This window comes from Cryptomeria japonica, chromosome 8 (genome assembly GCF_030272615.1).
Source record: "Cryptomeria japonica chromosome 8, Sugi_1.0, whole genome shotgun sequence".
NCBI classification, from domain to species: domain Eukaryota; kingdom Viridiplantae; phylum Streptophyta; class Pinopsida; order Cupressales; family Cupressaceae; genus Cryptomeria; species Cryptomeria japonica.
In genome coordinates, this window is record NC_081412.1 from 38,947,740 (window position 1) to 39,069,278 (window position 121,539).

At 37.1% G+C, this 121,539-nt stretch overlaps 1 protein-coding gene across 3 annotated transcripts; it reads left to right on the top strand.

Annotated features, from left to right (window-relative positions):
* Nucleotides 1-18,108: 18,108 nt before the first annotated feature.
* On the top strand, nt 18,109-89,528 carry LOC131028022 (isocitrate dehydrogenase [NAD] catalytic subunit 5, mitochondrial). Of its 3 annotated transcripts, none has more exons than XM_057958179.2 (8): nt 18,109-18,243; nt 18,385-18,621; nt 38,916-39,236; nt 53,174-53,335; nt 53,595-53,669; nt 88,359-88,468; nt 88,567-88,639; nt 88,758-89,528. In XM_057958179.2, exons 2-8 carry the CDS (start codon nt 18,406-18,408, stop codon nt 88,947-88,949), a joined length of 1,149 nt encoding a protein of 382 aa, XP_057814162.1. In that variant the 5' UTR covers nt 18,109-18,243; nt 18,385-18,405; the 3' UTR covers nt 88,950-89,528. The 3 variants fall into 3 exon arrangements, with proteins under 3 accessions (XP_057814162.1, XP_057814332.1, XP_057814256.1); XM_057958349.2 differs by having other exon boundaries at nt 18,141-18,243; nt 18,368-18,621; nt 88,777-88,946; XM_057958273.2 differs by having other exon boundaries at nt 18,142-18,243; nt 18,368-18,621.
* Nucleotides 89,529-121,539: the final 32,011 nt, after the last annotated feature.

Genomic DNA, 121,539 nt, shown 5'->3' on the forward strand with positions numbered 1-121,539 from the left:
TCTGATCCAAAGTTACAGTGTGATTTTGAACTAGTAGCTCCTTATTTCACTCATTTTCTCTCTCTTTTCTACATAGTCAATAAGTCAACTTTCCAATTTAGAAAAGGGGGTAAATCACACTTCAACCCTTGCAATCCACTTGGAATTCACATCCTTGTCTCTCTTGGATTTGGATCTAGTGGATTCAAGCCCCCCTTTTGAATGTAAAGTTATCCCAAGTGAAAAACCATCCTAGTGACTTCCTTTCTCTCTCCTAGGTGGGGAGTCACTAGGGTTCAATTTTTCCACTTTATAGGACTAATAGTGGTAAAACTCATGTACTAGAGGGAAAATTTGAATTTTGAATTTGAATTTAAAATTATGGGAATAAAGTTTACAAAACTGAATAATGCAAAATTTTGAGAAAATAATGATTAAATAAATTGAACTTTGTTGAAACAAGAATAATGACACAATTTCCAAAAATAATTTTATGATAAATGAAAGGAAATTGGAATTTTAAAATTAGGGCCAAGTTGATACCACTTAATTTTAAAATTGATAAAATCAGAATTTTTAAAATCAGGGCGGATTATAATTAACCACTTGATTTTAAAAAAATTCTTGAAATTTGAAATGTTGAATTTTGAAAGTATTTTGTATTTTAGAAGGATCATAAATTGACAAAATTAGCCAATCTTCTAGATTTAAGCTATTAAATATAGTCATAAAAGTCTTCCGAAATTTCAGGAAAAAAGTCGAGGGCCGTGTTGAAAGTGCCCACGGTCTAACCAACTTTTTAAAAAAAATTTAGGGATGAAAGTTACAATGATTTTAAAGCTACCCTAAAAAAATTGGTAGATTTTACGATCTCTAGATGGACGAAATTAAGGTTTGAATGTGAATATAGGATCCTATTAGGGTTTGGAAGAAAATGAGGAATTGAATTGCAAATTGGAAAAGGGTAAAACCTAATGGATAGGGACACCTTGAATTATGCTTAGAAAACTAAGATTGATTGAATTTGATTGAAATTTGCACACAATCGAATTATTTGAAAATTAGGGTTTTAGGACCTAACCACTTAATTTTTGAAATTTTGAATTTTGAAAAAGGAGGGAAATGAAAAATTTGAATTTTAGGAAAGAGGATAATTCTGAAAAATAGTCACAAATCTGAAAATTAAATGAAAATTTAATTTTTTGCACAAGTTCAATATGATTTTTGAAAATTAGGGTTTTGACAATTAACCACTTAATTTTGTGAATTTGATTTGCAAATTAAACAAGACAATGAAGAAATTGAATTTGACAAATTATGCAATTTTCAGATCTAAGACAATAGCAAGCAATTTTTACAATGCACAAGTTCAATTTCAATTTTAAAAGCTAGGGTTTTGAATGAATTAACTGCTAAGTTTGTAGAAAAATTAAAATTGTAAATGAAAAATATGCAATGATTTTCAAAATAAAGCATGCAAGACGTTAGGTTCACCAAAATGTAATGGGTTGAAAAGTGAATGATGGAGAGATCAAGAGGAAATCATTTCTTCCCTCCAAAGAGAGATAAAAGTATCACTGCGAATTTCCCTTCAATCACCTCACACACATTACATTTAAAAGAGGGGGAGAATTCACTAGATCCAGTCTCTAAGGAGAGAGATTGAATACTAAATGAATTGATAATGGTGTGAAAATGATAAGCTAACCACTCTTTTAGAATGAATAATGGTTGAATTATGTGTTTTGAGACTAAGTGTAAGAGTAGCAAAGAACTGATTAACTCAAGATAGAAGCATAGAACGAAGTTGTGCACATGGATCTGGTTATAATATGTAGAGACAAAGCTACCCTGTGAATTTGAGGAAAAGTTGTCGAGACTGTGTTGAAAGTGCACACGGTCCTCCGAAAAATCCCCGAAATGAAAAGGGTTTTTTCACCTCTGCAAATGGAGTCCAAATCTGCAAATACAATTGTGCACCTGCAACCTACACACAGAAAAGAGAGGAAAAGGGGTTGGGATTGGGGGTTTGCCTTGAGGTCAAACCCTAGTTTTGGAATTAACCAAATGATGAAAGAAAGTACTTGCAAGTAAATGTAAATAAAAGACTGAAATGTAAATCACTTCAAGGGAGGTTGCAATAAGAATGCAGATAGAATTTCTTGTGTGTAATTGAATGTTGAAAGGGATCTCCTCTTCAATGGTTGAATCCTTGATTTGAATGCAACACCTAGCCTTGAAGGGAGACTTGAGATGCTCAATGCTTGAAGGAAATGCTTGAATGCTTGAATGTCTGATCTCATGTATCCAAAATTTATGCCAACAACTTGTTTTGCAAAAGGGAGGGCAAATGTGACTTATATATTCATCAATTAGGGTTATTTAGATTGATTTTCATCATAGGCCGACACAAGGAACATTTTCCCGCTGAAAATGCAAAGTTCAATGCAGAGATGGGACAAAGGGGGACCCAAAATAGGGCAGGGATAGGGGCACCACGCCCTTGTCTTGCCCTTATCTAGGAAAAAAGCAGGTTTTGGGTCATGCAGGGTGTGGAAAAAGTGTAGTTTTGGGGGATTGAGCAAGTCTCGAGTCTTTGATCAAGCTTGGGGATTCGATTCACCAACGTGAAAACCCTAATGTGGTCAAAAATTGCAAGAGTCTCAATTTTATGACACTACACTTCCCTCAAAAGAAGAAAAATATCTACCTTATCATCTCCCAAGTCTAATGGAGAGGCCAAGAAGTAGGAGGTGATGTTTGTGTTGACTCAATGTCAATTTATAGATACTAAAAAATCCCACCCCAACACCATCCTAATGGCCTCATTAGTGATTAACCCATGAATCTTGTTGATGCAATGGAAACACAAGTCAAAGAAGGTCATTTACCTCTTGTCACTACACAGATGGATAGGGCTTGATCCTAGTTTTCATCTGAAAGCATGGAAACCCCTATCCATCTGTGTAGTGACAAGAGGTAAATGACCTTCCTTGACTTGCATTTCCACTGCATCAGCAAGATTCTTGGGCTAATTATCAATTATCCTAGTTTTTATTTGCAAGCATGGAAACCCCTATCCATCTATGTAGTGACAAAAGGTAAATGACCTTCCTTGACCTGTGTTTCCACTACATCAGCCAGATTCTTTGGTTAATCACCAATGAGGCCATTAGGATGGTGTTGGGGCAAGCATGGGGGTGGGATTTTTTGGTATATCCAAGTTCTTATCTAAAAGCATGGAAACCCCTATCCATCTATGTAATGAAAAGAGGTAAATGACCTTCCTTGACCTAGATCTCCACTACATCAACAAGATTCCTGGGTTAATCACCAATAAGGCCATTAGGATGGTGTTGGGGCAGGATTTTTTTGTGCTAGCCTTAAACCCCACACGCTGAGCAATATATTAAGCTTAGAGGATGTTAGTGAACTCTAGGCATTTAACACTTTTAAGCCTAGATGTGTATTCTTAGTGTGACAACATACCTTAAGCAACATATTAAGCCTAGAAAATGTTAGTCAACTCTGAGTATTAAACACTTTTAAACCTAGAAGTATAAGCTTAGTGTGTGTGATTTAAGTTGTTCCCTTTATGGAGACAAGTTTGTTAATGCAGAGCATGCCAACTTGATGACACCAATGATGTAATAAATTTTCACAAATATCCAAAAGGGTGAATCCAATTACCAACCTAAGCATAAACATGAGGTAGGATTGCCAAGGAGCTTGATTAGACTTGAAGCCTCTTACCAAGCATCCATTTGTTGCCACGAAGGCACCATACCTTAGTCAAGAGCCCACTTGCATGTTATTCACATGATCAAGAGGAAAAAAATCATCTGACATTAAATTATGTTGTATACAGGTTGTTGGCAATAATGCAGCAAACTGAGAGGGGAGGGGGGCAAATCAATTTGCACTAAAACTTTTGCAACTTAAACCACAACACAAATCTGATAATGAATAGTTAAATCACAAAATAACACCACATCTATAACAAAAAAAAAAAAATTACATGGAAAACCCGGTCAAGGGAAAAACCACGGTGAGAACACACCCACAATCAGATAATACCCTATTAGGAGTAAGTGAAATATGACAATGGGGAGTACACATGTGCATTCAAGCACACTGCCTAGAGATCACTGCTCAAAATATAATAACCCAGAAGGCAACAACCCTCAAGGAAGGTTCATTATCTTACAATAAGTCTCACTAACTTACAAGAACATTCATATTACATCCGGAGAATCATGAACTGATGAAATAGCATCCCAACATGCTTGAGTACAGTTTCTATTAAGCTCACTGATTGGTTTACTCTACAACACACTTCTCCAAACTTTTGAAAGATCAAATCACTTGTTCACACACTTATTCAATCACACACATTTAAATTCACTCACAGATACCTCTCACAGTCATTACAACATATATTTATACAAGACATCAACCCATGAAACATAGATTGACTCACCACACGCTACATAATATAAAAATATAATCACACACGCTACAATAATGCATGTGAACTAAAATAATTTGTCTAAGACATAGTCTGGACCTAAGTAACCACCACAAATATGAAATGCATCCATCAATTATGCCTTGATCATCCACAACACACTACAATATCATGAATGTCGCATAACGTGAAGAACATCACCAAATCAATGAAATCATCAATAACACACACAATGATCAATGTGGACCATCAATACATATAGCACATGATCTAAGAACATCCATACACAACTAGAATCACACTGCAACAACTTCCATTACTAGAATCATGATCATCATCATACCAGAGCACAATAACATCAACATAACATACTGAAAAATTGAAAGACTAGCATATGGATCTCCAAATCATGAACCACTCAAACTAAGGACACACATTAATGTCCAAATCACATCCCACACATCTGCAACCAAAGATATTACAATTCCAGACCACAACATACAGATTCAGTGAAACTACCAATATAGAACAACTAAATAACTAGCCTCAATACCAGATCTCATAACTCAATCAAATCATCATGCGAACCTCTGAAACTACAGTTAAATCAACTAGAGATAAGTATCTCAAAACCCATTAAACCACATCAACTCATCCACAACATACAAGCTCACCCAACTCAACCAATCTAACTACAACACAGAAACATATATTGACATCAATGATAACATATCAACCAATATCCAACAATATCTCCCTTTTGCATTGATGGAAATATATGAAATGTGAAAAACAATCAATGCAAAGGATCAACTCCCCCTATGACAAACAACTTAAAAATTCTACATCTCAAAATCTCTACCCTAAAATGCTTCAGGGTTTTTCACATACATCTCTCTCCCTTTGACATCAATGACGAAGGCATAAAAAATAGAACCCTAAAGGACTACCATAACACTCAAACCATACAACACTAATTACTCTCTCTAAGTAGCATCCACCACTCATCAATCCGAATCACAAGATATCTTTGTGAAGCTCACTGGACTGGTGCAAATCCATGCATCTTAGTTCTCATCAGGAGGGGCAATCACCCCTAACTTCTCCCGGAGATACTCAAAAGTATCTTTAGGCAAAGTCTCCATGAAAATATCTCCAATCTATTCCTTTGTAGATACATACTCCTATCTAACTTCTTCCTCATTCACCTTCACCCTCAAGAAATGATACTTGATAGATATATGCTTTGTCTTGGAATGCAGTACCAAATTCTTAGATATATTAATAGCACTCAAATTATCAAAGTATATAATGATAGGCTTATCATAAGTAATTCCTATATCCTCCAACATCTACTTCATCCAAATCACCCGAGTACAATTGCTAGCAGTAGCAATGTATTCAGCTTCTGCAATAGATAAATATATAACATTCTGCTTCTTACTTGCCCAAGAGACCAACTTCTTAACCTCAAAAGAATGCATCACCAGTAATACTTTTCTAATCATCAACATCACCTACCCAACTAGCATCTGTAAAAGCACTCAAAGTAAAGCCATCATGCTTAGGGTACCATAAATCATAATTAATTATCCATTTTAGATATTTGAATATCCAACAATATTAATATCAAATTCCTTAGGATAAACTCAAAATATAGAAAAAAGACATACAAAATTCACAATATTAGGTCTGGTATGTGTTAAATACAACAAACTGCCAATCATAGATCTGTATCTAGTTTGATTAGCTTTCGAAGAGTCATCTTCTTTTGGAAAATTGCATCCAGTTACCATAGGTGTTCCAACAGGCTTTGAGTCATCCAAACCAAATTTCTTCAACAATTCCTTCACAACTTGCTCTGAGATATGAGAATACCTTTATCCAACTGAGTAATTTGCAAACCCAGAAAGACTTTCATTCCAACAATCATAGACATCTCAAATTCATTCTACATATCTTCAATAAATTTCTTACACAAGCAATCATTTCCTCCACAAATAATATCATCAACAAAGACTTCAACAATCAAAATGTTATTCAAATCAATCTTGAAATACAAATTACTGTTAGCAGTACCTTATATTAAATTTAAGCTTCATCAAATACTTATCCAATCTGGTTTACCAAGCTCTAGGGGCTTGTTTTAGTCCATACAATGCTTTCTTCAATCTGCAAAACATGTTCTTTTCATCCGTCAGCTGAAATCCATTTGGTTTATCCATTTGATAAACCTTAAAATCTTTATGAGCAACATAAGCAAGAAATAATCTAACAACTTCAATTCTATCTATCAGAGAAAAAGTCTCCTCAAAGTCAATTCCTTCTTCTTGAGAGTATCCCTTACACACAAATCTAGCTTTGTTTCTAACAACTTCACCCTGTTCACTTAGGTTATTCTGAAAAAACCCATTTAGTACCAATCACATTTCTATCCTTAGGTCTAGGAACAAGTTCCCATGTCTCATTCTTCTCAATTTGATTCAATTCTTCTTCCATAGCTTTAATCCAATTCTCATCTTTACATGCTTCATCAACATTTTTAGGGTCAATCATAGAAATCAAATAAATTTCTTATAAAAGTCTTTTCCTAGTCATCACACCTCTATTCTTATCACCAATAATCTGATTCTCCGAATGATTCAATCTAACATACCTTAGAGTTTTAGGATTTCCTATATTTTCAGACTCTTGAACTCTTTCATCAGCATTAGAATCTTCTCCTTGATTCTTTATCTTTTTCGAATGAATATGAACTTGATTCTAGTTTTGCACTTTCTTTCCTTTATCTGCACTAACATCTTCATCATCTAAATCATATCTGCGAGGTCTAATCTATCTCATATTCCCTTCATCAACCTTCACATTAGCACTTTCAACAATTTTTTTTGTCTTTTGTTTTAACATTGGTAGGCTTTACTTCTAGTAAAACAACCAAGAAAAATTCCTTCATCACATCTAGCATCATATTTTCCAAGATCTTCATCTCTTCTAATGTAACATTTACTTCCAAAAATTCTAAAATATCTAACAGTAGGAGCATGACCAAACCATAACTCATAAGGAGTCTTACTAGTATCACCTTTCATATTTAATTGGTTAAGAGTGTATATTCCAGTACTCGCAACTTCTCTCCAATACACATGCGACATATTTCCCTCAATCATCTTAGTTCTAGTAGCTTATTGAACTGTTATATTCTTCCTTTCCACAACTCAATTTTGTTGTGGCATTCTAGGAGCAGACAACTGTCTCTTAACTCCATGCTCTTCATGATATGCATTAAACTCACCAGGAGTGAATTATCCACCTCTGTTAGATCTCAGACACTTCACCTTCATTCCAGTCTCAGTTTCACCATAGCTTTGAAAATCTTGAACTTCTCCAATGCTTTGGATTCATCCCTTAGAAAGGTAACCCACATCATTCTTGAATAGTCATCAATCAACAACATGAAATATTTGTCACCCTACAAACTTCTCACTCTAGAAGGACCACACAAATCAATATGCAAAAGATCCAATAATTTATTAGAATTGTAGGGTTTTCTCTTATATGTAACTCTTGTCTTCTTCCCTAATTGACATTCCTTACATACTGGATTAGCAGGCTTCATCAACTTAGGCAGATCTCTCACTACTTGAGTGAAACTTATCTTAACCATACTATCAAAATTTACATGACACATCCTTCTATGCCATAACCAACTTTCATCAATCTAAGCAATCAAGCAACTTTTACCACCAATATTCAAGTGAAAGATATTACCTTTAGTCTTAGTACCTAATGCAATCTTAGTTCTGGAGCTACTCATGATCTTGCATTTCCCATCCTTTAATTGTAAGTCATATCCCTTGTCAACCATCTGTCCAAAACTCAAAAGATATGCTTTAAACCTTCAACATATAGGGCATCATCAATGTTATGCTTACCATCAATAGAAATAGAACCTCTACCACATATTACACAAGCTTTGTTCTCACCGAATCTTACCAAACCACCATCATACTTTTCCATGTTCACAAACTTACTCTTATCACCTGTCATATGATATGAGCAATCATTGTCAATAACCCATTCATCTTTCTCCTCAACTTGTAAAATTTATAGTAATAAGACCATCTTCCTTGATAGCAATAAACACAAATTCATCTCTAGAGTTTTCTTTATCCGATTCATCATCTATCACACCTTCATCAGTAGCACAATAACACTTCTTTTGATATTTAGACTTATGTGGCTTAAATGGCTTCTTAGGATTCCTATATCTTTCTGGGCACCTTTATGCAAAATGTCCTATCTTATTACATGAAAAACATCTAGGAGGCAACTTTCCTCTATACTTACTGGCACCCTTAGGCAATCTTATGACAATAAGTGCTTCAAGCTCCTCAAACTCTTTCTCTTCATCTTCCATCTCTTTTATATCTTTCTCATATCTATATACTCTTGTAGAACTTTCTCCTGGATCATATATTTGCTTCTCGGAAATAGTAGCTTTGAATGTAGACTTAGTCTTAGGAAGAGAGTCACCAAACTCACTCAACTCAAAAGCAACAAGTTTACCAACCAACATATGTCTTGTCACATTTATCACAGTTTGGATCTCATCAATAACACCAACTTTATGTTTGTAAGTAGGTGGCAAGGGTCTCAACATTTTATCAACAATCTCATGTTTTTCAAGGACTCCATCGACACATCTGATTCCGCACACAAGCTCATTCACTTTCTGCATAAAAGAGTTAATATTCTCATCTTCAGGTTCTCATATTTTCCCTTCGGGATCTGCAAATTAGCAACTTTCACATGACTATCACCTTCATGCAAGGTATCCATCTTTACCTAGATCTCATGAGTGGTCTCAACATCCATCGCATTAGTCATCTCAAAATCTGGCAAGGCGCTCATCAATGCTTCCTTGGCTCTAATATTGTATTCCACTTCCTTTAACTCATCCGGAGTAGTAGGACCATTCTAAGGAACATTATAGACATTCTTAGTGATCTTCTAGTACTCTTCTCCAATGCATCTCAAATGACATTGCATCTGGCACTTCCAGAGAGTGTATTTTATTCCATCAAATCTTGAACTATCCTTCTTAAAAGCAAAGGTTGCCACCCTGGATCTCCTCGAGCGGTCAAGCTTCTTCCAAAGAATCTAGCTTTGATACCAATTGTTGGCAACAATGCAACAAACTGAGAGGGGGGGTGAATTAGTTTGCACTAAAACTTCTACAACTTAAACCACAATACAAATTTGATAATGAATAGTTATAACAAAAAACAACACCACATCAATAACACACATAACACCAATATTTTTGACGTGGAAAACCCAATCAAGGAAAAAACTCTATCAGGAGTAAGTGAAATATTACAATAGGGAATGCACATGCATTCAGGCACACTTATTAGAGCTCACTGCTCAACATACAATAACCTAGTAGGATACAAACCTCAAGGAAGGTTCACTACCTTATAAGAAGTCTCATTGACTTACAAGAACATTCAGATTACATTCGGAGAATCATGAATTGATGAAATAACATCTCAACATGCCTGAGTACAGTTTTGGTTAAGCTCACTTACTGATCTGCTCTGCAACACACTTCTCCAAACTTCCAAAGGATCAAATCACCTATTCACACACTTATTCAATCACACACATTTTAATTCACTCATAGATACCTCTCACAATGATTACAACATATATTTATACAAGACATTAACCCATGAAAAATAGGTCAGCTCACCACACACTACATAATATAAAAATATAATCACACATGCTACAATAATGAATGTGGACCAAAACATTGTTGGCAAAGACATATTTCAGACCTAAACAACCACTGCAAATATGAAATACATCCAACAATTATGCCTCGATCATATGCAACACACTACACTATCATGAATGTCACATAACACGAAGAACATCATCAGATCAAGAAAATCATCAACAACATGCACAATGATCAACGTGGACCATCGATATGCATAGCACACAATCTAAGAACATCCATACACAACTAGAATTTCACCACAACAACTTCCATTACTAGAATCATCATCATCATCATCATACTGGAGCACAATAACATCAACATAAAATATTAACAAACTAAAAGATTAGCACATGGATCTCCAAATCATAAACCACTTGAACTAAGGACACACATTAATGTCCAAAGCACATCCCACACATTCACAACCAAAGATATTATAATTCTAGAGCACAACATACAAATTCACCAAAACTGCCAATATAGAACAACTGAATAACCAACCTCAATATCGGATCTTATAACTTGATCAAATCATCTGTAAAGCGGAAAATCGAACCCTAGGTGTTCCCCCACTCCAAGGAGAGAGAAAGGAGGTCACTAGGATTGACGGTTTTCACTTAGGAGAGACTTTACATTCAAAAGAGGGGTTGAAACTCACAAGATCCAATCCCACACAATGCAAGATTGAATTCTAAATGAGTTTCAAGGGTTGAGACAACAAGGATACCCTCTTTTGTAAAGAATGTAGATAGAAGGATTGAACTAGGAGTGTATGTAAAAGTAGGAAAGATTCGCTTGTAGACGGAGATAGAGATATGGGATGAAGCTACAGACCTGAAATTAGTAGTAAAATGTTGAGACGATGTTGTCCTGCAAGTTTGAGCGAAAGTTGATGGGACGATGGTGCCCGGAGTGCACACGGTCCTCCGAAAAATCCGCGAAACAAAGGGTGATCTGTTCGTCTTTGCACAAGGATTCCAGATCTTCAATTACAGCCACGTACCTACAACCTACACACAGAAAAGAGAGGACGATTGGGGGGTTAGGGATTAGGGGTTTGCCTTCAGGTCAAACCCCAGTTTTGGAATTAACCAAGAAATGAGAATGCTGTAAATGTAAATGTTTGTAATGTAATCAAGTACTGATACCTTGTTGTAAGAATGTTTGTATTCTTACATGCGAAGGTGTAATGATGTTTTATGTTGTATGTTGTGTGTTGTAGGTGATCTCCTCTTCAATGGCTGAATCCTTGTCTTGAATGCAACACCTAGCCTTGAATGGAGACTTAGAATGCTCAATTGCTTGAAGGAATGCTTGAACGTTTGAATGTTTGAATGTTTTAATGTTTGCCTATCGCTTCCGCCTCTTGCACACATATGTTTTTTCCTCCTTTTCTGGGAGGGGAAATGTAGTTTATATACTTGTCAATTAGGGTTAGGAGACTGATTTTTCCGACCTTAGGCCGACCTAGGAACATTATTTTCCAAATTGCAAACTTGAAGACCCGATGCCCAACAAGAGACCAGGCCCAAAATAGGGCCAGGGACCAGGGCGTTGGGCGCCATGGTCCCACCTCCCGAGACAGCAGGGTGCAAGGAGGATCAGACCAAGGTGCAGAAAGATGCAGTTTTTGATGTCATAAATAGGTTTCGGGGTCTCCATTCAGGTTCAACGTTGCGCCGCCATCGTGAAGACCCAAATGCAATCGAAATTACAAGTGTCACAATTTTACGACGCAACATCATCATGCGGACCTCTGAAACTACAGCTAAATCAACTAGAGATAGGTATCTCGAAACCCATTAAACTACATCAGCTCATCTGCAACATATAGGCTCAACCAACTCAACCAATCTGACTGCGACACAGAAACACATATTGACTTCACATATGTTGACATCAATGACAACATATCGGCTAATATCCAACACAAGCCACGAGAGCCATTCAATGGAATGATGGTGTTATTAGGATCAAAGTACTAATTGACGTCAATCTATCTTTTTGCCTTTTGGAACCAACACCGCCTTATTAAGGAATGATTGTGGTTTTGTCATTTCCTTGTTTAGAGAATAAACACAATTCCATGATCATTAATTGGCATGTCAAGCACAATTATAAGCTAGTAGAATTATTTAAGTTTTTCTCATTATTCCGAATGAGGTCCAATTGTACCAACATTCTTTTCATTGACTACCAAATTATCCAGTTCATCGACTTCTTTGTTCGCCTCCTTGTAGACGTGATTGATAGTAACTTCTTTGAAAAGTTCTAATTGTTCCATGGCTTTGTCGACCAATGCTTTTATTCTCCAATTGGGTTTTGAACTATACCACATAGCATTAATCGTTAATGTCAAATCTCCTTCAATTTCCAATTTTTCAATCTTAAGATCTTTACAAAATAAAAGATCTTGAATGAGAGCATTTATTTCTACCACATTGTTAGTGTATTCTTCTAAGGGGACTTCTAATCTTCCCACAATCTAACCATCCCATGGCCTTACTATGAATCCTATTATTGATGGTCTCGATTTCCCCCACAAAGCACCATCAAAATTCAACTTGAACCATCTTTGTTGAGGAAGTTTCCACATTTCCAATTTTCTTGCTTTAGTGGTTTTTTCCCACTAGCCCCATAGAATGGAGGGATGTGTATACCATGCCAATCAAACCTCATTCTACCATCCCAATTCATAAAGTGGCTTTGTTGACTATTGTATGCACTAATTATTTTATTGACCATCTCCACAATGGCAATTTATACCTTCTTTAGGAGTGACATGACTATCATATCTTTGTTTTCTTCGATTCCTTTCATTCCAAATCTCCCAAATTAACAAGGAGGGACAAATGGTCCTTGATCCTGCTAGTAGACTCATCCTATTTCTTATTGACCAACCTTTGAAGAGGCTCTTGATGTCATTAGGCAACATTGTTATCTATCCCAATTTGGTACACAACCATCTCCAACATTCTTGGGAGAAGGGACAACCCAACAGTAGATGGTCCGCATCTTCCTTCTCTTTTTTGCTTAGGACACACCTTGAGGGTCCTTCAAAGCTAGTTTTCCTAAATTTGTCAGTAGTTAAGATTTTCTTTTGAAAAGCTACCCAAGAAAAAATCCTTGCCTTGCAATGTTTCCTCTAACACAATTATGTTGGGGTGTTAGTTGTCATCTATTCCTCAAACCCGATAGACACCTTATAACCATCTATAACATTGAAGATACTATTTTCTACCTTTGACCAAATGATTTTATCAACCCTATTCCTAAACCCCACTTTCTTGATATAAAGGACTTTCATAACCTGATCAATTTATTCCCTAGGCAGGGGAAGAATGTTCCAATCTTTCCATTTCCATCCCAATGCAAGCTCGTCCTAAATAAAGATCACATAATCTTTAACCATATGTCCCTAGTGGATTTTGAAATATGTCTTGGTTTTATTTACCTCGATTAAATTGTCAATGCTAGGATAGGTTACCCAAAAATCCCCTCAAAAGGGAGTGTAGCTTCCATCATGGATGTCCCAAGACACAAAATCTGTGATGATTAACCTGCAATTGAGCATAAAGTTCTAAATTATCGAGCCCTTTGGGGGTTTGGTCACCCTTAGTATATCAGACGCAACATTGTCATTGAGATACTTACCCTACATTATACTAGCCCGCTTCAACTATGGCTCTTGGTACATTCTCCAGACAAGCTTAGCTCCAAGTGCCTTGTTCTCCTAGAGTTAATTTATAAGGCCAAACCCAACAAGTTCCTTGGGTTTATAAATCTTTTCCTAAGATACTAGAGAAACTCTCCTTTTTAGCCAATCCTTACCAAAAGAATCTTCTCGTTAATTTTACCATTGTGTGATTCATACTTGCAATAAGTGATAAGAATGACAACAAGTAAATAGGTAATAATTAGATCATAGCTTTAAGCATCACTAACCTCCCTACCCATGAAATCCATTTCTCTCCCCATTCACGAGTTCAATCTCTTTTCCATTTTACCTTTTAAAGGATCCCATAGCTTAGGGTTTATTAATCCTTTGTCAATTGGTAGTCCAAGATATAAACAAGGTAGGGCCCCTTTATTGAACCTAAGGATGTTTAGTATCTCAATCTCCTTTCTCTAAGGGGTGGATAGGAAGAACACCTCTCATTTTGCCTAGTTGACTTCCTGGTTCAAAGCCCTAACATACCGGTCTAAGATTTTAAGGAATTGTCAAGCCTCGTTCCTCTTAGAATCCCATATCAACATTGTGTCATTTGCAAATTTTTGAGGAGGGATAGCTTGCATATGCCTTGCTAACCTAATTCCTTCAATTTTCCCATTCGCTTGAGATTTTCTAATAGCCCCACCAAGAGCTTCAATTATTATGTTGTAGAGAAAGGGGGATAGGGGGTCCCCTTGTCTTACTCTTTGTGACGTCTAAAAGAGCCTTTGAAGAACCCATTGACAAGAATGGAGAACCTAGGGCTAGAAATGCAAGTGGAGATCCAATTTACCCATTGCATATTGAATCCAAAGGCCTCAAGAGTTTTACATAAGAATCTCCAATCTACTTTGTCGTAAGCTTTCTTTATGTCCAACTTAATTAGTATCTATGGATCCTTGGTGTTTTGTAGAGAGTGGATCACCTCTTGTGCAATAATAACTCCATCTAAGATTGACTTGCTTGAGACAAACCCTGTCCTCTCTTCTGATATGATTTTAGCAAACAATGGTTTTAATATATTTGCCATTATTTTGGTCAATATTTTGTATACAATGTTTGTCAAGGAGATTGGCCTAAACTCCTCCAATCTTGTAGCTTTTTAATTTTTGGGGAATGAGAATAATGAAGGTGTTGTTGATGTCATGCAAAAGCCTACTTGAGTTCCTTGCTGACTCCAAAAACTTTGTTAGATCCTTACCCACAATATACCAACATCTTTGGAAGACACCTATAGGAAATCCATATGGGTTCAGGGCCCTATTAGGGTGAAGTTCCTTTAAGGTAGTTTCCACTTCTTCTGTTGAGAATCTAGCGTTTAGTTTCAAATTTTGATCCTCATTGATGATGGCCAAAATGTAACCGAGCAAACTCCTTTGTGCAATGAGGTCGATCCCACCTCATTATTTAGAAGATCTATTAAGAAACTCATAGTCATTTCAGCAATTTCCTTAGGGTCCTCTATATATGATCCATCCCTTTTGCTCAACCTTGGAATTATAATTACCTCTTTGTGCTACATTGTGATGTTATGAAAGAATTGGGTGTTTTTATCTCCGTCCTCTATCCAAAAGTACCTTGGTCCAACCTTAAGCAAGGTAATATATATCCTTCCAAGGCAAAGGCAAAAGTGGTTTGATCCCCTTTGAAGAAGAATCTGTCCAAATTTTCAACAATGTTGCCAAAGCCCAATCTCCTATTATTCCATGTGAAGGTGCCATTTTTTGCCATAATTTGAAGATCATTCCTCGACACCCATTCTCCAAAATCCCTTTGAGATTGCCTTGGCCTAACAATACCACCTCTCTTATCCCCTTTGTGGAGGATAGCATTGAAATCTCCCTTAATGATGCAATTAGGATAGTTGTGTGTCACAATGAGCCTATCCAAATATAGCCATAGCTCCCATTTATTGATGCACGAGACATGACCATAGACATTAATTAACATAAAATGTAGATTGAAAATAATACTCAATAATTTTACCCCAATCTAATTCCTGTCAGATCCTAATGCTTCGAAACACACCTTGGAAGAGCTCCATAACACAACCACACCTTTAGAAGCACCTTCTGCATTCACAACCTCTACTTTCTAGTTTATAAAACTATTTGTGTAGGATTCTAGTTCTAGAATAGCTAGTTTTGTTTCTTGTATTAAAATTACACCTGCTTTGGTCAATCTCACTCTTTACTTGACCAAGCATTTCTTGTAGGGGGCATTTAGACCCCTAACATTCCATGTTAGGAGCATCATGGCTCCTCGGAACGGGGAGTACCCTTCCATGAGTTTGAAGGTGCCATAACCTTGAGCTGTCTTGTTGCCTCTACATCTATGCTCCTAAGTTCATGCAGAGATTTCTTACCCACTCTTTTACTTGAGTTTTTACCAAAGTTTGGTTTGACTTTATTGGAAGGGATTTGTTGAATCCCCAAAATTTCAGACTTTGACTGGTCTCTGAGATCGATTTCTCTAGGATCCTTATTTGAAAATAGTAAGTTGTTTTCCTTGATTTCCATTTCCCCTTCCTCCGACAATTTCTTTAGTTGGGCTTATTTTTGTTATGCTATTTTTGGCTTGGCTTCTATGTTTCTGATGTCTTCTCCTGAGATCCCTAAGAATTCACCAATGGAATTTAGTGCAAATAATTCTTATCCCTATTTGTCATATTTTGCATTGTTGATCCCTGGGATGACTTGAGTGTTTTGAGGATCAATGCCTTCCACCTCTCTTATTTCTCCGTCTAACTCTTGCTTTGCTACCTTCTCCCTAGTCTCAGGAGGAGCTCCTCCCTAATATCCACTAGAGAGATCCTCTTTGGGTAGAGGCATGAGTTCATTTGCAAGTTTACATCTCTTTGGATTTTTTTTGCATCCTTAAGTAGTTTGAAAAAATCCCTCCCTTCAGATTCTACGTCATCCCTAATTATTATAGGTCATGACTGATAGTTTGTATTGGATATAAAGCCAATGGCATGCTAGGTATTAGTTTCCTCTTTTTGGAATTTAATCCAAGCTCTATTATTGTCATTGGGAGCTTGCCTTTGTCTTTTGCTTCAAATTTTTTTATTGTTGACCTTGGATTATCAGTGGTTTTGCCAGGGTTATTATTGACCTGATTTGAGCTGCTTGTGATGGATCTAGGCCCAAGTATGCATCTCCCTCCACAAGGATTATTATCAATATTTTATTTTTTGAGTCCATATCCCTTTTTCTAAAATCATTTCTAGATCCTCAAATGTTTTTTGATTCCAGTCTATGTTTATATAAAGTTTAGCTTTTGATCCTATTTTGCCAAAAAATAAATCCTCATCCACGTCGATGAAGGATCCAATCTCTTCTCTTATCCTGCTTAGGGCTTCCATGCTCCAATACTCAGGTGGTAGGTTTTTGAAAATCATCCATTTAGGGAGTTTTTGGATCCTATGTTTGCTAAGATCAAGATTCGGTTCCTAGTCTGTGTAGGAAACACTAAAACCCTAAAAAAACAAGGGCTTCCCATGCATGATATCCCTTTTGAGATATTCATCCATACATTCAATTATAAAGAATCCTTGAGAAATGGATCAAACACTTATCTGACCATTAGAGAGTGTCGTTCACCATTCCACAATTCATTCTACCAGGTAGCTTGGGCTACACCATTTAGCGAAAAGACACAACTTTGGAGATGTGCCCATGTCGGGGAGAGGATTGTCGATTTTATAACAATGGCTCTGATTTGCGATTTTTGATTCGAAGTCTTTGTTGATGTTTTGGGAGGTGTTCCCTTGATTCCGGATCCTTCCACTCCTAGGTTGTTTCTTCTTCTCATAGAAGTTCAATGGCTTTTGCTTGGGGTTTCCTTGCCCAGTGTCATTCAGTGCTCTTGGGATTTGTTGATATGGGTGCCATGAGTTGCCTTCTTATGTGCGACTTTTCCTCCAGTTAGGCTGGGGTCCCATGGAGGGGGCATCCTAAAAAATAGAGTTGTCACTGCTGAGATTTTTTAGGAAAAATTTAAAGTTGGTGGTCCTCTGAATTTTTTAGTGTAGCTCAACTTTTATTTAATGTAATAATAAATAAATTATTTTTGACATTTTAAAAAATTAAAAAATTTAGTCAAACTATTATTTTAATTTTGCCATCTCATTGATTCATTTGATATTCCAACGTGTTAATAAAAACGATGACTTTTCCAAAATAATTGTTCAACCTTTAATGTGGGAACAACGAGACTGAATATTTTTAGATTTGCAAAACGTTCTCTGCAACAGCTCGAAGGCAAACGCTAAGACCGTTATAAGAAAACCTGGTAAGTTGAATTTTTTTTTGCTTTCTCAAATTTAAAATGCATTAGCATGTTCTCAAAAGCTGACAAATTCATTTCTACGAATCTTCTGTAAATTCGTGTAGCTTTTTCTATTGCTAAATTTCAGATGATTTAAACATTTAGGGCTCCGTGTGAACAATTTCTATGGCCGCAGCTCACGGGTTTCGATCCTTGCTCAGGACCGTCTTAAGGCGGGACCCGAAGCCGCTACTTTGTAATGACGGTTTTACGGGGCCGGGTTATTCTGGACTTTTGCCTTTTACCAGACAACTGGGGTCTATTGCAAATGGAGAAAGGATCCGTGCCACTTTGTTTCCAGGAGACGGTATTGGGCCCGAGATTTCTGAATCTGTTAAACAGGTAGTTTTGATATCTGGTTTCCGGTTTTTATAAATTGATCTGTCGATTTATTGGGTGCAAATATGCCTACTATTTTCATGACCTCTACAAAGCTGTTTTGAATGAAAAACTTAAGGCGCCCAATCCATTCCTTTTGGTTTTTAAAGGGTATCGAATTTTCTTGGTAGGTAATTGTAATTCAATTTTAAGCGTTGATGACATCTATTGGCAACACAATATGTAAGATTTACAATGTCGATATTACTTCTGATTTACATATTAATCGAGCGATTTGATATTAGTGTAAATTTGCGAGACAATTTTCATTGATTTTTTGTATATTGTTTGAACTGGTAAAACACAAGGGATCTAAGGAACATCGCTTAGTGTCTGTGAAAAATTGATTTTCTATGCTATCTTTCAAATTAATTTTTAAAACTCTGATAATATCTATAAGGGCGTACTCCAAGGTGTTGTGGTCTGGTGGATGAGATGAAGCTTGCCATGCCAAAGACCAGCAACAAATCCCCATACACCTAGAGTATTATGATGTGTGAGTGTGTTGAATTTGAGAGTTTGATTGGAGGACTCAGAAAAAAGGAGATGGAGGTGATGTTGCTTTCCCAGGCTAAATTAATTTTACAAAAAGATTTTGCCTAAAGTTTGAACGGAGGAGACCTAAAAAGGAGGCTGAGGTGCCATACCTTTCGTTATTGAAATTTATTTAAAAAAATTGCCTTGCAGAATTTATAAATTTGACTCGAGGGATCTGTAAGATGAAAATGCAGTCTAATGGGTTTCCGTAGTAAAATTGAGATGAAGAAGAGCTTTTGCCCAATGTTGATAAAAATATCCCTGACAAGCACAATTCCAATAAAAAAATATGGCTAAAATGGAGAAAACCCTAGCATCAAGGGCATAGATCTTTTTTTACTAATATATTGTAGTTCATTGTAAATTTTTAAAACTTTTTAAGCGAAGATAAAAAATAAAATAGAAAATGAAAACTAAGCCGAGATAATTAACTAGCATTAAACTTCTACATAGGAGTCGTAGTGGAACTAGTGGGAGTGTCATAATAGCTAATCCTAATGCATCTGGTTCCAATAAATCAATTGCCGATTTGGATTCTCTCAATGATGAGCAATATGACCATTTGTTTGTTGTAATAATTCTTATTAATTATTTTAGTCAGATTTACAAACCTTTTAATTCTTTAATTTCAGATTTACAAAAATACATGAAACAAGCAAATTGGGTAAACTGCAAGTTTCATCAAATCACTCCAAACTGAAATATCATTGAAATAACGAACTCCAGAGTGTCTTACAACAGCAAAATATTCAGCAACATTTATTGTTATAATCAACAAACAAACTGAAATTAACATCTACAATGTTCACTTGCAATGCTTCTGAAAGTCACCTACAATCTATTACAAAAATTTGCAACTACAAAGCATGAAATGCAAATGCAACCCCTGTGAGATTTCTCCTAGAAACCCTTGGATCTATTGCCCTTGAGTCTCTAACCTCCTTGGTTTATCAGCCCAGAGATCAATTCTTCATTGGTTTAGCAGCCTCTGATGAAAATAGCATAAGCTTGTTAGCAAAAGTGAGAGAGAATGAATTATTCTTTCCAACTCAAACCGGATAAATAGAACATATTCAAACTCAATCTTGGGCACCCAAATCAAATGCCTAGGAGGGAAAAATGCTCGAGTTCCCAATTATAAACATCCATTTCCTTTCTGGCAACCATCTCCTAACATGTGATGTCCCCTACTAGTTTAGTACCTGATTATTAGTCATAATGCTATTCAGAATAGTTTCTTGATACGTACTTTAAGGGACACTTTTAACTATATCAAAAACTGACTGCACTTTAATTAATGGCTGACATGATTTATTTGTCATACCAGAATTATCATTAAAGGAAATTTGAGCGTAAGCTAGTTTATACCTTGCCTTGTAGCTGGAATTCTGATCCTGGATGATCCTGCAATCACAAGGGTGTGCACACACTATACCTACAGCATATAAATGTTATGAGTTAAGTAATAACATCAACACGTAGACAGAGGAAAGTATCTTGGACTAAATGGGAGAGCAAGAGCTTCTGTCTACCAGATCCAAGGTCTGGTTACTCTTAACCCCCTTGCTAGATGGGTAGATCCCCTATGCTGCCCACTTAATTCTTAAGACAGTATGACTTCTTCTCTGTCTTGGGTAGACTGGCAGGGAGATTGTAACTGGCTTCTTGGCTTCACTGGTCTCTGACCACATGACAGCCCCTCGTAGCTACTGATTACTCTCTCCAGGGCTCTCACCAAGATAGAGATGAACTTCATATCTAATATCTCTATAAAGTATTCAGATTTTTAAATCAAATGTATTACTCCTATAACCTCTATCAGTGAAGTAGACTTGAGTACATAATCAGATTATACAGACATTGTCACAACAACATATTTAACAGTTGTATATTCAAACAGGATTAATTCTGTATGAACAGATCATATGATTTAATCAGAACGTAATTAAGTTGAACATAAACCGCAGATTATCTACCATTACATATAAGCAATCGATGTGCTCCAGTTAGAAGATAATGTTATCGGTTGGGGTCTCTTATGACCATACATTTGTTGGGAAGTAGTAAACACACCAGTGCGTAGCCGCAACTAGATTCAGTTTAATTCGAAGTAATTAAATGCAGGACATCGTGGATATGCCCGTTCCTTAGTATGTGCTAGGATGGAAACGTGGATGCCCGACGCTGTCTTTGGGTGATGGTTTCTTCTTCTGTAAACAGGGTACTGTCTTCCCAAATTCTCCGTGTGTCTCCAAACCTCCCCGTGACCCTATTTAAGTCGGGGAAACATCACGATGGAAGAGGGAGAGAAATCACGTCTTTTCCTAGAGTCATGACTTCTTGCCGAAGTCGTATTACCTTATCGCCCGATAGTGTTGGTTAATATTCATAACAATTAGTCGGTTAATTTACTGTTTATTAGTCATGACACAGATTATCTACACAGATCTTTATGTAACTAAAAATACATAATACATTTATCCATTAATTAGATGTGTACATGTGCCATTGAACAAATCAATAAGATAAATATATTCATGCAAATGTCGATGTATATAATTACATGATGAATTGATAATTACAGAGTTATGATAACGTAGGGTTATTGCTGGTACATGACATAACATGCCATTTTAAAATTGTCGATTTTATCAACTTCTATTTTCAGTTTGCAAGATAAAGTTGCTACTTCTCATACGATCTTTTGGATTGTAGAAGCAAAGTCAAATGAGCAATGAGATTCAAAAAGTTGTTAAAACTAGCCTTTCCAAAAAGCCACGCCATTACTTGAGTATTTGATTATAAATAACATCTTTTGATGATAAAATATTATTTTTGATTTAATTGAATCATGAGAAAAGATAGTATTTTTCTAGTCTATCCAATAGTCCTAGTTTACTATTTTGGACAGTCAAGCTTACTATAAATAATAAGTTCTATTTTTGAAAAGGGGACATTACATTTGTGTAGCGCTTGAGTTTGACCTTGACCATTGACTAATTTCATATTTTCTAGATAATATACATTATACACCTATATGACATTCTATTCCATGACTTGTTTTTAATATTTTGATTGCATTTTCTTTTTGGTTATTTTGATTCATATCACATTGATATTATTATTAATTTAGTTCTTATTGTTGGAGTAATTAGGTGACTCCACAACACCCCGAAGATCCCTAAAAGACCAAAACAGATTCCACAAGAGAGAATGGCAAGAAAGATTGCTTTAATAATGCAAGATTTATTGAAGTGATAATTGAGGATACAAAATGTACATGAGAAGCCTTGCTTATAAAGGCAAGGTGATGAGGTAGGATGACAACTACCCTTAATGCAAACGTTAAATGCATGATGCAATTATTAAATGCTAACTGACTAAAAGTAAATAATGAGACAGAATGCCAACTTTGATAACTAATTGAGAACCTAAGTAAACTTAAGATGTGAATAGGTTCCCACTAATAACTAGATAGGTAATAACCTCATTCACACTAACACTTATTCTATTTTTTTATATATTTTGTATGGCCACGAGCCATAACAAAGTGTGGAGCCTTAAAATGTTGGTAGATTCCGTATGCATCCATGCCAATATTGGTACCCTGAAAACTTAGCTTATTAACTTGTTCTACTGAAAGTCACCCTCTCCTTTGCTTGTCATTCTAGCTGTGTATGCAGGATTCATAAACACAACAAAAATCGTTTGGGGAAAAAATCAACAAACCAAAAGTATAAGGTGTTTTGAAAAAATCTTATTTAAAAAAATGTATAAAATTGTAGAAAAGAGACTAGAACTACTTTTTTCCTTTTTGAAACTTAATGGCATTTCTATAGCATAGAGATACAAGAAGCAAATAAAGTAGAGAGTTTAACCCTTGAGTTGTAGAAAATAGGATTTTGTTTATATTGTTATGTGTTGGAATCAAGGAACATTGAGAGGGGGGCAGGGGTGAATCATTGTTCTGCAATTTTTAGCTTTATTAACTTGTTCTTTCAACCACTTAATGAAAATGAACAAACAAATGCAGAAACACAAGGCAATCAGCAACAACACCATAACACCGAGATTTTATACGTGGAAAACCAGGTCAAGGGAAAAACCACGGTGGGGAATGAGACCCACAAAATGAGTATACTCAAATATAATGTTTACAATGGAATGCACATGCATTTAGGCACATTGTCTAGAGCTCACTGCTCAAAATATCAAGGGCTACAACCCTAGGAAGACTCATTGTCTTACAATATCTTATACAAAGGATAATTGGAATGTCTGAACTGAAAAACAACATCTACAAATGCTAAAATACAGTTCCGGTTAAGCACAAAACTCTTAATCTCATATTGCTTCGTTCCACTGTTTTGCAATATTGCGGAGCATAAATCCTTCACTTGTGTACGTGAAACTGCGCACAATCGATTACAAACACTTTTCACACACCCCCCGACATCCAAAATGATCATATCCATCGGTCTTATGTATCTTGCAACACGAAATTATATCTTCTACATGTCAACTTCAAGAACATTATACAAATAATGAAACGTGCATACATAGTCGACTCAATCCGAACTCCAATGCATATGCAGACCAAAAAGAATTGTCCACACGCTTCCCAAATGTCAACCAAATATCCTCGATCACAAAAACAAATACCAAAATTATTCCATCAATTCCGCACAACGATCAACTAACCAATACGTTCATACCACATTGATCAACCCAAAAACCTGTATAGCGGATCTTCTAATTCACATGACAATCATCACCGGAGGCTAAGATTTTGGAATAAGATACTCTAGACATCTAACAATCTTCCTCTAGCTCCGCAACACAAAATATTCAACAAAAATGAAATGCCAACCAAAATACTACGTTCTGCCGGATACTCTGTTCTATCTTGCCAGACTTAACCAAATCTTCATTCTGACTTCCGGTAGGATCAAATTACACACTGCGCATGGAGTAATTGACTTGGGTTGCCATCAATGACAACACTGGATGGCTTGTGCAGTGTCTCTTGCCAACAACCTCCCCCTTTGACATTGATGGCAACACTTGGTGAAAAATGACTAAGTGTCAGAATCAATACCAAATATGTATACTGCAAAACTTAAAAAATTCAACAACTCTAGAACTCCCCCTAAGATGAATGCAACATTTTTCACTACCCTACACTCCAGGTAGGGATCTACATGCCAAAAATTTACCCAAAATTCTATATACAGTGGCATATATATACTCAGGCCTTACTAACTTACATACACTTGAAAATGTCTGCAAAAATGTTTTTCAAAGAGTTCGAGTGGTTGTCCTAGCCCTTCTTGAGACGTTCAAGAACAAATATGAGGCCACTGAAAAGATAAGCTTGCATCTTTGCCGACTTGAGATTGAGCATTGTGTCCAACTTGGGAGTGATGCAGCTCCGAAGTTCACCAACTCTGCCAATAATTTTGTCCTGTGACATGACTTAACCGCCTCTTGTAGATTCTATAAGTCTAGTGGTTGTATCAGGCATTAACTGGTTGATCTTTTGGTGCAATGGCAACCGCACTTGTAACAGTTATGTACATTGCATTGCACAAAGCATACCTTATAGTGTGTAAATAATAACTAGATGGTTACAATTGATAAAATTTCAATAACAATATAGTTTGTACAAAGTCAAGATATAAACTAAGTACAAATTTCCAAAAAATTAAATGTAGTGATTGACTTTTGCTACTACGAATAGCCCTATGCTAGAGGGCTACATGTCTTGATGATGAAGCTCCTAGTTCAGAGCTTCTCCGAAGTTGTCCAACCTCATTACTATCCAAGTTGGCCTCTAGGATCTCAAAATCCTTAGGCTTAAGAAGATCATTAGAAAGATTGTTTTCCTTTGCTAAGAAAACATAATAAATTACAAAACAGGAATCAACTATTTTATATTTGTGATTTAATAGTACTTGAAATTTCTAGAATAATGTGAGAAAACTATATTAAGAGCGTGGAAAGGGAATTAATTATATGACAAAGGAAGCAATTACACAGTTTATCTTAATAGGTTTTGACTCAAATAGCTTAGGATAGAGCTATAGAAAATGCTTTTGAAACAAAATCTTTCATCTCAAAAGACCATAAATGATATTGAAATGTTCTCATTGATAACTATTATAGCAGATTTGTAAAACTGTAAACAAAGTGTTAAATATTTTTCCATTAGATAATAATGACCTTCTAGTACAAAAGAAGAGATCAAGTTATTGAGCCACAATTTTAGCTATTATTATTCAAGTAATTTCCCTTGATTTTGTGTATAAGTCAATGGAGTTAAAAACATTGATGGGCTTCGAGTTGAGAATTTGAGAGATTATAGGTACAAGGTTCAATGAAAATTCAAAGCACAAGACATTCTCTTTCAATGAGATATTTGCTGCCAAAATCTATCTAGATCGTTAAAGAGAAAATATGAGGCCCGCTTTGGAAGGGATTATGATAAACCCACAAGACTAGGGCATGACTTCTCTCAAGGCATGTATTAGTTTTTTGATACCTATTTAATATGCATGGAATGCTATGCTATATTTCTAAAGAATTCATGTACAATTCCTGTCAAAGAAACGGGACTCGGACTCGACAAGGCCGACTTGGACTCAAACTTGGGACTTCAAGTCAGACTCGCCTTCAGACTTAGCTGGACTGGGGAAAGTGAAAAACTCAAGAAATTTAGAGATTTTTAAAGATTTAAAACTTGTTTCATGCACCCTTTATTGAATACACCTTAAAGACACAATAACATCATCAAACTCGGCTCATTTGATTACATACACAAGTATACATCAATCACATAAGCATAAACTCAAATTGCAGATGAAGGAAATAACAAACATAGATATATAAATTTTGTCAAATGTATACAATATTACAAAACTCATGGAATAAAAAATCCATGTCATCATATGATCATCATCAAATGTTCCATACAAATACTAAAGGTAATACAACTACCAGCCTATGGCTCAGAAGAGCGTGCACCCTCTGGCCCTGGTACCTTGCAAAGGCGTCTAAGGTAGGTCCTGGATGATTCGGCAGCCATAGCCGCTCCCCATGACACCATGCCATGCTCACCAACAGCAGGAACATCTGTGTCACTAACTGCCTCTGAATCTCCTGTCTCTGCTCCTCCTCTGCCATGGCTACAACCTCAACCTTTATATCTACCTGGTCAATCCAATCAGTGTCATCATCACTAAAGACAGCCATAGGATCTGTCTCAGTGGCCCACTCTACATCAGGATCAACCTCATCTAGAATGATAGGAGAGATGTCAGCTAATGCATTCTTTCTCATTTTCAAGTGGAGGTTGTAGTGAACAAAGACGAGATCATTCATCTTCTCCACGGATAATCTATTGTGCCTCTTGGAGTGTATGTGCTCAAACATACTCCAATTGCGCTCACAACCAGATGCGCTGCATGGGTGGCTCAAGATGCGAATGGCCAACTTCTGAAGATTTGGTGTCATTGGGCCAAAATAGCTCCACCAATTATCTGAGTTTGAAATGAGAAAAATAAATAAAATCAGTCTCACTCATAATTTCATTTAACAATATACAATAAAACTAAAATTAAGACTTACAATTTATTTTTACATGGCATCATAGTTGTCCTACTTTCTTTGGCGATAGGACGAGAGGCCTCCCCTTGTGCATTTGAGAACAACTGTAGCTTTCGAATAAGCTCTGTTTGAGTAGAACCAACAGGTGCCATCTTCTCCATGATTGAGTATAGCCCATTAAGGACCTCCACATCAGCCTTGAAAGTAGGGCTAAAATGGAATGCCGGATTTAGATAATAGGCTGCTGCATGGATGGGCCTATGAAGCTGATGATGTCATCTCCTATCAATGATCTCCCAACAAATGGGACCATACTTGCTCTCATCTCCTCCATAGACGGATTTGATGCCCTCCTTCGCCCTATCCATGCCCTGATATATGTAGCCCATTGCGAGCTTTTCTCCATCCGCAACTCGCAACAGAACCACCAAGGGCTTAACAAACTGCAAAATTGAAAATATTGTGTAATTTAGAAAAATGAGCAAATAAGAGAATATGATGAATAAGTTATAAAACAAAAACTTAAATTGTAGAATTTATAGAAAATTTACCTTCACTATCTCATCACAAGGGATCCAAAAGTCTCGCTCATCAAAAATGCAGTTTGCCATATCTTTCCTTGCAAGGGTGTAGCATAGGATGAGGAAGACCACTCCTCACCAACAATCATACGTCTCAATGCCGACTTACAGCGAAGCATGGACTGCAATGTGATGAAGTTTGTGGCAAATCCTGTGATTCTTGGATGAGCTAACTCCTTCTGCTCTGTGTATTGTCTCATAAGAGCCAACACCCATGAATGATTATATACAAATTTGCACACATTTCTCGCCCTTTCTACACATCTCTTGACCTATGGCAGTTTTCTAATATCCTCCAACATGAGGTGAATGCAATGGGCGACACATGGAGTCCAAACTATAGATGGGTGCCTCTCCATCAATAGTCTACTTGCAACAACATAATTTGTTGCATTGTAATTAATGAAGTTACAAAATAGTAATTAATTTGCAAACAAAATTAGTTTGTAATCAAAAGTTTACTTGCAGCAACATAATTTCCTGCATTGTCGGTCACCACTTTTACCGCATTCTCCTCACCCACCTCATCAATCACCTCCTCTATCTGCTCACATAGGTAGGTGGCATTCTTGCAATGGGCAAAGGCATCAATGGACTTGATGAAAATGGTGCCCCTTGAAATCAAAAAATAAAGCAAGATCAATGATCATTCAATAAATCAGTAAATGAAAAATAAAAAATTAATGACTAAATGAAACTAAAATTAATCAATCACTTGTGGAAGAAACAAGAAAATTAACGAGAGTTCTATTTCTCCTATCCGTCCAACCACCAGTCATGATGGTGCAACCTTTATTGGTCCATACTTGGCGTTGATCAGCCAATTCCTTCTTCACATCATTCACCATTTAGTCAAAATGGGTCCCCTCAAATCAGACTCAGAAGGGTTTTTGAACCCTGCCCGCATATGGTAAGGGCATCAACCATTTCTTGCCAATAAGGAGATTTGTCACAAATAATTTAAATGAGATAAGTATGTACTAATGAACTATGTAGTATGTACTATGTACGACAAAAAACAAAATGAACAATCAAAGTATAAAAATTAAAACAATCAAACATAAAACATTTACCTGGCTGTGAAGAATGGAACACTGTCGTAGACCCAAAACCTGCCAACTGCCATTTTAGCGTCATCATGGACCTCCTTGTTCCAACCCATGCTCTCAAGCAACTGTTGGGACCCAGGATTAGTGCGAGGGGCAAAGAAGATATCCAACCTAGATTTACGAATTCTAGATCCAATGCTAACACTCCCACTACCATTAGCAGTGCTAGGAACATGAGAAGTGGCACTTGCAGAAGCAGAAGCGGAAGCACCACCAGTAGCAAAGTGAGTGGGACGATATGGAGGTAAGGAAGAAGGGCCTCCAACACAACCTAAAGGTGTCCCTAAAGCTGCCCCTCTTCCAATGGCTGCGAGATCCTCCTTTTGCTTCTTTTTCTTTTCAATTTCTTCAACCATTACATAGCACTCGCATATGGCCGTAGTCGTTGCTTCAATGCATCGGTCGACATCATGCCCACGCACACCGACAATATGGTATTTCAATCTATATATGCCTCCATGGAATATTGTTTTGCAAAAAAATCACTTTGTCTGCCCCCTTTTTTGCCTTAGAAAATCCTCATGAAATTTCCAAGTAGGGTCCTTTCTAATGGGGCGTCTAGAAGAACTAGAAGACATTGTATTATAGTTTTGTGAAACTTGAGGCAAATAAGAAAGTGAATGTTGCTGCAATAAAACATTACAAATACAAAAAAAAATCAATACATTCATTCTTTGTTGTGCATTCATTCTCACTGAACATTTTTTTCAAAAAACTAAGTTAGGGTTTGTATATTTAAAAAATAAATAAATTGTAGGGTTTGACAAACCTTACAGTTTTTTTTTTAAAAGAATTTACAAACCCTACATAGTAACATACAAAAGATTTTGGAAGAAAATGTAAAACTTTAAAAATAAATGAATAGAAAATGGAATTTTTGCATACAAGAAACAAAAAAATGTCAAAAATCAATCTTATGTCTTACAACAATCTTGAAATGAACTGCAAACTCTTCCTATCCAACTCTTGATGCACCAAATCCAAACACAATGCAGCCCCAATGTGATAAATGGAAGAAATCTTGAGCTTCCTCCTTGCTGGTTTTTCTTCAATGCACCCTTGTTTTTCTTCACAACTCACTTTACTCCTATTTTTGCAAGTGAATGAAATGAAGTTCACTTTTAGGGGCTAAGGATAAATAACAAAACAAAAAAGACTTTTAGGGGCTAAGGATAAACAACAAAAAAAGAAGTTAAAAAAACTTTTTAAAATGTTTATTTTTTGCCATTTTTTCTAACCCAGCCGGCGACCGAGTTTGAGGCATGGGACTCGCGGAGTTTTGCAAATTTAGGCCAAACTTGCCAACTCGGTGAGTCTGGCGAGTCTATCATCTTGGACGAGGCCGAGTCCGATACTTCTCACTTTATTATACAATTGTCACTATACTTGCTCGTCATCGAAACTTGATGGCCAATGTCAAATTGAAGCTCCAAATTATCACACTTTGTTAGCATCTAAAAAGGAAATTTGTCCCAACTTAACCTTGGTAATCTAAACCTTAGATGGAAAACTCTGCGCGCCATAGGAAAACTTGTGAGCCCAAATGGCGCGCAAGTCACTCGCTGCAATACTCGGCAGTGAGTTTAAGTAATGCCCGCCACGATTTTTGGGCGTCAAAATCGCCAAAACTCGCAGAAAATTGACCCTAAACTTGGCACGAAACACAAAACAAAACGACTTAAGTCCGGAAAGGTGGAAATATTTTGGTATTTCATTTCATTGCGTGACGACGGGAGCAAAAAAAAGCACGAACTTCAGCTTTCAAGTTTCCATTTGAACAGTTCTAACTTCTAAGGATTTGTTTAAATTTTTAATATCGATTTTTAGTATTTTTGATATCAATTTCTTCCTGAAAGTATATATATTACTTATTATTATTGTATAATGTATATTAAAAATTATTACACCGTAATAATTTTTAATATACATGTTGTGACGTATTCACACATCGCCCCATTGCAAATGGGGACCCCTGCTTTTTGCTTTCTAGGGTTTGTTTTCTAGGTCTTTTAGGGTTTTGTCTATTAGCCTTTAGCTTTCGAGTGTCGCCAAGGGGATCACCTGGATAGCAGGTTCTGCTTGAGTGAGGTCAAGTTGATGAGTGATGAAGTCTGGAATGTCCTGATCCTGAAATTTGGCTAAGTCTGTAATGCCCTGATCCTGAAATTTGACTAAGTTTGGAAAACTGAAAATCCTCCAAAAACTTGATTTTGCAATATAGCTCCTGGAGGTCTGAAACCACTCTCAAACATCTTGAAAGTATATATGGAATATAACTTAAAGTATAAGAACTTCTTTCTTATACTTAAATGTTATATTCCATAAAATGATCCTGACGGAGAGTTCAAAAAGTCAAATTTCGCTCCTTACCCTTCTAAAGGGTCCAAAGCGAATTTCGCTCCTGACCCTTCCAAAGGGTCCAGAGTGAAATTCTCCATATGACATTCTAGTTTGACCCAAACTTAGAACCAACTCGTTCCCAGGCATCTTTGAGCGCAAAACACTTGTTTGGATGGAGAAATGTGAAAATGAAGTCAGGATTTTGGCCAAGATTAGGAATTTCGCTCTTGACCCTTTCGAAGGGTCCAGAGTGAAAATCCTTATACACCTCAATTTATCACTTATCAAGACCAAGTTGCTAGTTTCCAAGGCATGTGTGGAGGTGTTTTTGAATGTTCTTGCCTTGAGAGGGAGTTGGATGATTTCAAAGATCAAGATTTTGCTTAAAAAGTGATAATCACTCCTGACCCTTCCAAAGGTTCTAGAGCGAAAATCAACCTAGGACTCATTTCTTGCCTTATTTGGTCAAATTGAAAAGTCTAAGGCATGTTGAGAGAGAAAATGGGCATATTGAAATCTTTAAGGACGTTTGAAGGAGTTAAGGAATGAGTGTTTTAGCCAAGGAAGGAAATTTCGCTCCTGACCCTTCCAAAGGGTCCAGAGCGAAATTCCTTGCAAGCCTATATTTTTAACCTTGCTTGAGCTTAAAACCTTGTTCCTAGGGCGAAGAAAGATGAGAATTTACCTTGCAATAAAGATTGGGTTTGAAAGAATGATGATTTTGGTCTAAAAAGGGAAAATCGCTCCTGACCCTTCCAGAGGGTCTAGGGCGAAATTGAGCAAAATCTATCTTTTCCCTTAGTTTCATGCCAAATCTAGTGTGGATCATGATTAAAGAAGGCCTTAGGAATGACTCCAAATTGCCAATGATTATCAAGATTGAAGGAATTGAGCCCAAATGAGAAAAACCGCTCCTGACCCTTCCAGAGGGTCCAGAGCGAAAAACACTAAAACCATCCTTTTCTCCAAATTTTGGGCAAGGCCAAGCTTAGACATGGGTGTAAAATGACATTTGAATTGCCTTGAAGTTGGGTTGGATTGCTAAGGATGCAAGTTTTGATGCCAAGAGGAAAATTCGCTCCTGACCCTTCCAGAGGGTCCAGGGCGAAATTTCCAAATGCTCCTATTTTCCTTGCATTTCAAGATGAGATTTTGGTTTTCATGACTTGAAGGGGAGTAAGGCAAGATGTTTTATGCCATGGAAGTGATTTGAAGATGAAAGGATTGGAAAATAGGCCTAAAACCTAAAAATCACTCCTGACCCTTCCAGAGGGTCTAGGGCGAAAATCTCAAAATCCCCTATTTTGCCCTGCAGGAACGAACCAAGCTTGGATGGAGTGAAAGAAGAAGACCTTTGCCTAGCCTTGAGGGGTGGATTCAAGACAAAATGATGAAGAAGTAAGCTCAAGCAAGAAAAATCGCTCCTGACCCTTCTAGAGGGCCCAGGTCGAAATTCACATGTTCACCTAATTTCCTCTTGAAAAATGATATAAAATTGAAATGCAAGACTTTGATTAGGTCAAAGCACACATGAACTCACCTTCCAAGAGGTTTTGGAGCCAAGGAATGAGGTATTCAAGACTTAATTTGAAAAATTGCTCCTGACCCTTCCAAAGGGTCCAGGGCGAAGTCATCAGGAACTTTCATTAAGCCTTAATTAAACTTCCATATTCCCAAATTTTTACCAAATTTGCTAAAATTAAAACATTTGGGGAGGTTAAATTAAGTTCGCATAATTTGAGGCCTTTGTAATTGAATTAATTAATTTTCAAGCCTTAAAATAAATGTAAAAATCCACCCTTAAAGCTTTGAAATTAATTCAAAAATGAAAAAATTAAGTTGAGCGCTCAATATTTGTTATTTGCCTTTATTTGCCAAGTTGGCCATCCTTCAAAAGGGGGGTTTTATTTCATTTTATTTCCTTTTTGTCAAGTCGGCCTCAACAAGAATTAGGGTGAGCACCCTATATAAGGAAGGAGTATTGTTTCAAAATTCAAATCATTCATTCATTCCTTCTTATGCGAACTTGAAGAGCACATTTGGAGGTGCGAAATTGAGCAAGTTGGAGGATAATTTCCAGATTTTGGGAGGTATTTGAAGGCGAATTTCCAGATTTTGGAGAAGCTAGTGGAAGGTGAGGCCTTTTGGAGGCTAATGAAGGCATAATTCATCCAAAGGAAGACCACAATTCAACCCTTGTCTAGCAAAGTCCGGTCCTCTTTCATCATTTTCCAAGGTTTTATAGTTAGGCTTTCAAAGGAGAAGGTATGAAGAATCATTTTGAAGTTCGTATTCAAGATTTATTTTGATTTCATTGCCATTAATTTGAAAAATTAGAATTTTGGATTTATCATGTCATTTCCAAATTAATATCTTAAATCATTCTCTTGGAAGGTCCTAAATTCTATGCTTTAAGGTTTGATGCTCAAAGACTAACTTTAATCTTTTGTGTAGGCATCAAATGGCGACCCCGGAGTCGGAAGATCAACTACCTGGCAAACCCTCATCAAAGAAGATCAAGTCAGGACAAGGATGATGTCCTCCAATCCAGCATCATTAAGGATGACCTTCTCCATCTATCTTCCAGTCCAGCATTTGAAGGAAAGCATCACCAAATTGAGAATCAACCAAGTGTTAGACAAGGTGGCATCCTAGTCATCACTCCTCCAGTCGGGTTGGTCCACCTCAGCATGTCTAGATTCAATGTACTTGACTCATTAAAGGTGGCACAAACTTCGATGTACCTACCCCAACTATCCATTGGTCGAATATTCCAAAGAAGACATGTGTCCAATTAATACAATTATTTCATTGGTCAGAATTGAGTTTGTTGTAACAAACCCTAATTAGGGTTTTCATTGTAGAATTTTGGCCATTGATCTCAAATTGATCTTAGCCATTGAATTGTATTAAGGGCACTATATAAGCCCCGACTCTTCATTTGTAAAGAATAATAGAAAGCTAATAGTTAGTGAATAGGGAGTCAATAGTTAGTCAATAATAGCTAATAGTAAATATTCAGTTGATAGAATAGCAATTAGAGTAGAATAGCAAGAGAAAGCAAAGATTGTTGCTAAGATGTTGTAAAAGACTTGTAAAACTTCATTGAAGAAATGGTGAAATCTATGGGTCAGTTCAACAATTTGCATGGTCTCTATACTTCTTAGATTTGATTTTATGTTATTAGATGAATGGAAGAAATGTGTTTGATTGATGGTGAAATTCGTATATCCATACTACTAGTAGTTTGTTGATTGCAGACTTGCCTTGTGTAGTCAACTGGAATCATTCAACTTAAGCTCAACTTCAATTGTCGCTTCTTCATTGATATGCATCAGCCTGATGGTGTCTATGCCTGTAACGATGATTTGAACATCATAAAGCTTTCCTCGGAAGATCGCACTAACCTTGTGGAGATGGTCCTGGGATGTCAAAACAAGACTTAGTTAGAATTTCATCAAAAATCAATCATTGCTCCTACATTTCTTAGTATTAGAATTAGATCCTTTCCTCGCCCTCATCCTTTTTTCCTTTTTTCAAAAAGTCTAGGCTAGTGAAATCCTGTGTTCCAGCAATATTCAAAGCGAATCAGATGTTTAGGTCGTCAAGTGTAAGTCCCCTTGTGATTCCAGCAAAATCACATCATACCACAGAGAGCTTATCCACACGTAGAGATCCTACAAAAAGAACCTTGAAGTCATCCTGATTGATCCTTTTCGTGACATCTTCAGCATTCGGAGGCTTTATTCAAGAGAGGATAAGGTACCCTTTAGGTATTTTATTCTGTGTTCGCATGTGCATAAAAAACACATCAACAATACAGTAATAATAAGTAAATTGATTATACTTGGTGTAAATGTGGGTTTCTGAATAATATTTAAAAAAAATGTATTTTCAAATGTTCAATAAAGTTGGTGAGTTATTGTCGAGTTTTTAAAAAAAATTGGGCTTGCGGAGTCATTGCTGAGGCTGAGTTTTTCAACTATGATCTAAACAGCCACCTTGGTATTGTTGTTAACAATTATATGTTAAAATTGTTTTGAATAGTCAAGATCACTAGAATTCCAAGAAAACATTGTTAGGTTGGTTTTAGTTTGGTTTGACTTTCTATTTTTTCTTTTGGCGAGTACTTATATAAGGTTCAGATATGTTTTTGATTACGGTAAAAGCAGGTTTTGAAGGGATCCCGAAACCCTTTACAAAAGATCCTTTAGAAATTAGAGCATTAAGAAACAAGAAGGAACAAACAGCTAAAAAACCAACTTAGAAACGAGCAATATCCAGCAAAAAAGCCCCACAGAACCAGCAACGTCCAGCCAAAATAGACAAAAGACAAAAAACAAACTACTTAATGTTTTTTAGGGCATTAGCGAGATTTCCGCTAATCCCATGCAATTCTTTAATATTATCCCTAAGTTTAGGGATTTCCTTAGAAGAGGCCACAACAACTTTCTTCATGCTCGCCCTTGTTCTCTTTGCGGCGCCACCAGGAGCACTTTCCACAGTCCTTGTCTCAATAGCATCTTCATCAATATCAAGGTCCACGACGGGTTTGGGAGTGCTGGAGCCCTCAAGGACTTTAGAGATTTCCTCTAAGTTCTTAGTAACAGCAGTAAGGATATCCGGAATCATTACCAAAAGGTTTTTCATAGCAGTTTTTCCTTCGTCCAGATTACCAATTTGAGCTTCCATCTTCTTTGCATTTTCCTCCACTTCCTTCTTCCACTGCTTCTGGTCCCTATCCTCTTTCTTCCTTTTCTCTTCCCACTGCTTCCCATTTTTTTCTAGATTCTTGATTCCTTCATAAGCCCACCTGTCAAAACCCATTCTAACCTCAGATAGGTTTTTGAGATTATCTAGAATTAACCCTTCTCCAGCATCCCCCTTATCCTTGCTCAGATTCTCCTTGTCCATCTCCTTCTCAAATTCCTTATTCTTCTCCTGCTCAATAACCATTTCTATGATTCTAAGGCAATGTTCAGATATGTTAGAAAGAATATTGAAAGCATTATTACTATTCTAAGGCAAATAACAGTAGTGTGGAATATTGAGAAAAGAATGACACATCTCTTAACCATTCCATGTTAATGCCCTTAACCTCAAACAGAAAAGCATACCAAATAATGTGTTTCTAATTTTAATGCCCTTAACATCTATTAGAAATATACATCCATTCAAGGTCACTAGTGTTTTCACACGGTGAGGGTATCAGGACAGGTTGGTGTATAGTAAATGCATTTCCTTGGCGATTTTTTGCAATTTTTTGTTTGTGATTAAAACTTTTAAAATTGTTGAAAATCATGGCTGATTAAGTTGGTATTTTTTGGGGAAAAAAATTGTTTCAGCCGGGGATTTTTAAAAAATCTCAATTCTGGGATATTTTGAGGACTTATGCTGCTCTGTTTTGATGGGTTTTTTGGTTAATTTTAGTCATATTAAATTGATATTATAGTTAATTTAGTTCTTACTGTAATTTTTATATATTTTATATGGCCATGAGCCATACCAAAGTGTCGAGCCTTAAAATGTTGGCAGATCCTGTATGCACCCATGGCAATATTGGTACCCTGATAACTTAGCTTTCTAAGAAAATCAGTAGCTTATTGACCTGTTCCAATTAAAGTCACCCTCTCCTTTGCTTGTTGTTCCAGCTGTACATGCAGGCTTAATAATGATGATGGAAATGGTGAATGAGGAAAGCTGCTGTCATTTAATTATGCATTTCACATATTCAAATATGGCCAATGATTTTCACTTCCTCCACGGAATGAGTTCACGTTAACTTTCTCTAATGTTATAATCTTCAAATTGATTAAAAGTTACTCCCTTGTTTTGACATTGGTTCTCTCCCTAGCAGTTGGTGGCCTGCACGGCAATATGATAATGGGCTAATTACTCCCCTTTCAGGATTTCTTTGGAGATGTCTCTATTTGTATCCAAATACATGCTTTTGCTCATTGATTGAATCACCACATCGGATGTGTGGGTTCAGATCAGTGTGAAACTAGGCAATGTAATTCTTATTTAATTGAATGCATTTCAGTCTCTTCCTAACACTCTCCATTTTGCAAATACTTACTTTTGGAGTAAAGTTCATAGAATTTACTATACCTTGACATTTTCGGGCCACATTATGAAGACTTCTCCCATCTTCTATGTCCAGCAGAGGTAGTATACTCTGGGCATCTGGGGAGAGATTTTTGCTTGTGTGCTACTGTTAAATGTTTTGGGATGTAGCTTGTGGTAATTATAGTAATATTAGATCATGCTGCATTTGTTCCATTCTTGAATATGGAGCTTAGAATTAAGAACACTGAGCATAATATTAATAACAGCAAAGTGATTGAGGTACTTCTATAAGTACATTATTAAGTATTGATAACCATCAAGGTTCATATCATTCTACAAACCTCACTATAATTGAGCTTATTAAGAATTTATCCAAGTTGAGCATGCAACATACTATTATGCTTTCTGTTATGATATCTTAGATTGGGACAGAAGATGATATAAACAAGAAATGGTTCCTCAACTATTTTATTTTTAAATAACTAAAATTGGGATATAAATCAATTATATGGATCGGGATAGTAGCATGGTAACTCTTGAAAGCACAGTTTCATGCATTTCAATGAATGATTGAAGTTTCTATGGAAACGTACAAAACACCACTCTCAAGTTGCTAAATGATGTTAGATGACATAGTGCAGGTTAACATAGTGTTTTAAGTTTAGTGAATAACAAATGCTAATGTTTGTTGATTTATGATAGGCAATTTTCTCATTTTTGTAAGTACTTGTTGAAACTAAGTAGCTTCGGTAAGATAAATGATTGAATGTGAGACTTCATTTATCTCTCATTCAATCATCTACCTTATCAATATAACTACAAGCTAATGGTAGACTTCATGATTGAATGAATAAACTTGTTATAATCATCTTTATATGCATTCTACAATCCAAACATCGGATTGCACAGTTCGACACTTGGACATCATTACCAAATGTAATCGATCGTGCTATGACCATATTTCATATGCTGTGATTGTAATAGAACAGATCGGATTTATGATAACTATCTTAGTTATCATATGATAGCATCGATTGATGTTATCATATGATAACTATAAATAGTTATCATATTAATCTCGCATCATACCGATTTGTTATCGGTTGTTAATATTAAATAGCATTTGACGTGATCCGATTTATTATCGGTTGTTAACATTAAATGGCATTTGACGTGACCCGATAGTTATCGGTAAAACACTTTAAATGAAACGATGCTTGTGCACCGATCAAGACATGTCTTGATCGGGCATGTCAAGAGACATGTCCGGTCAAGGCATGCCTTGATCGGTGGGCATAACATATAAGTATATGCAATGTGAAATGCTGTAGAAAACATAGAAATTAATTAATGTCATCTACAGCAATCTGAAATATAAGAAGCAACAGTCAATAACAGTAAAAGAATATCAAACCTCCTACAACTTAGATTTGAACATAAATTTGAATAACATTTACAGTACCTAACAATTTGAATCCTTTTGATTGCTTAGATACTTTTCTTATAGCTCTGATGGCCATTTATATTAATGGTTGTTTTGCTTCTGAAAAGGTAAGCAAAGTTGTTAGGCCGGTATGCTTGGCTACTTGTCAGAATTAAATTATAAAAAATCAGAAGCAAATATTTAGGTGAGGGAGAAGAAGAAAACTTTCATTATAATTAGATATATTTTTAATTTATTTTTTTGGTATGGAAGAATTGGGACTAGCTGGGATCCCACTTGCAATGCCCTAATTATTCAGCCCCTTTAACCTCTGTCCACATGAACTACCCTTATCATGCAGAAGTTGAAGCCTTGGATTTGAACCTGTGACCACTGTCTGTGTCTTTCAATGGCTTAACTGTCCAGTCTCTGACATGTGGGCGTGATTTTTAATTTCATTGATCATTTGTGAGTATGAGTAATTTTTTTCCAATTCATTAATAGGAATAAAATTATTTTTGTATTTTAATGTTTTCCAAAGTACATAAATTGAATGCCACAGCATAATAAATTACAGGACTGTTTTGACTGCAGGTTTTCAAAGCAGCTGATGTACCAATAGATTGGGACGAACAATATGTAGGGACTGAAATAGATCCTCGCACTGGTAGTTTCCTGACTTGGGAAAGTTTAGAGTCGGTGCGGAAAAATGGTATTGGTTTGAAAGGACCCATGGCTACTCCAATTGGCAAGGGCCATAGATCACTGAATCTTACTTTGCGGAAGGAGCTTGGTTTATATGCTAATGTGAGACCTTGCTACAGTCTTCCTGGTTATAAAACTAAATATGATGGTGTAAATCTTGTCACTATCCGTGAAAACACGGAGGGAGAGTATAGTGGCCTTGAGCATCAGGTGAACTTACCATTTTCCTTATCTGATGGTGCATGCCTTGTATGCTGCCTGTTTTTAAAGGATGTCTTGGCACTATATGAGATTCTGTGCAACTGAAATGGGTTTTAATGTTATTTTGAATTTTCCTTAAGAAAACAATTTTTAACATGTCAATTATTGGTTGTATAATTTGCACAGTACTCTTTCTTTTGCTAGTTGGTATTCAGTTATTGTTGTAATGCCCCTTTTGGGATGCTACTGATTCTTGCCTTAAAACAATACTATTCACCCAAATATGATAATGGTTTTATCAAAGATTAAGAATTTATGATAATATTCAGAACTCTTTCTTTTGCTAGTTGGTATTCAGTTATTGTTGTAATGTCCCCTTTTGGGATGCTACTGATTCTTGCCTTAAAACAATACTATTTACCCAAATATGATAATGGTTTTATCAAAGATTAAGAATTTATGATAATATTCAGAATTTCAGACCAATAAATCATAGCACAATACACAAAATTAATCAAATCGTGAATTCTCCGGAAATACTTGCAAATCTGCTGAATTAGAGGTCTTCGTCTCTAACTGAACAGTGACAATAATAAGGGTTTTTGTCCTTAGCTTGCCAAAGAGCATGAAGGATTTTTGTTTTTCCAACTCTTAGCCCACCTTGGAGGGCTTTATTGCCTTCGACCAAGATTTGGGTTTTCATACAAACTTGATAAGCGAATGAAAAGGTTTTCATCCTTTGAACTCTCGTAGACCTGGAAGAAATTTTTTCCTTCCGATTTGCAAGATACTACCTAGAATTCAAAACTGATAATTTGATGTATTTGCTAGACTATTGCTGATTTGACGCTTTAATGGATTATGCTTCAATGAATTTCTGCTTTATATTTATTGCTGAACGAATTGGTACTTGAGATGATTGATGATGATTTGATTGCTTGTTTGTCTACTTTGTTGATTTGATCTTTGCTGATTGATAGATTGCTCGATTTCTTGATGCATTGATGAGTGATGATGTATCAATGTTTGCTTGAAATGACCTCCATGTATATATATATATGCATGTGTACATATACATACGTATGTACGTATGCATGTATGCAAGCATGTATGATGTATAGATGGATGCATGTATGTATGTACGTACGTACGTATGTACGTATGCATGCATGTATGTATGTACGTATGTATGCATGTATGATGCATGTATGTATGTGTATGTATGCATGCATGTATGTATGTATGTACATGTTTCACAAGGTTCATCGAATTTTCGGCTTCAAGTTTGAAATTCGGCAAATTTGTAAAAAATGCATGAAATTCGTCAAAGTTCTTTTGAAAATTCGTATGGAAAGTGGGCAACTTCAGTTTAATTAAAATATATTTTCGTAAAACGATTTTAGGGTTTTTTTTGTTGAAGATGGATTTTTCGCCATTGGCGGCTAGGGCATATTGAAGGTCTTTTGTTTGCATTATAGAGGACCGAGGTTTGAAGGGCATGAGCTTATATCTTATGATGGGAAAGCTCTGTTGAAAAGGGCTTGAAAAATTGTATTTAGTGTTGCCTTTTCAGAATAAATATAAACATTTCTAGTTTTTGCCACAAGAAGAAACCCGTATTCAACATGTATTTTCTATGGAAATTTCAATGAACCGCATCGCCCTACATTGCAACCTCTGCACAACCCTGGATCCCCAAATTTTCATGGTGACCTCTACTCATCGAGAGTCTCCAAGCAAGGCCGCTGTCACATCTATAGTTTAAGTTTAGGTTTTCCTTTTAAGTTTTTAATATTTTATTAAATTCAAAACAATGATTTTATATTTTATTATTTTATGTAATATATATATTTATATTTTAATTTTATATTAAACATAAATATTAATATTTTAATCTACTATTATTCTAATTTACTTATTAATCATTTGCTTTTGAAATAGAATAAAATTTAGTATTTTTTATTTTATTTTTAAAGTTAAAATAAAAAATTAATATATTTTTATTTTATGCTTTTGAAAATAAAGTTTGGTGTTTTTAATTTGTTTTCAAAGTTAAAAATAAAAATATTTTTTAAAATAAATTTAGTAGTTTTATTTTATTTATTCGAGTTAAAAATAAAAAAAATTACATAATTATTCAAGAATAAAATAATATTATTGAAATAAAATCTATTATTAATTTTAATTTTTAAATAAAATTGAGTACTTTTTACTTTTTGAAAGTTAAAAATAAAAAATTAATATATTTAAATCTTTTGTTTTTAAAAATAAAGTTTAGTGGTTTAATTTTGTTTTAAAACTTAGAAGTAACAATTATATTCAATTTGTATTTTTTATCTTTTATGTTAATTAAAATTGAACTTATTATTTGGAAAAAAACATTTTTATGTCTTTTATGGTTTATATCTTATAAATGTGTCATATTTTTATAATGATTTCACATCTATTTAACAATGTTCAACTATTTTGATAATTTTGTTTATCTTGTGGATATGTAATTACATTACTTTTTATATTTTTTTGAAAAATTAAAATTATATTAGGTGAATTTGATGCTGAATTTTTTTCCGAATTTTTTACCCTTGCCAAACTTCATCAAAATTTTATAGTTGCTGAACTTGAATTCAATTCGAACCTTGTGACTTAGTGTATATGTATATGAATATGTATGTATGTATATGCATTCTTTAGATAAGAGACACATCCTTATTCACAAGATCACTATTCTTGAAAACATAATTTAATTTACCTGTAAAGTCACAAAATGTTGTTTTTCCAATTGATTGATTGAATGATTGATTACTTTATGAAATGATGATTTTTCCCCGACTCTTTGTAATGCCCCCTTTTGTGATATACCTGATTTTGCCCAAAAATAACAATTTTAACAAATGCAACTCACGTACAAATAGATTTCTATTATAAAATTACATGATTGAAATGCCAATATAGAGAAAATCTTAACTTATGTCTTGTAAACAATATTAACTAACATCAAGACATTTATATCAAGAAACTTATATGCAGATAATCTCTATTAATATCAAGTATCCTAAAATCATTCATATCTGTTTCATATTTTATTTTCCATAGTCAACCATATTAGGAATCTGATGGAAAAGCTTGATAGGACACTGGGAGACTGTCTTCCTGTTGTGACCATTTCACACATCGCCCCATTAAAATGGGGACCCCCTCTTTTTGCTCGTTTTGCTTGTTCTTCTCTCTGCTTTTTAGGGTTTTGGGTTAATGAGTTAGTCGTCTGGACTAGGGTTAAGCCTTAGGGTTTCCGTTTTGATGTTTTCAAGCCAGAGTCCAGTCCAATTTTGAAGAATTTTTGAGCATCCTCGTATAGATGCAATTTTTAAATAAGGTGAATCTGTCAGCGGTCAAGAAAGTTGGTCTAGGTTCAGTCGGAATTTCGAATGCGAGTCCAAATTTTGCCTAAGTGTTAATGATGGAATTGTGAACTTTTGTCCAGGTGATTTTTGACCAAATTTTGAAAATTTTAATAATTGATCCTAGGCATTGGAAATAGCTTATTTTTGCCCTGTGAAGTGACTGAAGTCTTAAAATCTTGATATTTTGCCCTATGGAAGCAAGTTCGCTCCTGTCCCTCAGCCAGGGACTAGGGCGAAATTCATGTTTTTATGCATCTTGGTCATTGACTTGTTTCACTTTTCTTGTGTAGGATCGCCAGGAGATGCAGTTGAACGTAAATTGAAAGTTTTGAGGATTTTGAAATTTGAAAATGGCAAATTTTTGAAGTTTGAAGACAAATCGCTCCTGTCCCTCACTGAAGGACCGGAGCTTGTTTCTCAGAATTTCACTGTCCTTGTAGGATCAAGATGATTTTTGGATTGGAAGAGATAAAGGGGGGCATGTTCTTTCCATTGAATATAATTTGAAGTAATTTGCAAGCAAGGAAACATGCCAGAAGGACAAAATCGCTCCTGTCCCTCACTGAAGGACCGGAGCTTAAAATCCAAAATTGCCTTGTCCTTGAAAGATTTCAATGATTTCGCAATTTGAGAAGATCAAAGGAGATACAGTTTATCAGTTGAATATAACTTGAAAGTGCCATCATGAGAAAAATTGGCCCTAGAAGCAAAATCGCTCCTGTCCCTCTGCCAGGGACCAGGGCGAATTTTAGTGATAGCTCCCGTCCCTCTCTCAGGGACCAGAGCGATTTTCCTTATAAGACAAGTTTTGGGCGAAGATCAAGTGAGTGTTAAGTTTGAGGCAAGCAAAGGAGGCGTAACGAATCCATTGAAGATAATTTTGAAGATTGCAAGACGCCAAGTGAAGCCCATATTGTCCTAGGCGCTCCTGTCCCTCTGCCAGGGACTAGAGCGATTTCTTCCTTAGACAAATTTCTCACCAAGATGAAGCAAATTTCATGTCAAAGATAAGTGAAAGGGAGCATGACGAGTCCGTTGAAGATAGTTTTAAGCATTGGCAAAAAGTGATTGAGCTTACAAATGAAAGTTCGCTCTTGTCCCTCAGCCAGGGACCAGGGCGAAATCAAGACTATTTAATATTCCCTCCAAGTTTAAACCACTCCAAGCCAAGGTACATGGGGGCAATGATGTTTTGAAGGTACTTCGAGAGAAACAAAGTTGCAAAGACAATGAAAAGTAATGAAATTACTCAAGATCGCTCCTGTCCCTCTCCTAGGGACCAGAGCGAAATGTCTAAATGTGCTTAAATGTTGAATGTCACTCCCATTTCATACGTTCAAGAAGGAATAAAGGACATCATTTTACGCCTTGAAGACAATTTGATATCAATATGATGGAGGATTTGCACCATAGACTAAAGTTCGCTCCTGTCCTTCAGTCAAGGACCAGGGCGATATTCACTGGATTGGTCATTTCTTTCAAAAACCAGGTCAAGGCAAGGTCGCACAAGATTGAATATGTCCTTGGAAGGATGATGGACAAGGAACCAAACGTCAAAAAGCGACTAAATTGAGCAAAGAAGCAAAATCGCTCCTGTCCTTCAGTCAAGGACCAGGGCGATATTCATTAAACTAGTCATTTCCTTCCAAGAACCACATCAAATCAAAGTTACACAAGGTTGAAAACGTCATTTGAAAGGTAACGAACAAGAAGCTAAGGTTAAAAGGTGACAAATTTGAGCTAGAATGTCAAGTTCGCTCCTGTCCCTCACCAAGGGACCAGGGCGATATTCACTCAAATATCAAATTTGCCTTGTAAAGGGCAAGTAAGTATGCGTGGAATGAAAGAATAAAGTTGTTACTTGCCTTGTAATATAAATTAGTGATTAAAGAGGCGAAGACCAAGGAGTAAATGCAAGTTCGCTCCTGTCCCTCAGACAGGGACCAGGGCGATAATGATCTTAAGGGGCATTCATTTACAACATTGAATCAATCAAGTTCAGGATTCCCAATGAAGATGCCAGTTCCAACGTAGAGGAAGTGATTTTAAACGTAAAAGGCGAGAAATTCAAGAGCAAAGTGCAAAGTTCGCTCCTGTCCCTTAGTCAGGGACCAGGGCGATGTGGTTTTTACCCCCTTACATCTCCCATGTTTTGGCGCTAACATCATTTTCAAATTATTTTAAATGCTAAATTTCGATAAAATGGGCATTTAATAAGTGCGCATAAGACATTTAATTAATTAATTTTGCCTTTAAAAATCGAAACTATTAAATACGAAGATATTAAATTAATTAATTATTATTTTAAATAAATAAATTGGGGCGCTTGGGTTTTATTTTCCATATTTTAACAAAGTCGGCCTTGATTTTTATTTAAAATTTGTTTTAATTGCCTTATTTCCAAAAGTCGGCCTATGAGAGATTAAGGAGGTAAGCGCTTATATAAAGGGGGTGTGATATGGCATTTTAAAACATCATTCAATCATTCTTTGCATGCGATTTGGAGAAGACAATTACAAGGTGCGAATTCCATCAAGAAGACAAGGAGAGTGCGAATTTGGTTTGAAGAGGAGCGATTCCATTTATCAAGACGTTGCAGGCCCCCAAAGGTGGTGGAATTGACAAGGAAGGCATTCGCTAGAGGAAGATCACGTTGAAAGCTTCAGATTTTGATTTTTGCCTAGGCGAATTTCCTTATTTTGCATCTTTTTAGAGTTAGCTCTCAAGAGAGGTATGGCGAAGTCTTCTTTTGTCTCAAATTTTGAATGTTGATCGTCATAGTCTCAATCTTGAATTTTGAATTTTGAAATTTTGAAATTTCAGTAGCTCAATCGTATTTAGGAAATGATAACTCAAAGACTTATCATGAAGTTTCCTAAATTTAATCTTTTCTATGTTTTTACATTGCAAAATCTATTACTTATTATGAAATGTTGTGTAGGTGTTACAATGGCGACCCTGAAGGCGGGAGCATCCACCAGTCGTCCAGCTCTCATGAAGGAAGATCAAAAGAACGAAGAATTGGAGACCAAGATCGTGTCTAAGTGGAGCAACATTGGAGATACCAACTTGGGCAACTTCAGTACGAAGAAGTTTCGAGAGGTCCCTTACATTGGCAAGCCATCACCTGTCGCCAGGAGGATAATTGAAAGTGGCATCATTAAGGCGGCCGACTTCCCTCCAGCAGTCCAGTGCCATGAGTTGATGATCAAGTGTGCTCGCCATTACGATCCACAGTCCAGATCGATCGTGTCCAACGAGGGAAACACTTTGGCTTACCTTTCAGAGGAAGCTATAAGTGAGACTTTCCATCTTCCAGAGCACAGAGATATGGTCTACAAAAGCATAGAAGGAGCCAGGTCCATGTACGAAGATGATCCAGAAGCTTGCCTAAGCATCATCAACAAGAATTGGCTACTCAAGAGTCGTCCTCGCTTGAGCAAGATTCCGAATACACCACATAGGATTGACTTCCAGGAGGAGTACAGAGATTTGATAACAATGCTCAACTGAGTCACAGGAGCCCCTCAAGCCTTCTATTTTGAGAAGTGGATGTTCTACTTTATCCAAGTGATAGTTCAGGGAAAGGGAACAATTCATTGGGCTAGAATGATTAGCCATTGCTTGGATGTACAGTTAAGGAGACTGAAGGCTACCAAGTCCTTCCACATGAGTTCATACGTCATATATGCATTGATTAGGAGCTTTGAGTACGCAGGACTACCTCACAGAGGAGTGATTGGAAGAGGACCCGGCGAGGTCAGTGTCTGTGATTCCTACGTTCACTTGCATCATCTGCCAGGAAGTAACTACAAGTTAGTTAATGATACCTTCACGATGAACATCACAAGGACGTTGCAAGGCGGAATTCACAATAGGCTATCACAGGATGCACAAGAGCTAGTAAAGAGGCATGGTGCTTGGTTTATCCAATTTCCGAAATTTACTTATATCAGAGTTCATGGATGTCCTTCACCTCCATACATGTTGCCGAGATATTTGACAGACAGAATAGTGTTACTTGAAGTAACTAGACAGTTGGCAGCTTATGCGAAGGCATTCAGACACAGACATGGAAATGGAGTTCCTGTGCCTATCATATTAGGGAATTCAGTTGAGGTATGTCCTAATGCTCTAGCCATGGATGATGTAGAGAAGGAGTTAGCTTTGTATTCTTTCTCATTCTTTGCCTTGAGAGAGAGCTTTGATCCATATGGATATATAGAGGAGACAGTCGGTAGAAAATATAAGCATGAGTTTCAGATAGAGGATTTTATGATGAATCTCTTAGATGATCTTGAAGTGAAAAGAAAGATGCATTCTAAATTGCCTTTGGATTTCATCAGGAAATGCAAGATTTACAGAGTGGCCGACCAATTTCAGGACAGTGGCAGACATCTCCAATCATCCTATGATCGAGAAAGCAAATCAGTAAGGTTAGATTGGAATGAGCTCGAGGTTGTGGATCTAGATGCTTTGATGGCTCCAGTCTTGTCTTGTACTCGCAGATGGGTTGATGTGCAGCATCAGAAGTTGAGAGAACAGGGCATAGCTATGACTTTCACTTTGGAGGAGAGACCAGTTGAAGGTGGAGCAAGTGTAAGCGAAGGTAATCCTAATCCCAGAAATGCAAGTGAAGGCAACCTTCGAAGTGCAAGTGAAGGCAATCTCCATCCAAGAGGCTCGAAGAGGAAAGAGAGACCTGAAAAAAGAGAATCTTCCAAGAAGAAGCAAGAGGCCAACCGAGATCGTTCATCCGGCACATCTTCTCGACAAGATAAGAGGACATTTGAGATAGAGGAGTCTATGGAATCAATGGTACAAAACGATAAAGAAGGACAGGCACCTCGAGGGTCACCAAGTGGATCTCTCCAAGCTAATGAGCTACACGAAGATAAGGAAGATAATGAAGTAACATCTCCTCCCAGAGAAGAAGAAATATTGCCTAAGGAGATACAGGTTAAAGAAACAAGATTTGCCATCCCAGATTGGTTAAAGGAAAGACTAACAAGGGTGATTGTGATTGAGGACGAGGACAATGTGATTGATTTGGAGAGCCTTGTTGGACATTCCCAGGAAGTGACAGAGAAGAGGAAGGCTACTAGGATGTCCAAGATGATCAGAGATGAGACCGGATCCAGGAAATTGCAGATAGCTACACCGACAGTGGACAAATATGAAGGCGAGATCCTCGCAGAAGAATATGATGTAGAGACATTTGAGCTTGGTCCACTCACAGCCGAGCAGACACTAGATGAGGCCACCGATTCATTTGAGGCATTGAAAGACAAGCTTAGGGAAGAAATGGAGAAAAATAGAAAGCTTGAGAGAGAGGTCGGTGCATGGAGAACATATTTCAGCCATCTCAATCAGCCTTTAGGACGTCAGGATCCAGCAAGATCTCCTGTACAGGCACTTCCCCTTCAATCAATTGGTGAGGCAGAGAGGGTCAGGAGTTTGGTCCAGCTTATGAGCTCATGGATTGACAAATCTCATACAGTTGCCATGGAATTTGCAACAAGAATGATGCAGACCATTCATAGGGCTATCTAGGTTCTTGAGATCATCCACAACTTGATGATAACGGTAGCTGCCTTTGCTCATACTAAAGATGTTATCATTTCTGTCTTCCAAGTAATCAGACAAACATCAAGGAAGGTCCTAGTGCAAGAAAAGATAATGGATGGAGGACCTCATAGTTTACTTCAGTGGTCAACCTTACTCCAGATGAAGGAGGTTCTCTTCGAGGACATCAGTACTAGATGCAGTCATGTTGAGGAGGTTATCCACCCAATCCAGGACAGAGTGTTTGAAGTACTACGTACTATTCTTGGCAGGAGGATCGAAGTTGAGACAGATGTGGATTTGCAGGAATTGGAGGAAAGGGTCAAGGTGATCTTTTGCAAGGATGCTAATGTTATCACTGATGAGCAACGGGACCAGATGTTTGCTACCATGCTCCTGATTGAGAAGACTAAAGAACTTGAACCAGGATGGGACGCTGCTCTTCTCAAGGCATTTGATCAGGTCATCCACTTGGAAGAAAGATTGAGGAATCTTCCCGAGATTCCAATTGCTGAGATCGAAGGAATCGTATCTAGATTCATTGCATATGCTAAAAAGGAGCATTGGAAAGGGAATAAGATTCTAGATGAGAGGTTGTTATAGATGACATGGCACCTTAATTGTCATTGGTCTATGTCTCCTAGATTTTTGTGCCAAATTTAATATTTGGCTATGCATTTAATATTGTTCAGTAAAAAGGGGGCTATTTGTAATAAACCCTAATTAGGGTTTAGGTGTCATAATCTTGGCCATTGATCTTCTTTTTGATCTGGACCGTTCATTGTAATTGAGGATGCTATATATACCCTCATTTCTTTCATTTTGTAACTAGAAAAATTAGAGATTAAGGAGAAATTAGAGAATTAGAGAGATATTAGAGTTTAGAAGCAAGTTACTTTTGTAGCAAGATTGAGTTTTGGGGAAGGAATTTCAAACAATTGTTGTACATGATGGCTTTGAGATCAATAAAATATTGAAGTTATGGTGTTTTATTGCAATTCTTGTGGTTATCTTCATGGTTGTTCACTTTCTTGAATCATTCTCAAACAAGGTAGTATTTTAGCTCGAAGGACAAAGTGTTGGACTTGATCTTTGGTAGGATTCACTTTCCAAACCACTAGCTTCTTGCTGATTGTAGGAACGCCTTGCGTGGTCAACTGGATAAACTTGAATCGCTTAAACCTTCAATCGTTGTTGTATCTTGGATATGTGCCTTCGTGGTAGTGTCCTTGATCCTTGATGTATTGAAAAATCATTTGTTACCTTAGAAGATCGCATCAATTTCAATTGAGTTGTTAATTTATGGCAATATTGAAATTGGTAGAATCTCGCCAAGTCTCGTCCACATTGAGTCATTCTTAGGGTTAGACTAGACTAGATCTCTTGCAAACCCTACTCTTTTGATATTTTTTGAGAGCTTTTTAGTATAGGAAATTTCACTTCGGAAACGTAAGGCCCCTTGATGACACAACAATCACAACGACCACTGGTGCTTATCCACACGTAGAGACCCTACTTACAAGAACATTGGAGTCACCCTAACTGATCCTTCTTGCAATATCTTCAGCAGTTAGAGACTTTATTCAAGAGAAGATAAGATGCCTTTGGGTATCTTATTCTGTGTATGATTGTGTACAAAATACACGTCAACACTTCCTCAACCAAGCCCAAGGGCGTGGAATGAGCCTCCAAGTCATTCGGCCCCTTGGCCCACAAGTATGGGAGGATCTTCAGTCCATTCATCTTGGGGTGGTGTGCTCAATGAGGGAAAACCGGTACTGCTACATCTTCCTATAAAACATTTCGCATTGATTCCAAACATGATTGCTTGGTGGAAATTAGGTAATTAATTAGTTATCTTATATTTCTTGATAGGATACTGGGAGACTGTCTTCCTCAACAAAGTCCAAGGGCATGGAATGAGCCTCCAAGTCATTTGGCCCCTTGGCCCACAAGTATGGCAGGACCTTCAGTCCATCCATCTCGGTGTGGTATGCTTGATGAGGGAAGGCCGGTACTGCTGCATCTTCCTATCAGATTTATGTTGAGATAAATACAATAATACTTTCATGCCAATTACTTCATTTAATATTATAGACTGCTGTTCTTAATTTCTAACTCAGGTTGATTTATGAATTTCTCTCCAATTCAATTTCATTATTCCATTTCACTTGATTATTCAATATTTGAATGATTAATATGACTGGTTGAATTGATGGAAGAATTGATTGTTGGTTTGTTTGCTCGATTCCCAATTGATGTTTGATGGATGATTGAATGATTTCCTTCGATTTGATGATTTGATATATTAGTGAATGATGATTGAATGAATGTTGAATTCATAGAGTTATGAGTGAGTGAGTGATAGTAGATAAGTGCTCCTTGAATGCTAGGAATGATTTCCTCTTTATTGGTGAAAGGGTCACCACCTTTCATAAGAATTGAGTTAGTAAATTATTTTCCAAATGGATCTCCCCTGGATGTTCTTTTCAAATGAAACCTTCTCCTCTTTATATCTTCCAATTCCAGGGAGAAGTCACACCTCTGCATCATGTCTGCTCTTTGCAAGAGTCATATCCTTTCAAAATTACCACCCTTTGTAAGAGCTCAACCCTTCATCATTTCTGCCCTTTGAAAGAGTACAACTCTTCATCATTTTGCCCTTTGAAAGAGTACAACTTTTCATTATTTCTGCCCTTTGAAAGAGCACAATCCTTCATAATTTTTGCCTTTCACTTATTTTCTTCTTACTCCTTTTTTCTTTTCACTTCCATTAATCTTTTCTGATTCACATGCTCCATGCTTTCTTCCTTCCTCCATATCCCCTTTCTAATGAACTCTTCTTCCTTTTATATCTAATGTTTGAGGGAGTCACAATTCTTCATTTCATGCCTTCTGAGCATTCATTAAACTTTATTAAATTTTAATTTAATTTTTTTACATTTTAATTTAATTATTATTATTTATCAAAGCCTATTTCAAAAAGGGGACATTACAGTCATAATGAAATAATTTGCCCTTTATATCCATTTCTTGAAGGTGTCACCACCCTTCACAAGAATTGAGTCATTTCCCTTCGTTGCTGCCTTTGAGATTAATAATTTATTTCCAAATTGATTGATTACTTCCTTCATTTCCAATTGATGATTCTCAATGATGATGATCCATGGATGTCCTCCTCAAATGAAATGATCTTCCTTTTATATTTCATGTTTGAGGGAGTCACAACTCTTCATATCATGCCTTTTGACCCTTCATTAAACTTAATTAAATTTTAGTTATATATATATATATTTTCATATTTTAATTTATTATTATTATTTACTAATAAATCCTATTTCAAAAAGGGGACATTACATTTGTAATTTGTTTGTCACTATAAGGATGCTATTTATTTAACAATATCGATTGTAATGTTATATAGACTGTGAGACATTGAGAATCTTGAGTATCAATTTTCTACATGTACAGAGAGAGTAAGTAAAACAATTTAAAAGAATGAATTTTCATTCATTGGGAATTATTTCTATGTGGTTGTCAATGATTCCAACTTGTATGATTACAGTACATGATCTGTTTTTGTAAAGATCATTCTGCACATGAGAGCTTCGCTAGTATAGAAGAATGCATTGAGTTGAAAGGACTTTAGTTTTCCTGTGACCAAGTAGGAGATGTCACCCTAGAGGGAAGAGACGTGGACTATGGGATAAGGAAGTCGATAAACAAGGAAAAAAGGGGGAAACAGGCATTGATATTCACAAAACAGCTCTATTCTTAATATATTGAATAGGAGAAAGGAAAAAGGGCAAGGGGAGTAGATCAATCAAGTAGCAGCATCTATAAGAGCAGATCGACCCCTAGCACATATATAAGCTATGTTACCAGCAACGAGAAATGTGAAACATGACGGCAACGACAATGCAACGAAAACGGAATTTGAAAAGGTTGTGGATAAGAAACGAGAATATTGATTGTAACAAAATGCCTGCTGAGGTATTTTCAAATCTCATGATCATAGGGATTTTTTAGTAGCTTAAGGAGAAATAGTGTCGCAGGCAGAAATCTTTAAAAGAAATACTCAATTGATGTATGCAGGCTTTTAATGCAAATACACAGGCTCAGTCCAATTGCTTTCAGTTGGGAAATTGCTTGAACTAAACAATATGTTTTGTATGGCTTATTAATTACAAATATGGAACTTGGAACTGCATGCATTCAAATCAGCAACTGCTCAATGTCTTTTTGGCCCTCGATTAATATTACTGTACCAATCTTTAGTAGAGATGACTTAAGTTCTATTTGTTATCTTTGTAGTTTTGAAACTTGTAAAACATTTTGAAGAAAGCTAAGGTTCACTTTTAATTTACAACAAATGTATCAGACACTCTAAATGTAATCTCACTTTACTGGAAACTGCAATTTACAAATTCTACTTTGCAAGCAGTTTTTTTTTCTCTTAGCATTTCTGTATTCAGTGTACTTATGCTGATTCTGTGAATCTTTTAGATTCTTGTTTTCTGGTATCAATCATTTTTGTTTTTTTCCGTGTTTATGCCAATAACCCTTATTCTCTTGTCCTCTTTATTTAGTCATTTTGACTGAACTGGTTTGTAGCAGCATTTTACTTGATATTATAGAAGTATAAGGTAGAGTACGCTTTCCCTTTTGTAAACATATGGCTTAATTTTTTATACTTTGGGTGGATGCTTATAAGCCCATTTTTGAGAATATCTAAATATATTTGTACTTGGTTGTGGGATCAGTTGCTTAAGAAAAATAATCTAAATAAACTGAATATATAGATGAAAAGAGAGAGGTAGGAAGCTTACCTCTAGGGTTTGATCAACCTTTGCTATTTATTTAACTTAATGTCTAAGATATTGCTGAGCCAATATAATTTCCATCTCATTTCTCATCTTGGAAGTTTTCATTTGGTATTTTACATTGTGGAGTTTGCATGCCTAATTTTTGCTTTTACAGGTTGTGAGAGGTGTTGTTGAAAGCCTTAAGATCATCACTCGTCATGCAAGTTCAAGGGTAGCTGAGTATGCATTTCATTATGCCAAGACACATGGTAGACAAAGGGTATCAGCCATCCACAAGGCTAACATAATGAAGAAAACGGATGGACTTTTTCTGCAGGTCTCTTGGAACTACATTTGATAAATCATCTTGCTAGGACATTGGGTATTTTTATGCTTCTAAATTTTTGATGGAAGTGGAATGGCTGTTTACTCAAATACTAAGCATGTTCCATCCTGAGATATTGAGAGGAGTTGGTGTTGATTTCCAGTATAACTAACTTTGATAATACTTTCTTCATGCTAATATTTGATCCTGAAAGTTGTTTCTTTGGTGCTTACATCTATGCTCATAGTATTGCCATTTCTCCTTTTTGCAGTGTTGTCGTGAAGTTGCAGAGAAGTACCCTGAAATTCAATATGAGGAGGTCATTATTGATAATTGTTGTATGATGGTATGTTCAATTTTCTTTCTACTCTTATCAGATATAATCTTAAATTCAATGTTATTCTTTTTGACAAAATCAGAGTTTGTGATAAAAAGCGCGATGAATTCAAATACCTGGTTTAAAATGGGCAAAACTCGACAAGGAACTAAGAAATGAACTATTTGTATAAATAGATTAAAAATAAATAATTTTATTATTACATGCCAAATATAATGCACAGAGAAATTAATTGATGTATTACATTATCACAATGCCAATTATAAAAAATTGCAGAGAATTCAGAAAAAAATGCAATTTCAATTTTATCTAACGTGGTTCTTGTAAGGAAAGGTCTATAGTAGGATGTTTCATTGTGGAGCATGGCCTTCTATTTTGCGGATGGCTTTTTGTTATTTACCTAAATACTCAGTGGGGTATAAATCAAATGAAATGCCCTCCTTAGGGTAACTTTTAAGAAACCTTTTAATGTTGATCAAAAAATGTTTGATATGCATGTGCTTTGCCTTCAGTGTAAAAGGAACTGAAGAAAAATATAGGTAATATAGAAAACTCATAACAAATTTTTTCGAACATCTTGGGAAATGGCATGGTAAATGTGGTGAGCAGTGATTACTTGGGATTAAATGCAAGGTTCTCAATTGTCACGCTACCACTGCCATGTGGCAAAAAACATGTTAGAGGCCATGCATACAAGTAGTATGACTTAAAGATTTCAAGTAGCACTATGCTCAATATTAGAGAACTTTTTTGATTCTAAGGGCAAATTGCACATGGTGGCATTTTGATCTAGTGGCACTATGCTCAATAGTAGAAAACTTTTTTGATTGTAAGGGGAAATTGCACATGGTGGCATTTTGATCTTTCATTATGTGTGAAAACAACCATTACATTTGCAATTGCCCATGGATATATGGATAAGCTCTTATAGAGCTCAATTATCATGTCAAATATAAATTTACTCATCACAGGGATAGCCAGAGTTAATCTAGTCATAGCGGGGATGATGGTATGATGAAAGAATAAGTATCTGGTAGAATACAAAGAGGGGGGGGAATCAGTATACTGAAAAACTGATACAAAGTTCCTCAACTCAAATTCAATCACAAAATAAACTTATCACTGTCAAGATCAATAATCATAAGAATACTTGACATCAACCGGTTTGACTGTTATGACAACTTTAACAGTAAAACAACTTTAATCTTTGTAAACATCAACAATGCTTAATCATATCTCAACATATTCATCTCTCAATGCTTCTAGTTATCATGCCTTATTAGAAATTAATTAAATCAACAAATAAGATCATAACCACAAAAACATTCACCACTTGACACAAATGTTTATACGTGGAAAACCCAAATAGGTAAAAACCACGGTGAGATGAGACTCACAAGGATAGCTATCTGAACTCTTCTGATATTCGCTCTATTAGGAGCCAAACCTGTTAAAGCTTTACAATAAGTCCTGTTAAGAACTAATTCCGGTTAGGAATCACCCGGTTAAGGGATTTACAAATATGCCTTGATGAAAAGCGCTATACCTTGTTAGGAGTAACCTCGCTGGAGGATTTAAGAATCCAAGCTTAATAAAACATTTCCTACCAAAACCTATCTTCATCAGATGTGTATGAAGCCGTTCATGCCATGCTTTGGGTGCCTGCTTTAATCTGTACAAAGCTTTATGCAATCTACATGCCATGTCTTCCTTATCCGTCAATGCATAACCATCAGGCTGCTCTATAAAAACTTCTTCCAATATCCCATTCAAAAATGCAGACTTAACATCCATCTGGTATACCTTGAACTTCTTATGAGCTGCAAATGCATGTAAAGTTCAGACACCTTCCAGTCTTGCTACTGGTGCAAAAGTTTCTCCATAATCTTCTCCTTCTTGTGCATAACCTTTGTAGACTAATCTTGCCTTGTTGCGAACTACAACACCATCTTCATTTAACTTGTTTCTGAACACCCATTTAGTACCTATAACATTCTTGTTTACTGGTTGGGGGTACCAGGGTCCAAGTGTTATTCTTCTCAATTTGATCTAATTCTTCCTCCATAGCTTAAACCCAATGATCATCACCAAATGCCTCCTTAGCACTTCTAGGTTCAAAGGTGGAGATCATGCAAGAGTTCTCTCTTATTCTCCTTCTGGTTAGTACTCCAACATCCTTATCCCCAATAATTTGTTTAGGACTGTGATTCAGTCTTACATACCTAGGAATAACATGATCATTCTCTTCAGGTTCAGCTTCTTCATTATCATCTTCTTTTGAATTTATTTGTTCTAGTTGAACAAGTACATCAAGATTTGCTTTATTGGTTTCTAATTTAACAGTTTCAGGTTCCAAAAGCAAAATGCAAGGATCTTCATCCTTTTGTTTTGAAGTGGTTCCTTTTGAGACTTCAGGACATTCATCTACACGAACATCAACACTCTCAACAATTCTTTGTGTCCGGTTGTTGAAGCATTTATAGGCCTTACTCTTGGTGGGATAGCCAATATATATGCTTTCATCACTCTTAGCTTCAAACTTGCTTTAGTAATCACCTCTCTTAATAAAACATTTACTACCAAAGATCTTAAAATAGCTAACATCAGGTGATCTTCCATACCAATACTCATAAGGGGTCTTGTCCTTACCTCTTTTCACCTGAACTCGGTTCATTGTGTAGACCGCTGTACTTACAACTTCTCTCCAAAATGTTTTCGCCACACCTCCTTGTATCAACATAGTCCTAGCAGCTTCAACCATTGACCAGTTGTTTCTCTCTGCTCTACCATTCTGCTGCGGTGTCCTTGGTGCAGAAAGCTGCCGCTTGATACCATTCTCATTACAGTGCTTAGTGAATTCCTCAGAAGTAAATTCACCGCCTTGATCTGTTCTCAGACATTTTAGCTTTTTGCCACTCTCCCACTCTCTTTCTCAGCTAAGGCTCTGAATGCCTTGAATTTACCAAAAACTTCATGCTTATCCTTCAAGAATGTGGCCCACATCATCCTTGAACAATCATCAGTGAAGATCATGAAATATCTGTCACCTTGAATGTTTCTTGTTCTTATTGGTCCACAGAGATCTGTATGAACCAAATCTAACAAGTGCTCCGCTGAGGACTTGCTCTTGAAAGTTAAATAAGTCATCTTTCCTAACTGACATTCTTTACACAACGCATTAACCAGTTTGTCTAGTTGAGGCAGACCTCTTATGGTCTTAGACTTGCTTACTTTAACAATATTGTCAAAATTTATATGACAAAATCTCCTATGCCAAAGCCAACTATCATCTATCTTTGCTATCAAACAGTTGCTAACTTTAGGATTAAGATGAAATAGATTACCTCTGGTCTGTTTACCGGTTGCAATCAATTCACCTTTGTTGTCAAAGATTTTGCACATTCCATTTCTAAACTCCAGTGGGTATCCTCTGTCATTTAGTTGTGCCACACTTAGAAGATTGTGCTTTATGCCTTCAACACAATAGACATCATCAGCACTGCTCTTCCCATTAAGAGAAATAACTCCCTTATAGGGTGAGTCATTGCCAATTTGACAACACTGCCATCAAATTCCTTCAGGGAAAGAAATTTGCTCCGATCACTCGTCATGTGATGTGAACAACCACTATCAATGATCCAATCATCAGAGTTATCCATCCTGGATACTAGTGCCTTCTGATCTGATATTTCTTCCTTAATAGCTACAAACACAATATCTTCACTAACATCATCATCAGATTCTTCATCAGTAATACCACTGACAATAGCTACAAGACAATCTCTCTTGCCTTTACCCTTATACTTCTTAAATTTGTCTCTCTTGTATTCATTTTCACCATTAGGGCAATTAGCTGCTATATGACCAATCTTGTTGCATGCAAAACATTTTAAAGGTAGCTTACCTTTATATTTACCAGTGCCTCTAGGAAGTCGTTTTGCCAACAATGCTTCAAGTTCCACTAAGCTGTCTTCATCATCAACATCTCTGCTGGATCTAGATTCATAACCATGACTAGCATCTCTACTTTTTCTTACAGATGGGTTAGAGACAGAAGCTCTGAATGCAGATTCTGATTTCTGTACACTACCATCATATCCATTTAGTTCAAAAGCAGTAAGTTTGCCAATAATAGAGTCAAGAGATACCTTAGTTTTGTAAATGGACTTCAGCTCCTGAATAGCTGCAACTCGGATAGTATAGACCGGTAGCAGGGTTCTCAGTACCTTACTGATCACTGTGGCATCTTCCATTTTCCCTCCTGCACTCTTTATTTCTCCAACTATTTCTTTTATCCTTTGACCATACTGCTGGATATTCTCACCTTCAAACATTCTCATATCATCAAACTTTCCTCTTAGACTCTCCTCTTTAGCAATCTTAACATGTTCATCACCGCTATAAATATCTTCAAGTTTTTTCTATACTTCATATGCAGTTTGAAGACCATGAACATTCACATATTCAGCATCTGACAGGGAACTGATAATGGCCTCTAATGCTTGATGATTTTCTTGCTGTTCTCTCTTATGATCATCAGTCAGGGTTCCAGTAGGTGTAATATACTTAGTTTCTATATGATCCCAATACTAACTTCCAAGACTCTTAATGTAAATCTTCATTCTGTCGCTCCATATTCTATAGTTATCTTTGTTGAACTTCGGACCTTCTTTCTTCATCACGATCTACAAGATCTTTTCCTCAAGCTGTTAGGCTTTTAGATTAAAGAGGACCTGAGATGCTCTGATACCAATTGATGGTATGATGAAAGAATAAGTATCCGGTAGAATACTGAGAGGGGGGGGGGGGGGTGAATCAGTATTTTGAAAAACTGATACAAAGTTCCTCAACTCAAATTCAATCATAAAATAAACTTATCACTGTCAAGATCAATAATCATAAGAATGCTTGACATCAACCGGTTTGACTGTTATGACAACTTTAACAGTAAAACAACTTCAATCTTTGTAAACATCAACAATGCTTAATCATATCTCAACATATTCATCTCTCAATGCTTCTAGTTATCATGCCTTATTAGAAATTAATCAACTCAACAAATAAGATCATAACCACAAAAACATTCACCACTTGACACAAATGTTTATACGTGGAAAACCCAAATAGGTAAAAACTACGGTGAGATGAGACTCACAAGGATAGCTATCTGAACTCTTTTGATGTTCGTTCTGTTAGGAACCAAGCCTGTTAAAGTTTTACAATAAGTCCTGTTAAGAACTAATCCGGTTAGGAATCACCCGGTTAAGGGATTTACAAATATGCCTTGATGAAAAGCGCTATACCCTGTTAGGAGTAACCTCGCTAGAGGATTTAAGAATCCAAGCTAATGGATCACCTTGTTAGAGGATTTAATAAGTAACCAAGCTTGTTAGAGCTTACCTTGTTAAGGGATTTTACTTCTGCTGTAATTGTTAGAAAACAACAGGTTTTCTTGATCTGTCTGAATAGCACTACGTTTGCTTGATCAAATCCTTTTAAGCTTCAATCTGCCTTTACTCAAAGTACAGATCCATTCACCAGTTAGGCAACTGCACACTCACAGGTTTTTGCCAATCTTGCCAACTTTGCCAACACTTTTACAAACAACTTCATCGACCTTAAATACAAAACAATTAGGTCGTAACACAACAAAAACCTAATTCTCATCATCGAGATTACAAACAAGTTGGTTCAATCTTGATCGTTAGAAATCATAACAATCTCTTCACATTCTTCAAGAAAATTCCAACTGCTCCATGATCACCGCTTCATCGGACTTTGTAACTCATCACGCGTTATGCATTAGATGCAATCCACTTTGCTCCTTCTCAAGAAATCAAACAAATGCGCCAAAACAATCTGAACTTATCCTCATACAATGATCACACGTGTCTCCATCATTACCGCTCATCAGATAATAAACTAACAAACTTGATCGGTTAGGGTTTATCAAAAACAACAGGTAGGGTTTACCGGTTACATTGCATAGAAAGTTTTAAACCCTTTACACCAATTTACCGGTTCAACTCACAAACTTAACATACCGGTTTACAACATCTTCCACAAAGCTCTTTTTACTGGTTACTGGCCAATATCAAAAACAATAATATCAACAATAACATAAATACCATTACCGGTTCAATTGACATCAATGACAACATATCATTAATGCAATCTATATGCAAAATGCCAACAAACTAAAAATGCCAACCCATTCATAGCGGGGATTGGTGGTACAATTAGAAATTTAAGGGGAGAACCCATGATAAGCCATCACTAAGACAGAAAAATGACAAATAGCTATGTTAAACTGATTATCTTAAGTACAGGGATCCATTTACCAGATAAAAATAAACTTGCTTGACTATACATGAAAGGTGATGCCCAAGGTATAATCAACCTGGGATATATTTTACCATAATTTTAATAAAAACAATTAACCTGGTTTGAAAATCCCAAGATCACCAAGGTCGATTCACAGGTTCAATTCTAAACCTCCATGTCAGTGGTAAACGGAATTAATATTAAAATATGAAAAACAACTAGGTTGGGTGGGAGATATGCTTGTAAAAGCAATAGTGCCATAGGACTGAACCAGGAGGTTAGCCATTTATAATGAGGAAAGCTCCCTACTAGGTCAAAGCCTAACCATGGTTGCTATAGGGAAGCCCAAGCATAATGACAACAAACAATGACTAATCATGTACAATGAGTAATCATGTACTTATAAAAAATAATGACTTTGATGGAGTGTGTTTTGTTATCATAAAAGCTCGCACCCTTGCTGAGCTATCAATTCAGCAACCTTGTGAAACATGGAAACAACCCTGAAGTGTGGGACCTTGCGCAAGGGGTTGAATCTCCAGAGAAGGCCAACCTCCTTCTCAATCCAAGTGCACAAGGAATCAACTGAAATACCCAGGAGATGCACAAACTTCAGTTGTATGAGTGACCCAAATGCATACATGGAGGTTAGAATTTGCTAAGTGTCAATAGAGGAGAAAGATTCCCACAAGTCACACTCGGAAAACAAGCTAACACAACATATATGGAGAGAAGAGCCACAAAACATACACCTATGATGAAAGTAAGGAAACATACACAACATGCATAAGTTGAAGGAAGGCAATAATATAATTTCAATTCATTCAAAGGCCAAAGGCCAAACTTACAGTTGTAGAAATGCAAAAATAATTACAAGTCTTCAAGAGAAGAGAAAGAGCATAGGAAAGCTCAAGGCAGCAGGGAGAGAACCCTTTACAATGAGGCTTAATAGCCTTTATATAGAAAAATGGTTACAAGAGTGATCAATACCACTGTATGTCAGTCTGGGAATGCAGGGAAGTGCATGCACTTGACTTCTGACATGCAAGCAATCTAGCCATACCCACAAAAGGCAACCCTGAGAAGGGTGGATTGATTGACCTTCCAAAGTCAGAGTATGCAGACATGACATAAGTCATTGCAACAAGCATGGCCCCGTATCTCTCTTGATGGAAATCCTGCCAAAAACATTAAATGCACCCCTGTGGCTCCACAAAAGAAGGTGCATAAGTCACAAAAGCTGTCGGAGCATTTAAAGCCTTGAGTGTCGATCACGCCATCCGGAAGTGTTGCCAGTCGGAAAGAAGTCCGAGGATTTCAGAAACTCGGGTTCTCGAAGTGGGGAAGACAAGGAAAGAACTTCGGAACCTCGGGGTTCCAAGGAAGAGGAAAGAGAGTAGCAGGGAACTTCAAAACCTCGGGGTTCCGGATAACTGACAAAGGGCTAAGGAAGGAACTTCGGAACCTCGAGGTTCCGGAGTTCTGGGGAAGAGGAAGAAGAAGAGGAGGGAACCTCAGAACCTCGGGGTTTCAGAGTTCCGGAAAAGGCAAGGAAAAGGAACTTCGGAACCTCGGGGTTCCGGAGTTCCAGGGAACTGAGAAGGAGGCAAGGAAAAGGCGGAACTGAGCAAAGGAACTTCGGAACCTCGGGGTTCCGGAGTTCCTGGGAAGGGAAGAAGACAAGAATGGAACTTTGGGACCTTGAGTTTCTGGAGTTCCGGGGAAAAGGAGAAAACGAAGAGGGAACTTCAGAACTTTGGGGTTCCGGAGTTCAAGAGAAGGAAAAGAAGAGAAGGCAAAGAGAAGGAACTTCAGTTCCGGAGTTCCAGGGAAGGAAGAAAAGGCCAAGGGAGGAACTTCTTCTGGGCAAGGCAACACTTCACACTTCATGATTCTTCTGCTTTCTCCTTGATCAACTAGGGCAGTGCTGGTCCATGGATCATATCTCTGATCGGTTCTTGCTGATGGGCCAAGGGTGTCATAAAATGACAACATTTTTGACGATTTCTGCGGGATGCTTGCCTACTCAGCATGATGTCGAAAAGCCTTGAGCATCCATTGGGCACTGAGTCATTGAAAGACCCAAAACATGTGTGCGCCATCACTTGGAGGAATACTAGAAACTAGAACGCACACCCTCTTAAGGAGAATGCGGTAGGTGTACAAGCACTTATGAAAGCAAAACAACTTCTAGTCTAATATTTACATAGTCATCAACACCCTCTTCAGAAGCGGTAGGTGTACAAGCACTTATGAAAGCAAAACAACTTCTAGTCTAATATTTTCATTGGGATTGGAAGAACCTCGCCATCAAGCTTGGAGAGATGAAATGCATTGGCCTCCTTGCAACCAGTTATGACGTATGGGCCACTCCAGATAGCATCAAATTTGGAGTGTCACCCAGCTTTGGCTCTATCTGCATCCCACTTGAGAACTAGATCTCCCTCTCGGAAGACCCTATTAGTCGCCTTTTTGGCAAAAAATTTCTTGACCTGCCCTTGATGAGTCTAAGTGTATGCACAGCCTCACTTCTAACCTCCTCCAGCTCCATCAGCTCAACTAGTCTTACTGTCATGGCATCATTCTCTATCAATTCTAGCTGATGTGCTAGTTTGAGAGAGGGTAACTCTAGGGAAGTTGGGAGTCTTGCTTCCTTCCCATATACTAGCATGAAAGGGGAGTTACCAATCGCCCTCTTGGGTGTGATCCTGTTAGCCCATAAGGCTGTCCTCAATTTAGTATGCCATGCCCTCTGATTGTCTTCAATTGTCCTTTTAATTATCCTGATGAGGTTCTTGTTGGAAGATTCAGCTAAGCCGTTACCCTGAGGGTAGTAGTTGGATGACGTCTTCAAGTATACACCATGCTTAATTGCTCAAGAACTGATTTGGGTTCCAACAAATGCCCTGGCATTGTCTGATATGATGGTGGAGGGGACACCAAATCTTGTCACAATTCCCTCAAGGAATTCCAACACTGAGGCCTCAGTGGCATCCCTTAATGCGACTGACTCTGTCCACCTAGTGAAGTAATTTGTTGCGGCCAAGATCCACTTATGGCCAGCACTAGAAGGTGGGTTTATCATGCCAATGAAGTCTAAACCCCATTGGGCGAATGATTGATCTGCTTGGATGGGGTGAAGAGGTAGGGCAGCTAGTCTTTGCTTCCTCGAGAAGAGAGCACATTTCTTTCAATTCTTCACCCATCTATGTGAGTCACTGAATAAGGATGGCTAGTAATAACCAACCCTCATTATTTTGATAGTGGCATTCCTTGCAGAGAAGTGGCCCCCGGAAGAGCCATCATGAAATTCCTCTAATAATCCGTTGACTTGTTTTTGCTCGATGCATCTTAGTAAGACTCCATTGGAGTCTTTTTGAAAAAGAGTGCCATTCACTAAGACATAGGGAATGGACTGCAAGCTGATATGTCTTCTTTTTGTCCGATGTAGACCTTGGGGGTATCCACCTTCCATTAAGAAGCTGGTCATGTCACTTACCCAACTGAATTGAGTGTTCTTGCCAGTTGGTTGATCCTCTTGGAACACAAGGGCGACCTTTGAAGTAGTCTCAAAAGATGAGACAAGCTGTTCACCTAGGCCCCTGCCTCTTACAAGCTCGGTGATCTTGATGTTGATGTCATACTCCATGACCTTGGTTACCCACCCAACCCTCTTCTCACTGATGTCCTTGTTTAGAAGGAAATCTTTGACACTTGCATGCACTAAGAGCTGGATCCTGTTGTTGGACAACATGTGTCTAAATTTTTTTAATGCCCTTACAACATTGAGGACTTGCTTTTCTACATAACTATACTTAAGCTCATAGTCCTTTAGCCCCTCACTAAAGAAAGCAATGGGTTGTTCCAAATTGTCATCGTTCAACTGTGTTAGGACAACTGAGATGCTGGATTCTCCTCCGAAGGTATAGAGGATAAAATCCCATTCATAATTAGGATTGACAAGGGTAGGGGCCTGAGCAATTGCTTGTTTGATCTCTTCAAAACCGGCCCTTCCCTCCTTGGTCCAACTGAAAGCCAAGTTTTTCTTCAACATGGAAGTGTGAGGTTTTATCATGGTGGCAAGGTTGGGAATGAACCTCCTCACAAAGTTGATCCTACCAAGGAAACTTTGCAATCCTTTCTTGTGACTGGGAGTGAAAGAGAAAAATTAGCCTCCACTCGCTCTGGATCAATAGTCAAACCCTCTTTGGATATGATGTGTCCTAGCAATCTTCCTTGATCAGTAGCAAATACACACTTGCTAGGGTTCAAGGACACACCATACTCCCTGCATTTCATGAACACTTGCTCAAGATGACCAAGATGGTCAGCTGCATGCTTCGAATAAAGAGTTATGTCATCAAGGTATACAAGCACAAAGTTTGCTAATACACCCTTGAAAGCCATGTCCATTGCACTTTGGAACGTGGCACCTGCTTTGGTTAGCCCAAAGGACATTTTACAATAAGCATAGGTACCCCACTTAGTAGTAAATGCAGTCTTGTATTGGTATGATTCTTGGACCAAGATCTGATTGAAGCCTGAATACCCATCCAAGAATGAAAATCTTTCCGAGCCACTGACCTTTTGGAGAATCTGCTCCATAGAGGGAACGGGATAGTGATCCTTGAGGGAGGCTCTATTGAAATCCCTGAAGTCAACACATAGTCTAATTTCCCCATTCTTCTTCCTTACAGGGACGAGGTTGGCCACCCAGGAGGAGTGCTTGATAGGGAAGATGATATTGGCTTCTTTGAGCTTGGTCAACTCCTTCCTCACTAGTGGCTCAATCTTGGGGTTTATTGGCCTTTGTTTTTGTCTAACTGGCTTTGCATCCGGGTTTAGCTCTATAGTATGTTGGGCTAAGCTAGGGTCAAAACCCTTCAAATCTTCATAGGTCCAAGCAACTATGTCATCATATTGTTGGCAAAGCTCAACAAAGGCCTCTTGCTCGGTTGAGGAACACACCTTGCCCAAGTTTAAGGACCTACCCTCGGCGACAACAACTGGCTTGTAATCACCCCTCTTTGCAGCCAAGTTCATCTTCTTCTTCAACTGATCATCCGAGTTGAAAATGCCTTCCAAGGTAATTGGATCTTTAGGCAACTTGTTGGAGTTGAGCTGCATGATTTGATCTCCATATTGGTCTTACAGCTGTGATTGGTTTTTAGCAGAAAATTTTGCTTCATTTTGCAAGAAGTTGACGATTTGCTGATCGCTTTTGAACACTTGCCAGTTTACTTGATTGTCTGGGACAGCAGGCCTCACAACAAGCCTGCTGTGTTGCTCCTTCTCACTTGCAAGATGCGCTGGTATGTCGAATTGAGCACCAACCGTTGCAAGCCTATCAACATGCTTGTTTTGACTTCTAGGAATGCTTTGGATATTGAAGGCCTCGAATCCTTCAATCAAATCCCAAACCCTGTGTTTGTATGATTTGAGTAGGTTGTTTTTTGCTACACTTTGGCCTCGGATGTGGTTAACAACAAACTCACTATCTCCAAATACTTGCAAAGATCTGATCTTTCTGCTTTGTGCAAGTTGGAGACCTTGGATTAAGGCTTCATACATCGACACCTGCACCATTCTTGTTTCTTGAACCATCAAAAAACATGTTCCATAACCCCTCTGAGTCTCCTTGTGTCTTGATGAGGTTAGGGATAGGAGTATCCTCTTCATGGATACAATAGGTGCCAAGCCTAGTCTCTTCACTCTCAGCTAATTAGGAACATCTTGCAAAAGAGTGGCAGGTTCACGGATAGTACACTCCTCCCCCTCTTCATGCAAAGTGCAGTTCATGTTTATAGGGCTGGGGGTGCAGGGCTCAATGTGGTTTTGGGCAATGGGCTCTGCCCTTATGGTGACCTTGGTACCTGTTGTGACCATTTCACACATCGCCCCATTCAAATGGGGACCCCCTCTTTTTGCTCGTTTTTGCTCGTCCTTCTCTCTGCTTTTTAGGGTTTTGGGTTAGTAAGCCAGTCGTCTGGATTAGGGTCAAGCCTTAGGGTTTCCGTTTTAGTGATTTCAGGCCAGAGTCCAGTCCATCTTGAGAGCTTTTGAGCTTCCTCCCGTAGATGCAATTTTGAATGAGGTGAATTCGCCAGAGGTCAAGAAAGTTTGTCTATTTTCAATCGGAATTTTGAATGCAAGTCCAAATTTTGCCTAAGTGTTGATAATGGGATTTTGATTTTTGTTTGATTGAATGATTTTGACCAAATTTTGAAAATTTTGATAATTTATTCCGGGCATTGGAAAGGTCTTATTGTTGCCTTGTCAAGTGATTAAACCCTTAAAATCATGATATTTTGGCCTGTGGAGGAAAGTTCGCTCCTGTCCCTCAGTCAGGGACCAGAGCGAAAAACATTTTTTATGCATCATTGGTCATTAATTGTTTCATTTGACTTGTGCAGGGTCGCCAGGAGATGCGTTTGAACGCAAATTGAAAGATTTGGAAGATTTTGAGATTTGAAAATGGCGAATCTTTGGAGTTTGAAGACAAATCGCTCCTGTCCCTCAGTCAGGGACCAGGGCGAAGTGTCTTGTCTGGACCATTCTGACTTCATTTTGATCAAGCTAAAGCGTCAAGGACTAGATGGAAGATGGAATAAACATGATGGAACGCCAGGACTTAGTCATTTGCAACAAGAGGATGAACATTTGCCCTCAAGGACAAAAATCGCTCCTGTCCCTCACTGAAGGACTGGAGCTTGTTTCTCAAAATTTTACTGTCCTTGCAGGATCAAGATGATTTTTGGATTGGAAAAGATAAAGGGAGGCATGTTCTTTCCGTTGAATATAATTTGAAGAAATTCGCAAACATGGAAATGTGCCAGGAACAAAAATTGCTCCTGTCCCTCACTGAGGGACCGGAGCTTAAAATCCAACATTGCCTTGTCCTTGCAAGATTTGAACGACTTCGCGATTTGAGGAGATCAAAGGAGATATATTTCATCAGTTGAATATAACTTGGAAGTGCCATCGTGAGGAAAATTAGACCTAGAAGCAAAATCGCTCCTGTCCCTCAGCCAGGGACCAGGGCGAGTTTTAATGATAGCTCCCGTCCCTCTCCCAGGGACCAGAGCGAATTTCCTTATAAGGTAATTTTTGGGCGAAGATCAAGTAAGTTTTAAGTTTGAGGCAAGCAAAGGAGGCATAACGAATTCATTGAGGACAAATTGAAGATTGCAAGACACTAAAGTGAGGCCCATATCTGCCTAGGTGCTCTTGTCCCTCAGCCAGGGACCAGAGCGATTTCTTCCTTAGACCAATTTCTCAACAAGATAAAACGAATTCCATGCCAAGGATAAGTGAAAGGGAGTATGACGAGTCCATTGGAGATATTTTTAAACATTGGCAAAGTGTGATTAAGCCTACAATTGAAAGTTCGCTCCTGTCCCTCAGCCAGGGACCAGGGCGAAATATTAGTTATGTTGCCTTCCTTCCAAGTTTAAAGTCACTCCAAGTCAAGGTATAAGGTGGCAATGATGTTTGAGATGCCTCGACAAAGAATGAAGTTGCAAAAACCGCCAAAGACGAAGGATTTGCACTATATGCCCAAGTTTGCTCCTGTCCCTCTCCTAGGGACCAGAGCGAAATCTCTATAAGGGCTTAAGTTTTGAATGTTAATCACATTTCATACGTTCAAGAAGGATCAAAGGACCTCATTTTACATTGTGAAGGCGATTGCGAGTTGATAGGAACAAGGATGAGCCCAAGACATAAAAGATCGCTCCTGTCCTTCAGTCAAGGACCAGGGCGATATTCACTACATTGGCCATTTCTTTCGAAAACCACGTCAAGCCAAGATCGTACAAGGTTGCACAGGGTTGAAAATGTCTTTAAGAGAATGATGAGCAAGGAAGTTAACGTCGAAAAGTGATCAACTTGAGCAAAGAGGCAAAATCGCTCCTGTCCTTCAGTCAAGGACCAGGGCGATATTCATAAAATCTATCATTCGTCCCAAAAGATCACGTCAAAGAAAGGGTACACAAGATCGAATATGTCATTTGAAACGTGATGAACGAGAAGTTAAGGTTAAGAGATGACGAATTTTGGCTAGAACACAAAGTTCGCTCCTGTCCCTCAGCCAGGGACCAGGGCGAAAATCATTCAAACATCAAATGTGCCTTGTAAAAGACAAGTAAAGTATGCGTGCAATGAAGGGATAATGTTGTTACTTGCCTCGTGTTGAAGATTGGTGATAAAAGAAATAGGGATCAAGGAGAAAAGCAAAGTTCACTCCTGTCCCTTAGTCAGGGACCAGGGCGATATTGACCTTAAGAGGCATTTATTCACAAAATTGAATCAATCAAGTTTGAGATTCCCAACGAAGATGCCAGTTTCAACGTAGAGATGGTGGTTTTGAACGTAAAAGGCAAGAGAATCAAGGCTAAAGTGCTAATTCGCTCCTGTCCCTCAGTCAGGGACCAGAGCGATATGGTTTGTACCCTTACCTCTCTCGTATTTTGGCGCCAATGAAGTTTGAATTATATTAAATGCTAAGATCGATGAAATTTGAAATATTCAATTAAAATTGGCATTTAAAATTGCGCATGAGCATTTATTAATTAATTTTGCCTTTTGGAAAATCGAAAAAATTAATTATAAAGGTGTTAAATTAATTAATTATTAATTTAAATAAAAATTAAATTGGGGCGCTTGGGTTTTATTTTTCATATTTTAAACAAAGTTGGCCTTAATTTTTATTTAAATTTGTTTTAATTGCCTTATTTTACAAAGTCGGCCTAGAGGTAATTGTAGAGGAGAGCGCCTATAAAGGAGTGGTTTATTGCATTTTAAACATCATTCAATCATCCATTTGCATGCGATTTGGAGAAGACAAAGAGGAGCGAATTTCATCAATTACAAGGTGCGAAACATCATCAAAAGGAGTGCGAGTTTGGTTCAAGTTGAGCGAACTTGCCATCATCACGTCAAAGACCCCAAAGGTGGCGAAGTTGCTAAGGAGGACGTTCGCTTGAGGAAGATCACGTTGAAAAGCTTCAAATTTTAATTTTTGCCTAGGCGAATTTCCTTGTTTTGCATTTTTAGAGTTAGTTCGCAAGTAAGGTATGGCGAAATCTTCCTTTGTCTTGAATTTTGAATATTTGATCGTCCTAGCCTCAAGTTTAAATTTTGAATTTTTGAAATTTTGAAATTTCAGTAGCTCAATCGTTTTTAGGAAAGGATAATTCAAAGACTTATCATGAAGTTTCCTAAATTTAATCTCTAATCTATAGTTATACATTGCAAAATCTAGTTCCTTATTATGAAATGGCGACCCCGAAGGCGGGAGCATCCACCAGTCGTCCAGCTCTCATGAAGGAAGATCAAAAGAATGAAGAATTGGAGACCAAGATCGTATCTAAGTGGAGCAACATTGGAGATACCAACTTGGGCAACTTTAGTACGAAGAAGTTTCGAGAGGTCCCTTACATTGGCAAGCCATCACCTGTCACCAGGAGGATAATTGAAAGTGGCATCATAAAGGCGGCCGACTTCCCTCCAGCAGTTCAATGCCATGAGTTGATGATCGAATGTGCTCGTCATTATGATCCACAGTCCAGAACAATCGTGTCCAAGGAAGGAAACACTTTAGCTTATCTTTCAGAGGAAGCTATAAGTGAGGCTTTCCATCTTCCAGAGCACAGAGATATGGTCTACAAAAGCATAGAAGGGGCCAAGTCCATGAACGAAGATGATCCAGATGCTTGCTTAAGCATCATCAACAAGAACTGGCTACTCAAGAGTCGTCCTCGCCTGAGCAAGATCCCGAACACACCACATAGGATCGATTTCCAGGAGGAGTACAGAGATTTGATAACGATGCTCAACCGAGTCACCGGGGCTCCTCAAGCCTTCTATTTTGAGAAGTGGAGCCTTCTATTTTGAGAAGTGGATGTTCTACTTCATCCAAGTGATAGTTCAGGGAAAAGGGACAATTCATTGGGCTAGAATGATTAGCCATTGCTTGGACGTACAGTTAAGGAGACTGAAGGCTACCAAGTCCTTCCACATGAGTTCATACGTCATATATGCCTTGATCAGGAGCTTTGAGTACGCAGGACTACCTCACAGAGGAGTGATTGGAAGAGGACCCGGCGAGGTCAGAGTTTGTGATTCCTATGTTCACTTGCATCATCCGCCAGGAAGTAACTACAAGTTAGTTAATGATACTTTCACGATGAACATCACAAGGACGTTGCAAGGTGGGATTCACAATAGACTATCTCAGGATGCACAAGAGCTAGTAAAGAGGTACGGTGCTTGGTTTATCCAATTTCCGAAGTTTACTTATATTAGAGTTCATGGATGTCCTTCACCTCCATACATGTTGCCGAGATATCCGACAGACAAAATTGTGTTACTTGAGGTAACAAGACAGTTGGCAGCTTATGCGAAGGCATTCAGACACAGACATGGGAATGGAGTTCCTGTACCTATCATATTAGGCAATTCAGTTGAGGTATGTCCTAATGCTCTAGCCATGGATGACGCAGAGAAGGAGTTAGCTTTATATTCATTTTCATTCTTTGCCTTGAGAGAAAGCTTTGATCCACATGGATATATAGAGGAGACAGTCGGTAGGAAATTTAAGCATGAATTTCAGATAGAAGATTTTATGATGAATCTCTTAGATGATCTTGAAGTGAAAAGAAAGATGCATTCTAGATTGCCTTTGGATTTCATCAGGAAATGCAAGATTTACAGAGTGGCCGACCAAGCTCAGGACAGTGGCAGACATCTTCAATCATCCTATGATCGAGAAAGCAAAACAGTGAGGTTAGATTGGAATCAGCCCGAGGTTGTGGATCTAGATGCTTTGATGGCTCCAGTCTTGTCTTGTACTCGCAGATGGGTTGATGTGCAGCATCAGAAGTTGAGAGAACAAGGCATAGCTATGACTTTCACCTTGGAGGAGAGACCAGCTGAAGGTGGAGCAAGTGTAAGCGAAGGTAATCCTAATCCCAGAAATGCAAGTGAAGGCAACCTTCGAAGTGCAAGTGAAGGCAATCTCCATCCAAGAGGCTCGAAGAGGAAAGAGAGACCTGAAAAAAGAGAATCTTCCAAGAAGAAGCAAGAGGCCAACTGAGATCGTTCATCCGGCACATCTTCTCGACAAGAGAAGAGGACATTTGAGATAGAGGAGTCTATGGAATCAATGGTACAAAACGATAAAGAAGGACAGGCACCTCAAAGGTCACCAGGTGGATCTCTCCAAGATAATGAGTTGCATGAAGATAAAGAAGATAACGAAGTAACATCTCCTCCCAGAGAAGAAGAATTGCTTAAGGAGATTTAGGTTAAAGAAACAAGATCTGCCATCCCAGATTGGTTAAAGGAAAGACTAACGAAGGTAATTGTGATCGAGGACGAAGACAACGTGATTGATTTAGAGAGCTTTGTTGGACATTCTTAGGAATTGACAGAAAGGAAGAAGGCTACTAAGATGTCCAAGATGATTAGGGATGAGACTGGATCCAGAAAATTGCAGATAGCTACACCGGCACTGGACAAGTATGAAGGTGAGATCCTTGCAGAAGAATATGATGTAGAGACATTTGAGTTAGGTCCATCCACAGCCGAACAGACAATGGATGATGTCACCGATTCATTTGAGGCATTGAAAGACAAGCTTAGAGAAGAAATGGAGAAAAATAGAAAGCTTGAGAGAGAGGTCGGTGCATGGAGAACATATTTCAGCCATCTCAATCAGCCTTTAGGACGTCAGGATCCAGCAAGATCACCCGTACAGGCACTTCCCCTCCAGTCAATTGGTGAGGCAGAGAGGTTCAGGAGTTTGGTCCAGCTTATGAGCTCTTGGATGGACAAATCTCATACAGTTGCCATGGAATTTGCAACGAGGATGATGCAGACTATTCACCGAGCTATCCAGGTTCTTGAGATCATCCACAATTTGATGATAACGGTAGCCGCCTTTGCTCATACTAAAGATGTTATCATTCCTGTCTTACAAGTAATCAGACAAACATCAAGGAAGGTCTTAGCGCAGGAAAAGATCATGGATGGAGGACCTCACAGTTTACTTCAGTGGTCAACTTTACTCTAGATGAAGGAAGTTCTCTTCGAGGACATCAGTACTAGGTGCAATCATGTTGAGGAGGTTATTCACCTGATCTAGGACAGAGTATTTGAGGTACTACGTACCATTCTTGGCAGGAGGATCGAAGTTGAGACAGATGTGGATTTGCAGGAATTGGAGGATAGAGTGAAGGTCATCTTTTGCAAGGATGCTGGTGTTATCACAGATGAGCAACGGGACCAGATGTTTGCTACCATGCTCCTGATTGAGAAGACTAAGGAACTTGAACCTGAATGGGACGCTGCTCTTCTCAAGGCATTTGATCAGGTCATCCACTTAGAAGAAAGAATGAGGAATCTTCCCGAGATTCCAATTGCTGAGATCGAAGGAATCGTGTCAAGATCCATTGCATATGCTAAAAAGGAGCATTGGAAAGGGAATAAGATTCTAGATGAGAGGTTGTTATAGATGACATGGCACCTTAATTGTCATTGGTCTATGTCTCCTAGATTTTAGTGCCAAATTTAATATTTGGCTATGCATTTAATATTGTTCAATAAAAAGGGGGCTATTTGTAATAAACCCTAATTAGGGTTTAGGTGTCATAAGCTTGGCCATTGATCTTCTTTCAATCTGGACCGTTCATTGTAATTGAGGATGCTATTTATACCCTCACTTCTTTCATTTTGTCATTATGATGTATTAGAAAATTTAGAGAATTAGAGAGATATTAGAGATTAGCAATTTGTTTTGTAGCAAGATTGAGCTTTGAGGAAAGAATTTCAAACAATTGTTGTACATGATGGCCTTGAGATCAATAAAATATTGAAGTTATGGTGTTTTATTGTTATTCTTGTGGTTATCTTCATGGTTGTGCACTTTCTTGAATCATTCTCAATCAAAGTAGTGTTTTAGTTCGAAGGACAAAGTGTTGGACTTGATCTTTGGTAGGATTCACTATCCAAACCACTAGCTTCTTGCTGATTGTAGGAACGCCTTGCGTGGTCGACTGGAGATACTTGAATCGCTTAAACCTTCAATCGTTGTTGTATCTTGGATATGTACCTTCGTGGTAGTGTCTTTGATCTTTGATGTATTGAAAAATCATTTATTACCTTAGAAGATCGCATCAATTTCAATTGAGTTGTTAATTTATGGCAATATTGAAGTTGGTAGAATCTCACCAAGTCTCGTCCGCATTAAGTCATTCTTAGGGTTAGACTAGATTAGACCTCTTGCAAACCCTGCTCTTTTGATATTTTTTTGAGAGCTTGTTTAGTTTAGAAATTCTTCGGAAACGTAAGGCCCCTTGATGACACAGCAATCACAACGACCACTGATGCTTATCCACACGTAGAGACCCTACTAAAAAGAACATTGGAGTCATCCTAACTGATCCTTCTTGCGATATCTTCAGCAGTTAGCGACTTTATTCAAGAGAGGATAAGATGCCTTTGGGTATTTTATTCTGTGTATGATTGTGTAAAAAATACACGTCAACAGTACCATACCTTGTTCAAAATAGCATGTGGGACCAATCAGCAGATAGGTACCCACCTATCTTGGTGGTGAAGTCTCTAGACAGGCAGATGGCAAAGAAGGCAAGGAGGTCGACGATTGATACGTCTTGCAAGACAGTGCAACTAGGGCATGCATGCAAGGTTAACTTCAAATTTTTTACCACCCCTACTGTCTTAATAGAAGTGCCATCCAATTGGACCACCCCTTTGGTCACAAGTTCGTATTCTATGCCAAGAAGATCAACTACCTTCTTAGGCATGACTGAGCAACTAGCTCCTGAATCTATCATGCAGTTGTGAACCAAGTTATCTCCTATGATTAAGGAGAGATAGAAGGGGGGAGGCTTGCTGATCTTACTTGAATCTTCCTCCTTGGGTTGCACCAAACTAGTGGAGACTGCCTTTCCACTGACTGTTGCCTCATCACCTGACTAATCGACATCCTTCAGTGCCTCTTTAAGCAAATCCCTTTGAGACGGGATTGAAAAGGCCTCCCACATAGTGACGTTGAGGCTGGTCTTTTTCATTTGATCAACTATGTTGAAAGGAACACCAACTGACTTTAGAGGCCCCCTTGAGGCTACAAGGTTTGCCTTTGCTCTTTGGACGACTTGGGCCTACTCTTGCGTCTTGCTCCCTTGCATGGTACTCTGTCTTGTATCATGGGCAGCGGCTACATTGGGTGTTGGAGCTTGGGCTGATGTTGAAGGTGAGGCAGCCTCCATGGCTCTCTTCTTCGACCTTGTATATTGCAGCATAGACTCACCATTTGTTTGGTTCAAACCACAAAATTCTGCCTCCTGCCAATTGACAAAGGTAGAATCCACTTGTAAGTAAGCATGAGTGCCAACACTAGGCTGATTTGAGTCATATTGCTGGCCAGAAGTGGTCGGTTCATCCTGCACCACTAAGGTTTGGACAAACCTTCCATTTTGGCATGCACCTTGGTTGTGTGGCTGATTGCATGGTTGACACCAATCTTGCTCTTGGGCAAGGTTATTTTGCATTGGAACTATTGCCTTTGAGTTGCTTGTAGCTGTGGGGTTCACACTATTCAAAGGCCTGATGTTGCTCCATTGGTTTTGCCCTTGAAAGGGTGGCCTATTCTATTGATAGTTTGGATTTTGTGCCTGATAAGGTCTGCTATGCTGGGCTTGTTGCCTCTTTAGCATTACCAACTCATTGCTAAAATTTTGCAATAGATCCTTGACCTCATGGACCTCATTGGAGGATGTAGATGGTGTGGATGATTGTCCTGCGAGTGCCATGGGGATAGGAGCCAAGGCGGGTTGTTGAGTAGGAGCTTCTGGGAAGAGAGGCATTGGAGGCCTTGGAGCTATCTTCTTAGCCTAAATCAAACAATTTTCTGCTCTTATGGCTATGTCATACGCACCTGGTAGAGAGGATCCACCCATTGATTGTACCATGACAGCTATATCGCTGTTGAGAGTTCTAAGATAATACAAGAAGGCATGATTTGGAGATGGCTTCACTAGAGTAGGAATTCTATTCCATGTCTTATGGAATCTGAAATTGAAATCTCCCATGAACTCGTGGGGTGTCCTCTTGATCGTAGTCAACTGCTCCATAAGTGATAGGTGGTCACTTTTGTCTTTGAAATGGGTGCACAACCTCTCCCTCAATTCATCCCAATTGTAAATGGAGCTAGACAACAACCCTCTATACCACTGCATAGCTTTGCCTTTCAAAGATGTGGGTAAGAGTTTGACAACAACATCATCCTGAGTGATATTATGGATGGAACAAATGTTTGCAATGACTTGAATGTGCTCAATGGGCATAGTAGCTGTTTCTCGAGTGAAGTATGGTATACTCTTCAACGCAACCACTGGTATGCCATTCTATTGAGTCAAAATAAGGGGACTCCCCCCATTGAAGGTAAAAAAAACCTGATTTCTTGCCATGTGAAACAATGGTCTATTGATATGAGTGGTGGGAGCCCTTGATAGTAATGGTCTTGTAAATGGAGGGGTAGAATGAGACCTGAGAGATGGAGTGTTTACAACCCTGACCTCCCTAACTGGTTACAATGAAGGTCTACCTCTCCACCTTCTAAAGCCTGAAGATGAGAGTTCTTCGAACTGGAAACTACCTCTAGAAAACGCCCTTGTATGAATTCTGGGCATGAAATCTGGAGCTGCAACAAGTCATGAGCAAGCAGTGGACCTGTTGAGCAAAGACCTCAGAACCTCAGGGTTCCGGACCTCCGGAGTAGCGAACATCGAAACCTAGGGTTTTAGGACTTCCGGAGTTGTGAGAGTTGCGATGACTTGGGAACCTTGGGGTTCCGGCGTCCCAGAGTTATTATCTTTGTGTGAACAAGAACCAAACCTGGAGCAGAGTCGCCTAGTGCTTGAAAAGTGATTGCCTCAAAAAGCTGAAACACTAAGAATTTGCACCGAATCCTTAGCATGTATGTCGAACTAAGTCCCCATCGGGCGTGCCAAAAACTGTTATCACAAAAGCTCGCACCCTTGCTGAGCTATCAAGTCAACAACCTTGTGAAACATGGAAACAACCCCGAAGTGTGAGACCTTGCACAAGGGGTTGAATCTCCGGAGAAGGCCGGCCTCCTTCTCAATCCAAGTGTAGGTGTTGAACCAACTCAACACTTCAAAACTTACTACTAACCTATCCTAACAGCTTGCAGTTGAAAAGGGAAGAGGGAAATGCTTAAAATGAAAGGAGGCGATGCACCAAGATAAGAGATTGTTTCTCTCCCCACCCGAAATGGCACAAGGAATCAACTGAAATATCCAGGAGATGCACAAAACTCAGTTGCATGAGTGACCCAAATACATACATGGAGGTTAGAATTTGCTAAGTGTCGAGGGGAGAAAGATTCCCACAAGTCACTCAGAAAACAAGCTAACACAGCATATATGGAGAGAAGATCCACAAAACACACACCTATGATGAAGGTAAGGAAACATACACAACATGCATAAGTTGAAGGAAGACAAGAATATAATTTCAATTCATTCAAAGGCCAAAGGCCAAATTTACAGTTGCAGAAATGCAAAAATAATTACAAGTCTTCAAGAGAAGAGAAAGAGCAGCTTGAATTTCCAAGTTCCGGAAAAGGCAAGGAAAAGGAACTTCGGAACCTCGGGAATCGGAGTTCCGGGGAACTGAGAAGGAGGCAAGGAAAAGGCGGAACTGAGCAAAGGAACTTCGGAACCTCGGGGTTCCGGAGTTCTCGGGAAGGGAAGAAGAAAAGAAAGGAACTTCAGAACCTTGAGGTTCCGGAGGTCCAGGGAAGAGGAGAAAACGAAGAGGGAACTTCAGAACTTTGGGGTTCTGGAGTTAAAGAGAAGGAAAACAGGAGAAGGCAAAGATAAGGAACTTCGGTTCCGGAGTTTCGGGGAAGGAAGAAAAGGCCAAGGGAGGAACTTCCTCCGGGAAAGGCAACACCTCACACTTCATGATTCTTTTGCTTTCTCCTTGATCAACTAGGGCAGCGCTGGTCCATGGATCGTATCTCTGATCGGTTCTTATGGATGGACCAAGGGTGTCATAAAATGACAACATGTTTATTGAGCACTCAGAGAGAATTTTGTATGTTGTTTTCCACCTTGCCATTTGATTTCCTCAACTTACCACCCTACTAAGGTTTTTTGCTCCTGATGCACTCACCTGTATCTTGTCTAACACCTTTTGTCAATTCTTATCCCCCAGCTATCACTGAAGTTTTTGAAATAGCTTCCTTTAGACCACCTAATTCACCTATAATGGACTGAGCCATATATTTCAACAATTATTCAAACTCCCCCTCCCTAAGTGTTTGCTACCTATGCACATTAACCCCACAAAAATCATACACTTAACTAATAAACAGATGGCTGGAAGCCAGTATAAGTATAGCCTGGAGGAAAACACCCATGCAAACAAAGCTACTTGCCATTATCTATGTAGAACTTTAATTGCTTTAAGCATTTATGATGTTTCAAGGCCTTCTTTCATTGAGTAATGTCATGATCTGTCTGCTCTCTATGTCAACAAGGATCTGCTGAAACGATTATTGAGTCAAATGAAGGATACAGGTCTGCAAAAATGTATGAAGGGAGGACCAAATCAGATAAATTATTAATACTTAACCTAAGTGCATTGACAGTGCAAGAAAAGTCTTTGGGAGCGAGCCTCTTTTAATCTAATCCCTCTCTGCCTTAACCTTCTACCATCACTAACATTAGATAAAAGAAAAAATTCTGGAGGCACAAGATATTAAAAACTAAGATGACATTGGGTAGTTTCTGGTCATATCATTATATCTGATGGACAGAATGGCACTCTAGTGGTTTGTCTTTCATTTCCAATAAAAATGTTTCACTGCAGAAGTTCCAGACTAACAATTTTAACCATAAATTTGTGTCCTAAAGTTCTCTGAAAGTGTATATTCTCTTTTAGCATCAATGCCTCTCTAGGCACACCATAGGAAAAAGAAACGGGTTAATATGTAGTCTTAGAACAGCACCATTCAATTGAAGGCAGAAAAGATGGTTCTTCAGAACAACATAGAACAAAGTCAATAGTGATGATGAAGAGCCTTAAATTAGCCCAAAGGTATGGGCCATTATGCAGTGCCATCAAGTTTGATTCCCAGGCACCTTGAGGTGCACACCTCTTCTGCCTTTCTGCAACTCTCAGTGATGCACATTCAGATACAATCCCTACAGTGAGTGCTTGAATTTGCCAGTTTCTTATAAATATCACATACAATTCCATTAACTTGCTGATTTCCGTTACTTGACCTCCATAATTGAAGGTCTTACCATCTGTCAGAGATAATAATGAATTCCACATCCAGTCCTTATCCTTCAAGTACTTCTTTGGCTCCCAGGTTCACCCAAAACCATGCCGTTGATTCAACATGTCCATTGAACCCTTAAGTCAGCCAATGGTCAATAAAGGAATGACCATCTGTGGAAGCACTAGCTTCCATTATGTTCCTTAGCTCACACACCATGATATTCCTCACTCACCTAAAATCTGTAGTTTGTATGGCTTCATCTAAAATGTTTTCAGAAAATAGATGACAATGTCTTTGTGGAATTTTTAATCCTTTAGTAATTTGCACCTAGCAACAGCAAAATTCATCGACACCATAGAGAATATGTTATTCCAAGATTTAGTAGGGATAAGAATTGGAGAGTTTCCACATCACAAATGTCATGCCTTTTAGGCGGAATGTTTGATAACATGAAAAGCTGTAGAAATAACAGTGTGCATGTCATGGCCCCGACAAAGAACCTAAATAAGAAATTGTCTTACGATAGTAAGGCTTCACAATCTCTTCCCCCAATCTGACCCTACGATAATGCAAAGAGTAATTAATTAAAGAGCAGTATTTATGAAGACGCATATAATATATGGTGGAATGGCAGCGATGAATATATCTCAAGAAATAGATTAAGGTTGAAGAGTTTAGGAGTTGCAATTAATATACAATAAGCAGCGATTCATTTGCTATGAAAAGTAGCAAATGATATTTAGAAGGAAGATAATGAATTGAATGGAGGTGCAATTCATTATGAGCAGCAATCTCTATTAACAAACTTCATTAAGTTCTCAACACTTTATTCAGGCAAAGGTCACCACCCTTGGGAGAAGGATGTTCATTGGAAAGGACACAACCCTTCATCCCATTAAGGAGATATATATAGCCCACCATCCTTTAAAGAAAGGCATCGAAGAACAAGATATTTTCAGATACTGAGAATCAATCAATAAAAAAACACATATTCAGAGACCAGTCTCGATCATCAGGAATCAATCCAATATATCTTCAGATCTTAGGATCATCAGCAAAAAGAAGTACAATCACGAGTACTCTGAAACATTTTGAGATTCAGATATAAGCCTTGTTCTCAGCAGCCTGAATTTCCATATTTATAATTGTGTTATAAATATACATATACTATAATATTGTCTTGGGGATCATTGTTACAGAATATGATATTACTATTACTATTCCATATTCTTAATCTGCATATATATATATATATATATATATATATATATAACATAGGATAGATGCAATGATTTCTTTAGAACTCCAACCAACTAGTCATTCCATTGTGGAGTGGAGATATGGTACATACAAGGAGGGAAAGTAGACAAAGATCCATCTGGGTTAAGCAGGAGGTAGAATGACGGATGTGCTTCTGTGCCCCCGAACTCCAAAGAGTTAAGCAGGAGGCAGTATGGTGGTTGTACTTCCATGCCCCTGAACTTGTTGGATAGGCTCAAGGGCACCTTGTATGATCCACCGCGGATGCTCCATGATGGCGATGGATTGTTTGGATGGAACTTCAAAGGCATCTATTGAATATCTTGAAAATTGTAACTCTATATGTAGATTATTGAATTTTATGTTTAATTATTTTGTGATACTAATCTGGTTGCAGGCCCTACATCAGGATACTGAGATAATAATTTCCATTTCCAAACATTATTCAAACCCTAATTGGAGAATGTTTAGGGCAGATTAGGTTAGGTCCCAGTAGGGGACATTACAGTGCATCTACAGGCCATGAGCTTGCCATGGCCCTTCCACTTGGCCATGATGGTAAACCACTGCTGCAATTACATGGATTTCCATCCAGGGATCATTTGACTTCAATTTCCATTTGTGTTACAGTAACACTTTGGAGTATGACAAACCAGCTTTGAATGCAAGGAAGAGGATACCTTGTATTGGTTTTTTGTCTTCATGGAATTGACAGTCTGAAGTTTGTTGACTTCAAGTGTAAAAATCTAGATAGCTATATGGATATCTTTGTTATTTTTTGTTGATAATAAAAGTTAGACATGCTTTTTTTATAAACTAGTTGGTCCTTCAATGTTGGTTTGTATCTGTGTGGTTTACATTCATAGTTCATAGGAGGTGTGCATGCCTCATTAATTCAATTTAAATAATCCTTGCAAAAGGGAGTAGAAGAGGAAAATGGCACTTTTTGATTAGTTTGACTTCCATTGGATGGTGGAGCTTGCATAGTGATGGAGCAGCAAAGATTCAATGCCTTGCTACACAACAATTATCAAAGGTTGCCAATTTTCTGGCTCGTGAGATGATTTTTTCTATAGATAGCTACATTATCTTTGCTATGAAGTATTAGTTTTCATCTACGAGAATAGACAAGCTTTTCTATATTGTTAATGTTTGTAACTTAAGTAGATATCGTTTCCTGCTGTGGTTGTGGAATTCTCTTTATTTTGCTGCATTTCTGCTCACTTCATAAAATTTGAGCTCTATATTCGTTGTGACTTTACTGGAAGTGTTTCAGTTATTTTTGTACTTATCAGCACTCTTCTTGCATTGATTTTTTGCTTGTATCATATTCTCCTCGTATTTCTTACGGGAAGAAATTCTTTCTTGTCATCATCCGTGATGTAAGATTCACGTGTATCTTCGCCTTGGTGTCTTTTGTCGGTGCAGGAGGAGTTTCAAGTTGTTTTGTAACTGTCACCGAATTCTTGATGTCTTAGCTTTTCATCTTCCGTCCTCTCGAGATATATTGTTTCATGCTCCTGTTCTTTCTTCTTCGCATGTATTGTAACAGGTTGTATGGGGAGTGCAGAGTAATTCTTAAGCAAGGCGATTTTATTATATATGCTTTCAGTGATCTTTTGTGGACATATTTGAAGGAATGATATCGTCTTCAGCTATCTTGTAGTTTTCGATCTTTCAGTATAATCCTTCTATGTTTGATTGATGTGTAATCTCGTCATGTTGTAGAAAGGACATATTCTGAATGTAAGGTAGAAGTCATCATTTTTAGAAGCTTCTTGACTTATACTATTGATTGTTAAAGTGATAACAATCATTGCTTGTTAGGCTTAAAAGCATTGTATCATATTCATATTGATAATAAAATTCAATTTTGGTGTGGCTGGGTTTTTCACCCTCAGGTGGAGGGTTTTCCCAGGATAATATCTTGTGTCTCTTGTTTTGAGTTTTCAGATTCTGAATTTTTATCTTTTTGGTTCTAATTTTAACATATATATGGAACAATTTTGACTTGGTTGAACTAGATCCACATTTCAAACCTTAAGGAAGAGAGTTGAGTAAATTTAGAGTTGGATTTAGTTAGTATGCCTTTACAAAGGTCAAATTTAGTCATCATTTAGTTGATTGGTATTTTTGGATGGCCTTTGCAAAGAGTATTTAGAGCTTTGTTTGGTTTACTATAGTCTTGTATTATTCATCATGCGGGCGTGTGTTTTGTTAGAGCAATAGACTTATAGTAGAAATTAAGCCACAAACAAGCTATACTTATTCCTTGTTATGGTGCTTATTAAAAAGATTTACAAGGGGAAGGCAAGTTAGCTCTCCATGAAACAACCAACACAAACAAACAAAAGTAAAATCTTAACAAAGTAGACAACACTCTTTGTGCGCTATGTTGAACATCAATTTGCTAATTGTTGATTTTAGGCAATCAGATGTTAATCTAGTTACTGAAATTATAAATAGACTGAGAATAAGCATAAATAATAATAAAAGCACACAACACAAGACACAAGTACCCTGGGAAAACCTCCCTCTTGGAGGAAAAACCCAGCATCAAAGATTCAGATCAGTTCCTTTATTCATAAGCAGATTACATGAATCAGATTACTTATCTGATTGAGTGCCAATCTAGGGGAGCCTGAACCTAGTATATGCAGCTGTAGTATATCTTCAGAGAGAGCAGAATATCAACACCACTTGGAGAAGAAGATCACTGAAGTATAGAGCACCACCTTGCCCAGCAAGTTGTCCAATGGATTCACTCAAGGATCAGATAGACTTGCAGCAGCATGAAGATATGGATCGCTCTCTTCCTCCAAGTTCGCTGACTGAATTTGCATAAGGCTAACGGCACTTGATAAAGATGTTTGTTGTGTAGAATGAATCTTGTTTATATACAAGATTCATGTTCAAGTTTTCCAAGTCGGCTTTAACCAAATTGCCTTTATTTTACATATTTTAATTTGCTCTTTTGGCGCCCAATTTGGGGCCTACATAACTTGCAAGTTGTGACACGTTTCCTTTTGGGCCCAGCCCTATTAGACATGAATTGCTTAACCACACGTTACATTTGGGCCAAACCCTATTAGACATAAATCGCTTAACCTTATTACAATAAGATAATATTTTAATTGCCACAAGGCAACATTAAAATATGATCCGAACTAGCTAACCATTTCAACACTAATGTGAAACCAATACTAGGTCATAGGTCCTACCAATCTCTAATTTATCTAACACCTCCCTTAATGACTAAACTAGATATAAGTCCAAGCTTATTTCTAGATTTGACAAATTTCTCTCTATTAAGTGGTTGAGTCATTATTTCTGCAATGTGCTCTTCTGTAGGACCAAAATAAAGATAAAGATCTTCATCATTAACCAACTGCTAAATCTAATGTTGGTGAACCTCAATATGCTTATTGCGTGCATGATAGACTAGATTCTCTCTCCTTAATTAGGAGTGAAGTTGGTGTAGTGGACTGTGGAACCAAGTTGCGGATTGATCAAGATCCTTCGCAACCACATCACTTCATCTTGTACTCGCAACAACCTCATCATACCTGTATAATTTTATTCCTTTCAAAACACTAGACACAAGGGCAAAATTTTTCCACTCACCACCTTGCACCAAAGGTTTTCTGGATCATGTAGCAGTACCTTTCAATATGTTGGCATTTCATCTTCTTGGACATATCTCAGCATTGTATACTAACACCTTGGTCATCAATGCTAATTCTCTTGTGCCAAGTATCACCTTGTTTGTCATCTAGATCTTCATCCTTCCATACATCATACAAAGTTACAAACTTTTGTAATGTCATTTTGGTTTATTGTGTTGGCTTTCCCTTGGGTTCTGAGTGCCATCATCAGTGCTACAACCCTCTGATGCTCTCAACTTCATATTTATCAATATTAATTTCCCATACAAGACTATTTGTATATTTAACATCATCCCTGAAGAAATACATATTCTCAGCTACAATCACATGTCTACTAATCACAATACAATCTTATTTGTATAGAAATCTAGTATCTTGTATGCCTTCAATTCCTCACCATAGCCAAGAGACATATATACCTTTTACTCTTTGCATCTTATTTACTTACATTCTGCTCAGGAACTAGTGCAAGAAAAGAAAAAAACAATTGAAAATAAGCATGGCGCTAATTGATGCTCTCCGTTGTAATCATTCTTCCTTTGGAGAAATATTCTGCAGTACCAGGACTTTGGTGAAGGACAGACACAATTGTATCCATAGCTTCTGCTTAGCACTGATATGGCAATGTTAGTTTTGCACCATGCACCTTGCCATTTCCAAAACTATCGTATTCCTCTATTCCACATCTCTGTTCCGTTGTGAAATGTGTAGAGTATATAATTCATGTATACCAATCTCCTTATAAAAATCCTTGAATTGATTGATGGGAAACTCCTCTTTATTGTCCAACCTCATTGACTTGATAAGTCTATAGCTTATTTTTCAACCAGGTGTTTGAATTGTAACAAATGAGAGAAACATTTAGGCTTCTTTTTCTGTAAGTATACCCCCATCTTCTTAGAAAAGTTGTCAACAATCAGTAAGAAAAACTTGGCTTCAGACACAGTAGGTGTCGATATTGGGCAACAGAAATCAGCATGAAGCAGGTCCAAGCCTCCTTTGACCCTCCATACTTTGTTGATATCAAATGGGTGTTGACTCTGTTTTCTCATTTGGCATCCTTTAAACACATCCTAACATTCTTGAATGGATGGAAGTCTATTCACCATATTAGTCTAGCTTAGTAGAGACAAATACAGATAATTCACATGTCCATACCTTTCATTGCCTAAATATTTGTTATTTTCCACTACTGTGATGTCCCTTCCTAATTAGAGAATACAGCTAAGTTTGCTTGATTGAGGTCATAATTAAAAACAATCAGAAAATAGAGAAAAAAAAATAATCCATATTAGCTTAACAGTAAAGAGATTAATTGAAAACAAAAAATTCATATTTACTTTATTGCACAGCAGAATTTGACATAGATATTTGTAATATTCCTTATTATTATACCAATTACAGTTGCCTGGAATAGAAACCAGAATAAGTAAATCAGAAATAATTAATTCAGAAATAAATAAATCAGATACGCAGCCGAAAGATTAGCAGAAGATTCATATACATATTTTACGATAATGGTTCATTTGGGGTTAGTCGAACAGTAAGCTGATTCATTTGTATTATTTGTTCCAGAAACATGGTGCAGTTAGATTTCTAAATTAGTTCTTCACCTTTCCTAGAGAGACAGTGGATGGTAAGGGTGGTTCATCATGGCCAGACCCAAACCCAGGAGCAGTCACTTGCCCTCCTGGCCTACTGGTTCATCCTCACACAGTAGGTGGTATATTTGGGTGGGCAATCGACCCCCCTACAGATCCTCTCTCCCTGGAAAGGCAATTTAATCAGTTCATATTCATTAGGTTTATTAGTGTTGTATCAGTTAGTCCAGTTCCTTGATTTAATGGTATATTCAATTTATTTTACAAGAATTCTATATTAATTAGTTCTTCGAATTTATTCATCCTTGAGGGAAATCCTCAACAGTCTGAAACAACTTAATTTGGAACAAAGAATAGATTGTAACTTAAGTTTATATAATTCCTCCACTAATAGGAAGAAACCAGAAACTTAACTTCCTATATATATCATATGGTATGAGAATGCTATTATGGAATACACTCAACGAAGGCGCAGTTAATACTTCCAATATATTTTATATGAATTCTACTGGGAACAGGTTATAACAATATTATAACACATAAATTGGAATTGTTACAGTTATGGTAAAGATATAATAATAAGTTTGGCATTTAAACGGTTAGATTTGAGCCGATGCAGTTTACAGACTTAAACATTCTTAAAACCCAATGCTCATATTAATTTTGAGTATGCGGACATACCTGAACTATCACCTTAGGCCGTCTAAAATCCGGTTCTTGTAGTCTTTTTGCCTTCCACACAGTGCCCCCCTCCACAATGGTTATGGGCCTTCTTATATGACTCACAAAGTCGTGTCCTTAACATGTGTTCCCTTTCATTGACTTTATCCCGGTTTTGTTACTATAAACGTTACCTTTAACAAACAATACCCGTGTCTCTTCATTGCTTAATCTCTTCATAATTAATTCCTTGTTACATCGTCGCGAGAAAGAAAAGGGAGGGTCGACCTCATGATGCAGTTGATATTTGTTGCAAGTCTATGCGGCAATCTTTATCCCCTGACATAATATATCACTCTAGGAAAAACGATAAGGATTCGGCGCTTCATGATTATATTCATCTTTAGATTAACCTTCCTTATACAGATTATCAATATCGAATAAATGATTTTTCTCTGTTTGCTTGATTGTGGTAATATCTGGCGTATACATTGCTGTATCTTGAACTCTTTAACAAATCATTTTCGTCATTATCAATACTTGCTATCCATTGAAATCTCCGATTAGTATATTATCGTTAGACCATTCTTACATTTCTAATTGTGCAATACTTCATCTTTGGTTGTGACAATTAATCCCAGGTAGACGGATGCTTATCTTGACCATTATGTCAAGACCACTGCTTGTGATCATATGCTTGATGTTTGTTAATATATCAATACCAGGTTTATTAGAGTGATATGTATCTCATTGTCTCTGTCGTCTTTCTTTTGTATGATAAATATTAAATATCATAGTAAGAGCTATTTATAACTCTATTAATTATATGTCCTTATATTCCTTGATTATGATGACTTACAAAGATAATACAAGGAGCTTTTGCATGGATGCATCATATTGGTTTACTCATTTTGATGGAGTGATATTGTGGGGACATGACAACCACTGCCAATGCGTGTGACTGCCATTTTGGGATCAACAAACTTGTACACTTGATGGCTTGAAAGTTGACAGAAAAAAGAGGATTTTTAGTTATTTCATTGATAGAAAGAAGATTCTTGTTCATGCTAGAATATATTTAACATTCTTGAATGCATAGACAGCATTGTCCGATGTGACATAAACATCATCAGACCCTTCAACAAATGATTCCACCCATCTCTTGAAGGGAGAGATTCATTTCTACGTTTATTCCTAGTACCAATCTTTGTGGCATGTAGTGTATGAATGCAGCTTAATCAAAGTATGAGGTTGTTTCCATGGATTGTTCATGTGACATGATAAATGTGAACCCGTCTTTCACCTCTGTCTTATTCACTCAATCCTCCTCACTTTCACCAACATTTTTCATGCTTTAATCTCCTTTGCTCATTTTTTCTCTTAGGGCAATTCCTTCTTGTTAGGTTCATCACAGTAAAAGCATTTCCCTCTTGATTTCAAGATGTTCTACTGCCTCTTGATGGGTCATTTGTTGCATTTCTAGTGGTCTGCTTGCCTCTCCTCTGATTTCTGTACCAAATATGCCTTCTATAGATTCCGAATCTCTCAGAATCCTCTTAATTGAATACAATCAAGTAATCACATTCAAGCATTCCCACAGGCTTGGCTTGGCCTTGATACCATATTAGAGCAATAGACTTTCAGCAGAAATAAAGCCACAAAAATGCAATACTTCTTTGCTGCAACCGTTCCTATCAAACAGGCTCAAAAAGGGAAGCCCTGTTGGATATCCATAAAACAGCCTACACAAGCGAACAAAAGTAAAATCTCAACTAAGTAAACAACTCTCCTAATTTGGGTGCTTTGTTAAACCACCACTAACAATGATATGTCATGTGTCCTATTAATCTATAATATATCTTACACATTTTGTATTTGATTGTGCTAGTACTCAATTAAAAAATTACAGTAGTGTTCTATTTTTTGTTATATATCTACATTTTGTATTTGAATTCATTATACTGTTATTGTCTCGGTCACTAGTAAAGAGCACCAGAAGATCCCTCCATTTTTAGCAATTAATGTGATTATAAATAATTAGGATGTTATTTCATTAATTCAAACATTCAAATATTTTTCATACTTAAAAATTTTCTATTTTTGTATTTCTTAGTGAGTTGTCTTTTCATGCTCTGATGAGCCCTGTGAATTGAATTTATTTTGTAACTTTACTAGAGACGCATCTGCTCGAGCACACATTTCCACCATCTCTGTTGTAGATCCCACTAGATCAGTTTTGATATGTGCAAGATTAAATTCTTAAATGTTTCTCTTCATATGTAAGGAACAGAGTTGACAGACCTGCTGATGTCTTGGAGTATGATGCCATGCTGACGTTAAGGTACATGCTTTATGACTATGAGAGGTTTTACACCATAAAATCGTTGCAACTGTTATCCTCATATCATTCTCAATTTTAGAAGACATTCTGTAGATTAAATTGGTGCATCAAGGTATTGGTTGTCCTCTAAATTTCAATATTATAATTGCTTTATATGATTTCTGTGGAAGTCGCCATATTTTAAATCATTTGAACAGAATTAAATTCCTGGAAAACACCTTGTTTTATGTGTACATATGCTTAATTCTTCTACATTAATCTATAAAATGATTATTGTTAATTAATAATTAATTCCTATAAATCCTCATATTCAAATGTTCTATCTTTGTGGTTAGTATACGAAGAATAAGTAGTATGTTTGTATCCATATTCAGCATAGCGTTTTGTTGAGTTTCCTTTGAAAACACTGGCTGCAATTTTGTCTCTTTTCCTTTCGTGCAAGATGGTAAGAAAAATAATTTGGCTTCAGTTGTTGCACCGACAATGTAAAATACATATTTTGTTTTGCAGCTTGTAAAAAATCCTACACTCTTTGATGTCTTGGTGATGCCCAACTTGTATGGTGACATTATTAGTGATCTTTGTGCTGGTCTTATTGGAGGCTTGGGGTTGACACCAAGGTAATTTTGAATTTTCCATAATTTCTTACCTTGCATGCCTCTCATTCTGGAAATAGTGCTCTAAAATATTATGTTGCATGACATGTACGGTGTTATAGTTGCAACATAGGAGAGAATGGGCTTGCGCTAGCTGAAGCAGTACATGGTTCGGCACCTGATATAGCTGGCAAGGTGAGATTCATCATCAAAAAATAATTACCTGATTTGGGTGCACTTTAGTTATGAGAAGGATGTGTATGCTATTGATATTCATTGCAAGAATCTAATGACAAGGCTTTTCTATTTCCAGAACCTTGCCAATCCAACAGCTTTACTTCTTAGTGCTGTAACCATGCTCCGCCACCTGGGACTGCAAGAAAAGGCAGATCAAATTCATAATGCAATTCTGAAGACCATTGAAGAAGGTAAGTATCGCACTGGTGATCTTGGGGGCTCATCATCCACTACAGAGTATACAAATGCTGTATGTGATCACCTATAGACAGAACTGTGCTCACCTCCCTATCTTTCCAATTCAATTATCTCTTCTTCTATTCCTGAAATGACCCTTTTTAAATTCTCAACCATTATCCATCAACTTGCATGCCCACTATTTTAAATTCATTGCTCATAATTTATAAATAATTGTAATCCCTGAAACATTTGTTATCAAGTAGGATTAAGTCAGAGCATCTAAAGATGGAAAGATATCATCAAAGAATATAGGATAACATCATTTTTGAATTAACATTTTTGTATACTAACTACATTACGCATTTTGTATGCTTTGCCTTCTATGTTTTCATTCTTTGTAAACTGACAAAGGGGTTTGACTCAGAATCAAGAAAGGTTCATACTTCTATCCACTTACAACAAATCCCTTGGGTGCTTCTTAGCACCGCATTTGTTTCAGCAACTAAAATAGCACGTGAAGTTTTCTATTTTATTGTTGAATTTGAATTATTCACATGTGATAAATGCTGGAGCTGTCACAATTAGCATATATGCTAAAATTGTAATTGTTAAATAATTGATTGTTCGAATTTCATACCATGTTGAATAAATCCAATATTGCAGATTACCTCCAATTTAATAATGAAAATAGAATATGGAAGGTAGAGGATGGCGATACATAGTGACATGTCACTGAAATGATTTTCATGTGCTGGTCTTTAATGAATTTCTTTAAAGTTTTAGTATTATTAATATACATTTATAATAAACCCCCCCTAAAGGATAAGAAGATATTCTCTTCATTTTTAGTAGATTTGTACTTGATAAAGAATTATCTTCAGTAATGTCTGGTAGTAGTGATAAGAACCTTAACTTCACAAGTAATGCCTGGACAGTTGGATATATGATGGCGTATAGCATGCATGTCTATATTTATACGTTTGTTTACTTATGACAAACAATGCTGTTTTATTTCAGGTAATTATTTTAGTATTGCTGTAAATTAACTAATAAAGAAATTAAAGCGAGAAAAATCATGAAGCGTGACAATAGATTGTCACTTTCAAATTTCAAATATAAAAAATGGTATACTGTTATTCAATGCTAAGAGATTTCTACAATCCATAATATATAGCGAATGTAGTTTCTGGATTCAATTGTGTTCAAGACATGGCATCAACATTTCGGATCACTCTCCAGATGAAGAGAGCAAACATTTATTGTAGGTACCGAAGATTCAAGAACGTGTGAGAGCTTGACACCACTACTATTTTGACAATCACCAAATACATGGATGTACTATGAATAAGTGCCTTTCACTCAAGCATTCAATACATGATTTTATTGATAAAAAAGGTGATGCAAATTGAGGATATTGATGATTATAGATATATCTTTAGTACCTCTTCAAAGTAGAGATGATTCCTACAAAGCCACTGACAAGATAATTAATAGTTGTGTGATCAACAAAGTATCTACATAAAAAAAACTTAAAATGCCTCTCTTGCTCCCACTTGCCACTACGTCTGATCCCCCCTTTGCAAAGGTTGTTCCCCCTAGTTTGTATGTTGTTTTTGCTATCGACCCTTCTATCATTCTTGTTGTGGTTGTGTCCGGGCCCACTACTTTAGGTTTGGTTATGAATAACCTTGTTGGTGAATGTTGTCCCTGCCCTGACCGTTCTTGGCATATAGGTTATTCCTTCCAGTTCAAGCTCCCTTGTGCTCGAGCATGTGACTTGTATGGTGCAGGGTGTTGTTATTTGCCTTAGCCCTGCCTTGTGGTCCAACCCATTTGCAAAGCCTTTGTAACTATGCCCATGCTGCTTGGTATGCCCTGCTCACACCAAGCGAGTGTTTGATGTGCTTTCTTGTGCTAAATCTTCTCCCGTCATAATTTGAGAAGATGAGGTTGTTGATAATGAGGATTTCTACTTGATGCATGGTTTGGTGTGTTGGTTCTCCACCCTTTGGCCTACTTTGTCAGACTTGCACAACAGGGTCCTAGACTCTTGGAAGCCCATCATGATTGGTAAGATCAAGCTCTTTCTTTGTGCTAAGGGCTTTTTATTGCTTCTTTTGGTTCATTTGAAGACAAAAATTTGGTGTTGGCACAAATTTGGGTTTGGGTAGAGCATTCTCTTTCTCTCAAACCTTGGATTTGTTCCTTCAATTCCTTGATTGAACCACTTTTTGTTCGTCTGATTTGGGTTAGATCGTCAAATTTCCCCTCTAGCTTTTGGAGGAGTCTTGCAACAAGGCCATCGATAACTTGGTTATTCTTGATGGTTGATGATTCTACCTCCCACATGGGTCACTCCAATTTCATTTGCATCGTTGTTGACATTGACATCTCCAAACTGTTTCATGGGTATGTGGTTTTGATGGTTGGGGATAGGCCTTAGACGTAATTGTTGGATTATGAGGGCCTCACTTTTCTATGTCCCCACTACTTTATTACTAGTAATCTTGCTTTAGATTACTCTCTATCACATTGGAAAGGATTAGTTACTTTGTTGAAGGATGTAAAGGAAGATCACTTACAATTGAGGTTCCTACCTCTGCGGATGGCTTTGCCTAGGACTCTACTGACCTTCTTGTTTAGGTGTGGCTTCGTTGTGCCATGACATTCATATCTTGATTCCTCCCGCTGCTTGTCCATCCCTGGCTGCTTTGGGGTCCCTTGTTGCTCCTATTGTGGATCCTCTTGCTTCATCTTCGATTTGCTCCCACAACAAATCCTCCTACCAAGTGTTCGATTCTTTCAGTTGCTCTCTCAACTTCATTCTTCTCTTGTGATTGATATTTGTCTCTTGATTGGACACCTTGTTGTCCCCTCTTTGGATGATATTGATTCCTTGGTGATAAGAGTCACCTCTTGTTTCCCATTGTAATGGGGTTTCTGACAATACAATTGCTTGGATTGTTGTCTGTAGGAGGAAAGACTCTATTTCTTCTCTCTTTCACATGTTGTGAAAGAGAAGCCTTAGTATATGGTTGTTTATCGCTGGTTATTTGCTCCACTCAAAAGCTTTAGTCCCTCATTAGTTTATTTTCTCAATCTCACGTCTCTTGAGATTTGCTTCATTTGCCTTGATCATTGAACTATAATGGGTTTGGGTCCTTCTTGTGCTTATCTAATAAAAAAAATTATTTACATCTAGCACATCATATGGCTCATAGAATGAAGAGAAAGATAAGGTATACTTGCACAAGCATAGTAATCCAATCTATAGTGGTGTGCTTACATAAGTACACCCTGAAAACCTAGTGAGGCAAATGTTGCGAAGGATACATCTTAAGAGCAAGGCAAGATGATCAAAGCTACATTACCACATGATCCCTTTGTTCATAAAGAGACATTAGTGGATCATACTTCATTTATACATCATGATATAAAAGAGAAGGATCTCATTAGGGCAACAATTTAGGTGATATATGACTTAAATGTTTTTCAATTAGTTTTGCTACTTGGGGCAAATGTTATTGGTCACTATTTTTATAAGTTAGATGCATTTATGATAGTCCTAATTGGTGGAAAATTTTTAGTGCATTTTGCATCTTTCCTATACACAGATGATTTTCTCCTAATTGCTCAAGTTTATCATAAGAATAAAGAGTAAATGTAAACAAATAGCTTTTACATTGCTCTTCGAGGCTACTCAAATTGAGTTTGATGAAGAGGAGTGGGCCTTCAACTCCTCTTGATGTGCTCTAGATGAAAAAGATGAGTGATGGATGATATGTGTAAGGAAAATCAATCATGATGAACAATTCATTGCCTACACAACCACATGAGAGTAAAACACGAATACAAGTATACAAATAAACAAATGCAAAGATAAAAAAACATATCACAAGATAACATGATATATCCAAAGTAAGCACTCGTAGAGGGAAAAATATAGCCTTTGAAAGCATCCATGCTTAATGTATTGAATAACGAAACATTACAATATGCTTATAGAGCCTCCACAAACTCCTCTAAAAAATCAAGCATTTGCAATGCATCCTCCATGTGTTCAAGCATGTATCCAAACATCTCATGTAATGTTTCACATACGCACTCCTAAAAAGAAGACTTAATTTAATGACAACAAAGCCAAAACCTCAACAAGCCAACTTAAATAACTAAACATGTACTTGCTTTTGTAGACATAAGCTCACACAATTAGAACAAAGCTGTAAAGTAAAACTATGTGACTCAAAGCCATGAATTCACAAAACCATTGACCCCACATTTATTTTTTGGTACTAAGTTTCCCAAATATTAAATATTTTTCCATGAGATCCACATAAAATATCTAACCAATGTTACATACACCTTTACAAGTGGGCCAACATTTTTACAAAGATCCACCACAACAAAATAATTATTTAATTACATAATTAAATCAATGTTATTAAGATGTACAAAATTTGATCCTAACTTTCTTCCATTTGGTGTATACATTGCATAAGTTGAATCAATAAAGCACATTATCATATTCATATGTGACTGCAAAAATCTCCACAATGCTCTCATGTTCCATCAAAATTGTAACATGCCGATTGTTCTACCCATTCAATTTACTAAGTTTAACCCACAAGTGAAAGTAATAAATTGTCAATATACCAGTAATAAATTTTTTCCTATTTCCATTTCAATAAACAAGGTGCATTATTGAAATAAAACCCATTTCAACTTTTCCATTGCATCATAAAGTATGTACAATATTATATTCATAAACATATGAAAACATTTGCATTTCTCTCTTCAAATTCCAATTTACTTTAGGAATATTTGAATACATACAAAGCTTCTATGAGCTTAATGAAACATAAGTAATACAAATGGTCTAGATGTCCTTGCTGACATACATCCTCAAATATTGATAGCCAATTGCATGAGGAAGAGAATCACTCAAGCGCTTTTCCACCCAACCAAGACTTTACAATTCCCCATGCCTCTTCTATTTGAAGCGACTTGACCCTTCGACAAAGAGTTTGGTTTGCTGACCTCACAATAATAGCCTTATGAGCATTGTGTTGTTTCCTACTTAACTAGAGCTAAGATACATTGGCAACCGCTAATGTGTATGACGTTCCCTGTCTAGTATGTAAACCTAGATCATAGTGAACCGATAGCGTAAGCAGTGGCAACTTACACTACTTTGGCCAAATAATTCATCACCCAGTACTTCGAACAAGAGTCGTATGTCCATCCACTTCATTGCTCTATTTGGTAAATTGACCATTTATTCTATACCCATGCCATTCCCATAAGTTAATAATAGAATATTTGTCGAGGTTATTCCCATCCACAGATTGACCTAACCCCATGATTAACCAATTCAATCATTCCTATTTACTAAGAAGCATATAATAGCTTAGCACTAACATTGCTATCACATACATGTATTTAAATCTATTCATAAAGATTATCAAGTTTCTATCAACACAATAATGCATATCCTACAAGTAACATAATTTCAAACATTGCTTTAATTAAGCTAACACAACATCATATAATATATCTCAATATAAAAGAATGGAAGAATCCTCATGCCTATATTATAGCTTCCACACAATACCGATTCCTTCTCACAATCACGTTAGCTTCACAACTTGTTCACTAACATAGAAATTCCTAAACTCTCAATGATAACAACTAGCCTACTTGCTCACAATACTTGATCTATTCTCTCTCTCAATGGAGAACAATGAAAACAATGAACGATAAGCAAAATGAAAAGAGATTATGGAGACAATAAGATGAGATGTGATGTGATGATCTATGCTCCAAGAAATCTCCTCTACTTATACATAAGTTTGAGAGACAATTTAATGCTATAATTAAGTTCTTTGAATCGCTACCACTCTCCCTCTCATCGCCACCACTAAGACTATGTAGCTTCTTTTCTAATTAGAAAGTTGACACATAAATAGTCCTACAAAATGCTGCTATCAATCATCCCTAATATTATACTTAGTCAATTATGATTAGCTATCATTACACATTTACCTAAACAATTGGAGTACTATCTCTAATTACTGCATACTAATTGACTAAGTCTACCCATGCTTATTTGCATTATTAAATGGGTCGATGCTTGGTCAAATGTATCGATCTCCATAATGTATCTTGCCCTGTAAAGTTGGGGGTCGAGGGGTTGATGGATACATAATGCTTCCCACATATAGTGCTTACCATGGAATAGAGAAAGGAAAAAGGTGGCAGTTTTTACCACCGCTTCATCCTCCTTAGGAGTAGGTATGCCACCTTCCATGGTGGGTGCTCCTTCCATATCACCCTCCTTCGCATCGTGACATGCCAATGGGGTATTGACCGATTCAAATAGTATATGTGGAATTCATAAAATGCAAATCGTTTCACACACGCACATGCACACACACACACACACACAAACACGTGTGTGTGTGTGTGTGTGTGTGTGTGTGTGTAAATAGTAATATGACAATGGAGTGTAACAAAGATACTTGCAACAACATCAAAGATGTCTATCTCAAGCAACCAATCCAATGAGCATCATTATTATTAAATCACGTTGCATGATGTTAGTTATGATCATTGGACTCTATCAAATACATAGTTAACAATTGAGGAGTAATCAAACCTATTTGTATCTTCTCTAAGGTTTTTTTTGCATATTATGTTTACTAAAAGGTGGCATGCCCACTAATTTAAAAACTTATATCTTTAATTGAGCATTTTGTAAGTGTTTAATAATGCCAATTTAAAAAGTTATATCTTCAATTGAGCATTTTGTACGTGTTGAATAATGCCAAACTCCTTAGGTGTTTTAGATGGGATTTGAGGTGCATGAAGTAGATGAACTATATTTTTTGGAAAAATAGTGGTGGCAGATTAACATAATATTCTCTTCCTAATAGTTTGTGTATGCTCCACAAAATTTATAGTACTATAAACTAGGGTTGAATGAAAGTAAGGTAAAGGAGATGCTTGATCCACATTGAAGAAGATGAGTTAGGATCAACATATAGTGTTTTTGATTAAGAAAGCGGCAAGAACAAGGGTGTTGACCCTGAATAAACCAACCCAAAGGTGGCAAGCTAACATAGGGGAACAAACCTTGAACAAAAGCCTGACAGGCAAACAAAAAACTTTGTCAAACCAACAACAAGCCATACCCCAACTCAAGAATGGGAGGGGATATCCAAAACAAGAGGAGGGGTTTGGGAAAGATCTATGACAAATGATGGTCCAGGCAATATTGTCATTGGGGCCATCAAAAGAGAGTTAACCAGGGGGGAGCCCTCAGAGGGTCTGTCAACAACAATAGTATGAGACGACTATAGAACAACAATAATTTTCTGCAAGCAACAATACGAGCAGTAGCTGGAGAAGATCAAAGCGACACAAGGGCCTCAGGAACTGACAAGAACACACCCATAGTAGCAAGAGGGTCAACATGAGCTTCAACAATAGAAAGAGGTATATCATCTTGAGAGGCATCATCCTCTAAAGAGTCAACAAATTCAGACTCAGGAGCATTCTTCCACCAAGTTGCAACACCCTTGTGACGAGGAAGAGAACAATTAGAAGCAAGATGACACATAGAAAAGCATCTTCAACAACGAAAGGGAAGACCCTCAAAATACAGGAGTTGAGTCCAAGGCCCATTCCCAACCATGGGAACCACATCCCCAAGGAGAGATGAAGAGATGTCAATGTCGATAAGAATTGGAGCGAAGGTAGAATGACCTGTACAAGACGCAACGTCATCAACCTTCAAGAAATGGCCGATAGAGTTACCAATGGCCTCTTAGCAAGAGTGCTCCCAAAAATGAAGGGGGGGATTAAGAAGATGGACCCAAATTAGGCATACATTAATAGGTTTAGTAAGGGGATTGAAAGAAGTCGTCTAGGGATTGACAAAAAGAGAATGATCTCCCCTATCCAAAGATTGCCTATAATCAAATCCTGATCATGAGAGGAAGAAAATGAGGCAATAAAAAAGCCTTTAGCATAGGGGGAAAAACTTAATGTTGTGAGCAATCAAAGCCATCCAAGAATCACTTACCCAACGATGGAGATTCGGGAGAGAAGGCCAGAACCCATAAAATTTGCACACCAAGGCACAATGTTGATTGTAACGAACATCTTGTCCAAAGACCACCATAGAGGAGGACATGGCATAAGGAAGAGGATGGCTCCCCTTGGTAGTTGGAGTAGCAGATCTAGCCACATGAGTGAAGCTACACCAACTATCAAAGTAAGAAGGTTTGGAAGGGATGTTAGTTCCCTCAACAAGATCCCCATTAGCAATAGTGGCACCGACTCCCATAGGAAGGGCATCCACGAGGTCAACTGATTGAACTGTAGCAGTAGCGTCAGGAGTGAGAACACTCAAAGCAACACCCATTGGGGGGGATTGAAGCACCCTGCGTAGAGGACTTGGTATGGATAGATGTAGAATTGAAACACACATGGGCGGGAGAGCCATTAGCCATATAGTGTTATATACATAGAGATAGAATGATATAATATAGTTAGGTGGATGGAGATGTCGACATGTGAGACAAATCCCTTAGTTACATTGGGTCATATTGACAACTTGTGTAATTAATTATATTAGGCAATATAGTGTTATATACATAGAGATAGGATAATATAATATAGTTAGGCGGATGGAGATTTCGACATGTTGGACACATCCCTTAGTTACATTGGGTCATATTGACAACTTGTGTAATTAATTATATTAGGCAATATGCATGTCTTCATTGGCTTTTCCCCTACATTATGTTATTAGGAGGTGGTCTATAAAAATGAGGTGATGCAATTATCATTGTAAGAATATGTATTGAATATGATTATGTTTGTGATGTCTTGAAGATATATTGTGGAGCTTCTTCTAAACAAATATTGTACAATGTTATCCCACATTAAGGGTTTATTCTATTTCTACATATATTGGGCACTAGGGCATTTCGGCCCACTAACGTCTCATTTGTGGCATGTGGTCTCTATTCTATTTTGTATTATTATAATTATTATATGCACGAATCTTATCATTTGGTATCAAAGCTAAAATTTGGGTAAAGATAAAGATAAAATCATAATTTTTGAATATTTTCCTATACCTTCCAAATGGGTATGCATTTGTTTATATTTCTAGTGAAGATTGAGGATCATATAAGGAAGATATAGTCTAAAAATTAGGTTTTGATCATCAATATTGAGTGAGTTATTACAACTTTGTGATTTTCATAATGGCACTTTTATAGGATGTAAATTATGATTTCTTTTTGCTATTTTTACATTTCAAGGAATATCACCAAAATTTATTATGAGTATTATTTATTTTTTTTAAAAAATTTTTGAGGGCAAAAATATTATGAAATGATTTAATCAAAATTGGGTATACAATAGAAATTTTAAAAGGGAATCCCTAATTTTGATGGAAGTGGAGATGTATTAGAATGGTGGCTTCAACTTAAAAGAGCTAGAGGTCAAAATATATAGTTAAAAACATATTTTGATAAGCACCTATAAGGTGAAGCTAACAATGGTTTGTGCCATTGCATAAAAAGCATTTCTTCTTTGGATGAATTGGACTTTCTCGCACCTAAAGAAATAATATAAGGAGAAGGAGAAGAATAATGTAGAGTTTACTGTTATGTAATCCCTAGCCAAAAAGAAAAATACATGGAATTAACCAAGAAGCAACAAGTAGAAGCAAATGACATCGAGGATAGCCATATATCAAGGAAATGTTAGAACATAATATTATTCTAATATAAGGCTAAAAATTAATAATAATTAGATGCATAATACATAGCATATACCATTTAATAAGTAATAATCTTATAGGTTATAAGGTTGTTAATTATTTATAAATGGTTTTTTGAATAGGTGTCAGTAATATTTCTTCACATATTTTTTTTGATCTCTTTCATAATTAAAAAGTTTCTCTCATTGAGAGGCAAAGAAATTTGGAGATTCATAATAAATTTTATCATTATGCACATGAGGTATTATTGACCATATGAAAGTGAGGAGATGTTATACCGAGGTTATGCCTATAATTTTATAGACAATTTTATGTTTTATAATATAATGATTCTTTATGAGGTTTTCTAATTCAACAGGTTTATTCATGTATATATTGATAATGCATTAAAAATGTGCATCTTGTAATTCTCATTTCATTTCTTTTATATTATTTGAGATGACCAATAACCTAAAATCCTAATTTCTAACGTGGTATTAAAGCCATTCATATTATACTAATCATTTTTAAGACGTGTTACAGTCTCCAAATAATTGCAAACAAGTTTTATCATTTTTTATTGAAATGTATTGCTCTATATTAACTACAAAAATGTTGTTATATTTTAACAAGATAGCCTATCACGTATTAGTTGGTAGAGAAAAAACAAGCATAACCCTAGGTCTTATTAAAATAGTGCAACCTATAATTTTTTTGAATTGTAGATTATGTCCAAAATAAGATAATATATTAAAATTACAATGACATTACATCATGAAAAATAAACTTAGACAAAATGCATCCTATAAAAATCCTTATCTAAACAAGGCTTGACTACAATAGAATATTACAAAGTTCTATTAAAAATCTACTATATATCCATAAAAATACTTATAAATATTGAAGGGAACTCCTATGGAGCAATTCTATGGTTTATAATTTGAATGCATTACTTTATCAATATTCTAATCATATAATCAAATAATGTACTTATCTTTTGGAAAAAAGAAATAGGTGACTCAATTATTTCCAATCCATATCTCTTCCTCCTAATTTGGGTTCTAACACGATCATGTATTTTTTCCATTGTCAAAAGCCCATGATGTAGATAAGACCTTTTTTCCTTCAATTTGCCTCCCTTATTTCTACAAATGACATAGATACACATGACAAGGAATGGGGAGACACAAGTTAACAAGTGTTTCTTCCTATGTGATATTCATAATATGTCATTTATCAACCCACTCATTCATTGAATCTCAACTAAGATATGCTCAAATCAATCCAAAAGATGTCCAAGCATATAATAATAAATAAAGATACTATCTTTGTTTTAAATATCTTGACTAGTTATATGCACAAAGAAAACTAAATTTTGATTGATAATTAAAAATTCCAAAACTAGAAAAGAAATAAAGTTCCCCAAGCTTATTAACCAAAGAATTATCTCTCTATCACAAATCATGCCATGTAATTTTCTTGCTCTCCATTGATTTTATAAGTCACTCCATGAGAAGTTGAGGACAATAACTATGTATCTTATTTACAATATCCCAAATAAAATTTATAAATTTTATGACCATTAGATGAATAAAACAACCCTTTTTTTTGGCGGGGAGGGGGGGTTCTGATAAGTAAAAGATTAAAATCTTGTTGGACTAGAAATATTCTATATGGTTATTTTGTAACTATTATTCTATGCATATATAGGTGCACTTTTGAGAGGATATTCATATATAGTTGCAATTGTTGTGATATTGTTATGATCAATTTGTATGATTTAACATTAAATCAACCTTATCATAAGTTTTGATGTAGATAAGAATTCCTTTTTTAAAATTTCCCTTGCTTATTTCCACGAATGACAAACACACATGACAAGGAATGGGGAGATACAAGTTTTCAAGCATTTCTTCCTATGTGATATTCATGATATGTCTCTAGGTAATGTCATTTATCAACCCACTCATTCATTGAATCTCAACTAGGATGAAATCAAAATCAATCTAAAAGGTATCTAAGCATATGATAATAAATATTTAATGTTTTTTTAAAATATCTTGATTAGTTATATGCACAAAGAAAACTAAATTTTGGTTCATAATTTAAAAATAAAAAACTACAAAAGAAATAAAATTCCTCAAGCTTATTAATCAAAGAATTATCTCACTATTACAAATTATGCTATGCAATTTTCTTGCTTTCCATTGATTTCATAAAGTCACTCCATGAGAAGTTGAGGACAATAACTAGGTATCTCATTTACAATATCCAAAATAAAATTATAAATTTTATGACCTTTAGATAAATAACACAACCATTTTTTTTTTGGGGTTTTGGTAAGTAAAAGATTAAAGTCTTGTTAGACTAGAAATATTCTATATGATTATTTTATACCTATTATTCTATGCATATATAGATGCACTCTTGAGAGGGTATTCATGTATAGTTGTGATATTTTTATGATCAATTGGTATGATTTATCACTAAATCAACCTTTTTTTTTGTATTAAGTATCATAGAATCACAAGGCTCATTTTTTGCTCATTCGAGCATCCACGTTACAAACTTATTACAAATACGAGCTCCTTTCGAGCAAACTTATTACAAATACTAGCTCCTTTTGAGCACCAAACTAGAAACAACAATTGGAAGACCAAGGGTCACAACTTAGAAATCCACTTTAAACAACCAATGGAAGACCAAGAGTCACAACTTAGAATTCTACACAAAGGTGTCCCTCATGGGAGTTGAACTTGGGTCTCCATATTGAGAACTCAATGCTTTAACCAACTAAGCTCAACCCCTTGGACACTAAATCAACCTTATCATAAAATCTAATGCAGATAAGATCTTTTTTTCTCAAATTTTCCTTTCTTATTTCCACAAATGACATAGGCACACATGACAATGAATGGGGAGACACAAGCCAACAAGTGTTTCTTCCTATGTGATATTTATGATATGTCTCTAGATAATGTCATTTATCAACCCACTCATTCATTGAATCTCAACTAGGATGAAATCAAAATCAACCTAAAAGATGTCTAAGCATATGATAATAAAGATATTAATGTTTGTTTTAAATATCTTGACTAGTTATATACATAGAGAAAGCTGAAATTTGGTTCATAATTAAAAAATCCAAAACTACAAAAGAATAAAGTTCTTCAAGATTATTAACGAAAGAATTATCTCGCTATCACAAATCATGCCATGTAATTTTCTTGCCCTCCATTGATTTCATAAAGTCACTCCATGAGAAGTTGAGAACAACAACTAGGTATCTCATTTACAATATCTTAAATAAAATCTATAAATGTTATGACCATTACATGAATAACACAACTGATTTTTTTTTGGTTTTGGTAAGTAAAAGACTAAAGTTTTGTTGGACTAGAAATACTCTATATGATTATTTTATACCTATTATTCTATGCATATATAGATACACTGTTGAGAGGATATTCATATATGGTTGCGATTGTTGTGACATTTTTATGACCAATTGGTATTATGTAGCATTAAATCAACCTTATCATAAGTTATGATGTAGATAAGACCTTTTTTTTCTCAAATTTTCCTTGCTTATTCTCACAAATGACATAGACACATGACAAGGAATGAGGAGACACAAGTTAACAAGTGTTTCTTGCTATGTGATATTCATGATATGTCTCTAGATATTGTCATTTATCAACCCACTCATTCATTGAATCTCAACTACGATGAAATCAAAATCAATCTAAAAGATGTCTAAGCATATGATAATAAAGATTTTATGTTTGTTTTAAATATCTTGACTAGTTATTGTTGTGACCATTTCACACATTGCCCCATTAAAATGGGGACCTCCTCTTTTTGCTCGTTTTGCTCGTCCTTCTCTCTGCTTTTTAGGGTTTTGGGTTAGTGAGTCAGTCGTCTGGACTAGGGTTTAGCCTTAGGGTTTCCATTTTGATGTTTTTTAAGCTAGAGTCCGGTCCAATTTTGAAGAATTGTTGAGCTTCCTCCCGTAAGATGCAATTTTGAAATAGGGTGAATTTGTCAGGGATCAAGAAAGTTTGTCTAGGTTTAGTCGGAATTTTGAATGCGAGTCCAAATTTTGCCTAAGTATTGATGATGGAATTATGGAATTTTGTCTGATTGAATGATTTTGACCAAATTTTGGAAATTTTAATAATTGATTCCGGGCATTGAAAATGGCCTAATTTTGCCTTGTGAAGTGACTAAAGTCCTGAAACCCTGATATTTTGGCCTATGGAAGCAAAATCGCTTCTGTCCCTCAGCCAGGGACCAGGGCGAAAATGATATTTTATGCATCCTAGTTATTAATGTGTTTCATTTGTCTTGTGCAAGGTCGCCAGGAGATGCAGTTGAACACGAATTGAAAGTTTAGAAGAGTTTTGAGACTCAAAATGGCAAATTTTTGAAGTTTAAGGCCAAATCGCTCTTGTCCCTCTCCCAGGGACCAGGGCGAAGTGACTTGCCTGGGCCATTTTAACCTCATTTTGATCAAACTAAAGCGTTAAAGACATGATGAAAGGTGAAGTCAACATGATGGAGTGTCCAGACTTATTCGTTTGCGAAGAAAAGTTGAACATTTGCCCTCAAGGACAAAATCGCTCCTGTCCCTCATTGAAGGACCGAAGCTTGAAATCCAAAATTGCCTTGTCCTTGAAAGATTTTAACGATTTCGCGATTTGAGAAGAACAAAGGAGGTACATTTTATCAGTTGAATATAATTTGAAAGTGCCATCATGAGGAAAATTGGCCCTAGAAGCAAAATCGCTCCTGTCCCTCTGCCAAGGACCAGGGCGAATTTTAGTGATAGCTCCCGTCCCTCTCTCAGGGACCAGAGCGATTTTCCTTATAAGACGAGTTTTGGGCGAAGATCAAGTGAGTGTTAAGTTTGAGGCAAGCAAAGGAGGCGTAAAGAATCCATTGAAGATAATTTGAAGATTGCAAGATGCCAAGTGAAGGCCATATTGTCCTAGGCGCTCCTGTCCCTCTCCAAGGGACCAGAGCGATTTCTTCCTTAGACAAGTTTCTCACCAAGATGAAGCAAATTCCATGTCAAAGATGAGTGAAGGGGAGCAAAGCGGATCCATTGAAGATAGTTTTAAACATTGGCAAAGTACGAATGAGCCTACAAATGCAAGTTCGCTCCTGTCCTTCAGTCAAGGACCAGGGTGAAATCTTAGTTATTTTGACTTCCCCCCCAAGTTTAAACCACTCCAAGCCAAGGTACAAGGGGGCAGTGATGTTTAGAACGCCTCGAAGAGGAATGAAGTTGCAAGGACCGCAAAAGGGGATGGAAATGCCCAAGTTCGCTCCTGTCCCTCTCCTAGGGACCAGAGTGAAATGTCTAAGTGTGCTTAAATTTTGAATGTCACTCCCATTTCATACGTTCAAGAAGGAATAAAGGACATCATTTTATGCCTTGAAGACAATTTGATATCAATATGATGGAGGATTTGCACCATAGACTAAAATTCGCTCCTGTCCTTCAGTCAAGGACTAGGGCGATATTCATTAAACTAGTCATTTCCTTCAAAAACCACGTCAAGGCAAGGTCTCACAAGGTCGAAAATGTCTTTGAGAAGATGATAAGCAAGGAATCAAATGTCAAAAAGTGACTAACTTGAGCAAAGAGGCAAAATCGCTCCTGTCCTTTAGTCAAGGACCAGGGCGATATTCATAAAATCAATCATTTTTCTTCCTAGATCACATCAAAGCAAGGGTACACAAGATCCGAAAACGTCATTTGAAAGGTGATGAACAAGGAGTTAAGGTTAAAAGGTGACAAATTTGAGCTAGAATGTAAAGTTCGCTCTTGTCCCTCACCAAGGGACCAGGGCGATAATGATCTTAAGAGGCATTCATCTACAAAATTGAACGGATCAAGCTCGAGATTCCCAATGAAGATGCCAGTTTCAACGTAGAGGAAGTGGTTTTGAATGTAAAAGGCGAGAAATTTAAGAGAAAAATGCTAAATCGCTCCTGTCCCTCTCCCAAGGACCAGAGCGATATGGTTTGTATCCCATACATCTCTCATGTTTTGGCGCTAATGAATTTTCAAATTGTATTAAATGCTAAAATTCGATGAAACTTGAAATATTTAATTAAAATTAGCATTTAAAAAATGGCGTACAAGACATTTAATTAATTAATTTTGCCTTTAAAAAATTGAAACTATTAAAATACGAAGGCATTAAATTAATTAATTATTAATTTTAATAAAATTGGAGCGCTTGGGTTTTATTTTCATATTATTTTCAAAGTCGGCCTTCATTTTTTATTTTTTTTATTTGTCTATTTTTAAAAGTCGGCCTATGGGGGATTGAAGAGGTAAGCGCTTATATAAAGGGGGTGTGATATGGCATTTTAAAACATCATTCAATCATCCTTTGCATGCGATTTGGAGAAGACAATTACAAGGTGCGAAATTTCCATTCAAGGGGAGTGCGAACTTGGTTTGAGGTGAAGCGAATTTGCCATCATCACGTTGAAGACCCCAAAGGGTGGTGGAATTGACAAGGAAGGTGTTCGCTAGAGGAAGATCACGTTGAAAACTTCAAATTTTGATTTTGCCTAGGCGAATTGCCTTATTTTACATTTTTAGAGTTAGCTCTCGAGTGAGGTATGGTGAGATCTTCTTGTATCTAAATTTTGAATTTTGATCGTCATAGTCTTAATTTTGAATTTTGAAAATTTGAAATTTCAATAGCTCAATCATATTTAGGAAATGATAACTCAAAGACTTATCATGAAGTTTCCTAAATTTGATCTTTAATCTAATCTATGTTTTTACATTACAAAATCTATTTCTTATTATGAAATGTTGTGTAGGTGTTACAATGGCGACCCCGAAGGCGGGAGCATCCACCAGTCGTCCAGCTCTCATGAAGGAAGATCAAAAGAACGAAGAATTGGAGACCAAGATTGTGTCTAAGTGGAGCAACATTGGAGATACCAACTTGGGAAACTTCAGTACGAAGAAGTTTCGAGAGGTCCCTTACATTGGCAAGCCATCACCTGTCGCCAGGAGGATAATTGAAAGTGGCATCATTAAGGCGACCGACTTCCCTCCAGCAGTCCAGTGCCATGAGTTGATGATCGAGTGTGCTCGCCATTATGATCCACAGTCCAGAACGATCGTGTCCAAGGAGGGAAACACTTTGGCTTACCTTTCAGAGGAAGCTATAAGTGAGGCTTTCCATCTTCCAGAGCACAGAGATATGATCTACAAAAGCATAGAAGGAGCCAGGTCCATGTACGAGGATGATCTAGACGCTTTCTTAAGAATCATCAATAAGAACTGGTTACTCAAGAGTCGTCCTCGCCTGAGCAAGATTCCAAACACACCACATAGGATTGACTTCCAGGAGGAGTACATAGATTTGATAACACTTCTCAACCGAGTCACAGGAGCTCCTCAAGCCTTCTATTTTGAGAAGTGGATGTTCTACTTCATCCAAGTGATAGTTCAGGGAAAAGGAACAATTCATTGGGCTAGAATGATTAGCCATTGCTTGGACGTACAGTTAAGGAGACTGAAGGCTACCAAGTCCTTCCACATGAGTTCATACATCATATATGCCTTGATTAGGAGCTTTGAGTACGCAGGACTACCTCACAGAGGAGTGATTGGAAGAGGACCCGACGAGGTCAGAGTTTGTGATTCCTATGTTCACTTGCATCATCCGCCAGGAAGTAACTACAAGTTAGTCAATGATACCTTCACGATGAACATCACCAGGACGTTGCAAGGTGGGATTCACAATAGGCTATCTCAGGATGCACAAGAGCTAGTAAAGAGGTACGGTGCTTGGTTTATCCAATTTCCGAAGTTTACTTATATTAGAGTTCATGGATTTCCTTCACCTACATACATGTTGCCGAGATATCCGACAAACAGAATAGTGTTACTTGAGGTAACAAGACAGTTGGCAGCTTATGCGAAGGCATTCAGACACATACATGGAAATGGAGTTCCTGTACCTATCATATTAGGCAATTCAGTTGAGGTATGTCCTAATGCTCTAGCCATGGATGATGCGGAGAAGGAATTAGCTTTGTATTCATTTTCATTCTTTGCCTTGAGAGAGAGCTTTGATCCTTATGGGTATATAGAGGAGACAGTCGGTAGAAAATATAAGCATGAGTTTTAGATAGAAGACTTTGTGATGAATCTCTTAGATGATCTTGAAGTGAAAAGAAAGATGCATTCTAGATTGCCTTTGGATTTCATCAGGAAATGCAAGATTTACAGAGTGGCCGACCAAGCTCAGGACAGTGGCAGATATCTCCAATCATCCTATGATCGAGATAGCAAGTCAGTAAGGCTAGATTGGAATGAACTCGAGGTTGTAGATCTAGATGCTTTGATGGCTCCAGTTTTGTCTTGTACTCGCAGATGGGTTGATGTGCAGCATCAGAAGTTGAGAGAGCAAGGCATAGCTATGACTTTCACCTTGGAGGAGAGACCAGCTAAAGGTGGGGCAAGTGTAAGTGAAGGTAATCCTAATCCCAGAAATGCAAGCGAGGGCAACCTTCGAAGCGTAAGTGAAGGCAATCTCCATCCAAGAGGCTCGAAGAGGAAAGAGAGACCTGAGAAAAGAGAATCTTCCAAGAAGAAGCAAGAGGCCAACCGAGATCGTTCATCCGGCACATCTTCTCGACAAGAGAAGAGGACATTTGAGATAGAGGAGTCTATGGAATCAATGGTTTGGAATGATAAAGAAGGACAGGCACCTCGAAGGTCACCAAGTGAATCTCTCCAAGCTAATGAGTTGCATGAAGATAAAGAAGATAAGGAAGTAACATCTCCTCCCAGAGAAGAAGAAACATTGCCTAAGGAGATACAGGTTAAAGAAACAAGATCTACCATCCCAGATTGGTTAAAGGAAAGACTAACAAGGGTGATTGTGATTGAAGACGAAGACAATGTGATTGATTTAGAGAGCCTTGTTGGGAAATCTCAGGAAGTGACAGAGAAGAGGAAGGCTACTAAGATGTCCAAGATGATCAGAGATGAGACCGGATCTAGGAAATTGCAGATAGCTACACCGGCAGTAGACAAGTATGAAGGTGAGATCCTCGCAGAAGAATATGATGTAGAGACATTTGAGCTTGGTCCACTCACAGCCGAGCAGACACTAGATGAGGCCACCGATTCATTTGAGGCATTGAAAGACAAGATTAGGGAAGAAATGGAGAAAAATAGAAAGCTTGAGAGAGAGGTTGGTGCATGGACAACATATTTCAGCCATCTCAATCAGCCTTTGGGACGTCAGGATCCAGCGGTATCTCCTATGCAGGCACTTCCCCTTCAATCAATTGGTGAGGTAGAGAGAGTCAGGAGTTTGGTCCAGCTTATGAGCTCTTGGATTGACAAATCTCATACAGTTGCTATGGAATTTGCAACGAGGATGATGCAGACCATTCATCGGGCTATCCAGGTTCTTGAGATCATCCACAACTTGATGATAACGGTAGCCGCCTTTGCTCATACTAAAGATGTTATCATTCCTGTCTTGCAAGTAATCAGACAAACATCAAGGAAGGTCCTAGTACAGGAAAAGATAATGGATGGAGGACCTCATAGTTTACTTCAGTGGTCAACCTTACTCCAGATGAAGGAAGTTCTCTTCGAGGACATCAGTACTAGATGCAGTCATGTTGAGGAGGTTATCCACCCAATCCAGGACAGAGTGTTTGAAGTACTACGTACTATTCTTGGCAGGAGGATCGAAGTTGAGACAGATGTGGATTTGCAGGAATTGGAGGAAAGGGTCAAGATGATCTTTTGCAAGGATGCTAATGTTATCACTGATGAGCAACGGGACCAGATGTTTGCTACCATGCTCCTGATTGAGAAGACTAAAGAACTTGAACCAGGATGGGACGCTGCTCTTCTCAAGGCATTTGATCAGGTCATCCACTTGGAAGAAAGATTGAGGAATCTTCCCGAGATTCCAATTGCTGAGATCGAAGGAATCGTATCTAGATTCATTGCATATGCTAAAAAGGAGCATTGGAAAGGGAATAAGATTCTAGATGAGAGGTTGTTATAGATGACATGGCACCTTAATTGTCATTGGTCTATGTCTCCTAGATTTTTGTGCCAAATTTAATATTTGGCTATGCATTTAATATTGTTCAGTAAAAAGGGGGCTATTTGTAATAAACCCTAATTAGGGTTTAGGTGTCATAATCTTGGCCATTGATCTTCTTTTTGATCTGGACCGTTCATTGTAATTGAGGATGCTATTTATACCTTCATTTCTTTTCATTTTGTAACTAGAAAAACTAGAGATTAAGGAGAAATTAGAGAATTAGAGAGATATTAGAGATTAGAAGCAAGTTATTTTGTAGCAAGATTGAGCTTTGAGGAAGGAATTTCAAACAATTGTTGTTCATGATGGCTTTGAGATCAATAAAATATTGAAGTTATGGTGTTTTATTGCAATTCTTGTGGTTATCTTCATGGTTGTTTGCTTTCTTGAATCATTCTCAAACAAAGTAGTGTTTTAATTTGAAGGACGCAGTGTTGGACTTGATCGTCGGTGAGATTCATTTTCCAAACCACTAGCTTCTTGCTGATTGTAGGAACGCCTTGCGTGGTCAACTGGAGAAACTTGAATCACTTAAACCTTCAATCATTGTTGTATCTTGGATATGTGCCTTCGTGGTAGTGTCCTCGATCCTTGATGTATTGAAAAATCATTTGTTACCTTAGAGGAGCGCATCAATTTCAATTGAGTTGTTATTTTATGGCAATATTGAAGTTGGTAGAATCTTGCCAAGTCTCGTCCACATTGAGTCGTTCTTAGGGTTAGACTAGACTAGATCTCTTGTGAACCCTACTCTTTTGATCTTTTTTTTTAAAAAAAGAGCTTGTTAGTATACGAAATTCTACTTCGGAAACGTAAGGCCCCTTGATGACACAACAATCACAATGACCACTGGTGCTTATCCACACGTAGAGACCCTACTTAAAAGAACATTGGAGTCACCCTAACTGATCCTTCTTGCGATATCTTCAGCAGTTAGAGACTTTATTCAAGAGAGGATAAGATGCCTTTGGGTATTTTATTCTGTGTATGATTGTGTACAAAATACACGTCAACAGTTATATGCACAAAGAAAACTAAATTTTTGTTCATAATTAAAACATCCAAAACTACAAAATAAATAAAGTTCCTTAAGCTTATTAATGAAATAATTATCTCACTATCACAAATCATGCCATGCAATTTTCCCTCTCTCCAAATATTCCATAAAGTCAATCCATGTGAAGTTGAGGACAACAACTAGGCATCTCATTTACAATATCCCAAATAAAATGTATAAATTCTATGACCATTAGAGAATAACACCACCATTTTTTTTTGGTTCTATCAAGTAAAAGATTAGAGTCTTGTTGGACTAGAAATATTCTATATGATTACTTTATACCTATTATTCTATGGACATATAGATGCACTCTTAAGAGGATATTCATATATGGTTGCAATTGTTGTGATATTTTCATTGTCAATTGGTATGATTTAGGTAAATTAGGATAAGTACTAATTAGGTAAAATAGGATAGGTCTCAAACCCTTTACATATATTAGCCTTACAGGTGAATGAGAGGGATCTCACAAGTGATGAGACTACCAAAACACCACAAAGAAAAGAAGAGAGAATCTCATGAGAGATGAGGAGAACAAAACTAGATAGATAAAGCTTTTTACTAGAGCAAAGAACTAGCGGGAAACAAAGATCATGGCCTCTACAAGAGCTACTCTCTCGTGACATGAAAAAGAGGGAGAGAAGAGGACACACGAGCTTTCCAGTGTTCATGAACATTAAATTGAGCGATCATATCATCTAAGATCCCTTCTAGAGGAGAAGATGGCTTTCTTCCAAGAGGACAATCAATAGTCGAAGGGGGGACAACAAGTCGACAAGATGATAGGTGGCCCATGTCCACCAAATAAGACTGATTATAGCGATTGATGAAGGAATAAGAAGAGAGCTCTTCAAAGGAGGTACAACCACAATATCCATGGGGTTGGACAAGACCACCAGTAGAAAGCCCATCAAAATCTTGGGAAGAGACCTCATTCAAAGAGACAAGATATTTAATAGTCAAATGAACATTAGTAGCATGCTGCCACCAAGAAGCAAGGCCCTTTCAATGCTCCCTAGAACAATTTGAGTTCAAATGACCAATAGAGAAGCAATGACAACACCGAAAAGGGATGCCCTTATAATCCAATGGTTGAGTCCAAGGATTGTCCCCAATCATCAATCCATGTCTCCATGAAGAGGTAAGGAGACATCAAAGTCCACCAAAAACAAGCAAAAGTAGAGTGCCCCATGAAGAAAGTGGATGAATTCACCTTTGAGAAACAACCAATAGAGTTTCCAATAACTTCTTAACAAGACAACTCCCAAAATCAGAGAGGGAGATTCAAAAGTCACTCCCATACTAGATGCAATTAAGTGGTTCAACAACCAAGGCTTAGGATTCTCTCTCCAAGCCCACAACTTATCCAAAATCAAGTTCCTATCTTCTTCAGAAGTAAAAGAAGCAATGAAAAAATCTTTAGCTCAAAGAAAAAGTTCAATCTCACCAATCTCGAAGGCTCCCCGAGTAACCACAACTCAACTGTAGAGATCTAGAAAAGAAAGCTAAAGACCAGAGAATCTACAAATCAAAGCTCCACAAAGATAGAAGTCTTCATTCTCCACCACATCTTCACCCCAAACCACCACAACAAAGATTTGACGCAAGACAGAGAACAAGAATGCCTACAAGGAGGAGGACGAGCAGCTCAGACCCAACAACCTGGGTAAAACTCCAATGGGCACAGTTAGAAGCAAAAACAAAAAACAGCGCTCTCCTAGCCTCAACAACAATAGCATCAACAGAATCAACAACTTGCGGAGGGATGACCGGATCAAGAACAACAACATCAGAAGTGAGAGCCCCCAACCTGAGCGCACCACAATCCAACAAAGGGATCCTAGAAAGAGGGCCAACAAGAACAAACCGCAAGGGTATGATAACAAACGGCAACAGACGAACCTGAAGGAGCGCCCACAACGGACATCTCATAGAGGGAGTAGGGAACCGAGGCACAACTGGCCGGAAAAACATTTGGAAAAAATCAGTTGTTTTTAATTGTTCGTGATAGAATTATTTTTCTTTTTAATTTTTGTTTTAATGTAAGTAATGATGATATTTGTATACTCAATCTAAGTGGATTACTATTTAGTTGTGTACTATTTCACGCTATTCTAGATTTAATGCTTTGGTCTAATATTGTGTATTATTTTTGGTTGTGCAAGCTTCATTTGTGCAGGCCCTCGTTCGGCTGGCAGCTTGCGGGCTTCATGTTCTTGTTGGGCTGGCAGCTCGCAGGTCTGAACCTCCATCAAAAAAAGATATTAAAAGGTTATTATGTAAATATCATAGTATTATTTGAATGATGTGTTGAAATTCTTGTTGGACTTTGTTCTTTAATTCTAATGAATTGCACCTTATTCTAAATGGTTACATTGGATATAATGTTTAGTTGTATCGCTTACGTTTCTCTTGGTTCTTTCTTTCTTCTTTATATTTTAACCAATTTAGAGGATGCTGGTATGAATAAAATACCATTCAAATTATGGTACATACCATAACATTATCCCCGTCGCCTCTCCATCCACTTGAGCTCTCCCAAGGTGGTTGAGAAGTTTTAATCATATAATGATCTCTATTTTAGCTATCCATTTGATATGTTTGTTATATAATTGTAAAATATTCTTCCACATATGTGACTTATTTTCTAGAGGCACCTTGCTTTCACTTGGATATGTCATCAATTGTATGAAGTTATACATTACATTTATTATGACGTATTTGTTTAAATGTTTCTATCTTAGTCTTTGAGGTCTTGTGTGCTAGTTTGGAAGTATTGCATAATGAGTTATGGTTGTATTTGACATTGGCATAGCAACAGTTTTTATGAATTTAGCTATAGTATGCTCTATAGTTAAACCATACATTTGGTTATTCCTTGTTCTTTATAATGACATCTCCTTCATGGTGGAAATGTCTATTTAAGATGTAAAATCACCACCAACCATTCATCATTTTTTCTTTATTCACTGAAAGCAAAATCTTATTGAGTAGTTTTATTCAAGAATCACATTTATAATTGTTTCAAATAAAAACTAGTGAAACTATGAAGCCAAGAATTATGTAATAATATGGTTCTACCAATAACAACCATTATAGATCCAAGAATACAACAAGAGTCAAGGTATAAAAGTTGACACTCAATAGTCATTCAAGAAAAACTATTATGGATCCTTGCATCTATTAAGCTATGTAGGCATAGGTTATTGCTTGAAGGGAAATTTTAAATGGATAATTGTTTCATAAAATTTCTTAGAAAGTAATATCGACCATCAAATTAATGCCTTTTGAAAGCTTATTTATGTATATATTTGCTAGAAAGAGACTGCCTTGAAAGGAGTACTAAGATAGGTACATATATTGTTTTGTTTTTGCAAGGGTGTTGTCCCCAAATACAACAACCTAGAGGGCATACAGTCAACTAGATAACTAGTAGTAGCACATTAACAACACATTAATCACAAACTACGAAAATCAAAACAAACACTAGCCATAACAACACTTCCATAGCCTAATAGGTGAAAATAAAAACCTATCAATCCAACTACCCAAAATCCATCTCAAGGAAGGGGAGAAACACCCATGCCTTGACAAAGAGGGGTTTGGGGGAGTGGGGAAGAATTCCCCTTCTGCTGGTGACAAATGACAGTCCAAGCATTACTTTCACTAGGACTGTCAAAGGGAGGATTGGGCGGGGAGGACCCCATGAAGTTTCTATCCACAAAGGTAGTAGGCTTGTGAAGCATTAAAGCATTTAAATCAAATATCAAACAATATGGTATGTGCAGCTAGACACTTTATTAATTGGTTCAAAGATCACAAATACATTTTTTAAGTACATAAGAGCATATATGATTGCATGCAATCTTCAACAACAAATAAATTTATTTGTTGTTATTTAGATTATATTTTATATTATTAAAACATTAAAATCAAATATCAAACAATATGGTATGTACAACTAGGCACTTAATTGGTTCAAGATCACAATTACATTTTTTAACCACATATGAGCATATATGATTACATGCAATCATTAACAACAAATAAAATTTATAACAATAGATCCTAACATATCGCTCCCGCACCCGCTCCCCAACGGCTCTCCCGCCTCCTACATTTTGAATGTGCCTCCTTCTGCGTTGACTGACAATGGCTCTTCGCTCCCCTCTGCGTTGGGTCGTGACTCTTTTGCCCGTGCTGGGGTTGCGGCTGCTGCTACACGCTCCTCTTCAGAGGTGGTGCCTCGGTCTATTATTGGTTGGGTCACTAGAGGTTCCCACAACGATGGTGAGTTTTCCCCACTCGTGGCTGCTACTTTTGGTGCTGGTGTTGTGGTGGCTCTGTCTGCTACATTGGGTGATTTTGCTGCTGCAGAAGGTCTTCCTACGGTTTTGGGTACTAATGTTGGGGGTTTGGGTGCCAAGATCCTTGTTGGTGGTTTTGTTCCTCCCAAACCTGGTGTCTCTGATCCAGTTCTGGATTTGGATACCTTGGTGACTGCTGCTGGTGCTAGTGACGACCTTCCTGTGGGTGAGACTGCTATGCCCATACCCTTTGCTGGGAAGCGTAACTTTGCCCGTGTGGCTAAATCTGCTGCCTAGCCTTCTAGGGGGGTTTGTCCTCTTCCTTGTGCCAAGACCTCTCCTGTTGTGGTCTGTGGCCGTGAGGTTATGGAGAATATTGACTTCTATCAATGCAGCGCTCTGGTCTACAAATTTACTGGGTTTTGGCCATCGCTGGGTGAGTGATTCCTGGAAGCCCCATATTTCTTATGGCATTGAGATTTTCCCTTGTGCTAAGGGGTTTTTTGTTGCTTCCTTTGCCTCTACTCATGATCGTGATTTGATTTTGGGTAAGCTATGGTCTTGGGAGGATCACTCTCTCTCCCTTAAGCCCTGGACTCCTTCCTTCAACCCCCTTATAGAATCTCTCTCTGTTCGTCTGGTTTGGGTCCGCCTCCCCAATCTCCCCCTCCATTTCTGGGAACCTTCTTGTTTTGAAGCCATCGATAACTCCATTGGCAACTTCTTGAAGGTTGATGATGCCACATTCTCCATGGGTCATTCTACCTTTGCTCGCCTATTAATTGATGTTGACATATCGCTGGCCCTCCCTAGGGATGTGGTTCTTATGGTTGGGGACAAGCCTTGGACTCAACCGCTAGATTATGAGGGCCTCCCGTTTTGCTGTCGAAGGTGTTTCTCAACAGGTCACCTTGCTTCTGATTGTTCTCTCTCTCACCGCAAAGGTGCTGCTACTTGGTGGAAGGATGCTACGGATGACCACTTGACGATTAATGCTTCAGATTCTGTTTCGGTTGATTCATCTCAAGATGAGGTGCCCCTTATTGTTGATGAAGCCCTAGTTGATGTTACTGTTGTTGCGGCCCCTTCCGCCCCCTTGGATCCTCCTCATGTTGCTCCTGCTTCTCACTTTCACTTTGCTCTTGGCGTTTCTTCTCTTGCTGCTGCTCCACTACAATAGCCTATTGTCGCTCTGCAACACCAGTCTGACAGTGACTCTGCAGGGTATTCCCCGCTTGTTTCTTCTTTGAAAGTTCCTACTGATAGTGTTGCCTGGACGGTTGTTTGTCGTAGGAGGAAAGGAAAATCTAACCACCTTTCCCAAGCCCTCCTTTCTCAAGATTCGGGGTTTTCTCCCCCCTCTTGATTTGGGTTGGGTGTTGATGGTTTGATTGGTTGGTTTGGCCGGTCCGACTTTGTCCTTTTGGGGTTTGCACCCCTACCTGGTCTTTTAAATTTGATAGCCTTTGGCTTTGTAAAGGGTCAGCGCCCTTCTTAACACTGCTTTGTTTAAAAAACAATTAGCAACAAGTTAAAGCTAATTGTAGAGGGATTGAGGTCTCTTTGTTAAGGGTTAGCGCCCTAGTTTACACTACTTTTTTAATCAAAAACAAATAAAATTTATGAATCATTGTGTTATTAATTCGACATATAATCTTCTAACATGTATGTGGTTTCCTGTATGAGAATCACCATAAAAATATCTTGACCTTATCATCCCACTAAGTATTGGAACATAGTCATCATCTCATGCATTAACTTTTCTTGAAACTCTTACCAACTTTAATGTCATCTATTAAGATCGTAGAAAAATAAAGTAGAGGTTTGGAGGATACATTTTCTTGATTTTCCTCTCCATAATAGGTGAATGGACAAGATTATTTAAATATTTTTTAAAGTTTAAAGTTTTATATTTATTTTTAAAATATTACTATTATCGAATAATATTAGTGACCCCTCTTTTTTCTTATTTTTATTATATTAAAATATAAAAAATCCCTTCTCTTCTAAGATAAATCAAAATTCTGATGTAAAAGTAAGATAAATATTGTGATGTTTTTGATGAGACATGATGATAGTTGTACATAAGTAATTACAACAATAAAAATGTTACATTTCACATAAATTCCTTATTCTCATCAATGCTTGTTATTTATTTTATTTATATAGTTATTTTACAAATCCGAGCAATCAAGCTATCATAATATTAAGCATGTTTAATGTTATGCAATCTTATGATAATTCTTAGCTCCAAAAGAATGGTTTATTCAAATGCTTTAACTTACTTATTTGCTTTAAATATATTGATAAAAACTTCTAAGTTTGTTGGTTATCATAATGCATCTATTTGTAATGGGTGGTTATTACCCTAATAAATTGTTTGGGAAGTAAGGTGAATAACTCACTCATTTCTTAGAGAATATTTTATAATTCTTTAATTATATTCTTATTACATGACTACCTACTACTTAAAAACATGAAAACCGATATCTACTTAAGTTTGTGACAATCATGTGCCTTATATTCTTCATCATTTGATTTAACTCTTGCCCTTTTGCTTCTGTCTAACCTTCATCTTTGATAGCTTCACTAAAAGCACTTGACTCAAATTTTAATAATAAAGCAAAATGTACATATTTACTAGCCTTTTCTAGCCTCCTCCTTGTTTGAATTCCATAATCTTTTTCTCCAATAATTTGATACTGGGTGTTTTTTTTCTATATCTACTTAGTCAGATTCTTTGCATTTGTCTTTTCAAATTTACTTCCAATGGATTCATCACTTCTATAGATTAATTCGTCATTGCAATTTTCATTTGGACATTCATTAGAGGGTATAGTCTCAATAATACTGTAGCATTGTAAATTGTACACCTTTTATTAGTGTGTCTAGTTTCATACACTCCTAGAACCTATTTTAGTATTTTGCTTTCCTCTATGCATTATAAGACCTTTATTGTAGTTAATTAATATTTAATTCAAAATTATGGGTCTTATTGAACCACTTTATTACATCATCACACTCTTGTTTGGGCCTTGAATTCTAGGTGTGCCCTTTATCATTTTATCCTTTAATCCTATGACAATTTCAACTCTCAAAGCATATTTCTCATAGCTACACACCTTGGTTTGAGCCACTCGGCGGGATTTAGCATTAGAATCACAATAATTCACATCCCTAGAAATTCGAAAAATATTGTCGGGATCAGGGCGCCTAACATTCTGGTCTCGCTCTTTTTTCCCTGAATTTTGGGAGGATGATTGGGCAGTCTTATCCTATTCAAATTTATCTCTGTGCGAAAATATATTAGTTCTAAGTTGACCTAAAGGTGATTTCAATTATGAAATCCTTATTTAAGGCATCCTTCTCAACTCATTTTGAATCTAAGACTCCAAGCATCATAAGTATTCAACCTAAAGCATCCACACATTCGTCATCAAGCATTTTCAGAGGTCTTCAAAGTTGTATATTCTTCATTCAATCATTGTGGAGCAAAATTACTTCATTCGCGTGCAAGCATGTGTGTGTGATTAGGGTTTTGTCATGTTCATGTCATGCCATACAACATATGTGATTACATTCAAGAAGAAAAGCAATGAAATTTATAGCATTTATTTCGATATTTGCATCATTTCATTCAAGGTTAATTCCTAAATCGAGGCTTGACTTAAGCAAACCCCTATTCCCAACAATTTCCCCTTTCTTTCTGTGTGTAGGAAACATGTGAAAAGCTGCAATTTTCAAGATTGACATTATTCATAGAGATGAAAAGGTTCCCCTTTGGATGGAAAAAAGTGTGGAGGACCAAAGCGATGGGCATTTTGGTCTTGACAATTCAGGACAACCTTCTAGGAACAGATCTGAACCTTCACATATTGCTCAAATCCAGGTTTGTGGCTATGTTTGACAACTATAGCTCACTGTTTATGCTTAATTACTTCAATTCGAACACTTCAATTTAAAATAGAGTATCAAATTTCCAATTAAATGATTCTAATCAGAATTCTGAACCCTATCCTTGTTGATTTGAGGCTAGATCTATTAGCTTCATTCCTATTTAATGTAATTGTTCCAAAGCAAAATTAATGGTTTTACTACATCTAGTGGTGGAAACCCTAATTTTCACCTTTACAAATACTCACATTCACACTTTCAATAATTCTTTGCAACCTTTTGTTATAACACACACACACACACACACACACACACACACACACACACACACACACACACACACACACACATATATATATATATTGATTGATTGTGTGTGTGTGTGTGTGTTGCTTGTTGTAGAGTAAGCTAGGAAGATACCTCATCAAATCTTGTGTCACTCTTACCCAAATTGTCTTCATTACTTTTGATTTAACATTTGCTTCCAAATATCCTGAAATGTCTAATTGGTGTCAGTATACCTTTCCACATTTTATTGGAGTTTTGGTTATTTTTTGACTTATGCTCTGTTCAGAATGTAGATATCAGTTTGAACCACTTCTCTCCAATATAAGTCAGGTTGTTTACTTTGGCTCAACATCATTCTTTCCATCTATTTCATTGTCCTATTATTCCTCCCCACTAGTCCCAAAGTTGAATGAACTAGATCTAATAGTTTCGTAGAAGAATACTCCTTGGTTGGAAACTTGACCCTTGTTTTCTTTATTTGATGACATGGATTGTAGCTTATAGAAAAAAGGCTTTGTGATTTAGGTGTCTCTTATTGATAATCTTGAACTGATTTTCACAAGGTCATCAAAATTGATGTGACCCAATCTCCTATGCTATAGCCAACTTTCTTCTATTTGTATTGTAAAGTAATCCTATACATTAACTACACTAAGATTGTACATTTCATCGTTTGTTCTGCTTCCTTCCAAAACCAACTTACCTATATTAAATTTTTGATCTCAAATCCTTTAGAATTGAATGGTAGACTATAACATTTATGACACATTTGACTAATACTCTGAAGGTTATGTTTCAAGGCTTCAACATAAAAAATATCATAAGTTTTGGTTCTACCACCATCAAGACTCAAGGTACCTTTATCAATGATTTTTTGCAATTGAATTGCTACCAAGAGTAATTGCTTCGCCCTACAATTTTTTGAAGTTCATGAAATTGCTTTTGTTTTTGTTCATGTGACTAGAACACTCAATATCAATGATCCATAAATTCTTCTCCTTTTGTGCATGAAGTGTAGTTTGTGCCACCATGGAACTTTCTGACCTTTATTCCTTTTGGTTCCTTTTCAAAATTTTTTATTCTAAATCTTTTGATTCATTGATCTATTCTCCTTTGAATTTGGCTTAGGAGGATCTATAAAATTACTTCTACAATTTCTTGCAATAAGCCCAAAATGGTTGCACTTATAAGAAACAATATTAAAATCAAGAAAAGGTGCAAATGTATTTTTTATCACAAAATTATTCCTTTCATAAATCTTTCTATAGTCTACTGCCTTATGAACAAAATAATTGCAACTAAAACAATAACTAGAAAAAGAATAATTGAACATGATATTGTATGCTTGTCTTCCTAGAATTTTCCTTCTAGATCTTTTTTTTTGTGTATAAACTTGAATAAAGCGACCATCTTCCTTCTCACTATGTTTGGTTCCTTTAGTTTGCTCAGATCTTGAACTTTCAAAGCCATTCTCATCTAAATTTTGTACACTTGTCTTCATGGGATACATTGTTGCCTTACTATTTTGACTTTAATCAAAAGCAATATTGGTTTTTATATGTGGTGATCTCTAGTCGGTTATAATCTCATCTAAGGTTTTAGTACTTCTTTCAAACTTCAAATTTAGTTGATTGTCTACCTTTTCCAGATCATTTCTCAAGGAAACTACTTCCACTTCAATTTGTTCATAGTCCTTTCCTCTTTTCTTTAATCTACCAGCCGTGACATCGTCTATCCTCTTAGCTTCTTCTATGTGGACTTTCTAATCTAAAATCAAATTATTAGCTTTTTCAAGATTCTCTAATAATTTATCTCTAACTTTCATTTCCTCCATAATATCCTTCTTCAGTCCTTCAATCTCCTTTATTATGTAATATAGTTCTTCCACAAATTCAACCTCATAGTCATCATTTATAGAGTTTACATTTTCAACTTCTCATCCTACGGTCTCCAATCCAATGAATAGAGATCCTTTTTCATCATCACTTCCGAGGGGACATTGATCATCATCATTTGATGAGTTGTATTCTTCTTTAAAGTACAATCTCTTCTTGTTCTTTTGAAATTTTTTCTTCTTATGTATGGACTCCTTATAGTTTTTATGAGATTCCTTTTCTTCATCATTGCTAGCTTTGTGTGGACATAATATGGATTTTTCATTTACAATTTTCATCTCATATGTGGTTATAATTCCATGTAATTCATCCATGGTCAAAGTATATATTTTTTGAATCAAACCTAGGGGGAAGATCTCTTAGTACCCTTTTCACAATCATACCTTCTTTCATCTCTTCACCAAGACCTCCAATGGTTTTAACAATACCATCAACCTAGAGAAGAAAGATAGCAACATTTTTAGACTCTCAAATTGGCATCAGTAGGTCTAAATATTTTCCTACTTGACTTTATCATCTCCTTCATAGATGTTATAAAAATTATCCTAGACATCCTTTGCTATCCTACAATGTATTATCTTGACAAATTTAGAGTTGGCTAAACCACACAAATATTATTTATTGTCTTAGCATTATTCTCACAAGATTTCTTGTCGACCTAATCCCTTGGGTGATTATATGGAATCTCATATCCATCCACAACTACCTACCAAATGTCAAACCCCAGTGCCATAAAATTGGATTCCATCCTTACACTCCAAAACACATAATTTGTTCCATCGAAAAGTGATGCCTTTTTTGACAGACATTCCAAGCAACTATGTGTGTCATCTTAGATCTACCTCAAGTTGTTAAACTTCTTTCAAGGAACCTTTCTCTAGTACCAATTGCTAAACATGCCTATTAATTAAGAATGGATAGAGGGGGGAGGGGGGGGGGGGGGGTGAATCGGTATATGCCAAATTCCAATTTAATTCAACATTAATTACCATTAACAACTTTTCCAATCATTATAGAAACTAACAACCAAGAGATAAGCACACACGAGTACAATAGAACACCAAATCTACGTATAAACCTTGAAGGAAAAAACCACTATGGGATCAACTATCCAAATCCAACCTCACAAAGTAAATAATGTTCTTGTAATACTTTGTAGGCAACAACTCATCGGAATTGCAACCTATGATGAGGACACCAATCCTCAATTAGATTTATAGGCATACACCTATATGAGACACCAATCCCCTAATACAAGATCTAAGTGCCAACTCAGATAATTAGGAACCAATCTCAATTACAACAATGTATATGAAAGATATGTTATACAAACGTTCAACA

Excerpts from the sequence above, each read along its gene's own strand:
- LOC131028022 (XM_057958179.2), top strand. The coding sequence starts at position 18,406 with ATGGCCGCAGCTCACGGGTTTCGATCCTTGCTCAGGACCGTCTTAAGG. Across the intron at positions 53,336-53,594 it reads CGGATGGACTTTTTCTGCAG|TGTTGTCGTGAAGTTGCAGA; the intron begins GTCTCTTGGAAC and ends TCCTTTTTGCAG. Across the intron at positions 88,469-88,566 it reads GGCTTGGGGTTGACACCAAG|TTGCAACATAGGAGAGAATG; the intron begins GTAATTTTGAAT and ends ACGGTGTTATAG.